The sequence below is a fragment of the Uloborus diversus genome, chromosome 8 (genome assembly GCF_026930045.1).
Source record: "Uloborus diversus isolate 005 chromosome 8, Udiv.v.3.1, whole genome shotgun sequence".
In the NCBI taxonomy this organism is placed as follows: domain Eukaryota; kingdom Metazoa; phylum Arthropoda; class Arachnida; order Araneae; family Uloboridae; genus Uloborus; species Uloborus diversus.
Genome location: NC_072738.1, coordinates 132,683,033 through 132,827,211, shown reverse-complemented (window position 1 = coordinate 132,827,211; position 144,179 = coordinate 132,683,033). Strand labels below are relative to the sequence as shown.

At 34.3% G+C, this 144,179-nt stretch overlaps 1 protein-coding gene across 2 annotated transcripts; it reads left to right on the top strand.

Moving 5' to 3' along the window:
* The first annotated feature begins 43,504 nt into the window (after positions 1-43,504).
* Positions 43,505-120,937, top strand: LOC129227483 (beta-1,3-galactosyltransferase 5-like). Of its 2 annotated transcripts, none has more exons than XM_054862055.1 (4): positions 43,505-43,593; positions 104,532-104,731; positions 116,295-116,439; positions 119,905-120,937. In XM_054862055.1, the coding sequence occupies exons 2-4, from the start codon at positions 104,545-104,547 to the stop codon at positions 120,641-120,643; spliced, it is 1,071 nt and encodes a 356-aa protein (XP_054718030.1). In that variant the 5' UTR covers positions 43,505-43,593; positions 104,532-104,544; the 3' UTR covers positions 120,644-120,937. The 2 variants fall into 2 exon arrangements, with proteins under 2 accessions (XP_054718030.1, XP_054718029.1); XM_054862054.1 differs by lacking the exon at positions 43,505-43,593 and adding an exon at positions 77,627-77,731.
* Positions 120,938-144,179: the final 23,242 nt, after the last annotated feature.

The following is a 144,179-nucleotide window of genomic DNA, read 5'->3' as shown; positions in this document are numbered from 1 at the left end:
AAATATCTAAAAAATAAAAATCCTCCTTTACGTTCCCCCCCCCCTCTTCTTTTCCGAGTCCTTTAACGCTCTGACTTCTTATCTTTTGCGATTTGACCCTAAGTATAAATGTAGTAAAATTTGATCACCCCGCGATTGTCTCGTGCACGAGTTTTGACGGATTTTTCAATCTTATCCCGTTATTTCATCTCTTAACTGTCAGGGAACATCTCTCAACTGTATTTTCTGAAGCATTCAGATTGATAGCTCGTCATTTTACAAGACATATATTTCCCAATTAAGACGAGGAGTATCACAAACAGTGTGTTGTTTGTTACTGGGGGAAGTGGGGGGGGGGGGCTGAAACTGAAAGAAAGGAACTGTGAAAAGCTTCGAATTTGTGACAAAGAATGCGAAGTAGGATTTCTGGAATTATTCTAGATAGTCGTCATTTCTAATTCAATTTTTTGTAAGTGAATTATCAACTATATTTTTACATTGCTTCCGAATTTATGCTTCTTGTGTTACGTTATGCGACCGGAGTGAACGATATATATGTATAATAGAACAACGAGCTAGGCTTATTTTCGTTGTCACGGTTATTAGAAACATCAGATCTACCTTGGTCAAGTGAGCCAAATAAGAAATTTGTGGTTGTACAAAAAGAAAAAAAAGCCGTGCGTTCCACCTGCTACTTTCGACGCTCATGCGCAGCGTTTTGTTTGCATAAAATCGTTCTACAACACGTCTGTAGCGATGCCTCCTTAGCGCAATCGGCTTGGGCGTTCGACTGTTTGCGTATGGTTGGTGAGTCTGTTTCACCCGAAAAGTGATATGGTTTTTAATTAAAAAAAAATAAATAAAAAGAAAATTAAAAACAATCTGTCACCAGACTATCCGACAGAAGCTATGATTTTATTGAATAACGTAAGCTTGTAACTATTGAAGTTGATAATGTTGAACTGATAAATTTTACTGAAACTTAATTCTATTTGTTTTTTCAATATACCTTCCACATTGTAAGTTCATGTTATTCAACAAAATCGCAGTTTATTTCGGCCAGTCAAGCGACTGCCATTTTTACTTCCTTTTACAAAAAAGGAAGTATTGTATTCGCGAAAAAATTTTCACTCAAAAATCGCCCTTAATTTCCATTTTGCTCACCCCCAAATGAATGTTGAGTTTTTTTTTCGATTCGACCACATGCGGAAAAGTGCCTAAGAATGTATAGACACGCGAAATATCCATTTTGACCATCACCGAGGTAATTACAACGACTTTTCTCGTGACGTCTGTATGTATGTACGTATGTGTGTATGTGCGTATGTGCGTATGTATCTCGCATAACTCAAAAATGGTATGTCCTAGAAAGTTGAAATTTGGTACATAGACTCGTAGTGGGGTCTAGTTGTGCACCTTCCCTTTTGGTTGCTTTCGGATGTTCCTAAGGGGGTCTTTTGCACCTTTTTGGGGGGAAATCATTGTTAATTTCGATGTAAACTCAAGTGGCGTTATAATTTGTCGGGCACTTGGCAATATATCGCCAGTCTTTTGGTCGCCAAGTTTTGTCGCCAACTTGGCGACAAATTTGGCGGAGTTTTTTTTTTTTTTGGTTTCAATTTGGCCATTGTTGGTGATATTTAGAGAATAAATATTGAATCACATTAAAAATAGCGAATAATGGGGAAATGACATTAAATTGGAGTAAAAGGAAGTCATGTGATGCACACATCAGCTCGTTTAATTAACACTCTCCTTAAAATTATCTAACCTTATCATGTGTTTGACATGAGAACTGAAAAATGATTTCCTTTTCATAAACCCCTCATTGCTTTCATTAGTTGGAAATGCAAGTCGGTGAAAGGGTTAAAATATATAAAAATATAAATTACTACCAACAAAAGTCGATTTGCCGGAATAGCTGATTTATGCTAAGTATGTCTAGAGCTCATTAAACCTCTCGTTTTCAGAAGCGCGGGAAAATGTTGCCAAGGGTGACGAGAGGTGGACGTAAGTATAAAAAATAAATAATAGTAAAAAAAAAAAACAGTACATATATCAGAGAAAATGGATATCATATCCTTTTGCACCTACGGCATTCGTCTCGGTTGGCTGCTTGACGGTTTGTTAAACTGTGTGTGACCTTCGATAATAAACTCTTGGCTTAGGGAGGATCATGTACCTGCCAGGTATAACATGTCCGCTTCTTCTTCAGATCGTGGCCGCCTAGGAAGGAAGTGGGATCTTTTTTATGGTGTATGTATCAATGGACTTGTTGCCGGTGCACAAAAAAAAAAAAAAAAAAAAAAAAAAAATCCTAGATTTTTTTTTGTGAACTTGTAAATACAGACAGAACTAGAGATGAGGAATGGACTGCAAATCCCGGAAATTTCGAGAAATAACTCAGTTTCTTTCTTTCTTTTTTTTTATCAGAAGAAATTTATTTCGACTTTGGAAAAATTAAATTTTAGTTTCTTGCACAAAATTATAATACTTGTTGCTGTTTAAATATTTCTTCATGTGTTTAATATCCCACATGAAAACGCTAGTTTTGACAATGAGATAACGTAAGCTGGGTGCCGCGGCACCGATTTGGTGAGGGCAAAAGTGAGGGGTGCCGCGAAATGTCCATGGTATCAATATATTTGTTAGGTGGGTTTGCCAAATAGAGTTAAATGCACCATTAAGGCCATCACCTCATTTTTTGATGTAGCATAGTAAAAATTCGCTAGATCCTGACTTATCATCATCATCAGAAACCCTAACTGATGATAAAGCGTTATCAACAAGCGGTCTTTAATAACCATACAAAAGTATAGCAGAAAATAGAGGTAAAAATAACCTGATTACGATAAGCGTACTTCCTTAAAAACCCATGAGTTGGCGCTACTTGGCTTCGATATTATTAAAAATAAAAAATCCTTTTTTTTAACTTGATGCAAGATGTATAATAACATGCAGCAATTTTATCCAATCATTCTTAAATTAAAAAAAAAAAAAAAAAAATACATACATGAAAGTACCTTTTTTACGTTTTTTTCTCCTTCTTTTACAAAACAAACATGGGTATTTGAAGGGAAATACTTAACTAAGATCATTGACTTACTTTTCAAAAATAAAAGTACATTTTTTATGACATGAATATTTTTTTGAAATTGGAATCTGGGGAATTGAAAACGCTGCGACGCTTACAATTAAAAAAAAATACTGAACTCTGAACGTTTTGTACACGTTTTGAATTTTGATATCCGCTGTCATTTTTTTATTATTTTATCTTTTAAATACTCAACGCCCCCTACCGCCTCTTTTGGAGCGGTCGCCCCCCAGGTTGGGAATCACTATGCTAAAACATCTTTTCTCTTTTCTTTTAGAAGAAAAGTTTTATTTTTAAAAAGTCTTTCTTCAAAATGCGAACCGAACATGTTTCGATATTTCTCATTTAAAATCTTTTGTTTCCAACATTTTATTTTTATTATCAGTGCATATATGTTACTGTAAATGATCGCGAAAGCTAGTGAATATCAACAGTCAGTCACATATCAAAGATATCTGCGGAAGACCAAATATTTCCAGTGAATCACCAGTGAATGTTAACATTCTCCAATTTCGTTTCACGGTAGCTTATATCAAAGATAAAATTAAATGAGTTCAAGCTTTGTACTCAGGCGTCACTGATTATTGAATGATGTCTCTGAACGTTGATAGAGTCGAAAATACTGTATAGTATTTCACTGCAATTTTTGCTCAAGCCGTTTTTGTTCTTAACTCAATATTTTTCCTACACCATGCAATGAAATTGTACAGCCTACCAAATTACAATCGTTTTTATCCAACCTGAAATTTATGACACAGCAATTCTCTAAGGGAACATAAGTTATTGTATGGATCAGTTTATGCGATGTCATTTCGATAATCTGTGTGACTTTTTTTTTTAAATAACTTCTGACATAACTTACTGATGTAGGCATTCTTGTTGTTTTTTCTTTATCAACTTTTTTAGGACTACAATTGAGAGAAGAACAAAAAGATCGTTCTTTTAACCTGTTGTTTTCTTTTGTTTGTTGTTATTGGGACAAAGTATGGATGTGGTGAAGGTCTGTAATGACATACAGTATACAACAAGCATTTTTCTTTAACTACCTTTATTATTTTTAAATGTCACAATCAAGGCTGCCATTGGGATTTTTCGTAAAAATGCAAGATTGGTCTTTTCTTATAAAATTCCCAAATTCATTTTAAGATCATGTAACTATGTATTAATTCTTAATGTTAATTCACTTCTTTTTTTTTTATTTTTTCGCAAAAAAGATACAAGACATTTCAAAGAAAATTAACCAACGTCTTTTAAACTGTAGAGAGATAAAATAAAACAATAAAATAAACATAATAAAACGACAAGTAGCAAGTTGTAGTTTTTTTTAAATTTATTTTTTAAAAAGAAATTCGAATTTGTATGGTTTTTCACCCGAACTTGTTTTTGTGAGCTCTTGGTTATAACAAGCAAATATTGCGGTTCCTATGCGCGCTTTTAAGCGAGTTCGACTGTTCTAAAATAAAACGCTCAACTATTGCTATAATTAGTTGAGCGCGTTGAGTTGAATTACAATATTATTGCTATAATTTCTTTAAAAAATGACGTAAAAATTGTCTGAAAAAAGAAAGAAAAAAAAAAGGTGGAGGGGAGGAAAGTGGGTTGGTAATATCTTGGGGGCAGCCCATAAATGATGTCGAACTTTTGTTCATCATTTTTTACACCTCTCTCTCCCTTGACACAAAGTGTCACACCTCATTTTACCCCTCCCATCCTCTTGCCACATGTCACGCTATATTACACAAGCATATTGTAATAAAAATGCGTGATATCACACCTCTTGTCACCCCTTCTCTCCCCATTGCCACAAACTATCACAATTTCATAAACTCCCTTTCCCTCTGAAAACTTAACATCATCTATGCTCGACCCCTTGGTGCAATTGTACAGATAGGCAGAAATGATTGATTTATGTTTTACGACATATAGAAAGAAAATACAAATACAAAAGTGACGACTTTACCAATGTTAAAAATCCGCTAGTACAGCCAGAGTTTATCTCCTTAACGGGCCTTGCATTCATATTACTGCAGTAAAATCAGCAGCATGAGTTTAAAACCGAGGATATACTGTGTTCACAGAGTAGACGACCGAAAGTAAACAGGTTGCCAGAAGATTTGCCACTAAACAAAAAAAAAAAAAAATCACATTTGGAAATTTTGCCTAGAATAATAATGAGAAAGAAAAGAAAAGTAAACCTATACGCATTTTCGGCGTCTGCTTGGTACCAATTTGTTCTTGTACAAGCCAAACATGTGATTGACGTCGCCAAATGGCGCTGTTGTTGCATCTACAGTTGGGGCAATGCTATTTGTAACTTGGCAGCATTGTGAAAAGTACCTACACCCAATCATATCACACTCCGGAGTCTTCAGTACTTACCACTATTTGTGATTTAACCAGTTGGATGAGGCCATGAAAACAGCTTTTTTTTTTTTTTTTTTTTTTAAATCCAGAGCAGAAGCTGAGCAATCCCTGGTCCAGCACCCTCAGGTGTATTTACTTGGAGGACTTCTGTGACCACGACAAATTTAACGTGCCCCAGTCATCATTAACGAACACGGAGGATCTTCGACCTGCTGGCATCGAACCCGGCACCCTTCGTTAACAAGCTCAACGCCTTATCGATTGTCCTTTCACGGCCTACCCAATCGTACCTGCCAGTTAAGGTTTGTCCCAACTTTCGTCTCCTACCCATGAACGCAGTATATAAAGGGGTTTGACCTCCCCATCGCAGTGCCTCTGAGAAAAAAAAATTTTTGGGCTTCGAAAATTATTCATATTGTTATCAATGGTTGATCGTTTCTATCTCTAAAGTAGAAAAACTAATTTTCGTAAAATGATGTATTTTCCCTTCAACTTCCTATTTCATTTCGAATATTAACTATGAAGTGAAATGCACTTCGCTTCTTTTGTCAGAAATAGAAACTTTTATTTAAAGCTTATGGCAAATTACATTTTAGTTCCTGTTACGTTAAAACTGCATTACTACTGACGAAATGTCTTTCAATCACAGAAGTTCTTTTCCGTAGAGAAACCCCTGACGAGGGGTGTATAAACCTGTTCAGAATAATATTTTATTCGAGGCTGTTCTCTTTCATTCATCAAATTGAAGATGAAGTGATTGATTATCGTCTCATGCCCATTTTAGAAGAAATAATAACTATATTATCAATGCATGCGTCAAACTTTTGTCAAAGCCCGAGACATCAAGTTGAATTAATTTGTTAAATGGGCAATTATAGTACACATTTTAAGTGGTGTAAAATGTCCGAAAATTTTGAAGTCTTAGAGAGAAAAAAAGAAAAAAACTTTCCCCCGTTTTTTGTTTTAGAAAACTTACGAAATTTCTTTTCATTTTCTTTGAAACTTTAGTTAGAATATTTAAGAACGATTAAAATTAGAAAGCGCTTAGATTGTGAAATTTGAAATAGCATGTAGTAACCTCTGATTTAATAATTTTAGTTTTGTTTCCACTCGACTAAGGCAAGGCCTGATTACCGCACAGGCCGCCTAGGCCTGGGGCCCCATCTTCATAAATTGCCCCGAATTACTTAAAGAATTATGCTTAGCATTACAACTAGGCGAAAAATACATCTACTTTTAAATTAATAATTAAAAAGCAACAACTTTTTAGTTGGAAATGAACTTACTTATAGGATAATTTTTAGTACTTCTACCAGTAGCAAGTTTACCATGTCACAATTATGAGATGCCTAGAAGGGCATGAATGCACATGATAAATGATTTACATAATTCTGTGATAGACAAAGGAGCCCCCAAAAATCAGTCTTCAAGGGGCCTTGAAATTATTGTGGGCCTAGGGCCTCACTTTTAGTTAGTCGGGCCTTGGACTAAGGTTCTTTTATCCTTGCAAAATCTTTCTCATCGTTGGACCCCCCCCCTGAAGTAAGACATGAAACTGGTAGTAAAAGTCAGAAAACAGAAATCAGAAATCAATGTCTATGCAGAAATAACCGATTCATAGTAGTGAAAAGCATTCTGAAGAGTAACTTTTATTCATCACAATGAAGAATCGATCGTGTATTAAAATGATGTAATAAATATTAAAAATTCACCATAGGAAAATGCCATCAATAACCAATCACCGATTGCTAAGATACAAGTTCGTAAATCGATTAGCATTAACAAAAAATTTGAAACTTTGGTTTATGTCCACAAATAGGGATTTTTTAGTTAGAAAAACTTTACCTGCTCAGTTTTTTAGAAATTTTTACTATCTTATAGGTAGGCAAGGGCGAATCCAGCTTCTGGTTTTGGAAGGGATCATTTCCTGAAGGAGGGGGGGGGGGGGGTCATAGTATAGTTTTGAAACATAAATAGGAAGTCTGGGACGAATGTTTCAAAATATTAGCCCCCAAAACCCTTCAGACTATATTTGGTTACTCAAGGGGTGAGGGGGGGGGAGGGAGAAACACCCTTAATTATTCAGCTGTTAAACACACTGCAGAAGAAAGGTTCCAATCTACATGGAATAAACTCTTTTTTAAAATGTTTAAATGAAATTGACATGCGTGGCTATGTTCAAAGTGAAATGAACGCAGAGTTTGATTTTATGAATTAAAATCCCCTTTTTCTATTACCTTATAAGGTTTTTATGGGCAGGGCCGCAAACAGCTAAGTCGGGCCACTTGTCAGTTATGTCGCCGAACCCCTCCCGCCTCGAGAAAAAGAAAAGAAAATGAGAAAACGGGGGGGGGGGGGGTGAGAGGGAAATAAAGGGGCAAAAAAGAAAAGGTCAAAACTGCTTACTAGGTACCAAAAGAATAAATTTTACTTTTAATCTTTACGTTATCTCTTAATCGGAGTCCCCCCTCCCCTTTTTTTTCTTTCTTCCTTTCTTTTTCTTTTTTTTCTTCCCTTGTCTTTTTTTGCGTCAGTGTCGCCAGGCTCCTAGTTTCTGACTAGGCTGACATCGCCTCTCGTCAGGCCTGTTTATGGGAAAAAAAAGTCTGAGTACCTAATTAGATTGCATTCTGACACATAGAACAAAAGATATTAATGAAATAAGATTTCGAAAAACTCGATGACCACCTCAACCACGTATACGTATAACATAAGACTTTCAAGGGCAAAACTTGCTGAGCAACAGAAAAGTATCTACAAGACATACAGAGGAAATAACTGAAGCCAGGGCTTGATTTCTACCAAAAGAAGTGCAGAAGCCCTGTAGTACCCTATTTTTACTCTTTAACGTTTTAGACGGATATCAGGACATTAAAGTTTGCATAAAACTGAGAAGTGCGGGGGCTCAGCTCCCGTGAACGTCTATGCAAATTAAGCCTTTACTGAAGCTTTATAATGCGTCAATTTTAGGTAATTGATGAAAAATTTTGGGGTTTGGGGGGTTAGGTCATTAGAGGTAGTGAGAAGCAAACGGATGTAATTGAACATTTTCAAGTTTTGAATAAAACACGTTTAAAGATAAGGTCCTAAATCGGCTTTCGTTGAAAAGTTTTTCTAAATCATGCTGTATAACAGAACCTACCAGGGCTACTAGTACTATCTCTTGATCTCTTGCCAGAAGACAGAGGAGAAGTTCACCTATCATTTGTAATGGTTATATTTTTAATTTTGCCACTTACATCCCTTTGCTACTCACTGCTTCATTCAATTTTTCAAGTTGGGGGGGGGGGGGCAGCTTTACCTTTTAAATAAAAATACTAATAATAAAGTGCAACTTCTTTAATTTTGCTTAAAACTGAGTGAGAAGTGTAACTTTGTCTATGATCGACGACTTTTTAAAAAGTTTTCTTCAGTCAGTTATCCAACCTAACAAAACTTTAGAGAATACCTACTTTGGCAGTTAAGATTAGGTGCGTCCTGGTGGAAGGTTACGGGAGGTCTCTGTGACCTTACAAAAATTTCTTTGTTTGGCAATGTTTGTCTGATGATTCTGCAAAATTTGGCAATTTGTAGCTCTATTCAGCAAAATTATCATCATTCGGCGAAATTTGGAGTTCCAATTGGTAAAATTGTCATCATTCGGCGAAATTGGGAGTCCCATGCGGCAAAATTTGGAGCTCCGTTCGGCAAATTGAAAATTTCCGCCCTCCCAAAAATTTAAGTTCCTGACGCCCCTCCTCCTGGGCGGTTACGTGTGTATAGTTGTGTGTGTAGGCTTGTATGCACGTAGGCGTGTTTGTATGTATGAAAAGACGCCTGCGTGTGTGTATGACACGGACACTACCGCCCAGAAGCGGATTCCGGGGGACAGTGCTCAGGACCAAAGGATGCAGACAACATCAAGGACGGTCAAGTGAACAGGCTATTTTTGACAGCTCGTTGTTAGGTTAATTTGATTAGTTTAAAGTACGCTTAAACGCACTAGTCGTGAGAATTTAAATTTTTCTAAATGTTTTCTGGATTATTCATAATTGTGACAAAATGTTAAGAACATCGATTTTCGAATGAATGAATTGATGTCGTCCCCCCGCCCCTACCTAGCGGATTTGCTGTCTATTTGGAGAGCTGCACAAAATTATGCGCCCATTGCTCCTTAGCGATCCTGCCAAAACAGCTGTATTTGATCAGAAGCACTTTGGCAACATTTGATATAGAAGTTTTTTTTTTAGAGCTTCCGATCAGTAATGAACAAACAGGCCACTTGATCAGTAATTGATCCAGTTTCTCTTCAAGTTAACATAACAATCGGGTTATTTCCCATTTTTCAAATATTTTTTTCTGAAAGTGCATGTTAAAAAACATGAGATAAATTGCTTTTTATTTTTAATTTTGACTGATTTTCTTTCTTAAAAAAAATTTGAAAGATGTTCAATCGCTGTTTCAATTTTCGCTGCTGACCTCACAACTGAACAATTTGCTAGGTTTACTAGAACAAAGTTTCAGGACATTGCCAAACTTCTCCAAATGAATATTTTATTTAACTAACAATTCTCGTTCTGCTATTAATTGCTTACAGTGAGAAATCACCAAAAAGGCGATATCTTGTCAGAAAAGACAACCACGCTTTCCGATCCAAGAGTGCTGTCTTCACTTGTGACGTCATACGGTAAAACGTCTTGTTTTAGAAATCTGACATTAAAAAAAATAAATAAATAAATAAAATGAAATAAATAAATGAATTATTTAAAAAAAAAAGATAATAATAATTTGAATTCTTAAGTTTTGAATTCAAATTATGTGTTTCGCAATCACGAGTTGCGAGAGAACCCTACTCATTGGGGCGACTGATTCTAGAAACAGCTCCTGTTTCCCCAAGCCTGCTCCTCCTCCTGGGCGGTTACGTGGGTATAGTTGTGTATGGTGTAGGCTTGTGTGTATGCACGTAGGCGTGTGTGTAAGTGTGAAAAGACGCTTGCGTGTGTGTATGACATGGACACCACCGCCCAGAAGTGGATTCCGGGGGGCAGTGCTCAGGACCAGAGGAAGCAGACAACATCAAGGACGGTCAAGTGAGAACAATAAGCAATCGTCATCGCAAAAAAAAAAAAAAAAAAAAAAACCCGATGAGTACCGATCTTAAAATACGATTTCTGTGAAAGTACCGATCTTAAAATACGATTTCTGTGAAAGTACCGATCTTAAAATAAGATTTCTGTGAAAGTACCGAAAAACGGTAGTAAAACTAGTCTGTATTGGGCCCTGGAGTGTGTTCCAGTGTTGGGCATTAATCAATTATTTTTTCAATTGCCTTGTTAATTGGTTAAAAAAGTAATTGCAATTAAATTAATTGCAATTAAACTATTAATTGCACTTTGCAATTAATTTCATTGGATTAATATACGTTAATTGTTTCTCACAATTAAAATAATTGCAATTAACTTTTTTAATTGTTTTATGAAACAATTAAAACTAACAATTAACTTTATGTATCCACTAGTGATACCCGCACGGCTTCGCCCGCAATAGAAAAATCAAAAGGTCTTTTGGTTTGCCTGTATATTTACAAATAATGTATAGTGAATTTTCTCGCCAGTTGGCTTGTACCGACATTACGGTTCCACGTTATGATAATTTCGTATCTCGCCAATTGGCTCGTGCCCATGTTACGGTTCCACGTTACGATAATTTCGTAATTTATGATACTTTTTTTCTTAAAATTGGAATAAAAAAAGAACCACATCGAATTTTTGAAAAATCGCTTCGAGGTGCACACCCCCCATGCTACATACTAACTTTGTGCCAAATTTCCTAAAAATCGGCCGAACGGTTTAGGCGCTATGCGCGTCACAGACATCCAACGGACATCCAGACATCCTCCGGACAGAGAGACTTTCTGCTTTATTATTAGTAAAGATAGCTACAGCGCAGGGTACAGAGTCATAAGTATTATTCAATTTCGTATTTTCGTTCAGTGCTGATTGCTTGCTCACCGCGTGAACTAATCTCGTCTAGGCAAGCTTTTTCCACACGTAAATGTTTGTGTTTTAATTAAGTGCTTTAAGTTTGTGTTAATCATTGTTTAACTTTAGCCCATAACAGGGCAGGTGAGAAAGAGGGACATAACACAGGGGACGTGAGGTCTCAGAAACCGCTCTGTTTTAATTTTTTTTTTTTAATCATGTACATAATTAAGATACATTTCTGAAATTTCTCTCAGATGTTATTTAGACTTTTATTAGTAAAAACTAGAGACGTACCGAGTACTCGGTAACTACTCGGTACTCGGCCTATTTGCCGAGTACCGAGGCTCGGTACTCGGCCAAATTCTGATCAGATACTCGGCCAATACCGAGTAGTTGCAAAAAATTGAATATTGTCCAAGGCAGATACTAAAATTTATAGAAAAAAGAGCAAGCATTATATTCTGCAAACATTTACAATTAAAATTTATAAGTCAAATTTTAAATTTTGAGAATAATGAAGTTTGTAATGTTTCAATGGAATAAATCTTTATTTTAATGTCCCCAAAGTTGATAAAAATTATTTATGTAAAATTATGCAAAAAAAAGTATAGAAAATATGGAATTTTTATGTTAAAAATGGATTTTTGTTACAAACAAAAATTAATTATGAAAAATTATGAAAATACCTTTGCTTAAAAAATAAAAGGAAATAAAACAACGTTAAAAGCACAGTGCAGGAACACTGCAGACATGTGTTTTGGCATTGCGAGGAATTCCTTTTTCAATGCACAACATGGGAGCTCGTGGATTTAAAGGCATCCGACAAAAGTCAGATTTTTTTGTCGAATGTCTTAACATTCTTTAGCTCACGTGTTATACACTGAAAAAGACGTTCCTTGTAACGGGGGGGGGGGGGGGCAGAAACACATGTCTGCAGTGTTCCTGCACATTTGTTGTATTAAAATTATTTATGTTTTGCGGACTAAAACTATAATTGATTGGTATAAATTTGTTTTAATTCCAACTTGATTAATCATAACTTTTATTCATTTATTTTTAATTTTAAAAATAATTTTTTTTGTAAAATTTTTGACACAAAAAAAATTGTTTATATAATGCGTAAATTGAATTTCAGCAGGAATTTAGTTTTAAAAACTATTATATGGACAAGGAGGTCTATACTATTATTCCAATAAGTTCAAAATTCATTACATATGTGTCGGTGGTTCTTCATAAAACATAATTGGTACTTGGTAACTCGGCCGAGTTGTGAAATGCCGAGTACTCGGTAACTCGGTACTCGGCCGAGTAGTAAAAGGCCGAGTACTCGGTACTCGGCTACTCGGCGAAAGTGCTACTCGGTACGTCTCTAGTAAAAACAATTAGCAAAAAATATTTTTGAATTTTTAATTGAAATTTACCTTTTTTGAGGAAATTTCGCTGGAGCCATAAGATTTCTTGAGAAAAGTCATATGCTGCAGTAAATAATTTATTGCTCGTAATAAAGTTACTGTTGAGCATTGATCTTTAATTAGTTGCTAACATGTGTATTTAAATAGATACTATGGTACCCGTCCAGCGTCCACGTCCCAGGTAGGCCTGTCGCCTGCACAGTATATTAGACAAAACCAGTATTTTTTTTAAGAGTTAGTTTTAATTAAAATTCACAAAGCAATTGACAATTGATCATTGTAGCAAACTACATTTAACAATTAATTAATTGTTAACTGTAGTAAACTACAATTAACAATTAATTAATCGTTAATTGTAATTTTCCACAATTACAATTAATCAATTGTTAGTTGTTGTGGTTACGTTTAGCAATTAATCAATTGTTAATCTTTTATTGTTCATGCAATTAAAATTTGCCCAACTCTGGTGTGTATGTGTGTAAAGGCCCGCGCGTGTGTGTGTGAATGTGTATGAGCATGCGTGTGTAGGACATGGACAAAAGGGGGGTCGAGAGGGAGCCGTCGCACCCCTAAATTTAATGATAAAAAATGAGCACATTCAGTTTACGTAAATCCCAAATTAATGTTTAAGAAAAAAAATATTGCTGGTTCTCCGTAATGGTTGATGGAAACTCGTCACATTTCCAGACATGAGCAATTGTTTTCCGTTTTTTTTTAAATTATTAGTAATGTATCAAGCCTTTATAGGCCTTTTCGGAACAGAAAAAACTGATGAGGAATAATGGTTAATTTTAACTAAAGACGTAATTTTCTCATATAGGCTAAATATCTCGTTCTTGTGTGCTCTGTGTAACAATAGTTATGAGAGGCCCGTGCAGCGGTGTGGTTGTATGATTTTCACAAGAAAATGCCTTGGTATTTTACATTCATTGTTACGCTTATATTTTAAGTGTGTCTTTTTAATGAGCATTCATCTCTTTCTTCTTCTAGAAACATATTTCAGCTGCTCAATGCATCGTATGCTTTCATAGATACTCTTTAAAAATACATACTATTTTTGAAAAAAAAAAAAAAAATCTCACATCAACAAATCTTTTCTCGGGCTCTTCAACTATACAATCTCCCCCCCCCCCCCATATCATGATTATTTGCTGTTAGCCAATATGTGTTTTGTTCTATACTGAGATCAGGGTTGGCAAGTTTTTGCCGGGGGCGGAAAAAACCATGGAAAAAAACACGGTTTTTACCGCCCGGCAAAAATAGATTTTGTGTTAACAACTTACGGACAGTTTTTTTTTTCCTTTTATATAAAAGTAAAAGCATGAAAAGATTTTGATAAAAGGCTTTGCCATTTTCTGTAGAGTGAGCTAGTATCACTAAAAAGTAGAGTGATTATAGAATGCACATATTGATCAGCTTTTTTTTCTTCTTTTTAAATTCTTCTCTTGGCTATCCATTTTCCCAGTAAGTGAGAAAAAATGCATTATTTCTTTAGTGAGGAAAAGTTAATATTTTTCTATATTTAAGTAAATATTTTGTTATTAATTAAATAGCTTAAAAATCTTAGTGGGATCAAAAAATAAAAAGTGATTAATTAAATATATATATATAATTATAATTCAATCTTTTTATTAATTTACTAAGCTTAAGTAAACGTTCTTTGTTTTAGCATTGAAGGAATTGGCTCATTCTGAAAAAAATGTTTTAGCAAACATTTAAAATCTTTTACAATCCCAATATTTGTTTTTATTTATTTTTCACCTTATAAATTAGAAGTAACAGGGAGAGACATAACTAAAATATTAAAGTGCATTATTTATGTTATAGTGTCACTATTTCTTGATTACTATAATGCTACTTTATTTGCAATTAGGTTTTTAAGGTTTAGGTTCATATTTAAGAAACTCGACCCCCCAAATAAAATGCTGAAATACCGCCCCTGGACACCACCGTCCAGCAAAAGTAAATTCTGGGGGACAGTGCTCAGGACCAGAGGAGCCGCGACGATGGGCGATGGTCCCCTGGCAGAGGCCCCTGGTCCAAACTGAAAAAGGAACCACAACATCAAGGATGGTCAAGTGAGAACAATAAGCAATCGTGATTGCTCAAAAAATTTAAAAATTAAATGTTGGGAAAATTGATCCTTGCTCTATTTTATTTATTAATTTTTGCTTATACTATCAACTTTGACTTAAAGTAGTACTTTTGACTGAAGGAAAACCCTCCCGTTCTTTTGCACTAACTAACACCGAAACCTGAAACAATATATGTCAGGCAATATTTACACACTAGTAAAGTTCCATTTCAAAAGACACTAACGCTTCGTAGACGTTGATTTACAATTCAGTGGAATGCCCGATTTTTTCGAGGTAATGGCACTGCCCTGTTTCGAGACGGCAGGTGTTTTGTCAGGCGACGAATAAATCTGGAGATGTCAAGAGAAAAAGTAAATAAAGAAAAATAAACGGAGTGGAAGACACTAAATTGTTGCAACGTAGGGATGCACCGAATACCATATTTTTCCAAATACCAAATATTCAGCTAATTTTTTAACTTGAATGTATTTTTATTTTGTGCCACTTTAAAATCGAAATTGTTTATCTGTTTTGTGTCTTTTGCCAAATGTAAATGCATTTTCATCTAACATCGCAATTTCGTAAATGCAGATTGCCGTGTTGCACCATAATTTACTATTATTAAATTTCCACACAACGGTTACATAGTTTGTTTTTTAAACAATTTTTAATATTTCACAGGGCGTAAAATCTCAAATTAAATCCTGCAAAATATACTACCCAAGTACTTCCTTTTTACATTAATAATCAGAGTATTTGAAATGATGGTGATAATTGTTTTCTTAGCTGCTTATTTAAAATAAAAGGTGTTAATTATAACTACATATTAGTATATGAACACAATATAGGAAGGTTTTTTTCCTCCCTGGTTAGTGTTAAATTTGCAAGCAATAACATGGATGCCCACCTGGGGGGGGGGGGGGGGGCATGGCGCCGACTGAGCCATTGAAAATTTTAAAGGGGGCTGTATTGAGGGCTATTTTTTCGTTTTTAAAGGGGGGCTTCGCGATTTTTAGGGGAAGGGGTACCCTTGGCAATAGTAAGCTTAATGTTATGTTATAAGAAGATTTAAGAGGAAATGAAAAGTAACGAAAAGTAATTAATATCTGAGTGATTTTCTTGCATTAAAATTATTTTGAATGTGATATTATTAGTAAGAAACAATTTGAATTTATTTTGTACAATGACACTTTTTATTTACGGCTTTTTATTTACTTATTAATTACTGTAACTTTTTAGTTGTATGAAAAAAAGTGTTTATTCACTAATTATCGAACATTTTGAATTTGTTTACTATTTGGTTGTCGAATGTTTTAAGTATTCGGCCGAACCGAGCGTTCGATTTGTCTGCCGAACAGGTAGTAGTGTACCGAATAGCGAATACCAACCGAATATTCGGTGCATCCCTGTTGAAAGATTCGAAAATTTCCAAGCTCAATAACGGGCGTGTGCGAACGAGTTTTTATTGAACCATTTAATTTAATTCTGTAATAAAAAATATTAAATAGTAATAAAATTAACCTATTATAAAATAATTGATGTGTTTTTTACTTTAAAATATTTCACTAAAAATTTCAGTGTGGAAGCAAAGTAAAGTGGAAAAAAATCGATTAAAAATAGAAAATGAAGGAAAAATATAAATGGGCCACAGGCAGAATATAAAACATTTGAATTTTACAGTAGTAATGTTTCTATCTATTTTAGGGGTATGATGAGGTGATTGCATGCTTTAGTGCAGCGGTGCCCAACCTATATCCCGCGTGCCTCGAAGCTGATCAATATGTCCCGTAGTTATGTTTAATGTTACAAATCCAAAAATATATTCTGAAACCTTTCGAAACAACTGATGGTAATCGTCACACCGCACTTGGAATGAATGTATAAGTACAGCAAGTAGAATGTGAGAAAACGACAATTTCTTTTCTTTTTTTTATTAACACTCATATTAAAAAATGCAAATGTGAAGCAATATTTTTAGCTACACTTGGAATAGTGTCAGTTTTTACACCGTAATAAAATTCACACAAATTGAATTAAATCGCGCTTATGGAACAACCCCCTTTTCCCCTTTCTTTTTTCTTTCAGTTTTTGTTCTCTCGTTACACCAAATGAATTCTTATCCCATAATTTGAGCATGCTAGTAGTTCTTCTATACTGATTCTTTTTAAAGTCTGTTTAGGTCTTTTTTTAAATTTTTTTTAGAGAAATTTCTTTTCCCGGGAAATTCCCACGAAGCGTGGTGAAGAAGCATTAGATTGTATCTTGAATTAAAAATTTGCACATGAAATGAAATTTTCCTTAGAATGCGACAAATCGTGACAAACTTTTTCGCGAATTTGGGTCTGAGACAGACATTTAATTATTCCTTTTCGCATATGAAAGCCTGAAGTCCTGCTGAGCACTGAATAATAAATCCGGCCAAATTCTTTGCTGTGACAATGAAAACTTGCAGCTTGTCACGTAATGGAGAGGATTTGACTCCATGTCAAGAAAAGATTCTCACTCCATGAGGCATATTCGGAAAATCGATGCATTACTTATTCGCACAAAGTTACAGTTAGTTAACGTCTGCCGCCAAATGATTACGTCTCACGCAACTCGCTGAAATCTCGGGAATTGAGTTACTAACCAGCCTTGGGAGGAATCGTGCTTTTCGGATCGGTGCAGCATGGATAGGAGGATACACCCTAGGGCGCCCCGAACTAAAACTTTTGGAAATTGGGGAAAATTCCGAATTTTACCGAATGATAAAATACGTACCTGCTTACAGTACATATAGGGAAGTTTTTTTTCTCACTGATTTGTTTTATTAATAATATTCATACTTATCTTTATCTTCTTTTCTTTACTAATAATAAAGCTGAAAGTCTGGATATCTCTCTGGATGTCTGTGACACGCATAGCGCCTAGATAGACCGTTCGACCGATTTTCATGAAATTTGGCACATAATTAGTTTGTAGCATGAGGGTGTGCACTTCGAAGCGATTTTTCGAAATTTGGGTTTTGTTCTTTTTCTATTCCAATTTTAAAAACATTTTACCGAGCAAATTATCATAACGTGGACGAGAAAATTACCATAGCGTGGACGTGCAAATTATCATAAAGTGGAACATGGGCGAGCAAATGAACATAGCAAATTGGCGAGAAGTTCATCATCCATTATTTGTAAATATACAAGTTAACCAAACAATCTTTTAATTTTCTACTACGGGCAAAGCCGTGCGGGTACCACTAGTGAAAAATATTCAAAGTGAATACAATCCACTTCGTTGTTCAAAATCATTGCCCTTCATTTTACAATTTTTTGTCTTTGAAAAGTATTTGAAAGTTCTTAATTTTTTACAACAAGATGACCACACAATTCGCCAATGTTGTTCATACTGTTACATCCATCGTCACCGCAACTGCAACCTTAACTCTATATGATTTTGCAAAACAATCCTTGTGACACTCGTGGCAGACCTAAAAACAATCCACCCATGAAAAATCTATGAACTCCTCATTATTAATTGAGCGATTATTGTCTGTCTGGTGCTCTCGCCTATTACCTCCTCCACCCATTTCTCCCTCCTCCGAGGCTTTTTACCAAGTTTCGTTCATGAATTGTTAAATCTCTCTTCATTTTAGATGATGGATATGAATCAGTCTCGAACCCTATTCCGTTAATGGTTCGATTCTCATAATGTGGTGTGAATGAAATTATTTTTGTTCACCTCTCTCTAGATAATACTGTAGAATCTCTTCAACCCTTTGAGGAATTAAAAAAAAAAAAAAAATAATAATAAATTATCATGCCCAGCAAAAAAGGGAAAAAAAATATCGCTTATTATTTAATTATTATTGTTACATTGATCCTCAGATTTTACGTTCCTCAAGGGACTTGGATAAAAAACGTAAAATACGGGAAATACGTAGAAAAAAAATCAAATAGAAAAAAAAAGGTAAAGATTCAAAATAATAAGAACATTATTGTGTATACCGTTTTAAGATGGGGTTGGCAAAACTTCGTTTAAAAAAAAAATGGACCCATTAAAATGGTTTTTGTTTGAAAAAAAAAACAAAAAAAAAACCGCAACTAAAACTGGGTTTTTGGGTTTTTTTTTTAAATAAAGTGGTTTTTTTTTTTTTTTTTTTTTTTTTTTGTCTTTCTAAGGGAAAAGGTCATTTATTTCCAGGGAAAACTTCAGTAAAAGTTTATTTTTCGGAAATAAGTATGTTCAACTGAAAACAGTGAAAATGTTGAGCAATAAATAATATCTTAATCTGTACGCATTATACAATTTTTTTCTAATGAAGTTTCAGAAAGCTACTGTCATTATCGAAAGGTAATTTAATAAGGATCTTAAAACCAGGGTTGCAATTTTGTCCAGGACGTCGGTTAAAAGTGGTTTTAATGGTTCAGCATTTTTTTTAAGTAAAAAGACGTTGAATTAAACGATATTCTTAGTTGATGTATCATTGATAGGAGAATGCTTGAAATGTAAAAGTTTGTATTATTTCCCCCAGCTTCTTCAAATTTTAGGTTACAAATATTTTTGTACATATTTTTTTATTAATAAAAAGTGAGCGCTCCAATGTCATGTTGACGCAGGTATTATGTCAGACACCCACTTCTCACCAGTTAATTATTTTTATTCACATATGAATTGATCAAAAATATCCTTAAAAAGAGAGTGATCATGACCTGCCGGCCCGGGCCGGCGGGCCTATGTGCCCTCCCGCCTATGCACCCTTGCTCCCTCATGCCTGAACACCTTTTATATATTTGTTATTTTTTTTTTATATTTTTAGTGCAACTTTCTTATTTTATTATTATTTTTCTTTGTTATTTATTATTAGTATTAGTATTTTTTTTTTTTTTTGCGCTCACAAACCTGCGTGACTTTACTTCGCTTTTTTTTCTTTTCTTTCACTCGTCTTTCGCTGTGTACCATGAGTTTTTTTTTTTTTTTTTGCACCCTTTCTTTTTCTGACCCTTTGGAAGCCAAGGTTGGCGCTCTCTTGCGGGACCCAGTCCGCCCCTGATCATGACACAGAAATTTTTTTTAACAATAGTTAACTTTCATGATCCTAATGTCGTAACACTGAATGTATTTAACTTCAATATGTTGGTGTCAATATAGCTATTTTGTTTAAAAAATGAGCCTTAATTTTTCTGTACAAAAATAAAACTATATTTTTTGACGACGTCTGAAGTAACTGATAGTTATCATTTGAGGCGGAACGGATCTTTTGCTACAGAATTCATTTATCAAAATGCAATAAAGTGTGGTACGCGTTAGCAACCATTCATTATCATGAAAAGATTGCTAGTAAAAATTGCTCCAAGTGGTAATGATTCATGTCTTGCGTCAGAATTTCGATTGAACTATTCTGATCCTTCTGTGCTTTAGATATTTTCGTGCTAACTGTTAAAAATTTCTTTTCTCCTGAAAACCGTAAAAATTACTCCAGAGGTACATGGGCGGATTTATGGGGGGGCGGAGGGGGGCAATGCCCCCCCAGTTTTGGGAGGACTTTATGTAGTTACAACACATCTTCCAAAAATTTAAAAAAAAAATAATTATTTTTTTGTTTTTGAACAGTTCAGAAGAGCATGGGTGGATTTATGGGGGGGGGGGGCAAAGGGGACAATGCCCCCCAGTTTTGGGAAGAATTTATATAGTAACAACTTATCTTCCAAAATCTTATAACAAAAAAAGATGATGATTTTTTCTTTTTTGAATGTTCAATGAAAATGAAGAGAATAGCGAATGTCCTTTTCTGAAGGGAGAAAAGAAAAAGAAAAAAAAAACGAACATTAAATACAAATAGTACAGCTGTCACTGGGGTACTGAAAATTGGTCTAAATTCACTATTTTGGACTGAAAACCATTTGGTCAAGTATATGCATGAAAATATAGGCTAAACGAGCTATGCATTCAGTTGCAACACTTATAATAATTGACTTATGGGACCCTCCCTTCCCCCTCCCCAATTTGCTCTAACAGAACGATCTACTCGTTACGATTTGTTTTCTCTCTTTTCAGAATGTTTATTTTCAATTTGCGTGATTTCAAAAACTAGATGTTTTGGGTTGTTACAGACGAAAGATTTTGAAGAACCTTCTGGATTCATACGTTCAAATGAAATTGGCTGATTTGAAATGTATGCTATTGGAAAAGAAGTACATAGCTAAAAGGTTTTTGTACAGCAAAATACTATCAAATGTAACAGTTAACACCATACTCAATGAATGTATGTAACAATGAAACAAAAAACTGGAAAAATTGTCCAACCATTGAGCAAACAGAACGTAAAATAACTAAATCAAAACTAAATTTCTGGTTTTCCAGAATCATACATTGTAAGGAAAACATCTGAATAAAAGAAAAAGTGAGGGAGATATATTTCCGGCACGAAAGTTTTGCGCAATTCATGTAAGATCGCATTATTCGCTGATGAAATGTTTTTATAACTGTGTTTTCTTTATTTTTTAAAGGAAAAAATTTGTATATATGAAGTTAATAGTTAGAAATGTACTTCATGCGCTTGGAAAATTTTCGGCTTGTCTTTTTTTTTTTTTTTTTTGAGAAAGAAAAGTAAATACTATCGCAGACTGAATAAATTTCAGTTATCTAAACGTTCTGATTAATTGAATCTTTTTACTTAGAGGGAAAGTACCATTTTCCTTACTTTCTAAATACTGTTTAAAAATTATGGTAAGTCATAATCATCTAAGTCTAAATGAGACAGTTATTGTCATCATTGAAATCTGAGTAATTCAGTCATCAAAAGTTTTGGAAAAGTTGACTGAAATTTGATAAAAACCGATAAAAACTTTACACAGATTTGTAAAACCATAAAAATCCTTTAACTGTAAAAACTGACGAATATTCGTTCAAATTATAAAAAATCTACAGGTAAGAGTGAATTACGTGCAGGGCCGGATTTGCCTATAAGATAAACAAGCTATAGCTTAGGGTCCCTGCTTTGAAGTGGGCCCCTAACTCCCAAAAAATTGTGATTCGTTCCTTAAAAAAATGGAAAGTGCTTGAGAAACTAATTTCATTTTCAAGTACTTAAAAACTTTGAATATTTGGAAACGTGTGGCTACAAACCTTAAATTTTAAAATTTCTAACAAATTGTAGGGGGAGGAATGCCAAAATGTGTCAAATTCAGCTACTTGCTACATCCTGCATCAAAAACGTAAAAATCATGGTTCTCGCGTTTGTAACATATTACTTGAAATAAATTTTTGTGACTCACATGCTTCATATCTTGCTATTTATTTAATCCCGAATGCAGAATTTTGGAAATTCTTTTGTATTGATTGCTTTTATCTTCCTTTTACTGCATATTGTTAATCTGTTTAGCCCGGGGAAAAAATGATACACCACCCCTATTTCTTTTCGTTTTCTGCACTACATATAATTAAAAAAAAAGTTGTAATGAGAAATTAAAGTTTTTTTTTTCTCTTAAACATAAAAAAGCCGTTTCTTACAAAGTTTGAAGAGGATTTTCGCCCCTTCTTCTTTGTCACATTTTCCATAAATCAAATTTTGGAGAGGGAGAGAATTGAAGAGACCATGTTCACAACACACACAAACTACAGTCGGACCTCCATATATCGAAGTAGCAAATTGCCGAAAAAAAATTCGATATACAGAAATTTCGATGTATGGAAACGATCTTATTTTATCATAAAAGTATCCTAAAACATTAAAATTAAAGCTAATTTTCGTCAATGAAACCCACCATTTTATAATTTATACGAGTATCGGATTAAATTAAAGTTAATGATTAAAAAATTAACAGAAATTACATTTTTACGCCAACCATTCATCTTCATATTCTTCGGCAATTCAACTTGATCGCAACATTAGGGGATTTTCGTTTTAACAATGTGATCGAGAGAAAAGTAAAAAATCAATCTACTTAACTTGAATGTTTTTTACTGAAGATAAGAAGACTAGAAATGATAATCAACAAACAAAACTGATAATTTGAAACTGATTTTACAGTGTTACTGGTTACAGCTAAGATTTGAAATAAACTTGAGGGAATTTAAGAACTTCAGAACGGAACAACAACTAACTACACAGCCCTCAAACCCAGGTTTTTTATGAGTTCCGTAGCAACCTTTAGAAAACGTAATTTTCTCATCTAACCTTCATTTTTCATGAGACAAACAGTTTAAAGTGGAAAAAAAAATCTACGAATATCTCGAAAATATTTCGATATATAGAGATTTTTTCGATATATAGAAACAATTTTTCTATGTAATGAACATGGAAATTTGCTGGGATTTCGATATATAGAAAATTTTGATATGTGGAAGTTTGATATATGGGAGTTCGACTGTAATTTATTTTTCTACTCACAATATACATGATGGGCAGCCAAGTTGCCCTTTTTCCCGAATAGCGGTCAAAATATATGCCATAAAGTTATCCCGCTATTCGGTCAGGAGGTTTTTTGCAGTCATGCCTTCATGACTGTCTATAGCCATATAACCCAAGCGCTCTCATGCAGCTGCGCAGTAGGCAATCGCGGAAAGCCCCATTACGCAATTATGGCGATCCCAAGTTATTATAATCTTGGGATCCCTGTCAAGTGTTAAGCAATGTAACAGCGTAAAGCATATAATTTCTTACAAAGTTTGAATAATACTGTTCAACTGTATATAATCTACTCCTCAATTTCAGAGACTGGAAAGTGCAAATTATTGATAGGTTCTAAAATCCCTGAAAATAATTGGTGCAGTATAGCCTACCAGGGCTCTTGAACCAAAAACCCAATCTAACCAACCAAACCTTGAAAATAATTAGACAAATCTTTGAAACTCCTAAAACAAAGTGTGCTTCAATTTTATTTCTTATCAAGTGTATAAATTAAGAATTGTTCAAATGGGTAGTATGTTACTCTCTTGATACCTATTCTCTAAATCTGTGCACCATTTCTTTTCAAGTATTAACTTGCATCACAAAGCACTATTAAAGCGTAAAACTTTTAAAAAAAAATGCCTATTATTTTCAATTAACCTTTATAAGATTTCAAGATGCAGAATTTTATATCTATTTTATATAATTTCCTCCTGGGGAGTAACCCCCGGACCCCCAAAATTGGAGATATTCTATATCCCACTTAAAAGGGAGCCCTGCGTCACTCTCTCAATACCAGCCCCCTCTCTTTTCAGGTCAATTCAAAAAGGACACCATGATTACACACTGTACTGAAAACGACACATAAAAAAGTAAAGAATGGCCTTATACATCACAGAAAACGGAGAAAAGCATGGGAGAGGGGTGGGGAGGGCAATTAAAAATGTTGCTCAAAAAAAAAAAAAAAAAAAAAAAATCCTGCCCCCCCAGGAATTCAGTCCTAAATCCGCCTATGCAGAGGTAGTATTTTGTTCTCTTTAATGCTCATGGATGTTATGAGCATTAAAGAGCGCTGCATTATGAGTTTGCGTTACAAAAAATGGCTTTTTCTAATGCCTCAATTTTTTGTTAAAATCTCCCCAATTTTTGAACGCAAAAAAAAATCGGAATTTTCGTATAATTTAAAATTTTTAATTTTGCTTTGAAACAGCTCACCACTTTTCTTCATTTCCCCTGAGGTGTTCCAGTCAGGGTTTGCCAATATATATCATGATATATATCTTGATATATACGATATATATCCGATATTTATTTTGAAAACATCGTGATATTTTGATATTTTCGATATTTATTTTTTCAACTATGGTATTTTCAATATAAAATTATATTAATCATGGTAATATTGTTCATTTATTATTACAAATAACCAAAATGTTATGTACTATATTTTTGAGATGCATTTCATCCTTAATGCAGCAATGTAATGTAATATATTTTTTTAACTCATATTATCTTTTATTATTTGTAATGTAAAAAATTTAATTCATATTATAAGTGCCTAGTTAAATATTAAACATTGGTCAGAAAAAAGAAAATGTCTTATGACTGTGCACCGACTGATGCACATTTTTTATTGTGTTAAAGTAACTAGCTGAAGCTAATGCTAAATTAACTCCATTAAAATTGATGAAAATGTAAAACGGTATATCGTCGCCTCAGAGCAACAGTAAAATATCTTGGTGTTATTCTTGGGATTAGACGTCTTACTGTTGCTCTGAGGCGACGATATATTAGATACTAGTGATACCCGCACGGCTTTGCCCGTAATAGAAAAATCAAAAGGTCTTTTGGTTCGCCTGTATATTTACAAATAATGTATGGTGAATTTTCTCGCCAGTTGGCTTGTACCCATCTTACGGTTCCACGTTATGATAATTTCGTATCTCGCTAATTGGCTTGTGCCCATGTTACGGTTCCACGTTATGATAATTTCGTAATTTACTCGTCCAACTTATATTTTTTTTTCTTAAAATTGGAATAGAAAAATAACCACATTGAATTTTCGAAAAATCGCTGCGAGGTGTACACCCCCATGCTACATACTAACTTTGTGCCAAATTTCATGAAAATCGGCCGAACGGTTTAGGCGCTATGCGCGTCACAGACATCCTACAGACATCCAGACATCCTCCGGACAGAGAGACTTTCAGCTTTATTATTAGTAAAGAAGATAAATAAAGAAAGAAACCTTAATTTTAAGTCTACATTTGTAATAATAATATCAGAAAATAAAGACTGATTTGAGGATGCATTTACTATTTTGAACACTTTAGTTTGTGCTGATCGAAAATATCGGATAGATATCAAAATATCCGATAATATCAAAATATGGGATATTTTCGAACCCTGGTCCAAGTACATTATTGTAAAAGATTTGAATCGATTAACAAGATTTTTTCCTGCTCTATGTAGGTGGTGTCGACCGCCTATTCAAAAAAAAAAAAAAAAGAAGAAAAAAAGCAGTGTTCCCAATTGGAGACATTTACTGCTTTATTTTTTTAATTTTGTGAAATCTGTGTCTAGATGATCAATTACACCCTTAGAGCAAGAATTAAAATTCAGGGAGCAAGTCCAATCACTTGCTTAGCAAAAGGTGACCCAAAGACCCCAAGTCACGTGATTCAACAACGACGAATGGTTGGCACGTATTGCGTGAAACGAACGAAAGAAACCTGATCTCTTCCAATGCTTTGCTTTAAAATCTATTACGTGATTTGGGGTGTTGGTTTCATGAATGAAAGTCTTCGCTCTTTCCATTTTATCTATTCTCAATGATTACACCCACTCATAGTGTTTTTCCCCTCATTTCAAAAACTTAATGATTCGAGTCGGAAAGGGTTAAACTGAATAAGATCCTTCCCTTTCTTCTGAATATATTGAAAGATATGATTTTGTGCAAATGTGTCCAAGACAGCACTCTCTGAGAGTGAAGCCCTGGATTGTACTTGTAGTTTACGTAGCGACACGTTCGCCATCTTGGGGCTAAACACCGCTTTCTTCATAAGCCTGCTATGATGAAGTAGCGTGCTTTACTTCTTGATTGTGATGCTTCTTGATCATATATTAACATGGAGTAATTAAGAAACCACAATTAAGAAGCAAACACGATACTTCACCAGAGGCACAGTCATAGGAAGAAAGCGGAGTTTAGCCCCAAGATGGCGGACGTGTCGCTACCTGAGCTGAGAGTAATTAGGTATGAAAAATTTGACTTGATGACTGTTTGTTTGCGAATGATTTTTTTTTCTTTTACACCAGACTAAATAGATACATCCAATTATTTCCACAGAGGTTGATGTAAGTAGATAGTCGCACTATACAGTCAGTTAAGAAGCTTAAGAAGCTCTACACCAACAGTACTGTGGCCAGTAGGTCGCATGCGGCTTGTTGAATCGTTCAAAGGTAAATCTGTCATTTAAAAATTAAAATCATGCAAAAAATTTAAATATGTGCTGAGCTCACGGAAACTACTCAAAGATGTCGTTTACACCAAAATTTCATCTTCCAAAGAAATTGGCAGAAAGCTTAGCTGGTTTACCTTTACCCTAGAGTACAGGATTTATGGGGTAGTTGGAAACACCTCAATTGCGCCTCAAAAATAGGTGGGAAAGTGAAATTCACAACCAAATGTTTTGTAACATTCCACAAGATAAATAAAATTAGGTGAAACCAGTTGCATCTCATTTGTAGACCTGCTGGTGAGGAAAATGTAAGATCATTAAACTTTTAAATGCAACTTTTTTTTTTTGCAGTGTTGTCTTCAATCAATCATGACACTTGTTCAATTGTTTAGACGCGGAACTTCCAGAATGCCTTCTACATGGCAATCCGTAAATTGTGTCAGTTATGGTTGAATTTTTGTTTTTACCGTTACCTTAAAATCTTAAAAGTCATAAGCATCGGCAGTAACACCATCCCTGTCGTAACACAGTCTAATTCTGCGCCATTTTCTCGTAGTCTTATGCGAAATTTTCGGGATTCAGATGCGTTTTTCAGCAGAACATTTTGTGACATTTTGCGAAGGGTCCATAATCTGTTCTATTGTAAATTTTCTCTGGCAGGCTATGGAGTGATCTGTTAAACAATGAACAGCAGTTTGGGGCTCAAAATTGGATCTTCAAATTACGACCGCATTGTTGGATACCTTGGAAAATTTACGATCCCAAAAAGCTAATCCGTCACAAAAGCATTTATTAGAAGATGAACCATACAGCAAATTTATTCCATCAAAAATCATAAATTTCCAAAATTACATTTTCTTGGGGGAAAATAGGCGGATAAATTCGCGCCTAATGAAACATAACAAGTTTTTTGTGTGGAGCTCCTAAAAGTCGTCAATTTATTACACGGAAGGTTTTTGGCTTTGTTTTGTAGCGAACCACCCGTTCGGAACACTTCGTGCAATTTTACGATCGAATGAATTAAAGGTCGAATCCTGTCGAATTAAATCGATTCTCAGCAGCTTAAAAATGTATAATTTCTTTGCCATGGTGAAGATTTCCCAACTTGTCGCCTTGAGAAGAACGTTGTTATAGTATTTAACAGTGCTTAGCGAGTTGTGGAAAAAGAAAAAAAATATATATACAGTGCAAAACCTTTTATCCGGGAACCAAAAAACCGGGAAACCAGAAAACCGACAACTTTTTGCCGATTTTCCCGCCATTTTTTTAATAGAAATACTTATTTTCGGCAATTTTTGAAAAACTAAGCATTTTTTTTTTTTTGAAATACATAAAAGAATATGAACTGCTTCTTAATAATACCATATTACTCACGTATAACTGGGGAAAATGTTTACAAAAACGAACTTCAAAGGGTTATCCTTTACGCGGGGCAAAATTTCCGAAATATTTTTTTTAAATTAAGAAGTACAGTCGTAAGTCGGAAATTTTCGTGTTTTATTTCAACTGAAAACTAAAGAAATGAATATTGTCGCATTCTAATGCAATATTTTATTGAACGGCCTTTAAAATTAAAGCCGTTTAGAACTTAAGTGACGCCGCGAAATTGCTGGAAACGTCGAAAACCAGATTCGCGATTTTTCTAGACATAATAGTTAGTTGATAGTGAAATCTAGAAATCGTTAAACGCAAGACTGTAATAAAGCTGCAAGAACTCATTATTCCTATTGATAGTGCAAAAAACAGCAGTAATCAATAACCATAGTAATCGCAAACACAAAAACTTTATAAAATTAAAAAAAAAAAAAAAAAACGCGTTCGTGAAAACAAATTCTTCCATACACTATAGCAGGAAAATCGCACATTTACGTTCAAAAACTTGTTTCTAGCCATCCCCTTCATTTTTTTTTTTCGTTTTAAAGCATCGGAAAGTGGTGGGTTTTTTCTTTTTCAGATTGAGAGAGAGAATGTGAGGGTCTCAGGTCTTATGAATAACTTGAGTTTTTTGGTGCTTAAATTTTTCTTTCACTAGTAGTTTTTAATATGTTTGATAGTATTTATAATCATTTCTGAACTGTTTTCTTCTTATTTTAATACGTATTACTATTTATTATAGTAATTTAAGTTTTATAAACAATCGGCCAACAGAACTTTTTAGCGATCCAGAAAACCGGGAAATTCAGATATCCGGGATAGCGATGGTCCCGAACTTCTCGGATAATTGGTTCTCTACTGTATATATATATATATATATATATATATATATATATATATATATATATATATATATATATATATATATATATATATATATATATCCACCGTAACACACACACACACCGGCGCTCGGCTTATTTTACTTTTATTGCAACAAAATGAAAACTATTTAATTACAGTATGAATTTCAAAAATCCTTTTCAGTACTGGTAACACACTACCTTTAAAACCCGATACGTTTACGATCAATGGTTGCAAATGACGTCACTACAGGCCAATGACGCAGCCAGAAAATTTTTCTGTGAGAGATTTTCAAAATCGAAAATTGTTGCTTTCTTTCGCAGTCATTTAGAATGCAAAAATATTGGAGAAATTTAATGAACGAAATTCTATGAATTAGCAAAAATTCATTTATAACACTCTCTTAAAAATAATTAATATCCGTATTGATATCACTATGACTTTAAAACTAAGAAAGTGAGAAAAAGCACAGTGTATTAATCATTGATTTTACTGTAATCTTATCTTCATTTTTTGTGGGATTTTTTCGCACAATATCACCAAGAATGTCAAATGATAGGGGTGCTCATCGTGGAATATTACTTGTATATTTAGGAATTGTAAAGTAATTTGTGACTGCTTACCAATTATTAAAAGCACTATGTACATGTATTGAAACCCATCCCGTTTGGAAAATTTTAAATACTGCTTTTGCCTTGCTTGGTTGCGCCACTGTTACAGGCCCTGATTAACTCATGGGCCACCTGGGCCCAGGGCGAGAGGCCACCAAAGTTTGAGACTTAACTTCTTTTCAAAGTTATATGAGGCACTGAGAAGCAAAGGGATGTAAGTGGACATTTTCAAGTTTTGAGTAAAACGCGTATAAAGATTACGTCCTAGGTAGGCTTCCATTGAATTTTTTTTCTAAATCATGCTGTAAAGTAGCACCTATGAGGGCTAATAGTACTGTCTCTTGCCCCAAGACAGAGGAGGTGTTCACCTACCATTTGTACTGGTTATCTCCAAATTTTTAATTTTGCCACTTGCATCCCTTTGCTTCTCACTACCTCATATGTTATAGACTTCGCATTAGCCTTTTAATAAAAATTATTAAACAAAGTATTGTGTTATTCAGTTTTTGTTTCTTTTTCCTTTCATTTCTCTATTATTTGTAGTTTTAAAGATAATTTAGTTGCTGAACAAATTATCCCATGGTATTTCATTGAAGTTATATTGCAGTTTGTCCAAATGAAGTTTATGTTAAATTTAAATAAACAGTTTTTGGAGCAATTTTTGCTCTCATGAAAGACCGAAGTTGGACAGTGTCGACTTTCACCAGTGAATCGTTGGAAATATTCGGTCTTTCGCCCATGTCTTTGGTAGTATGTGAATGTTCATATTCTCCAGCTAATGTCAACATTACCAAAATTCACCAACCCTCGTTCTTCACCTGCGGTGGCTCTGTGTCGTTTGCGGCAGGTGACTATTGATGGTTTTAGTGCTTGGTTCAGAGGGGTGAAACATGGCGGAATCGCTTTCCCTGGATGTCCTGCATCGAATGGTACTAGTATTGACCTGGTTTTACAGTCCGGAGGAAATAGGGTTAAATGCCCACAGACAGAAGCGCATAGGTTTTTATAGTCTGGATAACATTCTTTTTCGCGATTTTCGATGACATTTAAAGAGAAACTACAATTTATTTTACATGATACTAATTTTTTACATCAGTTCATCGCTGTATAAATTCATCGCAGTTGATAGTTACGTTTATGAAAATCGGTAATTCGACTTTTTTTACAGTTACTTGAAAGCTGTTCCTTCTTCAAAAATCAACATGTTTTAAACACGCGAAAGATTAAAAAAGAAAAAAAAAAGAAAAAAATAAATACTGAGAAATATATTCTTGTCTTGATTAATCTTTATTATTCAACAAATAATCAATTAGAAAATTAACTTTTAGATAAAAATTTAATGAGCATTTTATGGAAGGAAAGTTCCCTTTTTCTCTCTGACATATTACTCTGGCGTCATAATATTGTGAACTTTTTAAATAAAATGAACATTTTGTCTAATATTGATACTTAGCTTACAGTTGTTGTCCACTTGAACAACGTCACTCGAACTTGAAAGAACCAGTATTGTTTTTGGCTGTTCTTTATGTCAGTAGAGGATACTTGAACTGTTAAATAAATACATAAAGTCAGTTTCACTTTCACTAAGGGCGTCAGAAAATCTTTTCGCTTTCAATTATTTCGCCAATTCCTCCATAATTTGCATATTTAGGCCATGACATTTTGAACTACGAACTTTGATGAGTGTAGGCGAATGAATACGTTTGTTATTGCCCACAAAGTGCTATCCGGTGCTCTGTGCGATAAAATTTATCAAAAATGCATTCTATCAGGTGTCCCACTTAATAAGATTTATAATTATACACATCCGAGGCGGAAGTGAAGGAGAAACAGCACGGGAAATTTTACTTAAAAGGATCCCTTAATCGGTCAACGCCGCTGCACGCGTAAAGTTATTAGTGGTGCTCTCATTTCTAAATTAAAAGAAAACCATTTCAACTAAAAAAATGTAAATAAAAAAGCAAATAAAATAAATTAAAGAACTTCATTAAAGAGTTTAGGAACACTAATAGCAATTTTCTTTGATTTAATTGCAATCAGAATGCTGATTCCATTTCTCCAAATTTTCTTTCAGAAGTTTTCTTTTTCTTTTGAATTTCGAAAACAAGTTTCGTATCTTTAACGGCTACACTTCTTTGTGCTGAACCCGTGTGTTAATGGTGTTAAATTTTTACGCGGGTAATTTAATTTTATTCCTGGAATTTTAAACTTTGATTTTCAATTTCCACATGTTTGAGTATAAGGAACCATTATGTATCATAATAAATATCAACTCTTTTTTTTTTTTTGGTGCTTGAAAAGTGATGATTTGTGCACACGTCCTCAACACGTACACATTATTATTTTTTAAACACAAGACATTTATTTTCGAAAGTTGGTACTTCATATTATGATACATATACTATGTTCCTTATACTCAAACCAGTGACGTACATAGCATCCCCGCAACCTCAGCGGTGCAAGGGGGGGGGGGGGGGGAGCGCAAGTGGTATGAGGACGCGTGCTCTGAAAAAATAACATTAAATTTCAATTTGAAAAATAAAATATAATAGAGGGGGGGGGGGCACCGAAGTCTATGTCCGCTACTGATTCGAACATGTGGAAATTGAAAATCAAAGCTTAAGGTTCCCGGAATACAGTGCAAATCTAAGCGTAAAAATGTTACGCCCCTGCAAATGGATTCCGCACTTGGTTGATTTTTCTGAACAGGTTCTGATTTTTGAGTTACCACGTACGATTTCGATTTGATCTGCTCATTGCCTGCTTGCTATGCACGCACATTTTTTGGCATAAGTAAGTTTCTAGATTCGTTTCGATAGGTTGACTAGGGAAAAGACTCTGAAAAAAGTTGAACTTCATTAAGTTCGAAGAAACCCCCAAAATATTTGGTTTTTATTGCCAAAATAATGCAAATTGGTTTCAAGCCGCCATTTCTTTTGCTGAGTCCCCCAAGCCCCGGCGAAATCCCCCAAACATTTTTCTTCCCAACTACAGCACTGATTGTGATGCCTGCGATAGTTCTCGGCAACACATTCTATTGTAGCACGAATTCATCCGCCATTGAAAAGCGTCAAAACCGCTGCCCTAGACTGGAAAAAGACGTTGTGCCTTGAGGTTTAATAACATCAAATAGGAAACCTTCAATTTCCTTTTTCTTAAATTACTTGATAACAACCCGAAATAACGCATCCGAGGAATCAGTTCGTCCTTCAAAAATTTTCGCTCACCCCCTCTCTCCTGCTCGATCGTCTTGTTTCCACGTCACGCAATCCATTATTCTGGGCAAAGTTGATGTTCGAGAAAAGTGTCGTCGCGATCAGATTTCCTCACAAGGTGTCTGGGTACGATGATCTTAATACGTAGTATTGCTTTTAAGTGGGCAACCATGCTCCCTCCTCTCCCCCCCCCCCCCTTGAAACCTTACTTGTGCTAAGTTTCTTTTTTATTGTTCTAACTCGGATTATTACCGGGAAGAATTAATGTCCATCTGTTCAGAATTTTAGTTTAAAAAATATCTAGCTGCATGTGCAGCGGTGAAATAATGATACTACAATGATGTTAGTACAAGCAAGGATCCAAGGGGTAGTTCACGAACCCGCCTATCACAACTGAAGGTTGCTTAAACAGTAACTTAAATTTTTGAGAAGGCAGAAATTCTCAATTTGCCGAATGGAGCTATAAATTTCGCCGAAATATGATAATTTTTGCCGGATAGAACTCCAAAATTTGAAGAATGATTTTTATTTGGCCAAACCGTCAGACAAAATTGCTGAAAACTTTAATAAATTTAAAAAGAATATCTTTCTTTGAATCCTAATGAACTTTTCACTACTGGCCTCTGGCGATTAAGAATTTGTCCTTGAACTTTTAGGGAAAGAGCCCCTGCCGACCTATTTTGACCAAACATTACTTAGACACCCTTCCGATTTGTGTGCCCATTTTCTCATATTGACCCTTTTAAAACCAGAAGGTAAATGGGCCCTTGTAATGTGATCGGTTACTTGCAAGCAGCCATTTTTTTGGGAATAATTTTTGGGGAATTTACATATTTTAATCCCCCGAAAATAAGACCCAATCTAAAACATTAATTTTTGTTGCAAAAGGTACGCTAAGGTACAAATGTATTCAAGTTCAATACATTTATTGACATTCAATAAAGATTTTAAAAAGAACGAAAACATTTATATATAACCATGTCTTCAAGCCAGTGGTGACTCTTGCCTTGAAAAAGTGAGGGGGCCAGATCATGGGTGTACTCCGCCCTCCCGCGGTTTTTGAAAAAAAAAAAAAAAAGTTTTTTAAAAATATTTTTTTAATATTTCAATTTTCATAAAATAATTACAGTTGGTTCTCTGTTTAACGACTTTCAAAGGAACACAAAAAATCGTCCTTAAGTAGAAAGCGTCTTTAAATAGAATGCTTTTAACACTAGTGGACCATCTGCGACCGTGAAAAGCCGTCGTTAAGTAGAGAAAGTCGTTAAATAGAGCGTCGTTAAACAGAGAGCCAACTGTATTTGTGGAAAAAAATTAAATTCATTTTAAACTAAAGACAAGCTACAAAATACATAAACTACTAAATAAATCAGGCAAGATATTAATCTCATGTTTATGTCTATGATTGCCGGCAGGGTGGAGTACTTTCACCGCCTGACTTTCAAAAATAAAATTTAATTAATCAGATAGGGAAAAGCTACAAAATACATCACGAAAATTATTAATCTCACATTTATGTCCTGTACGCTTTCCGGCGTTGCAGTACTTTTTAAAATAAATAAATAAATTTTAAAATGAAATATTCTTTTTAATCATATAATAACTTATTTTGAATGAGTAAAATTAATTTTATTTTAAGCAAGACGAAATTACAAAAGTGCAAAAATATTGTGATTAGAGAAATATGTAAATTATAAGTTAAGTTATGAATTCAAAAACTTACGAAAATACATATCAATATTTGCCTTAAAATAAGTTTAAAAAAAAGATAATCTAAATTAAAAAAAAAAACTAAAATGAAATAATTTAATAAGTAGTTTAAAAAAATTCTTAGCGATTTTAACGAGGGGTACCTTTTTGCATATGATTCTGCCGGCCCTCATGGGCCAGATTCAGAGTTTTTATGCAGACAAAGAAAACAAATATCGAACTCTTTACCTACTACACGAGCAGTGATTTAAAACAAGTAATAATTTCTGTGTAAGAATGGGAAGACGTTTTTTGAATTCAAAAAAAAAAAATCTTGTAACGATATATGCACACATGTACATACACACGTACAACACACGACAGTGGCGCAACAAGAAAATAGTTTTTAAGGAGAGGGAGAGGAAGGGGGCACAATAGGAAAAAAAAAGCCCCATGACGTTGATTGATTTGATTTACTCATCAAAGCTCTCAATTTTGAAATTTGTTATTTTAAAAACAGAGTTTTAGACGGTCTTTGGTGATGTCAGGGAAAAGAACGGTACAGGGGACTCCGCGAAAATTTGTAGAAATTGAAGTCTTAAAACGCGGTTATAGGCCCAATTTATTGACCTTAGGAAAAGGAATAGAGCTCCGGGACTCTCCTCGAACCGTGTTTTTTTTTTTTTTCTTTTTTTGAAAAACAAATAGATATTAATTCTTCCTCCCCCCTCCAATTTTTTTGAAATTGCTGTTCCAAAACAGCAATTGTTGACAAACTTTGAAGATTTTTACAAGAAAGGGTTCTGGAGCTCTCCCCTGAATTTTTTTTCAAAACTGAAGTCCTAAAAATTTAAGCACAATATTCTATGATATTATGAGGAGGGTTTCGGAGACTATTCCACTTAAATATTTCATAATTGGTTGTTTAACCTCTCTATGATGAACCCTAACTCTATCTATTGATGATATTAAAGAAAGGCGGGTTGGGGGCTCTTGTCGAATATTTTCTGAAAATGAAATCTTAAATACCCGATTGTAAGACCATCATATTTGGTAATAGACATCTTTCGATTTTGAAGCTTCAAAAACGCAATTTTAAGCGATTTTTGAACGCAAAATTTTAAGCGATGTTGCAAGGTATTTGGAGTTTTCCCTAAAATTTTTACGTAATTGAAGATCTGAAAATGAAAGTTGAGATGTTCCGTAATGTTTTTGGCGGGAGGGGAAAGGGGATTTGGAGGAGAGACTCTTTTATTTTCAGACGAACTTGAAAAAAAAGGGAGGGGGGGGGGGGAAGAATGTGGGGGGGGGAGCAACTGGCTGATCAATTAGCTGTAATTATTGAATTATTTTTTGCGAATTAAAATCTCTTCTGCCCTATTGTATTTCTCAGATACGTTTTTAGAAGGTTCAAAGAGCAAAATGCTCTTTAGACAGACAAATATCTTGTGTTAGTGATCGGCCGGCTTCGCGTCGATCTTTCTTGAAGGAAAAGTTGAGAATATTAGGATACACATTTCGGGAAAAAAATGAAACAAAGTAAATTTTGAAAAATATTTTTCCTCCTTCCCATTCCGCATATACAATCCATTTTTTTTTAATTTCATGCTCACACCCACGCACAAAAAAGGGGGGGGGGATGAATAAAAAGTTATAAATTAATTGTCTGAAGAAAGTGAGGGGACCTGGGCCTCCTCTGGCCCCTCCCACGAGCCGCCACTGCTTCAAGCGTAGATATAAGGTTAAGGTTGTCATGTAGTCCCTATGAAACGACCTAAGATATCCAAAAACTGTAAACGATGTTTCATGTAATTTTGATGTCGCTTAAATAAATGTTTAACATTCATAGATTTTTGCATCATGTTTGTTTCTTTTATAATTATTAGTATTTTGATCAATGCAGACGATTAAAAAAGAACATATTAAATTTTCTTTTCTTATTTTCAGGATCGCAGACGATCTTGCGCGTGTTTGTCAAACTTGTGCACAGGGGCGCCCCGATGGCAGGTCACGAGAGGTCACCGCGACCTTTCAAAAGTTTCCTTATTCGGCAAAATTATCATTCAGCAAAATTTGGTGTTCCATTCAGCAAGTTGAGAATTTCCTTCCCTTCCAAAAATTGGGGCTTGTGCAAGCTGCTTTCGTTCACTAGAAAGAAAAATTACATTTTTCTGCATACATCGATATTTTGTAACCCCAAGTTCATGACTAATACTCATCCACTGTGGGGAAAGGTTGGGTCAATCTTACAAATATGCTTTTTTCTTCTTTTACGAGAAGATTAAGCAATTTATGCGCTGCGTGAGACACGCTACGCCGTATTAGGTTCTCTGGTAAATTAAATCACATAGCAGGAACTCTATTCACTATTCAGCAATAAGTAGAAGAGAAAGATTCCATTCAGCGCTCTAATAAGAATGACAATCCCTTCGGGACCAGAAGACGAAAACTAGAACCAGCTGCCATCTCCACTTACGCGCCTTCAGCTTTCTTGGGCACGGCGCCCCTAGTCTGCACGCGACTGGCACGGGCCTCTCGCATTGCGAATGCGAAGCATCAACAGGAGGGGCGTTGCCTCCTAAGGAAAAGATCGTTTTGGGGCGCATGTTTGTGGCGTTTCCACCCTGCTGGCCTTGGTGCTGATGGTGATAGGGGCTGTAGATTAAACCTCTCTGTCTCTCGTTTTGGTTTCGAATTGCTTTCTGTAGCAAATAAAAGTGGGCACCCAGTGGCAGGCCCGACGAAAGGCTATGTGAGCTTAGTCGGAAATAAGGGGCCCGGACCTTGGGGGGGGGGGGGGCGACACTGACGCGAAAGAAAAGGTGAAAAAGGGGGGGGGGAACTATGAATAACAGAAAACGTAAAGATTAAGTAAAATTTACTTTTGGTATTTGCTGTTGTGGCGCTTAAAATAAAGTTAATTGTTTTCTCGTAAGCAGTTTTGATTTTTCTCTCCCCTTTTTTTCTTCACTCCCCTTTTTTCCATCTTTTCCCCATTTTCTTTTCTTTTTTTTCTCCATTTCCACCTTTTCTTTTCTTTTCTTTTTTTTTGGGGGGGGGGGGAGGGAGGGGTCCGTTGACATAACCGACAAGGGGCCCGCCTTGGCTCTCTGCGGCCCTGCCCAGGGGCGCTCCGAACTTGAGGGCAGAAATTCTCAATTAGCCGTATCAGGGGCGGCATTTCAGCATTTCGTTTGGGGGGTTGAGTTTCTTAGAATTCCCTCAGTACGGTATAAAACACATAGTGGTTAACAGGAAGTAATAATAAAATGGTTTTAATGTTAAGAATAATTAGGTTTGTTAAGATCAATTAAAATTTTTGAAGCTTTAAATTTATTTTGTAGTAAGTTATCTCACAAAATATATATCTCGGTACTAGTTTTTATTTGTAGTAAAAGTTTTAATTTGCTTTTTTTTTGGAGTAAGGAAAAACAGAAAATTTTGAAACTATATTTTAACAATATTCAGTGTTTTGCTTTATTGCCATAAAAGCAAAAGATGAATATCGCGCTTGCCTCATTGAGCTTCGAAGGTAATTCTCTAACCTCGTGAGACGCAAAAGTCATCTTTCAAACTGACCTGATTGAAACAGTCAAAAACCAATGGAGGCAAGAAAGTTATGTTAAAAAAGCACATTTCCTTCAGATCCCTCTCTTTAAAATAACCAAAAAAGCTTTTTTTAAATTGGGCTTGTATTTATTTTGCGTCATCAAAAAGTATAGTCGCAATTCACAAAACAACTCCTCTTCCATCATACTATAAATTTTATTTTTTAGTGTAATATTTTCTTTTTCGTTTCCTATCACCGACCTACATAATTTTTGAACTTAAGAACAATGATAATATCTCATCAAATCCTGTCTCAATTTCTCGAGAAACTGAATTGATCATTTTGTTCAAAATAATGATTTAATATTTTGACTTCAGCTTCAACTGGGTATTGTCACCTCTTCTACATTGGGATACAGTAAAATCTGATAAAGAAAGTTCTGTTACAAAGTTCCACACTTAGTTCAAGTATGCATTGGTGCAAAAATTTCTAAGAGTTTAAATTGTCTTTCAAAGAATTAAGATTAGCGGATTGAAATCTTTATGATAGAGTGTAGCATTGTTCAAAAAACGCTCCGCAGTATAAATAAAGTAAACAAAAATTTAAAGTCATACATGTTAAAATGACATTAGATTTTCTATCATTGAAAAGGTCGCTTTCTAGTAATTCTTCCAGTTGGGTTTTGTAAATTTAACTCTTGAAAATCATCTTTTGTCCCTCAGAGATTGTCAAGTAAAGCGCTTCAAGATTTGAAAGTATTTTTTGATGTGGGGTGTTTTTCAAAAATAGCATATCTTTACAAAATGTTTCTATGAAGTGAAATAATACATCTAGTTGGTAAAATGTGAATGTGGTTCTAGTACAAGGAATCAATGAACACTTACTAGCTAAACATCAAGTTGTAATATGAGCGTAAAAAATTATGTAAAATGACATGGAGTTTACGCGTAAAAATTGCGCAGTCTCAACACTGTACGGGCATCTCATACAAGATGCACCATCATAACATAGAGTAAACAATTTTGAAATATTTAACTTATGTAAAGAGATTACTTCTTTAGTTAAAGCAAACAATTATTCTCCATCAGTTTTTTTTTTTTTTTTGCTCTGAAAATGCAGGCAAATGATTTTCTAAGTTATCTAAATTGAATACGAACAGTTACTGCTTATACACGTGCTCTGCGCTTGAAAATTTTACTCATATCGTTCAGAAGTATTGGTAAGCCAGGAGGCTAATAACTTAAGTTTTAAAACCTAGCATGTGCTTTGCAGGGCCGCCGAGAGCCAGGGTGGGGGGACATCTTGTCAGTTCGGTCAACGGGCCACCCTTCTTCATACTACTCTGATTTCGATCTGAGCCTCCCAAAGGGCCGGGCCCCTAGTTTCCGATTAGGCGGACTTTGGCCTTGGGCTTGGGCATTTGTATAAATAAATCTTCTTAGATTCACCTCTCATGCGAATAGTCATTCTCCGACATTTTGTAACCTGCATTCTTGATCTAGGTGGTAAAGTAGAACACTTTTCAAGCGTAATTCTGAAAATGAAAAGTAAAAATGCGCATGAAAAAGTGAAAATAAAGAAGAAGAAGAAAAAACTTAGCGGTCAATTAAATTCTGATAAAGGTCCGAAGAGTATTATACCTGGTTGTAAACGAAGGATGTCCGTTTCCGTTCGTGGTCACTGAACATAGCTTCCGGTATTTTTGCTACTCTTTTCTTGTTCGTTTCCGATTGATGCTCGAATTTTTTATTTTTGTTTTTATCCCCCGTGAATCATTTCACGTCATTTTTTTGATAATGAGCGTCGAAATACAAAAGTGGGTATTTGTGTGTTGCGGGGGCGGGAAGAACTTGGGCTCATCTGCGATTCTGCGACTGTAGTTGGTAAACGTTTTCTGCCGTGGCTCTTAGATTGCAAATTAACTAACTCTTAATTGACTATTTAAAGTTCTAACATTCTATTTTTCAATTTTCGGTCAGATTTAAAGGTAATACAAAAAACCAAATTAGGTTGTGATGTCAATTTTTCTTCTGTTTGTATTTTACTGAAATTTAGCGAGTAATAAATTTTGTTGCAAGATTTTTCTCGTCAAATGCTTGTTGGTTACATTTGGAGGTCATATACTGCCCATTGACCCCAGATTGAATATAGTTGCTCTAAAACTTCTTAGCTGAGTATGTACGCCACGGTTTTCTACCTGTATCTATTCGGTTTATCACATGGGAAAGAAAATCACTATTTCCAGGCTTGCAGCTAGGAGGGGGGAGAGTTCAACCCCCTCAGAGCGCATGGTTGCAACACATATTGCCAGTCATAATATAGTAGTTTATATGCTGAGATTAGGTCTGTTGTGACTAAACTCTCCTCTCCCCCAGAAGGTTAATTCAGGCTGCGTTAGTGACGATTTCCAATTATCCTGAGTTTGTGAATGAAACACTCGGAGGAATTTCATTCGCTAACAAATTGTCATAAGGGGCTATCCATATAAATGCTGTCACACTTTTTTCAACACTTTGACTCCCGCCCCCTCCTCTGTCACAAAGTGCCCCTCTCTCCTTGTCACACATTGTACTATTTTTTATAAACATATTCTCATAAAAAATACGTGATATCACGCTTTTTTCCCCTCTAAACGTGACATCGTTTGTGGATAACCCCTAAAGTAAGTTAAAATTTTCTCCCAAGAGTCACTCTCAGGTAGAGTCCCTATATAGAAACTACGTAGAGAAGCCCTATATAGAAGCCCTGTATAGAAGCGTAGCTTCTATACTGGGACTCTACTCTCAGGGAGTTGATAAACAGTCGTGGGCAGGTGAAGGGCAGCAACTGCAAATTTTTCATTTTTTTTCATCTATTGTTCGTTAGCTTTATTGTACACTAGCGGTACCTGCATGGCTTTGCCCGCAGTAAACAATTAAAAGGTCATTTGGTTCGCCTGTATATATACAAATAATGGATGATGAATTTCTTGCCAATTTGCAATGCTCATTTGCTCGCCAATGTTACGGTTCCACGTTATGATAATTTGTTAATTTACTCATCCACGTTATGATAATTTGCTCGGTAAAATGTTCTTAAAATTGGAATAGAAAAAGAACAAAATCGTCCGAAAAATCGCTTCGAGGTGCCCACCCCCGTGCTGCAAACTAATTCTGTGCCAAATTTCGTGAAAATCGGCCGAACAGTTTAGGCGCTGTGCGCGTCACAGAGAAACATCCCGACAGAGATCCGGGCGGATATCCAGACAAACTTAGAGCTTCATTATTAGTAAAGAAGCTTGCTTATTTGGTTTCCGCCGAAAAAGAAGCGCGAAATTCTCTATTGTTATGAATCCAAAACACGTTTCTTCGAGTGTCTGGAAAACTCATTTTTGCAAATACTGTCGTTTACCTGTCCACGGCACAATAGTCTTGTGAATGCAGGGCACAAAATTTTAGCTCTTTATTCAACCAACAGAAAAGGAAGGATCTAAAGTTAAAACCACCGAAATTTTGTTTCCAATGTCCCCAACTGACCTGAATAGTTTTCTTTTTCATCAAAAATGTATGTTGTTATGCTGTTAACTGTTAACACAGTTAGATGTATTTGAAATAATTTATATTTACGAGAAAGAGAGACAGAGATATGTACAGTAAAACCTGTCTACAACGATAATGTTGGGACCTCGTAATATCGTAATAGACATGTTATCGTTATAGACAGTTTGATTATTCATACAGACATTTTGCTGGGCCGGAAAAAAAAATGTTATAGGGCCATTCCGCGAAAAAGTCAACCCTTTGTCCCGCACGTGACGCTTCAGATATTTCAATAAAAAGTTATCATTTTAAAAGTTAATGACGAAATTTTTCGCTTAAGAAATCCCACATAGGTTTGTAATTTGTTAAGCAGGAAAAAAATTTTCATTAATATTTTTAAGTATTATTTTTGACTAGCTGCGTTGCCCGGCTTTGCCCGGTCTATTTTGAAAACAAAAATTGTGTCAAGTGACGTATATTCAACAATCAGGCATAAATAAAAGAAAAAAAAATCATCATGCTAAATTTCAACTCCAAACAATGACGACAGATATTAAAATACTTTTAAGAAATTAAAATAAAATGAGAAAGATGGATTTAAAAAGCGTAACCATGGAAACACAAAATAAAATAAGTTTCAGAATTGAAAATGAGATAGATGGAAGTAATGGATTCAAAAAGCGTTACCGTGGAAACGCAAAATAAAATGGTTAAAAACTTAAATAGAGAACAGATTTTTGAACTTCATTTAATTCGCTTGTAACTTTTTTCTAATAGAGATAGAGGGTTAAACTTCCGACCTTAGGTCGAGTTGGATCTGGAGTAAAACAGGTAGCTCTTTTCAATGGTGTCAAAAAGAAAACTGTAGGACAATTCCTTCACTTTTTATTGATAAATTTAATGAAGAAAGTAGTGCTAAATTTCAGCTAAGCCTAAACAAATTCGAGCCAAAAACGTAAATAACTCCCGCCGCAATTAAGTTAGAGCGTTGGAACAAATTGCGTAGAACGCAGAAAATTCTTCCCTTTCCAACGATATATAATATTACTAATTGCGAGTAATTTTTCACCCCCATATTTGGGAATTTATGTGAAAATTGGGCCTAAATTGGAATAAAAAAAGTATTCATCGAATTTTTTTCGAACTGGTCTGCAAATCTTCTCAGGACTTTAAAGGAACAAACTGTGAAAATTTCAGCGAAATCGGCCGGGTAGTTCTCGAGTTTTGCGAGTTCAAACAAACAGACGCTTTTTGGACACTTCATTTTATACTATGTAGAGATGAAATATATGAGGCGTCACGTGCGGGACAAAATGCCTGTTTTCCGCGGAATGGCCCTATAGACAAGTTATCGTTATAGACAGTATCGTTATACACAGGTTTCACTGTGCAGTAAAACCTGTCTACAACGATACTGTTGGGACCAAAAAAAAAAAAAAAAAAAAAATCGTAAAAGACAGGTTTTCGTTATAGTCAGTTTGATTATTCATGCTGACATTTTGCTGGGGCCAAAAAAAAAAAAAAAATGTTATAGACAGGTTATCATTATTGACAGTACCGTTATACACAGGTTTCACTGTATTGCTAGTTTTCTACGTTAGATTTTGATGCACGGAAAAGCAAGCTTGTTAGTTCTGCTTTAACTTCGATCAAGTTCAACGAGTCCCACATTTTCATTTTCGAAGCCGATCAGCCGATTCGATGAAAGAAGCAAATTTTTAATTCATTTGATACTTTAGAAAAAAAAAAAAAAGCATCTAAAAATATTCTAATAAATGTGTATCTTTTTCATTTTCAGACTGAAATTCCTGACAGACTGCTACTTCAATGGTGAACGAATGCAAACAATTACTAAGCAAAAATTCCATCGCTGTTTTGACTAGCACTATGTCAAGAGCAACCGTCTTCTGAAGGAACTTTTTTTTTCGGAAGTTTAAAATTGCATGCTTTCACGAGAACTGGTTTGGGGGAAGAAATAAAAGACAAGTATGCGGTCGCTCTTCTCTTTGTGAAGGAGTACCAGAATCTCAAATGATTCCCTCTTTTGGCGGCGTTGCACGTAAGTTTTTCATTTTTTGCCTTGCGGTTATAATCATGGATTTCGGAATACTGTCCAACCACGGATTGCATGGAATTTTCAAACGTTCAGATCAGACGAATCTATGTGAATAAGGGGGAAAAGTAAAAATTTGATGCGCGTATTCCGCTCATTTGAATGAGACTCTGCTTCTGCAAAAGCTGACATGGCTGACATGGGTAAAAAAAATAATAGATTCGTTCATTTCCGGCTGTAAAACGGATGTTTGTCTTTCCATACAATCCGTGGTCAGACAGTAGCCTCCTACTTCCATGGTTATAACAGTCTTACTTACATTTTTATTGTGTTCTTTGTTCGGTTTTTCTCCAGTTTTGCCGCCACGAAATTTCTCCCCAACGAAATTTTTAATATATTTAGAGGGGGGGGGGTGAGGAAATTTTAAATGTCGGCGAAACTGGGGGTAAACCCTTTGTTAAATCCAAAATTGATCAAAAAGTCTTTGTACCCAAACGAACCCCGTTTTCCTTTCTTATGACTTCAAATTTTTGGCATCAGCGAAATCTGTCTCTCAAATTTGCATACGGAATTCTAAAATTAAATAATTTTTCTTATATGTAGGCTTGCCAGATTTTTGAAATGTTCAACCGGGACACCGAAATCCCTCCCCCCATGCAACATTGTGAATTCTCAAAAGGATTAACGCCTTTGTATGGTTTTTAGCGTTTTAGGGAGAAGTTCGTTCACAATGCAAAAATAAATTATGAACTTAAACCAGGAGTTTAACATAAATGACAAAAGCAGATAAATTTCAACGTTTTATTTCTTACATGTAAATATTTATAAGTTACTTAAGTACGAAGAAACACTTTAAAAAATGAAGATAAAAATTGGAATATTTATGTATCTTTTCATTGGATAGAATTTTTTTAAAAGTCATTTTTAGTTTTAATCTTGTAAAAATCTCAACAAGCTAATCCGATATTAATTTTACATTTTAATTTTTAAAATGATAGTGTAATTAATTATCTTTAATAGTCCTTCACAATTAATTGTTTTTAGACTTTCTTGGTTATCTATAAAATTTATCTTTTACGGGGACGTGAAGTAAGTGGTCGTGACACCAGGATTTTGTTTGAAAAACGGGAAGTCGGGCAAGGGTACCTATATGCAAAATGAAAGGTATTATAGTTGGAGCAAACCTAACTTGGCAGCATTGTGAAGGCTACGCAGACGCTAGTCGCAGCATTACGACAGTGCCAGGTTAGGTTGCCCCTACTGTAGTTATTGTAAATAATGATGCCGAATTCATTCTCTCAAATTTCGTTGTGTTTCATTAAATCTGCTTTTTGAGCTAAATACTTGGAGCATGTTGAGTTCAAGAAGTTTATTTATTTACTAGTGGTACCCGCACGACTTTGCCCGTAATAGAAAAATTAAAAGGTCTTTTGGTTCGCCTGTATATTTACAAATAATGTATGGTGAATTTTCTCGCCAATTGGCTTGTACCTATGTTACGGTTCCACGTTATGATAATTTCGTAATTTACTCGTCCATCTTATGATATTTTTGTTCTTAAAATTGGATTGGAAAAAGAACCACATCGAATTTTCGAAAAATCGCTTCGAGGTGCACACCCCCATGGTACAAACTAACTTTGTGCCAAATTTCATGAAAATCGGCCGAACGGTCTAGGCGCTATGCGCGTCACAGAGATCCGGACAAAGGGACATTCAGCTTTATTATTAGTAAGTAAAGATAAAGAAGATAAAGATTATTGTTATTATTATTATTATTTTTTTTTGGTATGGTAAAGTTGAAAGGAACGTAAAATTGAATGCACAATTAATGAACTTAAAATTGGAAAAAAAAGGAAAAGGAAAAGAAACGTAATCGCAGGTTTAAAAGAAAATAAAATATTAATCAGACCCTCCATGCATGTAATACGAATGTGATATTGTTTCGCGTATCTTTACATTTTATTCCAGAAATTTAAAAAAAAAAAATCTTTTAATTGTGATATATTCGTCTTCCTTATTTCGTTCTTCCTTATGTGATCGTTATGGTCACATAAGGAAGAATTGTGACCATAACGATCGCGCCCACAACACGTACAAATCATTACACAATTTTTTTTAGAAAGTTGATACAACATATTATGATACATAAATGCTTCCTTATATTCGAATATATCACATTTAAAAGAAACTTTTACAATTTCTGGAATTAAGTGCAACTATATGCAACGGGCATGCGTAAAAATGTCGTACCCGTGCAAATGTATTGAGCAAATTCAGTCGAACTCGCTTATAGCGAGCCCTGTTTTAACGAGAACTCGGATTTAACCAGGAAATCAAAAAGATTTGGTTGGTACAATGTTAAGTCTATGGAGATAAAACTCACTTTTAACGAGAAAACCCCGCTTAATGCGAGCAATATTTTTGTAATTAATAAAATGTCTGTTGATTTTCTACTCAAAAAAGATTATTTTATTTTTGGAAAAATTCCATTAACACTTTGAATTTAACCGAAAGTTAGAGATAAGATATAAATCATGAGAACAAGGGATGACACGACCCCCCCTTCCCACTTTTTTTTTTTTTTTTTTTTGAAATTCGTGGAGTAGAGGAGCATTTAAAAACTATATACAAGAGAATGTTATCATTTCCGAGATATACTTCAGAGGACATTGTAGCCAAAAGTCGAGAGAGAGAATGAATGAAAGCAATCACCGTAACGACAAACGTGAACAGTGGGGTTGTTTCCTTCAGTCAAAAGTACTTTTTTTAGTCACAGAAATTAATAGAATAAGCAAAGAAAAAAAAAAAAGAAAATCATGGACCCAGAAAATACTTTCATTTTCCCAACAGTTTTTTTTAATGAATTTTTTAAAATGTCCAATTTTTCAAACAAGGCGTGGCCTTTATGACGTCACAAATGATGTCTATTGGTGCCCCTTTCACTGCGTTTCCACGTTATGATAATCAAGAAGCGAATTAAAATTTGCCTCTACGCTTGCTATCAAACCATATCGTTGCCAGTACACGTGAGTAAAGATGCGAATTAAATATTGTGCTCTTCTGAATGGCAACAGTGAATGGTATTTCATCATTTGTGATGTCATCGGCAGAAGCGTAAATAATGAAAACGCACCGATTTAAGTAATTTTTTAAAAAACTTAGTCAAATTATTCAAAAAAATGGTCAGATCCTATATTTTTAAGCATGTTCTTTCAGAAAAAAATACTTTTAAAATTTTGGAAACCACCCCATTCAAAGTTAAATTGCCCTCGACATACTTGGCCTCTAACGTGCAGAAAAACTGCAAACTATTTTGAAGCCACCAAATGACGATGCTTTTCGAACCCCACTCTCCGCGAAAACAGCAACACAAGAAAGAGACAACAAATCAAATAATCAACTTCTTTGGTACTGTATAGAAATATAAAAATAACAAAGCAAGCATGTATACATTTTTGGGTTTTTTTTTTTCACGAAACTTTTTTTTAGGAGCCCTCCGTTATAACGCGCAAATATCGCGGTCCCTTCGCGCTCGTTGTAAGCAAGTTCGACTGTATAATGGTTTTAAAAAAGAATGGAAGTAAGCGTACAAAATTTTTAAGTTTTATGATCATGGATTACACAATGTATGAAAAGCGTAGATTCCATTACAAAATGTCTGACATGCCTTCCGATGTCAAATGAATCTTCTCCAGCGCTTACAAATTGAGTATGGAAAAGAACATTACCGATTGGCTGAAGGCGATTACAAGTCTGCAACTTTTTAACAAAAATGAGACTTGCTTAAAATAACTTCATGTAATGGCTGATGAAGATGAAAATAGTTACTTTGAAATGACTTTCTGATATCCATACATCGGAGCACTCATTTTGGTTTTGAAGCAAACCTTCTTCCGAATTAAAATCTAATTTGACTCCAAAGAGTATGTCTCTGATTTTATTTATTTATTTATTTTTTCATAAATGTGAATCTTCATATAATTAGATGAAAGTTAAGTGGGAGGGGAGAGGAAGAAATCACTATGGAAGAAAAAAAAAAAAATGTTGCTGTTATATTAATAGGCCCATTATTTAAAATACTAGAAAACCGCCCGTCAAGATATGACGGGTGAAAATTGCTTCCACATTTGAACGAAGCAATGGCCTGTTTGGTGATATTTTGACAGTTGAACTTGAAATTTTCACCCTAAATTCAGTGGATTAACCCTAAACTCCAGTAGATAGCGTTCATTGTTGACTATTCTTTCGTTTCTTCATACCCCTGAATTGACATGGAGGATGGTAAGATGGAGTTCGTGAAATTGGGAGAGTTTGTAACATCAATGGGTGACATTACACATTGGGTTTTAAAAATATTCTTATAAAATTAGTGTGACGTGCGGCAAGGGGAGGTGAGGGATAAGTTGAAGTGTGGCACTTTGTGACGAAGAGGGAGGGAGGGGGAGGGCAAAAATGTTGGAGAAAAGTGTGACAGCATTTATGAACGGCCCCTTCACCTTGCAGCTTACAATTAAGAAATTAATGAAAGGTAAATCTTCGTATTGCTTCATTTTAAAATTTTTACTGCAAGGAAATAATTTTTCTTTTTGACTAATGTGTGTTAAAAATTAAGAAAGTGCCACCTATCATGATGGCAAACAAAAGTAAAAAATCCTATTTTTGTTTTATTGATGTCATAAAAGCTGCTGCATGGAAGGGAAGGTAGCATGCAACATTAACGGGAACTTTAAATTGAATTTCATAAAAATGTAAGTGAGAAAAATTAGTACCATTCAAATAGAAAAAATGAAAGAGGAAATCAACATTCGAATTGCATTATTTACGTTCTGAAGAATACACGTGCATATGAATAAAAAATTAAAGAAAGGCGATTTTCGCCAATAGTGGCGTTGCCTTGCTTTTGATGCTGGTTACTTCTGAATCCTGACTAAGCGTTGCAACAAATGAGGGAAAAAAGAAAAGTTGCTTTTATTCTAAGAATAATATCGTCTTTGTTTCTGCTTGTGTCCGGAACACTATATTTTAGGAATTAGCGTTCGAGCGCTTATTGTTCTTTTTGTTTCTTGTTTTGATTTTTGGCTACGAGTGAACCGATGGACGCCAAGAGCCATTGAACTATCTTCAGCAGATTTTGTAGAAATTACGGGCCCCTTGTCAGTTTGGTCGCCCCCCCCCCCATAAAACTTGTCAAATTAAATTGCTCCTTTTCCGAGCCGGGCCCCTAGTTTTCGGCTGAGCTGACATGGCCTCTCATTGGCCCTGCCCGTACCGTAAAAGCTTCCACTAATCATCAGTGTTGTAAATTATTTTACAGTTTCAAAGGGAAAAACTTTTATTTCTTTAATTCCAACGCTGAGTGCATTTAGAGCTATGGGAGGGGAAAAAAGTCCATCTGACTCAGAGTAGTCCAAATCATCTTGCTTTCTTGGCCAGGGTTGCTCCGAACCTAAATTTTTGGCTGAGGGAAATTCCCAATTCACCGAATAAAACTCCGATTTTTTTTTTCCAAATGATTAAAAAAAAAGAAAAAAAGAATAAAATAAAATCCGTGCATGCATACATATTGCATCATATCATCTATACATCTCATGAGAAGGGATAGTAGGTAGCAGGGGGAAAAAAAGATTAAAAGTACTTTATCGACTAATTTTCGAAATCGCCAGTCAAAATTTGCCCAATAAATGTTTTTTGGATTTAATGACATTCCGCGATTTCTCATCGGGCCGCCCCTTTTCTTGGCTATGTGATGATTGATAAAGGTGTGAGAAGTCATGTTTTTTTTTCATAAGTTTTTTTTCCTGAAAGGAATAGGGTAATTTCTGTTTTTAATCAATTTGCATTTGTGAATTCAATTTACATTTGTAAATTGTGAAAGGAAGTCTGTGGCGGGGGGGGGGGGGGGGGCTGCACCCAAGAGAACCTACAGCCTTGAAATTTTGTACAAAATTACTTCGAGCGCCCGGGGGTTTGCACCTGGGGTTTATATTTTAAATTTTGAATTAGTTTTTTGTAATTAATTTTTAAGCTAAAATTTCACGTAATTGCCTATTAAAGGGATGAAAGGTTTCCCACACCCCTTAACATTCGATGTCGTTCGAAAGAGATTTTGTTTCTACATCAAACAGACCCCAAAGAGTTCCTATTTTTCCTACTTTTTAGTGCTCTCTAGTTATTTTCCTACTTTTTCCTTTTTTTCCCCAACTTCTTCTTTCTTTAGTATAGCACTTCTAATTATGCATTGATTCTTATTTTTACTATGCCGCACCGATAATTTTCCGCATGTTTCAATTTTGAAAAGCAAAAGAAGCAAGCAGATCATGAGCTTTTCATTGACAGACTACATTAATTTCTGGAAGGAACGCCGCGGCGTTTGCGTGTTTAAAAGTTAAATTTTCTTAAGTGATTTTTTGGCCGTGACTTTTCTTTTTATCGCCCCGACTTCAGTCCTACTGTTTTAACGAAACTAAAAAAAAAAAGAAAAAAAAATGGATATTGGCACATTCTGATGCAATTATATATTATTTACCCGTCAATTAGAAGCTTTAATGAAAGTAAACGGCCGACTGTTCAAAAAGTGCGGGAAAAACCGAATTTCCCATTCGCCAATTTTTTGTATGATTAGAAGTGAAATGCAGCTCTATTCAAACAGAAAGGCAATGTAAAACCTTAAAAGGAACATAAGGAAGCAAAAAATGAAAAACTTGTACACTGTACATATTTTATTGATTATTGATGTTGGTACAAATAAAAGCGACAGATAACAGAAATTCGCAAAAACGGACCACTTCAAAAATCATCGCGGAAACTATTTTCGTACGATTATTGTTCATTCTAAATCGTAAACATGATTATAAAATTTATAAAATTTAATTTTCTTTCCTTGCAAAGAGTATTTGAAAAAAAAAAAAAAAAAAAAGCGGCAAAACCTGGATGGGCAAAACGTTCCCGATTTTCGGAGAAAAATCGGAAATCAATTTAAATGCGAGATTTCGTTTTATTTTTTCACAACTTTTAAAAGTTGGGGGATAGAGCCATAAGCAAATATGTATTTTTTTTTCTTTTTAATGGGTATTTTCTACTCTGATACATCATCAATATCGAGGAGTTGCTCATCATTTTAATGTGCTGTGTTTATGGTAATGCAAAATTTCTGAACATTTAAAAATTTTTTAACAGGCTCTTACTTTTTTTCGGGGTCCGGCAATTATACCGATGCGGCGTATCTACTGTAAGTTATTGTACTTAGTGCGCCTGATCAAAGGGAGGGGGGAGAAAGATATATGCAGGCATTTGATGCCAGGTGCTCCCCCCTCACTCTCAATTTCGTGAACAATTTCCAAATGAATATTTTTATTGTATAGTGAGGATTGAGAGAAACTACATGCCTTCCCTTTTATGCACAGAGAAGCATTAGTAACTGATCTTTGCCTTTGATAAAAATGTTATGTTTAACATGTGCATGGATTTTTAATTTTTTTTCCCGTGTCAAAAATTTTGGAACAAGATGGAGGTAAAAAAACATCAAACCAATAAAACAATATTCGTTTTTATTCCTTGATTAAAATTAAAACTGTCCCGTCATTTCGACTTTTCCCCCGGGGGTGGCTAGGGAAGTATGTATTGCATTTTATTTTCACACTTAAAAATTTTATTACTGTATTGTTGAAAAGTGTTTCTTTGTTTGGATTTTATTTTCATATTTTTGTAATTAATAGCTTTGTTTCCACCAGTTTATTTTTCATACTAATGAAAAATAAATGAAAATGTCAGTCGTCTTGACGTGTGTATAGTCCTACCACTTCATATTTTTTCCTCCTTTTTTAATTTTTGATTTCTTATTTTCTACTTTTTCCCCTCAAAAAACCACTTCGAGGTCTGATCAAATAAAGCTTGTTCCAATTTTCTCAATTAATTAGAAGAACTGATGTAAGGTTTTTTTTTTTTTTTTGGCGTAAAGTCCTAGGCTCAACTGAATTCAAGCCCAGAGCTAAAGAGCAAAATTTTACTAGACACCACAAATTTGAAAGCGACTTTTCAAGCGTACAAAACTGCCGTTTTGCAATGTTCGGGAGCCCCTTAGCACCAAAGCTCTTTTTTATAAAATATCTCGGTTAATGCGAATTTCTATCAAGTTATTTTTGTCTTCGTCTGGGAGTGGGATTGTGTTCTAATTACGAGCACTTAACTTAAATTCTATTTTATTCGGACGGAGGGAGGGATTTTCATTTTGTTTGAAACGGAACTCGTAACTTGTTTTTAAATCGTGCTTTATAAAAGACGACTTAAATCTTTGCTGCGAATCAAATAAGATTGTGAAGCAATCTTCGGGGGTCGTTGAGCGCCAGAGAGCATGGGGCAGAGCCCTCTAGTATCTAAAAAAATTACAGCACTGTTATACTTTAAGTACAATTTGTATTACTTCACCAAAAACTTTTGTATTGTGATGCATAACAAATTCATCGCACGTGAATTTGTTCTATTCAAATTTAATACAGATGGTATAGTAGTGCTCTGTAAATGCAGAGAGGGGAAAATAAGCAAATTGGGTAGCTTTACAAGTCAAATAAAAATCAAATCAGAGTTAAATGAAGGAAATAAAAATTTTAATTTAAATTAATTTTTCCAATTGAAATTATTAAAAAAAAGTTCAATTTAAAAAAAACTAACAAACAAACAAGTTAATTTTTTTTATGATAGAGATGCTATCTTTTACTTCTTTTATTTTTTAAAATCACACAAAATCAAGTAGAGAACTTTCCATTTTTATTTGCAGTTTCTTGAATTAGTATAGAAAAGTCGTGAAATTTACTGTTTAATAAACTTAATAATAGGTTAAAAGTCACTGTTTATATATATCATTGAAAGCAAGGAAAAAAGAAAATAAAAGAAAAAAAAATCAAACTTCAGTCTTTTTATTTGATTATTTTTCTATTTTTCTTTAGAAAAAAAAAGTCATGTGTGCATGTTTTTTACAATAATTCATGGTGGAAGCAACATTAATTTAAGTTTCCTTTTTCCATTTTGTACAAATATACAAACACTGTAGCCATTGGCTTCATTTGCCAGGTCTTTTTTTTACACACCTTTTTGCGCAATCTTTAGTGACTTCAAATTACCTCATTGTTTTCATAGAATTAAATAGTCCAGAATATAATGTCTACTAATACAAAAGCAGCGACTAAGTGTCCACTGGCCTTGGACTAAAAATATTAATTTTTAGTTTCAGTGAAGAGAGAGAGTATGAATAGATAAAGAGTTATTAGAATTGTTAAGTGCGGATAAACTCTAGAAACAAAATCACTGTAACCAGGGGCGCTCCGATGGAAGGTCACTGTGACCTGCCAAAAATGTTCTTATTCAACAAATTTTGTCTGGCAATTCGGCAAAATTTGTAGTTCTCTTCGGAAAAATTGTCACAATTCGGCGAAATTAGGAGTTCCATTCTGCAAAATTTAAGAGTTTTATTTGGCAAAATTATTAACATTCGGGGAACTTTGGAGTGCTATTTGGCAAAGGTAGGAGTTCCATTCGACAAATTGCGAATTTCTGCCCTCCCAAAAATTTAAGTTTAGAGCGCCCCTAACTGTAACGGGCTATGTCACTCGTTTTCTTTTTCCTCAACATATTTGCCCCCACCCCTCTTGTCACATTTCCCGTTACACCTCCCACGCTACATTACATAAACATGTTATATAATTAAAAACTGAGCGTAAGTACCTACCTATGTATGTGTCTATGTCTGAGTTACTTCTTCCGAACGATAGTGAACTGACCATCGAACCAGGTATCGATAGATTCGTAATTTTCCCGTCTTTATGTTGGCTATTTAACATAATCATCTGATTATAATTAGCGGAGATATCAATTAAAAACTATTAATTATAATACTTAGATTTCGACATAAAATCCCTAGTTTTCGAAGGAAGCTTTCCTCCACTCAAATTATTATTCAGTGCTTCAACTCAACGTTCCGTAACAATGCTTTTGTTAAAATTTGTCGCATTAAGAAAATCATTGAGAAGAAAGATCTGTTGCCACTTTTTTCTCGAATATGAACAAATAAAATTCTGGCTTTTGTTTTGAGGGCTCTTCCTGTGATCGGGGGATTTAAAATGTTTCCTTTTTGGTTATTTTTCCGCAATCTGCCGCAAAATTTTACTGTTTTTCTGATTGTTGAACGCGCGTCATTTGACGTAACTTTTACTTTCGAGGTAGATCGTACAAAGCCGGGTGACGCTGCTAATATTGTTATAAAAGATGATTTAATATTAACCAAAATCTCCCTCCCTCCCCCTTGTCACAAACCCACAATTTTTCGAACTCCCTCCTCCCTCATGTGGGCGTTCTGTAAAGAAACGAGCTGATGTGTGCCTCACATGACTTCCTTTTACTCCAATTTAATGTCATTTTCCCATTATTGGTAATTTTTATGTGATTCAATAGTTTACTCTCTAAATATCAACAACAGTGGCAAAATTAAAACCAAATAAAAAAAAAAGAAAAAAAAAACGCCAAATTTGTCGCCAAGTTGGCGACCAAAAGATTGGCGATAGATCGCCAAGTGTACACCACTTGAGTTTACATCGACATTCACAATGATTTCCCCCAAAAAAGGGGCAAAAGACCCCCTTAGAACCACCCGAATGCAACCAAAAGGGGAGGTGCACAACTAGACCCCACTAGGAGTCTACGTACCAAATTTCAACTTTCTAGGACATACCGTTCTTGAGTTATGCGACATACATACGCACATCCGCACGCACATACGTACATACAGACGTCACGAGAAAACTCGTTGCCTTAGTTGTAACTAACTCGGGAATCGTCAAAATGGATATTTCGCGGGTCTATACGTTCTTAGGCTCTTATCCACTTGTGGTCGAGTCGGAAAAAAAAAAAAAAAAAACTCAACATTCATTTGGGGGTGAGCAAAATGGAAACTAAGGTCGATTTTTGAGAGAAAATTTTTTCCCGAATACAATACTTCCTTTTTTGTAAAAGGAAGTAAAAAGGTTGTACTGATCAAGACAAGGCTGATTTAGTGATGTGCAGACTTTTGATTTTCAGTATTTTTACTGAATTTACTAATTTTTTGAGAGAGCAATATTTGAAAGAGTTCTGTATGCAGAAAAAAGGGACATTGCAGGCAAAATTCATGCATCCAATTTAAATAGCTATATAGACACAAAAACTTGCAGATGTAGCACAATCAACTGAAATTGCTTTGTTAATTCACACAGCCACGCAATTTCAGTATTTTTCTTCCTATTTGGGTCACGCGTCTGTATGTGGTTTGAATCATTGTTAAAATTGCTGATTTAAATCAATTGATTTAAATTGTTGATACCCTATCTGTAATCGTAAAAAAATCAACTCCTCGGATTCTCGAATGGAGCTTGATCGGTTGTTTTCATTTAATGAATTTATCCTGTTACATTGTCAAGTTTTCAAATGTTATTATTCTTTTGTTTTATTTGTATACCTTTTTACTGTTATGAAAAGAATTGAATACATCAAAATGCTACCACCCAGTAGTTTCATTTCGCAATGTCACGTGGTAAAGCTATCCGATTGTAAAAAAGGAATAAAATTTAATTTAACCACTATGTTTTTCTCACTGTCACTTTTTTCTTGAGTTCGAAAATGTAAGCATATTTATCAGCTGTCTTTTTTCGAAACTTCTTGTGGAAGCTGTGCAGCCGGTTTTTAAGCATGCTATTTCAAAAAAAAAAGCACTTTTAAAATTTTGGAAACGACCCCATTCGGAGTCCTTTATGTCGCTACATAAAGATATGCGCGGACGATTTTTTTTTTTTTTTGATAAGTAAATAAGTTGACATTTTATTGTTTATTTATTTATTTTTTAAAGTTTATTTACTCAGTCTCGAAATTATTTTTTGCCGACGGGGAAAGACAAACGTTTTTTTATTTATTTATAATGTATTTATTTTAAATGCGCTTATTATTTTTAATTCTTTTTTTTTTCTCCTTCTTGGAAGCGATTAAAGATTTGTGTTTTTAATTAAAAAAAACATATTAACTGCTTTGTTTAAAAGGTGCTACTAATTTACTTGTTCGTTTATTTATTTTTTACGTATGCATTTCTTTAGATGAGCGAGATATATTTTGTTTTTAGAAATCAGCTTAAATTGTTTAGTTAAGTAAAAGTTATATTTGACTAAATTTGTAATCTCAGCTAATTTATAGAACATTGATTAGATACTCGAATGTCGAAGTTGGTATACGGGAAAGTAGGCTCGTTTAGTTCTAGACGAAACTTCTTGTTGGCTTTGTCTAGAAAACAAAAATAACAAACACTCGTTGCCAAAACAAAGTATGTTCTTCCGTTTACCACAACTTACCAATTCAAATCCAGATTTTCAACCTTGTACTAGTCACTAAAATTAATACATATCGCAGTTGTGTAGATGCCGATCCTGATATTTGACTCCCTCTGTAAAAAATTAAACCCGAGAAATTAAAAATTGTACCCATCGAAAACAACTTCACTCTTCCTATGAATTCGAAGTACAATTTTGAATTTTATTTCCAGTTTTGCCTATTGATCTGCCTGTTCAATTTGATTTTTGTGTACTTCAGAATTTGTAAGTTCAGTTAAGCAAACTAAACTTCCAACTTAGATCTGTTTTTAAATACTAATGTTTTATTCTAATTGGTACTGATTTATGTAATTAGGTTTAATTACCTAGAAAGTACAAGTATCTATACACTCCTTTATACATTCTTTTTCAAGTACTCTTCATGTTTTAGGAACGAATCGTGCAATTTTTCGATTGTTGGGGGCCCCTAACAAAACGGAGGCCCTAATCAATAGCTCTTTTAGCTTTCCGGCCCTGCCCATGCTCAAAGACACTGCTTTTTATAGCATAAAGTACAGATGAGAGCTGCGTAATTTATTTCATTTTTATGACATTTTATTTATTTGACTAAGAAATTCATAGATGGCGGCACCGGCAAATGAATCAGTTAATTAATTTATTTATTTATTTATTTTTTAAATGTATTTGACATGTCAGGTTAGCATCAGTAGCATCAGTAGGTGAAAAAGAGAGAGAAACATAACGTGAGTCCTATGTCAGACACCGAGTTATAGAATTTCAATAACGTTTGAGAGTGGGTGCTGTGGCCAAACAGGGGAGGAGGTTAAAACGGCTGATTATCGACGGCCCCCAGGTTAAAACGGCTGATTATCGACGGCCCCCGAAGGGAATTTTATGTTTTCCAAGCTAACGGTTTAGTGTTGATTTTTTTTTCTACTTCAGCTCAAAATTCAACCCACTTTCGGGCCATTCCACAAAATAGCAGACATTTTGTCCCCCACGTGACAGATCTACATTTCATTTCAAAATATGCTACAAGCAAACATTTTTTGCCTATAATTAAGCCATTTATCATTGCCTATAATAATGCCATTTAAGAAATCACATGGTACATGTGTGGTTTCTTTAGTAAAATTGTTTGTCTACAAGGGCGCCCATATGCAAAATTGTAAGGGGGGGGGGGGGGCTCAGATATTTTCCCCATGGAAACCGATTTCAAGACAAATTAGAGTCATTAAAATTTGACATTTTTAATGACTTATTCATTAATGGCTGGAGAAGAAAATGTTTTTACATTTTTGCAAAGAAAAAAAGTACTAAAAGCAAGGAAGTTCTAATTTCTAATTGGTGGAGGGGCTTGAGCCCCCACTTGCCCCCTTATACGGACGCCCTTGTCACATATTTTACCCAAATACATTATTTTATGGTCATTTGCCAATCTGAAATATTTTTTAAAAATTCTGAAAAAGTGTCATCTGAATCAAATACAGTAAACTCCCAATTATCGGCGGTCGGTTAAAATTTGACATTTTTAATAACTTATTCATGAATGGCTGGAGAAGAAATGTTTTTACATTTTTGCAAAGAAAAAAAGTATTAAAAGAAAGGAAGTTCTAATTTCTCAGGGAAAGGGGGGGGGGGTCTCGAGCCCCCTTGCTCCCCCTATATGGGCGCCCTTGTTTGCCTAAGAAATCGCACGTGTGTGTGGATTCTTAAGCTAACATTTTTGCCTAAAAAACCACTCGTGTACGTTGGTTTCTTAAGTAAAATTTTTTGCCCAGCAAATCACACGTGTATGTGTGGTTTCTTAAGCTAACATTTTTGCTCAAAAAATCACTCGTGTATGTGTGGTTTCTCAGAAAATATTCTTTGTTTTTTACATTTGTCAATATTATTACTTTTGATGTGAAATGTAGAGCTGTCACATGTGGGACAAAGTGTATGGTTTTGTTTGGAATGGCCCACTATTTGTTTCTTTTTGAAACTTATAAATAAAATAATAGTTTAAGAAACTAAAAAAACACGCTTTCGTAGCAAAATGACCTAAAAAGTGAAAAATAATCTTTGGATGATAGTAATTGACCAATCACTTAATTTTAATGTAATACAAAAAACCGTGGGGTGCTGTCGATTTACATTTTTGCATGGACAACAAATGGAAGAAATTCAAGACAACTGATAAGAAGCCCCCCACGCTTTATTGTATTACATTAAAATTAAGTGATTGGTCAACTACTATCATCCAAAGATTATTTTTCACTTTTTAGGTCATTTTGCTACGAAAGCGTGTTTTTTTTTTTTTTTTTTTAGTTTCTTAAACTATTATTTTATTTTCTTCTTTTTAGTTTAACTTGTTTTACGAAAAAATATTCATTTCAACATTGTTCAAAATCTTTTATATTCATGAAATTTGCCCAAAAAAAGCGACTAAAGGTCTCGGGTGGCATTCGAAACGTGGTCTCTCGAACTCCAAAAAGAGCAACTGTACCCCTTAAAGTGTAATAGCCGAGCTCTAAAAACATTCAACTTCGCTGATAAATTGCCTGTGGAGTAATTGTCTAATCCAGCTAATCCATCTCAGTCATCGATGTATGTGTGCGGAAATCATATCTACATTACTTTGAAAATTTGAGATGCATTTGAATAAAAGTTTTGTTCAACAATGGTCTGATCAGCAATGAATTTCCAATTGAAGGCTCACCTAAATTTTGGCATGAAATTAGTTAAAAACAATTATATTTCATGTTCTAATTACCTTGGAACATTGGAACAAATTTTGTCTGATGCAGAAAAATTAAAGGTTTTTGTAGATATTTTTAAATAATTTTTGCGAGCATTTTTTAATGTATTTTTTAAATTTTTCCTTTTTCACATTGTTGGATTTATGCCAAAATATTGATTAAAATCGGAGGAAACTAACAATTAAAAGAGTTAATTAATTAATTTGATTATAGAATATTGCATTGTCATCGGGTCTGAGGTCGAGTGCCAAATTTCAAAAGAATCCGATCGCAGGTAGTGGGCGAAATTTGAGTCGCAAGATTCCGTTACAAGATACATACATACATACATACATACATACATACAGGTGAAGCTAATAAAAGCGTGTTAAAAAAGAATAATTACCTCGAAATCAAAGTGTATATATTTTATCAACTTGCTACTGATTCTGAGGATATGTTGCTTGAATTAAGAACTCTACTGCTGATCTCCGAAAGTGTGTTCCACGCGTGGCAGGTGAAATTCATGAAAAAAAAAATAATTAGAAAAAAATGTCTGCTTAACAGATCACACGAGTCGAGTACTTTTACTTGATCAAGAAATTTTCAACTTTCAGCCCTTATTGTTTTGAATACATATAAAATTATAAGGAGAATTTGGTTCAAATTCTCCCACATATGACCGCGAATCACCCTTTAACGAACAAAACTTCAGCACCTTACAAATTGAATTGGTGCACTTTATGTTCCTACGTTTCGGGAGGCACGTGTCTGATAGATTGGAAAAAAAGGGAAATAAGGCAACGAATGACTCAGACTTAGGATAATTGTCGACCTGCCTCGCGATGCTCATTACAGACAATAGTCCTCACCCTAATTGGCCCCGCTGGCGGGGACCCTAATGATGTCTGTGCTTTTATTTACGGAGAAGCTGGCTGTAACTATCCTCCGTAAAGCTGTCGACCCTACTTTGGAGAAGATTTAAGCTTACTCGACTCAGTTATTCCTTGAAAACGAGCAGTGATGAAATTTTAGTTGATAAGCTGAGTTTGATTATCTTGGGAAATGAATGATAAAAATACATAAATCAGGGTTGCCAAACTTGGAGAAATAATTTGAGGAGCATCTGCGCTGATTTTGAGGAGCAACTTAAAATTTTGCAGAGCAGTTCGGAATTTTGTATAAAAATAAATAAAAATAACTAAAACCACTTATCTAAACTTGTTTTTAGAGTTTTAATAATTATTTTAAGCACTAGTATAAAAAAGAAGGAAAAAAAATAACAATAACAATAATAAAACAGCTTTGATCACTATTTCAATCTCTGAGTATAAGCATCTTTAATATCCCATTTTTTCATGTTCTTTATTATAAAATAGCAAAATTTAAGCTTGAAAGCGTTTGCTGGGAAATGCGAAGCAAAAGAAGGAGCCGCGGAGTTTCGCCATTTTTGCGGAACAACTCCGCAAATTGCGGAGCAGATGGGAGATTGATGGGTAATAGATGAGATTTTGCAATTTGAAAGTTCAACGTTGTACCTACCCCAAATAAAGTAATTATTCACTATTACTCGAACAGTTGACTAATAACCACAAATCAAAAGTAGAGCGTTGTAGGTTCGACCCAGTGGACATTTAAATGCATTGCGTGTAGGGATGGGAGGTCTCTGTGACCTTCCAAAAAATTCGTCATTCGGCATATTTTGTCTGACGATTCGGCAAATTTGGAGATTTTCATTACAATTTTTAAATACTCAAATGTTCCTTTTCGTTCAATGTACTAATGTGTGCATACCAATGTATCAATATTTTATCATTCGGCAAAAATTGGAGTTCCATTCGGCAAGTTGAAAACTTCTTCCCGTCCAAAAATTTTGGTTCGCGGCTCTCATGATTATGTGTTGTCAGGAGCCAATTCAGGATTTTTTTTCCTACTACCTATTTTTGTGAAAGTATGGCATGAGCATTGTTTTTGTGATTTTTTAAAGGAAAATTGTAACTTTTGTAAAATAATATTGGAGCAACTAAATTTTAGTTCAAAAAGTGTAAAAGTCATCTGCTAATATTTCTAACATTTTTTTTATGGGAGGGGGGGGGGGGGACGACTAGAAACTTGAGAGGTACGAAAAATACCATCGCATTTCAATCTCAATAGGCTTTATACTGTGTACGATTCAGAAAATTGTCAGAAAAACGGGCCCTCAAAATAGATTCTAAAAGATTGCAATAAAATTGCGTAAATGCACTTGGAGAAAAACGGCAAAAAATGAGTTAAAAAAAAATAAATAAAAAAACGAACCAATCGTTACTGAAGCGATTGTTCATCTAAATCAGCTTAAAATTTTATTTTATGAGTAAATTTTGTCTCAAATAGAAAAACAAATTAAAATGGTGATTTTTGTGAAACTTTTGATTTTTTAATATTGTTTTCGTGACTGCCGATTTTCTAAGTTAGTTTTGTGAAGCTGCTGATTTTATTACTTGATTTTAGTGAAAGTACCGTTTTTAAAATATTAGTTATGTGAAGGTACCGAAAAACGGTAGTAAAATCAGCCTGTGTTGGGCCCTGGTTGTCGTTATTTATTTATTTACTTATTTATTTATTTTTTGTGTGTTTGTTTCCTAAATCGCACCCTTTAAAATTCAGTCGCCAAAACAATCCCTTTATTCAGTGCTAAGCACGCGTAAACGTTGATTCTTTAAAAATTCTCGTTTTTTTTTTCCTTTTTCGACTGTAAAAAAAGGGGGGGGGGAAGCCAGGTCCGTATCAAATGATTTCCGCAAACTAGTCTCTGTATAGGACCGTAATACAAGCCAGCTGACCTGTAGAGGAATCTCGAAAATTTATTTTAAATTACTTTTCTTCTCAAATAAAATATGATTTCTTAACCTGTATCTTGCTTTATATTAAATGATTTTTTTTAACGGAAATTGATAGCGAATTCTTTTTCTTTAATTTAATTTTATTTAATTTTCTTAAAAAGGCCTGAAAGAGTGGTTAGTGAGAAATTGCAATGTTTGGTCAGCATCTCTCCTAATTCTCCTCTTTCCAGTTCAAATGAAAGCAAGGCGCCTTGTTCGCAACCCTTCATTGTTGACTTAACACGGGACGTTCGTCTCTTTGATAGTTGATCTCTACTCCCTCTCTCCCTTTCGGTAGTCACTTTTTTTTTTTGAAAGTTTTCAAAAGCAATTTTTTCAAATTTCTTTTTGTGTCAAGGATGGGAGCTGATTTATCATAAAATTCTGAAACACAAGAGAAAACAATCCAATGCGAGTTTAGAGTAAGTATGAAAAAAAATATAATAAAAGAGTTAATTGAGTACATCAATTTTATGTAGATAAATGCTAACTTTTTTTTTTGAAGGATCTGTTTCAAAGATGGTTAGTTTTATGAACGGTTCTTGTAAAGAATATTAATTTTCTGAACGGTTTAAGGTTTATTAGGAAGGATCCTTTATAACTGCGGTTCTCATGGGAAAGGGCTTTTCTAACATTTTATTTTCACCGAATCCGTTTGACACCCATTTTCAGTGGCGAATTTCCAGACTTGGAGGCCCGTCACAATGTAGTTTGGGGGGGGGGGGGGCTTTGTCGATCACAGATACAAAACAGTTACCTTGTGCCTTTTTGAATTTGCTTCCGGGATTTAGTGGTCGTGGGGCCTCGCAATTGCGACACAGTAAATTCACCACAGCCCATTTTGGAAATCGCAGTAGAGCAGAATCTCGATTAACCGATCTTCAACTAACCGAGGTTTCTGTTAACCGAGTTCATAAGGATTTTTTTTTTTTTTTTTTGTGAATAGGTACGCCCTGGGAAAGACAAAGTAAAGACAAGGAATAAAATAATAAATTTTTAATTTGGAAAAAAAAAGAAAAAAAAAACTTTTTCTGGATTTTTTTTACTGCATCTTTCAATACTTGACTTGACATTGTAAAAAAAATTACAATTACTTTTTCAAACTTAATACAAGTTATTTTCCTAGTTACTTTTTAACTGTAAAACATTATATGTAGGGGAGACAGGGGCAAATTGTGCTATCGAGCCTCCTGACTGAGACAATTGGTTTTAACACCTGTTACCATGGGCGCCCATATGCAAAATTGTAAGGGGGGGGGGGGCTCAGATATTTTAATCATGGTTTAGCAGGATATTTTCTCCATGGAAGCAGATTTCAGGGCAGATTAGAGTCATTAAAATTTGACATTTTTAATAACTTATTCATTAATGGCTGAAGAACTGTTTTTACATTTTTGCAAGGAAAAAAGTACTAAAAGCAAGGAAGTTATAATTTCTAAGGGGGGGGGGGCTCGAGCCTCCTCATGCCCCCCTATATGGGCGCCCTTGCCTGTCACGTCATGTGAGTGAGCAGGTTGATGGTATCAGTGTCTTGTGTAAGTTTGAAAGTATATCGTTGGAATGTTTTCAAGATGAAAATTTTGTGACCTTCGTTGGAATTGTCATTGCCACTAAGGACACTGAGGTGTGAAAGCTTTCCTAACGTTATTTAAATGCCAATGTTTCGAGCTGTTATTCTATGCTTTTCATTTGTTGATCATGATACTATTTCGGAAACTATTCAATGAAGTTCAAAATGGCGTAACATAGGGCTAGTTGTGACAAAGTCAAGGGGGCAGATTGTGAGTGTCCCTACTTGCCCCAATCCGTTATCCATCAGAAAATTTAAACTGTACAGAAATGCCAAAAAGTGCACAAAAAATTCAACCAACGTTGTTTAAAAAAAAAAAAAAAACCTGAAGAAAAAGATTCGAATAGCTCTAAAGATGATAAAAATTGATTATGTCTAGTTTGCTTGGAGCAATACAAAGTTTCAAGACCCGTAGAAGACATGAGTCTTAACAAGAAGTTCCGTCTAGAACTATACGAGCCTACTTTCCCGTATACCCATACTACTTTCTAGTACCTGATCGATATTCTCAAAAATAGCTAAAATCGCAAATTGTTTCAAACATATTTTTTTAATGTTTTAAGCTAATTTCTAGGAATAATAAAGTATTCCTCACTCATCTAAAAAATTAGATGCTTAAAAAAAATAAAATAAAAAATAAATAAAAAATGAATTAAAATAAATAAATAAATAAATAAAATAGCAGCACTTTTTAAACAAAGCAGCTAATACACTTTTTTCCATTTAAAAAAAAAAAAAGCTTTAACAGCTTTCAAAACGAAAAAAATAATAATTAAAATTAATGAGCTCATTAAAATAAATACATCATATCAAAAAAAAAAAAAAAAAATCGTTTCTTTTTCCCCTGTTGCCAAAAATATTTTTTAAATTAATTAATGCACTTACCAAAACAAATAAAAACAATAAAATGTCAACTTAAAAAAATACTTTCATTGTCAAAAAAAAAAAAACGTCTGCACATATCTTTATGTAGAAACATAAATGACTTCGAAAACTGAATACCTAAATTAAGACTTTAGCGTGAAAATAAAAACAAATCATATCAACACTAATTATTTCACAGTTAAAACCATAGCTGCGGAGTCGGAGTCAATCTCATTTTGGGATAAAGGAGTCGTAGACGAATATCCAAGAATCGGAGTCAGTCATTTGTCCTCCGTGTATGAATTTTTGCCAAAGCTTCGAAGTCGGAGTCCGATTAATTTTCGGGCACAAGAGTCGGATTCGGAGTCAGGTGCCCCTAAATTCTTGGAGTCGGAGTCTGGAGTTTGGCGTCAAGAGCTATTTCCAACAAAATTTGTTTGAAATAAATCCGCCTTCAAGCACGGAATCTACATTGACTTTCAGTTTCCCCGTAGGCGCTAATGTTAAGTTTTTTTGAATTGTTCAAAATTGAACAAAAAATAGTTCAAATCAAAAAGTGAAATGTGGGAATGAGGTGTCCTCGCCGAGATCTTTCAAACAAAAAAAAAGTTTGTTCGAATCGGACTATTCATTAAAAGTTATTAGGGGGGGGGGGAGACAGACCGACAGACATGTCAAATGTACCAAAAAATAAACATTTCATTTGCATTAACAGCACATCGGATGTTGAAACAAGCAATGATAATGAGTGATTATAAAAATAGGTTGGTCTGTAGGATATGGGCCTACACATTGTACCGAGTTAAAGATTAATATGGCCAAAAATTGATGCTGGTCTATTTTTTATCTTTCCCGATTAACGCAGTTTTTTAATGTGTCTCTAAAAAAGAGTTCACAAGCGTTAATAATTTAACTCTTTTATTTTCATTGCATTTAAAGTGTAATTGAAAACATGAAGGTGTTCTTTTTTGTGTTCAGAGCATTATAAATGAATAATTATTTCATTCTTAACTTAAAATATCCCATTTAATTGCATTTCTTACTTAATTTGTGCTTGTTACAACATATTTGTAAGGTTCTTTGGGTGTCACAACGTGCCTCAAGCATGTCACTACTAGCCAAGCCCCGCTACGGGGCAAGTTGAGACAAACTTAGAGGCTACGTAAATTCCATTTTATATCATGAAAAACGTTTAAAATTGTTTCATAAATATATTGCTCAAAGTTTACTCTAATGATGTGATGCATTCAATGTTTCACATCAGTTCAAATCTTACGGTAATATCTAGAGACGTACCGAGTAGCACTTTGGCCGAGTACCGAGTACTCGGCCTTTCAGTACTCGGCCGAGTTACCAAGTACCAATTATGTTTTAAGACGAACCACCGACACACATGTGATGAATTTTGAACTTATTGGAATAGTAGTATAGACCTCCTTGTCCATATAATAGTTTTTAAAACTAAATTCCTGCTGAAATTTAATTATGCATTACATAAACAATTTTGTTTGTGTCAAAAATTTTACAAAAAAATTATTTTTTAAATTAAAGATAAATAGATAAAAGTAGAGACGTATCGAGTAGCACTTTGGCCGAGTACCGAGTACTCGGCCTTTCACTACTCGGCCGAGTACCGAGTTACCGAGTACTCGGCCTTTCACCACTCGGCCGAGTTACCAAGTACCAATTATGTTTTAAGAACCACCGACACACATGTGATGAATTTTGAACTTATTGGAATAGTAGTATAGACCTCCTTGTCCATATAATAGTTTTTAAAACTAAATTCCTGCTGAAATTTAATTATGCATTACATAAACAATTTTGTTTGTGTCAAAAATTTTACAAAAAAATTATTTTTTAAATTAAAGATAAATAGATAAAAGTAGAGACGTATCGAGTAGCACTTTGGCCGAGTACCGAGTACTCGGCCTTTCACTACTCGGCCGAGTACCGAGTTACCGAGTACTCGGCCTTTCACCACTCGGCCGAGTTACCAAGTACCAATTATGTTTTAAGAACCACCGACACACATGTGATGAATTTTGAACTTATTGGAATAGTAGTATAGACCTCCTTGTCCATATAATAGTTTTTAAAACTAAATTCCTGCTGAAATTTAATTATGCATTACATAAACAATTTTGTTTGTGTCAAAAATTTTACAAAAAAATTATTTTTAAAATTAAAAATAAATAAATAAAAGGTATGATTAATCAAGTTGGAATTAAAACAAATAACAATAAAATCCCTCTAATGCGGACACTAACAGGACAATTTTTTTTGTCCGCAATAGAGAGGTGTCCGCAGGACAGGGGTTTAATAATGTTATTTTCATTGGAACTGGGGAATTAAAAATTGTCCGCATAAGAGGGGTGTCCGCCTTTGAAGGGTGTCTGTTAGGAGGGGTTTCACTGTATACCAATCATAGTTCTAGTCCGCCAAACATAAATAATTCTTAAAAGCAGATAAAACAATTGTGCAGAAACACTGCAGACACGTGTTTCTGCCCCCCTCCCTTCCCGTTACAAGGAACGTCTTTTTCAGTGCATAACATGTGAGTTAAAGAATGTGAAGACATTTGACAAAAAAATCTGACTTTTGTCGGATGCCTTTAAATCCACGAGCTCCCATTTTGTGCATTGAAAAAGGAATTCCTTGTAACGCCAAAAGACATGTCTGCAGTGTTCATGCACTGTGCTTTTAACGTTGTTTTGTTTCCTTTTATTTTTTAAGCAAAGGTATTTTTATATTTTTTATAACTAATTTTTGTTTGTAGCAAAAATCCATTTTTAATATAAAAATTCCATATTTTCTATACTTAACTTTTTTGCATAATTTCTAATAAAAAGTTTTATTTACTTTGGGGACATTAAAATAAAGATTTATTCTATTGAAGCATTACAAACTGCATAACTCTCAAAATTTAAATTTGACTTACAAATTTTAATTGTAAATGATTGCAGAATATAAAGCTTGCTCTTTTTTTTTAGACATTTTAGTATCTGTCTTGGACAATATTCAATTTTTTGCAACTACTCGGTATTGGCCGAGTTTCTGATCAGAATTTGGCCGAGTACCGAGTACTCGGCAAATTGGCCGAGTAGGCCGAGTACCGAGTAGTTACCGAGTACTCGGTACGTCTCTAGATAAAAGGTATGATTAATCAAGTTGGAATTAAAACAAATTACAGTAAAATCCCTCTAATGCGAACACTAACAGGACAATTTTTTTTGTCCGCAATAGAGAGGTGTTCGCAGGACAGGGGTTTAATAATGTTATTTGCATTGGAACTGGGGAATTAAAAATTGTCCGCATAAGAGGGGTGTCCGTTAGGAGGGGTTTCACTGTATACCAATCAATTATAGTTCTAGTCCGCCAAACATAAATATTTTTTAAAAGCAGATAAAACGAATGTCCAGGAACACTGCAGACACCCTGTGTTTCTGCCCCCTCCCCCCTCCCCCCGTTACAAGGAACGTCTTTTTAAGTGCCATAACATGTGAGCTAAAGAATGTAAAGACATTTGACAAAAAAATCCGACTTTTGTCGGATGCCTTTAAATCCACGAGCTCCCATTTTGTGCATTGAAAAAGGAATTCCTTATAACGCCAAAACACGTGTCTGCAGTGTTCATGCACTGTGCTTTTAACGTTGTTTTGTTTCCTTTAATTTTTTAAGCAAAGGTATTTTTATATTTTTTATAACTAATTTTTGTTTGTAGCAAAAATCCATTTTTAAAATAAAAATTCCATATTTTCTATACTTACCTTTTTTGCATAATTTTTAATAAACAAGTTTTATTAACTTTGGGGACATTAAAATAAAGATTTATTCCATTGAAGCATTATAAACTTCATTATTCTCAAAATTAAAATTTGACTTATAAATTTTAATTGTAAATGATTGCAGAATATAATGCTTGCTCTTTTTTAAAAAAAAATAAATTTTAGTATCTCTCTTGGACAATATTCAATTTTTTTGCAACTACTCGGTATTGGCCGAGTACCGAGTACTCGGCAAATTGGCCGAGTAGGCCGAGTACCGAGTAGTTACCGAGTACTCGGTACGTCTCTAGATAAAAGGTATGATTAATCAAGTTGGAATTAAAACAAATTACAGTAAAATCCCTCTAATGCGAACACTAACAGGACAATTTTTTTTGTCCGCAATAGAGAGGTGTTCGCAGGACAGGGGTTTAATAATGTTATTTGCATTGGAACTGGGGAATTAAAAATTGTCCGCATAAGAGGGGTGTCCGTTAGGAGGGGTTTCACTGTATACCAATCAATTATAGTTCTAGTCCGCCAAACATAAATATTTTTTAAAAGCAGATAAAACGAATGTCCAGGAACACTGCAGACACCCTGTGTTTCTGCCCCCTCCCCCCTCCCCCCGTTACAAGGAACGTCTTTTTAAGTGCCATAACATGTGAGCTAAAGAATGTAAAGACATTTGACAAAAAAATCCGACTTTTGTCGGATGCCTTTAAATCCACGAGCTCCCATTTTGTGCATTGAAAAAGGAATTCCTTATAACGCCAAAACACGTGTCTGCAGTGTTCATGCACTGTGCTTTTAACGTTGTTTTGTTTCCTTTAATTTTTTAAGCAAAGGTATTTTTATATTTTTTATAACTAATTTTTGTTTGTAGCAAAAATCCATTTTTAAAATAAAAATTCCATATTTTCTATACTTACCTTTTTTGCATAATTTTTAATAAACAAGTTTTATTAACTTTGGGGACATTAAAATAAAGATTTATTCCATTGAAGCATTATAAACTTCATTATTCTCAAAATTAAAATTTGACTTATAAATTTTAATTGTAAATGATTGCAGAATATAATGCTTGCTCTTTTTTAAAAAAAAATAAATTTTAGTATCTCTCTTGGACAATATTCAATTTTTTTGCAACTACTCGGTATTGGCCGAGTACCGAGTACTCGGCAAATTGGCCGAGTAGGCCGAGTACCGAGTAGTTACCGAGTACTCGGTACGTCTCTAGATAAAAGGTATGATTAATCAAGTTGGAATTAAAACAAATTACAGTAAAATCCCTCTAATGCGAACACTAACAGGACAATTTTTTTTGTCCGCAATAGAGAGGTGTTCGCAGGACAGGGGTTTAATAATGTTATTTGCATTGGAACTGGGGAATTAAAAATTGTCCGCATAAGAGGGGTGTCCGTTAGGAGGGGTTTCACTGTATACCAATCAATTATAGTTCTAGTCCGCCAAACATAAATATTTTTTAAAAGCAGATAAAACGAATGTCCAGGAACACTGCAGACACCCTGTGTTTCTGCCCCCTCCCCCCTCCCCCCGTTACAAGGAACGTCTTTTTAAGTGCCATAACATGTGAGCTAAAGAATGTAAAGACATTTGACAAAAAAATCCGACTTTTGTCGGATGCCTTTAAATCCACGAGCTCCCATTTTGTGCATTGAAAAAGGAATTCCTTATAACGCCAAAACACGTGTCTGCAGTGTTCATGCACTGTGCTTTTAACGTTGTTTTGTTTCCTTTAATTTTTTAAGCAAAGGTATTTTTATATTTTTTATAACTAATTTTTGTTTGTAGCAAAAATCCATTTTTAAAATAAAAATTCCATATTTTCTATACTTACCTTTTTTGCATAATTTTTAATAAACAAGTTTTATTAACTTTGGGGACATTAAAATAAAGATTTATTCCATTGAAGCATTATAAACTTCATTATTCTCAAAATTAAAATTTGACTTATAAATTTTAATTGTAAATGATTGCAGAATATAATGCTTGCTCTTTTTTAAAAAAAAATAAATTTTAGTATCTCTCTTGGACAATATTCAATTTTTTTGCAACTACTCGGTATTGGCCGAGTACCGAGTACTCGGCAAATTGGCCGAGTAGGCCGAGTACCGAGTAGTTACCGAGTACTCGGTACGTCTCTAGATAAAAGGTATGATTAATCAAGTTGGAATTAAAACAAATTACAGTAAAATCCCTCTAATGCGAACACTAACAGGACAATTTTTTTTGTCCGCAATAGAGAGGTGTTCGCAGGACAGGGGTTTAATAATGTTATTTGCATTGGAACTGGGGAATTAAAAATTGTCCGCATAAGAGGGGTGTCCGTTAGGAGGGGTTTCACTGTATACCAATCAATTATAGTTCTAGTCCGCCAAACATAAATATTTTTTAAAAGCAGATAAAACGAATGTCCAGGAACACTGCAGACACCCTGTGTTTCTGCCCCCTCCCCCCTCCCCCCGTTACAAGGAACGTCTTTTTAAGTGCCATAACATGTGAGCTAAAGAATGTAAAGACATTTGACAAAAAAATCCGACTTTTGTCGGATGCCTTTAAATCCACGAGCTCCCATTTTGTGCATTGAAAAAGGAATTCCTTATAACGCCAAAACACGTGTCTGCAGTGTTCATGCACTGTGCTTTTAACGTTGTTTTGTTTCCTTTAATTTTTTAAGCAAAGGTATTTTTATATTTTTTATAACTAATTTTTGTTTGTAGCAAAAATCCATTTTTAAAATAAAAATTCCATATTTTCTATACTTACCTTTTTTGCATAATTTTTAATAAACAAGTTTTATTAACTTTGGGGACATTAAAATAAAGATTTATTCCATTGAAGCATTATAAACTTCATTATTCTCAAAATTAAAATTTGACTTATAAATTTTAATTGTAAATGATTGCAGAATATAATGCTTGCTCTTTTTTAAAAAAAAATAAATTTTAGTATCTCTCTTGGACAATATTCAATTTTTTTGCAACTACTCGGTATTGGCCGAGTACCGAGTACTCGGCAAATTGGCCGAGTAGGCCGAGTACCGAGTAGTTACCGAGTATTCGGTACGTCTCTAGTAATATCGAAAATGACAAAAGTGTCACCCCGTTCTCCCATATATTTTCATCCTTTGAAAATATTCAATTGCATTTTTAATTAATATATTTTAAAAATTTAGAATTCCGACAAGTTTTTACTTTACGAGATTTCCAACATCCGAGGCACTAGCGGTCACAATTAGCTCGGATAATCGAGGTTCTGCTGTATTTATGGATGTTCTATTTTTGCAATCGTTATGTTTGTGAAGTAGCCGTTTTAAATTCCCAAACTGGTTGTTATTTCGGTATTTTAATATCATTACTAAAAATAGTTATCCTCATATACATTATGTTATTCGTTTCTTTTCACTCAACAGCACAGCTTCAGCTGCAACAAATTTCCATTTTCTTTCTCCCTAGTGAATGTTTCTTTTTGAAGTTGTTGACTTCTGCTCTTCTGCTAGCTAACCGCGACTTATTACTCAGGGCGTGTTTTCAAGATAGATTGTCTTTAGTGATAGCCACTAATGTTATTAGGGTTTGTAATTTACTAGATTAGAAAGCTCTACTGTGACGTTAACACCTTTAGAAGTTTTGTTTGTGTTGTCTTCATCTTTCTCACTCTTTATGGCCGGGAACGCCTGGTACGTTCATGATTTATGCATAGTTGTTGAGTAGATTATTTTCAGGGTGGACTTTCTTTCAGTTCTGTGCTAATTATTGTTATTAATATTTGGATTAGCAATGTAGCAATTAGCAGGTGTTTTGCTCAGAAACATTTTTCCGGGTCGTTTTTTTATGTTACACAAAAATGTAGCAAAAGTGTTAAACATGTTTAAAATACTCTGAAAAAATAATGCAGTGAATTAGGTTTAATAAATGAATAAATGAATACACTTTTGTTTCGTTTTTTTTTCTTTCTCTCTCTTCTCGTTTCATTTCTTTGTTGAAAACAATCTAGTTATATTTTTCAAAATACATTTACAGTATAACTCCCACTCTCCGAACTCCAACCATCCGAATCGTCTTCAAAATTTGAGCAAATTATGGCGATTGCGCTTGCTATGATTTGTAAAGTAATAACTCTGACGATGCACGTTTTTATCCTTCCCTCCACGAAGCTAGTCAAATAGCTTCCTTGGACCGAGATGTTCAGCAAGCAATGGCTTTTATTTACAGTACGCAATGTACATACTGTACTAATGTACAGCACTTATTAGTAAGCTTAGCAGGGAAAGCGTTGCATTTCTCTTTGATTAATTAAAAGCTCTTTTTCTTTAAAAAAATAGTTTTTCTCTCATTTTCTACATATATACAGTAATTGAATAAAATAGATATCTTTTTAGGAAAAATCCAACTATCCGAACTTTTGATTATCCGAGTGAGATCCGATCCCAACTGATTCGGATAATTGAAGTTCTACTGTACTTATACATACCTAAAATTTTGTTTTTAAAATCTGACCGAATCAATGCAAAGGAGCAAGAACAAACTAAATAGGTCACACGGGGGAATTATGGGTCACTCTCTTTCCGGGGTAAATAATGGTCACCAACTTTTTACTGTTAAAAAATGTTTTTGCAAAAAAAACTAAATTATGCTAAGTCATCCTTATACATTCAATTTTAGTATACCAAGGTCAAAAACAATGCAACAGTCAAGTAAATTAGAGAGAAAAAATAGTTTTCACACTTCTATAAAAACATCTTCAAAAATGATTGCCTCGGAAAAATCATGATTTTTTTCAAGATTCGTGTTGGTGAAATACTGTTGAAGAAATAATTTTGTTTGTGCTGTTTTTGAATAGCAAATGGTGTAAGCTTTTCATACTTACATACATTTTTTCTTCTTTTTAAAAAAACGTTAGCATAAAAGTATGCTGATTTATACCCCAGTATAGCGGGGTAATTATGGGTCAGTATATTTTTTGATATTTTAAGATGTTTTTCTTATTTATTTCTACGTGAATAATATAAGTATTAACTTCAATTTATCCTTTTCTATGCTAAACTCTCTCTTAAAAAGAAATTTCAATGCTCCAAGTGCAACATTAGATATTTTATCTTCAATTGCTGCTTAAGTATCATGCCCTTTTGGCTAGCAAATCAATTTCAGGTTTGACGATAATTTATGTCAGCATCCAATTATGGCACACATCAAGAAGCAAAAGAAAAGCAACAAATTAATGCAAACCACTTTAGTACCAAGTAAGGAGACAAATTTGATAGTTATAACAAATCAAACTCGCTTGTCTATCTTGTAACTGCAAGAGAAATCGAATTCACAAATGTAGTCAATGAGAAAAACCCTGCTTGCAAAAAAATAAAAGTACCTCAACAAGCTGATATAGACAGCGTTTGAATGCAAAATGAAAAAAAAAGGGGGAGGGGGAATTTGCAATTACACAATTGCAAAAACAATCCTGTTTTAAAAATGTTAAAAGATGGTGCTATAACCGAATTCATTCTGTACTTGAAAATCAGATATACTTTGTTGTGTATGATGATAAGCAACATATTCTACAATGGGAAAGTAACTTAAATTTTGGACAAAGAAAAAGCAGAAATCAATTTTCTGGAACAAGGTGTCGGAAATTTTAGTTTGTTCAAGCGAGACATTTCTAGAAGTAATTTGAAATAAGTGCATTTTTTTTTCAGTCTAGTTAATTGAAATTGAAAAGAAAAATCCTTGCTGTTGATAGAAACATGAATGATGAAGGTAGCATACAAATATTAAAGAAATTTCTTCATCGAATTATGGGCTTAGAGAAAAGAGCAATAGCCAATTGTAGTCGACTAATAAGAGTAACATCAAATTATTTTAATTATAATGTATTATTCTTTAAACATAAAACTTTTTGTCAAAAGTCTCTTAGTGGGCTAACAAATGATAATTTATAACAGTTACTTACTTTTGACATGGATTACTTTAAAAAAAGAGGGTGACCCATATTTGCCCCATGTGTGACCCATAATTACCCCGATCCGGGGTAATTCCTGGTCACTCATTTAATTTAAATAAAATAAATAACAATGTAATTTTAGTTAAAAGGATTAATTGAATAATTTCTAAACTGTGTAAGCTTACTCCATGCCAAATTAAATCACTTTATCTTTTATACTTAAGAAAATATTAAGATGTTATGGTATTTTGACTCATAATTGCCCCATCTGACCCTATATGATGCATAAAATTTCAATTTTTGGGGGTTTTAAATATCAGTTTTCATTTTAACGAATGTTTCAAATTCACCGAATGTCTTTAACAAAAATCCTCAGAAATACGTTGTAACGGGTCTCCATTTCTGGAGAAATCTACTTCAGAAGGCGATCAAGTTAATGGAGATTTTTTTACTTTTTGCTAAATACCCACAGTTATTTAATTTCAGTAAAACCAACTGCACTGGAGCCACAGCACGTGTTTTCATCAAACACATTATTTTTTGAGCGAAAATTCTTTCTCATTCCTCCATAAGAGCAATGCTTTGTGAAGACGCGTTGAGCTTTTTTAGGGCACACTTTTGCGCACCAAACTATCATTTCTAATTGGGATCTGTCTTTGTAGTGCTCTACAATTGGTGTACGGAATTCAGAAATACTACTAATTCAAGTAACAAAAGCAGTCCGTCCTAAAAATTATAACTTTTTCTATTTGACATTAAAATTTTAGAGGAATAACGTCAATCCCTCGGGATTGGCTCCTTACAATCCCGAAATCCCGCGGGACTGAATTCGGCGCGGAATTAGAAACCCTACACTGGCACAGAGAACTAAGGGAAAAAATGGAGATTAAAAAAATAGCTTTTAATCACCAACCCATTGCCACCTCAAAACATTAAAAATATTGTAAAAGATATCAAGCGATCGGTAAAACTTCTTTCCCCAAAGTTAAGGTTCAACCTTCGTGAGCAATCTTTTTAAAAAAATGTTTTGCTTAATTAATGTATTTAGGATCATTAACTTCAATAAATTAAAAAAAAAATGTATCGTTTTGCACCTTAGCGAAAAAATGTTGCTACTATTGGAAATTGTTACTGCTGGCCACTGGCGACTAACTAATTTGCCCAGTTTTGCACTTGAATCCCATTTGTTTAGAATTATCGTGGAAGTGTCAATAGCCTTTCTCGAGCCACCCTGGAAAAACTTTTCAAAACCCATAATTCAATCTTCTTGCTCAGAATCATGGAGACTATCAATTGATTGTGAGATATCATCTTACGTCCAACTTTGAAAACAATCAAATGTTTGTTGCTAAAAATAGACGCTACATGGTCCTCGTGGTCACAACTGCATCGGCTTTGGGGTGTGTTTTGGACTGTAGCGGCTGAAGGGAGGGAGGTGGCGCAGTGCGACGCAGTCCGCATCTTTCGTGATCCCTCTGGGGTTGCCACGGGCTGGACGGAGCCAAAGGATCTCGCCAAGGCCTTGTCAACAAACAGCTGCTGTGGTAGGGCTTCCCCCTCTGTACTACTATGGTAGCACGTACGCGGCCTGGTTTTGTTAATGTGGTTGGTTGGGTTCTGGAGGGGACATGGTGGATATTCATGCCGTTTTTGAATTTTTTATCACTCGGAGATATATTCTGCGCAATATCAATTCAGTTATACCGAAGCATTTATTTTATGATCCATCTTTCTATTTCTGAAGACCATTTTTAACTATAAATCAAAAAGTAACTTCGATTAATCTGGCCAGTAAATGAACGTTTGAACTCAATCTCATTTTCAGAGATTCCTTATATTGGCTCAGAACAAACTCAATCTTAAAACATTATTTTTATGCATTTTTATTTGTTTTATCCTTCTTACTAGTTTCTTGGTAAAAACACTGAATGAGCAAATCATATTTTTAAAATAAATAAGGCAGCAACGCATTTCCATAGATGTAAAATTTCCGGAAATTTCGAGGTGGCGGAAAAATCGTTTTTTTTTTCCTGGGGGAGAGGGAGAAGTCTGGAAAGACTGCAAAAATTGAAAAATATTTTACAATTTAAAATGTAATTAGCCAGTTATATTTTCTTAGAAAACACAAAAAATGTAAAATATTAAAAAATAAACATAGAGTCTATGTTATTCTTATAATTTTAACAGAAATATAAACCAAGCCTATTTAAAAAATTAACCCGTAGCTTTTTTAGTTCTAAACATCAAAAATTAGCCAAGTTATTTTAACTATCATTCAATCGTTAATTTTGAACAAAATATGATTTTTGCAAATAAATTAATGAATTTTTTTAACAGACGGAATAATAAAAGCATTTCGTATAGAGCTGTATCCCGTCTATTTCTTCCCTCACAATTTTAATTTTATTGCCTGCTTCAGAATTAACATAAACATACCTATACTAAGATCAACTTAAATTTTTGGGTGTTGCAATCAAGAAATCATGTACTTAGTTTATTTCATACTTTTTAGTGCGATCCAAGCTTATAGAAATAGCTTTTAGAATTAAAAAAAAAAACATTTTTTATATTTTATTTTATGTTCTAAAGTAACTGAACTGCTTTGAACTTATTTAGTTCATCGAGTGTTCTAAAACGATTTAAATGGAGATTTTACATCAAAAACGATCCTTCTGTATCAAAATTGTCTGTATTTATTCCCTGCTGATTATTACATATTTTATTTTTTTAGCTCTTTTATTTTTAAAATTATGATGAAGTATGATCGAATATATATATATTTTTTAATACAAAAGTGGTCGTGTAACGGTTTGGAAGTACAACATACTGGTCCAGGAGCGTGTATAGGAAATTATTTCGTTAGGAACCTCAGCCGAATATTATAACTTCATAAATTTTACTTTGAACATATTAAAATCTTGATTCACAATCAGTGGTATCAGTATTTTATTTCGCGTCCTGGGTTTGGTTTCTCTCTTACATACGCATTTACTAGTTTAGCTACCGACTTAGCATATTTAAAGTGTTAACCCAAGGGTTCTCAAACTGGGTGCCGCAGCACCCTGGGGTGCCGTGAAGTGTCCATGGTATCAATATATATTTTAGGTGGGTGTGCAAAATAAGGTCCTATACAACAATTCATCCCCCATTTGCTAGACCGTGACTTCATCGTCATCAGAAACATTAACTGATGATAAAGTGTTATCAACAAGCATTTTTTTATTACCAGGCAACAGAAACCAGGTAACAAAAGTTATCACAGAAGAGTGCTGTCAAAACTACCTGACCTTATTTTAAGGTAAGTTTCGTTTCGACATGGAACTAGTGGTCCCATGGAACTGTAGGTTACTAGTGTGAAAAAAGTTATTTATTTTTCTTGAAGCGTAATTAATGATCCGTCTTTCTTTGTTAAAATTGCCGAAAGATATAATTTAAACTTTCATTTTCAAATTTTTTCTTAGTTTTTATGAGTCATCTGATGAGTATGCAAAAGTTGGAGCTAATTCAATCATGATTGAGCGATATACAGTAAAACCTGTCTACAACGATACTGTTGGGACCTAAAAAAAATATCGTAATAGACTGGTCATCGTTATGTAGACAGTTGGATTATTCATGCTGACATTTTGCTAGGGCCAAAAAAAAAAAAAAAAAATGTTATAGACAGGTTATCGTTATAGACAATATCGTTATACACAGGTTTCACTGTACTAGGTTAAGGAGCTCTGGGTGGTCTTATTTGGTGCACTGGCCTTATATAATAGAGATGGATTGGGGTGATGTGAGAAAGTTCTAATTCTTCAAAGGATGCTGCGAGTCGAAAAAGTTTGAGAACCTTTGTGTAAACCCTCAGCAGTCGCCAAGTGGGCCATACCCCGCCAAACGTGGCTCTCAGAGATGGAGCCGGCTCTTCTCTGTCTCTCATCTTCCCCATCTCCCGCGTTTCAGGCGTTGTTCAGATGAAATCGCTATCCGGCGTCCATGAACCGCGATCGACACGTTGCCGGATCCGGCACGGATATGTCACCGGCCGTTCCTGGATCTAACGCTTCACATCAGTAAGGTTTGATCTTTTTTTCCTCTTTATTTACATAATGCATGTTTCTCATCGCCTACTGTTGGGCTTGTGTCAACGCTGATTTTCAGCGTGGGAAGCTTTGTCGCAGAGAAACTCGTGGAGTAAACGAATGAAGATCAGAGATTGAAATGAATGAAAGAATAGGTGTGTGAGATTTGTCTGTCGAAAAATCTTTATGTTCTGCATTTGGTTCATCAGCTAAATACTTTTTTGTCTTGAGCATAGCATTTTTTATCTAAATTCTAGGTGTTTGTCAACATGTTGTTTACCTTTTCTCTCTACGTCTATGTTTAGATTAGTGATTGATTGATTTATAGTACTACAGTTGAACTTGCTTATAACGAGCGCAATGGGACCACGATATTTGCTCGGTATAACCGAATGCTCGTAAAAAACGAGTTGGTGAAAAAAAATCATAAAAATTCATCATAGTAGCTTTTCTTCTTTTTAATCTCTGTGCAGCACTAAAGAAGTTGGCTAATTTGCTTTGAACTGTCTGAATGTTTGTTTCTTGTGTCATTGTTTTTAAGGAATACACAAACATAGAATTTATAAATGCTTCTTTACTCCACAAATTAAAAAAAGTGGTGTCATTGCTTGTTCTCAAGATTTATGATTTACCGCTAACTTTCGGTTGACTTCGAAATGTTAAAGAAAATTTTCCCAAGAAAGAATAAGCGATTTTTCGAAAATTCGATGTGGTTCTTTTTCTATTCCAATTTTAAGAACAAAAATATCATAAGATGGACGAGTAAATTTCGAAATTATCATAACGTGGAACCGTAACATGGGCACAAGCCAATTGGCGAGATGCGAAATTATCATAACGTGGAACCGTAACATGGGTACAAGCCAATTGGCGAGAAAATTCACCACACATTATTTGTAAATATACAGGCGAACCAAAAGACCTTTTAATTTTTCTATTACGAGCAATGCCGTGCGGGTACCACTAGTTTTAAATAAAGAAAATAAGGTTTCAGTTTTATCTTGCGTGATCCGGCAGTAGTGGCTAAAAAGAAATGACTGGAAAAGGCTGGGTTGGGGGGGGGGGGTCTTCACTCACTGTGTAAGTACACCTTTTTTTTAAATTCCTGTCGCCTAAAAAACCTGACGTATCTCCAATTTTTTGAAAAATAATTACGTTATATCAATTGAAATGTTTTTACTCGCGCTCAGCAAATACTACAGTTTTTTAACAATGATGTTATGGATTTTGGACTATCAAATTGCGCTCAAGTGTTCATTCTTGGATCGGTCTACCCTGCACATTAATTTTTGTATTGTTAGTCATGAATAAGAATGAAATTCAAATGGCGAAATACCGTTTTCTGACATATAATGTCGGAATCGAATTGATGAAACTTGCGACATTGACATCTTGCATTAATGAATGTTTTTGTGATTTGCTCTGGTTGTTTAAAGCTTTTGTTTTATTTTATCAATTTATTTATTTTCAAATAAAGAAAAAATATTTAAAAAATTGTGTAAAATTATTAACTAAGCGATTTTCAGTTTGTAATTCATTGTGATATGTTCAGAACGATAGCATGACATTATTCATTAGGCTTTATCTAGTGTTGCTCAGAGTTTGAAGTTAGGATACGGAAGTTAGGCGTCATTGCCACCTAATTTGTTTGTTTTAGTTGCCAAAATCTTCTGCTTAATTATGGTTTAAAAAAATTCATATTGCTTAGTCAGATCAATCAATGGCTAAATGTTACGGTGTTTTTCATAAAGTAATTCAAAACGTCACACTTTGTCAGGATTCGTGATTTTGTTTAAAAAAAAAATAAAAAGTCGAATTTTTTTCCATTTAAATCAGATTGTTTTTTCAAACCTTCAAAAATTTGTAGCTATCAATTACTTTACATTTTTAAACATAATATATTTAATACAATAGATGAATTCATTCAACTTACTTTTAAAATTAAGATAAGTTCTCTAACTATTCAATAAATTTCAAAGATTTATAAATAAGTTATAATGCTTAGATAAGATGTGATTTTGTTTTATGCTTTTCTTAAAGATAAGGTTTCCATCATCATGTATGTTTTTAGTGTAAAATATGTTGAACAATTACTTTTCTTAACTATATTAGCCATGGTGTATAAGAAAAACTGTAAATTTTTATTTTATTCCAAACTATACTTTCGGAGTAAAAGCAATATTGCAAGAGTGAAAATCTGTTACACACACACAGAAAGAGGGATATATGTAGTTTTGCTTGTTGAAATTAAGATAGTATAATGCAATGTAGTTAAATTTAGAGCAATACATTCTAAAAATGCACAATTAATTCATAAAAATAAAATTAACTGATTTTAATTTATGATTTTGTAAAAAAAATCACTTGATTGAAATTAATTGATTTAAATCAATGATTTTATTTGAATCACTCGATTTAAATCGTGATTTTAATCACATGATTTAAATCAAGCTGATATAAATCAACGAACCCTGCACTTTATTAGCTAAATTGTAGATAAGTAAAGGAACGAGTATTAAAATCTAATTGCTGTTAAAAGCTTTTGAGAAATTTGTATCATTATTTAAATCTTTACTAACAATCAAGCTCAAAGTCTCTCTGTCAAGATGTCTAGAGTCTGGATCTCTGTGACGCGCATAGCACCTAGACCGTTCGGCCGATTTTCATGAAATTTGGCACAAAGTTAGTTTGTAGCATGGGGGTGTGCACATCGAAGCGATTTTTCGAAAATTCGATTTTGTTCTTATTCTATTTCAATTTTAAGAACATTTTCCGGAGCAAGATTTTCATAAGATGGACGAGTAAATTACGAAATTATCATGACGTGGAATGGGAGAGCGAATGAACATAGCCAGTTGGTGAGAAATTCATGATCCATTACTTGTAAATATATAGGCGAACCAAATGACCTTTTAATTTTCTACTACGGGCAAAGCCGTGTGGGTACCACGAGTGTACAATATCGGTGGATATATACTAGATGAATACAAATGCCTATTTTCATTACCGCTCAGCGTAATTAAATACAGGACAACTTAACGATAAAATTATTTTCGTCAGCTAATTATTTTTATCAAAAATTAGGGTTTATCCCACTTTTCACAGACGCTTACCCCCCCCCCCCCCCTTAAAGATATCAAACAAATGGTAAGGTTGAAGCTGAAATTCAGGGGGAAGGAAATTTCGTGTCGGCGAAAAGTAGGGGACACCAAAATTAGTCGTCAAAAAGGATGACTAGATGAAAAGTTGCGGTTGTCAAAATGACATTTTCAGGTGCAAATAAAGCATCAGCCTGTTACTGCTATTCATTGGTTACATAAAACCCGTCATAAATCTTCCCAAATAGTACTAATGTAATCGATTTTGCTGTCAAGTCATCCTCTCTCTTAGGTTTTCATTTGACTACTACTCTAAATGTTGTTTTCCCATGCATTGTGAAAAATTGGAGAAAAAAATTCTCCATGTCTGGGAACATTTGAAATAAGATCATTCTCAAGTCAATTCAATTCCAGTTTCTTTCGATTTGCTGTTGCAGTTTAGCTGCTTCAATTTGTTTTTTATGGCTTAAAAAATCTTTAAATTTATTTAGCAAGAGAATTAAGAGTTTTATTTCGTACTAGCGGTACCCGCACGGCTTTGCCGTAGTAGAAAATTAAAAGTTCGTTTGGTTCGGCTGTATATTTACAAATAATGGATGATCCAATTTGCTGTGTTAATTTGCTCGTCCATGGTCGCATGGTAGTTTGCTCGTCCACGCTATGGTAATTTGCTCGTCCATGTTCTGATAATTTGCTCGGTAATATGTTCTTAAAATTGGAACAGAAAAAGAAAAAAAATCGAATTTTCGAAAAATCACTTCGAGGTGCACACCTCCATGCTAAAAACTAATTCTGTGTTCTTTTGCCTGAATGTTATTATCAATTTCGAATTCAGTGTTATTATCCTTTTCATTCCGACTGTACCAATCGGGTATAGTGATAATACATTCATAAAAAATATACTTTTGCTCAAAAATCATTTAAAACAATTGAAAGCATTCTCATTGTCCTCTGGTAAATTGCAGCATTTTGTTAAAGGTTAGTCTCATACAACAACTGCAGATAACTTGCTGAAATCTGATCTATCTTTTGGATCTTGTGGTAGGTAAAACATAAATGATTATTTTCCTGTTCTACCTTGAATTTTTAAAAGTGTTTTATTTTGTCAGAGTAACTCCGAAACTTGAAATTAAACTACAATAACTTCAAAAAAAAAAAAAAAAGTTTTTAAAAAAAAGTTTTTTTTTTTTAAATTAAGTTTAGATAATGGTTCCTGGTTTTTTTTTTTTTTTTTTTAGTCAAAAAATCAGAACACTTGTTTCCCAATTATTTTGACGTTATTATAGTCATAATACGACAATATACTATACCAGAGGTTCTCAAATTTCAGAACACCGCGGACCCCCTCCGGAAAAAATACGAACTTAGCGGACCCCCGCCCCCCTCCCATCCCCCTGCACAAGCGAAAAAATGTTTTGACACAGTTAAAGCTCTTTCTTTCTAATATATTTTTACGCTTTTTTTTCCCTTTTAATTTATTTATTCATTGTTCTGTATATTTTTCAGAGCTCTTGTCTGGTTTTCATTTCTTACATTATTATTTTGATTTTTACAAGTTGTTTTAGTGTGTTAATTTTTCACACATGAGTTGTATTTTTATGGCGTATTAGGATTTAAATTATTAACTATGGTGCGGGCAAACCTCAATTATATTTAACGTACTAGCTGGATAGCACGACCTGCCCCCTGGCATGGACTCACGGACCCCCGGAGGTCCGCGAACCAGTTTAGAAAACTCTGTGCTATACAGTTCAGAAATAATAGTTTGGAACACGGGTATCTTTAAGTTTTAAAGGATATACTCAGGGCCGCGCCAAGCCTGATCGGCGCCGTCGTGCAAATGTCTTTTGAGAGCCTTTATGCTCTGGCGTTCGGAGAAAATTTAATTAACACCTGGAAAGAGTTTTTTTAAACAAATATAAAATGGAAAAAAATACGTTTGGCAATTAATTTATCAAAAAAATAATGTGTGAATATTTAATTTTGGAATATGGTGTAAGTTTTTACTTCATGTCTCGAAATTATTTAGAGTTCAGCAGCTCCTCTGACATGCTAATAATGCATTTCGGAAAAAGGAAAATGTTTGAAAGATCAAAGTTCACGCCACTGTGAGCATCTATCTAATCTTTGAGTGATAAATAATTAATAAAACAGTTATGCCTGTCAAAACATGACAACAGGTGCAGTGGAGCTAGAAAATAGTTTTAGAGGGGTACATTGAAAAAAAAATTCTCTTTTAAAATCTTTGAAATTTTTAATTTTAAAAACGCAGTTTTAGGCGGTCTTTGGTGGTGTTATGGGAAAAAACAGTACAAGGGGCTCCGCGGAAATTTGTAGAAGTTGAAGCCTTAAAACGCGATTAATAGGCCATATTTATTGACGTTAGAATAAGAGATGGAACTCTGGGATTCTACCCATTTTTTTTTCTTTTTTTGTAAAACTAGAAATCAATTCCTCCTTTCCCCTCCAATTTTTTGAAATTGAACTTCCAAAAACGCAATTGTAGACAGCTTTGAAGATTTTTACGGTAAGGCGATTTTGGAGCTCCTCCTGGAATTTTTTTCAAAATTAAAGCTTTAAAAACTTGAGCAATATTCTATGACATTACGAGAAGATGTTCAGACGGTATTTCACTTAAATAATGATATTAAAGGAATTTCGATTCGAATGCCCTTGCCCGAATGTTTTCTGAAATTGAAGTCTAAGAAACGCGATTGTAAGAGATTGTAAGACCATATTTGGTAACATTAGGGCCGGCAAACTTTCGGAATTGAAGCTCCATAAACGCAATTTTAGGTGATTTTCGAAAGTAGCTTCAAGCGATGTTGTTTTTTATTCGAGGACTTTCCCTGGAAATTTTACGAAATTGAAGATCTGGAAACGAAATTTGAGATGCTCCGTAACGCTTTTGGTGGCGGGAGAGGGAGAGAATTGGAGAAGTAGCATTTTGAAGACAATCTTACTTTAAGACGAACTAGAAAAAAGAAAAGTAATAAGAAAAAAAGAAAAGAGATAAGACGTAGGGCGGAGTAACTGGGAACAAATTATCTGTAACTACTGAAAATTTTTTATTCAAAGATTTATTTTTGAAAGAAACTTAAGTTTTTTCCTAACATCATTATTTTTTTCTTATCAAAATCACTTTGTTTTCCTAAGGCGTTTTTTTTCTTTCTTTTTTTTTTCTTTTCTTTTTTTTGTCTTCAATAATAAAGAATATTTTTGAAAAACATTCAACTCAGCGTTCTGGAGGTGCATAAATTATAATACAACACATTCACTGCAAGGACCAAAGTGGGGAATAGCAAATTTCTTGCTCTTCGTATACTCAACCTTGTGAAATTATAGACATACCGAAACAGCATTCACGGCTCCACATATGAAGAAAAATGCTCATGTATGCATAAATTAAAATCATGTGTTTTCAGTGTAAAAGATTGCGCTTTTGAATAGCATGTTTGAACACAACAAGGCAATTTTTTCCTTTTAGAAAGACAGCGAGGAAGATTGCTTGTTTTAATGAGCAGTATAGTTTTCCATCTCTATAAAATGTAATGAAAAGTTCAATTTTATTTTTTTGGTTAGAGATTTTTTCCACTCATTTGGAGCATTTTCGATTGATAGAGCTCGGCGCCTTTTTGACTCTGGCGCCGTCGTGCACCGCACGACCTTGCACATAGGGACGGCGCGGCCCTGGATTTACTATAATTATAGTACTATTTTTATAGTTCATTTAAAAAAAGAAGAAATAGAAACCCGGGTGCTTTATGGTCTTCAGATTATTTGTGCCTGAAAATCAAGTTCTGAATTAATGTAGCAAATCACTTAAATTTGAAAGAAAGTGCAGGAATCGAGCTCTTGTGAGCTCCCATGCAAATTAAATCCTGCTTATGTAGCTTTTCTGGCTGCCTAAGTGACAGGGACGTGAGCAGAAATTTTAGGGCCCGTCACTAATGACTTTTCCAGGCCCCCCTCCATAATGTTTACCACTATATTTTTTAAAAATATTGGGTTCCCATCAGGCTTGGGCCATGGCCGACAGGTGTCCCCCCTCCCCTGTGTGCCCCTGCTAAGTGATATTAATAGTTTTGATAAGGGGGCTGTTTATAAATAATGTCATATATTTTTTTCAACAAATTTGACCCCCTCGCACCTTTGTCATAAAGTGCCACATTTCACCGTAGCCCCTTCTCTCTTCTCGTCAGATGACGCGTTGTGTTTCGTAAACGTATCTCTATATACTATTAAAAAAAAGTAACGTCAAACAAATTGTGGAAGGATATCTATGGCGGGTCTGTTTCAGGAGACCCCATAACACCTATACAGCCTTGAAATTTTGTATACAAAATTACTTCGGACCCCGGTCGTTTTCTGCATAAAAAAGCTTGGTCCATTATTTTTCAATTAGTTAGAACAGCAGATATAAGGGTTTCTATCTTGGTGAAGTCTTAGGCTATACACAATTCAAGTCCGGAGCTAAATAACAAAAAATATTAGTAGAGAGCACAAATTCGAAAGCGACTTTTCAAATGTAACAAAACTGCTGTTTTGCAATGCTCAGGAGCTCCTCAGCACCTATGGCTGTGCGAACTGGTTTGGAGATCGGGAAAGGGGTGCTCTTCAAAGCCCTTTTTTTTAATGTGTCGGTTATGCATATTTCTATCAAGTTCTTTTTACCTTCGAGTGGGAGCAAGATTATGTTTCAATTATGAGCTCTTTACTTAAATTCTATTTTCTGTGGGAGGAAGAGGGGGATTGTTATTTTGTTCGAAATGGAACTCGTAATGCGTTTTTCTTTTCTTTTTTTTTTGTCCGATTCTCTCTAATACAGTGGTTCTCAACCTTTTCCCCCTTACGAACCCCTTTGTCGAACCAATGGTCTAAGGCGAACCCCTTCCAAACTCCAAAGGAAGTTGACGAACCCCTTGGATCATAGGTAATAAGAACCAAGCGGGGGAAAAAAAAAGAAAAAACGTGCGCGCACACACACACAGACAATAAAATTTTTGGGAGATTGTTTTTTAGTTTGATGCTGCTCCATGCTTTATAACAAAACGAAAACATAATTACAAAATATAGAATTACAAATATTGCTACGCACTAAAATGCTTGCAAAAACATGAATACAAAACAAATTCACCAAAAAATAAACACAGTGACTGTTCAGTTTGGGCTTAAATCAACTTTGAAAAAATTTTGAAAACGGGATATTTGTGGAACAAAGAGGCTCAAAGTTTGGCTGAATTTTTTCTGACACAAGGGTATATTTATCTCTATCACTAAATCAGAAGTTAATTATGGAATGATCTTTAAAATATCTTTCAGGAAGCTACCTCAGATAAACTAAATTAACCTTTTTCTTCCAGTAAAATGAGACAGATCTCTAGGTTTAAGTCTTCTTGAAAAGAATTGTATGCTAAATTCTTTAAATGTAAAATATGTCGGCAAGTATGCAAATATTTTCATGCTAAGAGTATCGAATGTGTGAAACCAAAATGAATAAAAAAGGAGCAAAATTTGCTTGAAATCGCTTAAACATGAGACTTCATCAGAAACAGGCATGTTAAAACTCCGCCACTACAATATTTTTTTCGCGAACCCCATGAAAACCTCTCGCAAACCCCCAGGGGTACGCGAACCACCGGTTGGGAACCGCTGCTCTAATAGATGATTTAAATATCTTGAATATCTTTGCGAATCAAATAAGATAATAATAAATAAGAAGCAATCTTCGCGGGTTGGTGAGTGACAGCGAGTAGGATGCAGAGTCCCCTAGTTGAACTAAAGGAAAAGTGTGATGCCACACTTCTTGTTACCTCCTCACTTCCCCTCGTCGCAATATGGCAACCAACCCTTGTCTTCAAAGCGTGACATCATTTGTGGACAACCCCTAATGTTTTCCTTATATAGCCTAAGTGACCAGGGATGATGTGAGAGCGCACTCAAGAAAAATTTTCTGAAGACAGTGTAAAATTTTCGAAAACTATGAGGAAGCTCGAACATCCCCCCCCCCCCCGTTCCCGTAAAAACTCTTCAAATATGCAAACAAAAATCATTGAAAAGAAAATTTTTTTTAGAGTTTTTTTTTTCTTTTTTGTTTTTAAAATAATTTCTTAAGATTTAATATGTGTTGTTAGCCCAAGAGTTTCGAAAATTTCGGATCACAAACACCCTCCGAGTCTTTTCAATAAGTAATTGTGCCTCTAATAATAAAGTTTTTGTCTTTTTCACCTGCAACATTCTTATTAAGAAGAGCCATTTTAATTGATTGAATTGCGCTTCTTATCAGGAAACGCCCGGTCCCTTCTTTGATTTAAGGCGCGGCTCGTACGGGGTCCAAGGGGGACAACTGCCCCCTCACTTTAAAAAAATTGCAAAAAAAGAAAAGAAGAACCAGCTTTAGAAGCGCTACCCAGCTAATCTCCCCCCCTACCGAACCTCCTTCGATTCACCCCCCCTCACCTTTTTAGTGCAGCAGACACGTATGATGTGGGGAAACACTGAATAACATAAATGTTAAATAAAAAACAATTGAAAAAAATGGGGGGGGGGGAGGGGGGACACAGTAAAAATATAGAAACAAATTCAAAAATATGGGGGAAAATCATACAGAGAATATCTTTTTGTCTCGCTGCAATGTTAAATACATGGACATAATAATGTCCCCCTGTCAATGCATTTATGAAAATAATAATGCAAAATTCATTTACATATATATTCGTTCGTAATCTTGACAATCCGTATCTTATGGCAATTCTGTGATACATATGTAAAATTTTATCTGCTCGGCCATTGCATAATCGACGCCCTTGTCTGTTTTACCTTTATCTCGTTACAAAAGTTATTTTATGGCGATGCATCCCTTGTCTTTCGAAGAGACCTTATTCAATATTGTCGTCTTGCTGGGCAATGAAAACCTTTTTACGAGACAGGCGTCCACTTTTTTTTTCTTGTAATGTTGAATCGTTCACGAAATCCATAAAAACGTTTATTGCAATAGTGGAAATGAGCGACCCTTACTGTTGTTGACTTTCTTGATTCTCTGGAAAGGCGTAGTCAATTGCGATCTTGTAATTCGAAATTGTTATATTCGGGGCTGTCCATAAATGAGACTTCACTTTTTTTTTCATTATATTTGCTCTCTCCCTCCCCCCTTTTACTCAAAGTGTCACAACCCTTCCCCATGTTCTTTATCACGCTAAGTTGCATAAACATTATCATGAAAAGGATTTTATTTCAACCCACTGTGTGACGTCACACTTCTTGTTATCAGGGCCAAATTTAGTTCCATTTCGCCCCTAGGCAGATTTGAAATTTTCCGCCCCCTCCCCCGTAAAAGAAGCAAAAGCTCAAAAACACGCAAAAAAGTGTTGCCGTAATTTAAGCTGTTAAGCTTATGAAGAAATGATGACGTTTCACATTCAGGGGCGCTGAGTGGGAGGTCACAGCGATCTCCCAAAAAATTCCGTATGTTCACAAAAAATATTAATAATGTAAAAAAGAAAGTAAACGTTAATCACTTAAGAAAGCAGTTCTGAATAAACTTTAGTATAGCACTAAACATCTTAGTCAAACTCCAATCTTGTTGCGACTTCTGGATAAACGCAACGACACTTTCTGAAATTGACACCCGCTTTTCGTCTTCACTTACTATTTTACGCTGATCAATTACTATGATTGAAAAACATTAGATTTTCATAAGATGTGTGAAAGTAATCATCAAATGACAAGAAAAAATTGTCTCTGTGAAAAATGAAAGAATGCTAATATATTACTTTCAAGAATAAAAAAAATTCATTTAAAAATGTGTGGTTAAAGCAAAATTTGCCGCCCCTGGAAATTTTGCCGCTCTTGGCAGCTGCCTACTCTGCCTATTGGGAAATTGGGCCCTGCTTGTTACCTCCTCCCTCACCCTTGTCACAAACTCACAATTTCACCAACCTCTCATCAAAGCGTGATAATTAGTTGAAAATCCTTTATGAGGAAGAAGAGGGGTTTGAAACGAAATTGTATCTATGAAATTGAACAAAACTGCATACTTGTACGTAGAGTCCATAGGGACTCTACTCGTACGTAGCATACATAAATGAAAGATACTTAAGAGCCAGTTTTTATAAGAGTCAGGCAGGTTAGATAAATGCCATTTTTGATTTCGCTAAAAATTTTACAGTGGTTTCTTCGAATGATTTTAGAAACCATATTTTTTCTTTTTTTCCAAAAAAAAAAAAAAAATGTGACCCACAAAAATTCCGAAAGTTGGTCCCGACTTAAGGTTTTTCTCAAATCGATATTTTTCAATATTCAATTATCTCTGCGCATTGAACATCAGCAAAAGTAATCTTTGTGATTACAACATATTTAGTGCCTCGAATGAAATATATCGTGAATTTTATAGCTGACCTTCAGTGGACCCTGGCAGAGGTGGCCAAACTGTGGCCTGTGCCGAAGAAAGTGAAAATGTGTCATGTTTGATGCTTCCTGGTTCCATCATGCACTGAGGTTCAACCATAGTTTTTTCGAGCAATTTGTGTAATAATAATAATATATAAATTGTTACATATGCTCATTAAATGCATGATTAATGCTCACTGCTGCGAAATAATAGCAGTTTTGTCATCAAAATATGATACAAAGTGTACTTTTTAGGGGCTTGAAGCTCAGTGCACTGAGGGTCAGTATAGAACTTAATGCCTGCATTTCAAACTAGAGTGTATGTCTTTTCACTAACAAGTGACAGAACTATGGGCAACGGTTCTGCAGGCTCATAAAATGCACTTCAAGATGAGGAAATTGCATACGAGTTAACGACGCATCCAGCTAGTTGTACTCAAGCTATATGCTTTGGCTTGCATTTTTTTTATTGTCCCACTAGTCAGTTAGGCAACCATACCCTCGTTTTATTTAATGTCATAATATTGCTTTTATCATCTTTACTAATAATAAAGCTGAAAGTCTCTCTGTCTGTCAGAATCTCTCTTTGTCAGGATCTCTGTGAGCATAGCGCCTAGACCGTTCGGCCGATTTTCATGAAATTTGGCACAAAGTTAGTTTGTAGCATGGGGGTGTGCACCTCGAAGCAATTTTTCGAAAATTCGATGTGGTTCTTTTTCTATTCCAATTTTAAGAACAAAATTATCATAAGATGGACGAGTAAATTACGAAATTATCATAACGTGGAACCGTAACATGGGCACAAGCCAATTGGCGAGAAAATTCAACATACTATATTTGTAAATATGCAGGCGAACCAAAAGACCTTATGGGCAAAGCCGTGCGGGTACCACTAGTAAGTAATAAAATATGACTTAGTAGCTGTTTGCTATCATGGTAGTTTAGTGCAGAGAAAATAATTTTTGTTACTATAATGTGCAACCTAAAATGGTAGAAAATAAGTAATTATCAAACGAAAAAAGTTATCTTAATTAAAATATTTAAAAATATACCTAAAACACCTTCAAAAGAGTGTTACAAATAACTTACGTTTTTACCACAATAACAACTTTTTTTTTTCACTTTGCTGCCAGTTATAATATTATAAAGTATGCGAGTAAGCACAATCAGCGTACTTGCAAGTCTATAATTCTTTTATGGTAAGTTTTTGATCATACTAGTTTTTTAAACAGTATCTGGAAGTCCCTGGGAGGGAAAGTTTAAACCCGGATATGTTGATTATTGTGTTCTTGAAAATAATTTGCCCATAGTTTTGTCACTTGTTTTGATTGTATTTTTTGTATTTTCTCATTGTGAAAATACACATACTCTAGTTTGAAATGCAGATATCCAGTTCTACACTGATCCTCAATGCACTGAGATAAAAGCTTATGAAAACTGCACTTTTTAGCCTTTTTCGATACAAAAACTGCCATATTTTCGCAGCGCAGAGGGGCCATGCAACTAATGAGGGTATAGAATAATTTGTATACATATTATTACATAAATTACGTACAAAAACCATGGTTGAGCCTCAATGCAGGGAACCAGAGGGCCTCAAACATGGCACTTTTTCATTTTTTTTTTTTTTTTTTTTTGACAAAGTTTAGCGATTCCTGAAAGGCTGTACTGAAGATCAGCCCCAAAATTTACGATATATTTCAATTTAGGTACTAAATGTCATACTGTCAACACAAGAATTTTTTTGGCTGATACACAGAAATAACCGAATTAAAAAAAAAAAAAAACGCCGATTTGAAAAAACCTCTACGTCGGACTCCACTTTACGAATTTTAACAGGTCCTCAAAATTTTTTTTGGAAGAAAAGAAAACAATGTACGTGTTTTCTAAAATCTTTAAAATAATCCACCATAAAAAATTTGAGCAAAATCAAAAATGGTGTATATCCGAACACCCCATTTCTGCTCGGTTCTTATAAAAACTGGTTCTTAATATCAGAGATATTTTTAACGCATCCGAAGCGTATTCCACGCATTGAATTAAGAAATGTACCTGAAAAATTTAATCTAGCATATTTTAACGCTTTGCATTTTAAATGCAAATTTAACATCTTCGGAAATTCCCGAGGGAGGGGGGGGGGAGGGGCAGTTAGAAGTTTTAAAATAATACATTCGATTGTTTTGTTGTTTTTTAAACCCAAAATGTTAAGAGTTCTAAATGTTAGAATCCAAATACAGTGGAACCCCGATTTTACGTTGTATATGTTTCATACGTTATCGATCTTCTGACGTCGTTTTCTGCTGGTCTTTAAAAAGAGCAATACTGATAACGTTAAAATATTCCAGATTTTACGTTATCCTTTTTCAGGAAATGCGCTTAATACGTTTTTCTACAAACATATCAAAATAATTTTTCATTTACTAGACTTACACAAACGTTAATTTTTTTAGATTTCTATTTTTTCAAAAAAAAAAAAAAAAAAAAAAAGAATAGTTTGAAGCCGCTAATATTAGATTTACTATTCGATGATAATGATGAATACAAAGTAGAGTAGAAATAATGAAGGGTGTCTCCACAGCTGATCAAGCGATTCTAAACATAAAAAAAACTCGTTTACTATTTTTATTTGTAAATGTCAACTAAAAAGCAAATTTGCAAAAAATTGAAATTACAGATCATGCTACTATGAATTTATATCTAGAAACAAAAGAAAATGTAAACGGGGGGTGGAGAGAGAATACAAGTGCTGTAGTTGGGGGAAAATATTTAAAAGGACTCATCTCGGGGTTTTGGGGCACTCCCCAAAAGAAAAGTTAGTTTTAAAACCAATTTACATTGCATTTGTATAATTTTTCCCATAAACAAATATTTCCGGGCACGGCGTCCCCCCCCCCCCCAAACTGGAGGGCACGTAATAGAGTTCGTGCTCTTTGTCCTCAAAAGTCACAAATGGACTCAGGGCGGGGGGACGCAACCGGTATTTTTAGGACAAAAACTCGAATTCTCTCCACCAATTAATTATCTGTGAAACCACACTTGTGCAAAAAACACGACAATTCTAAAAACACCAGTTTATGGCAAGTTTCGGAAGTAAGAGTAAAAATAACATTGCTCCAAACGATTTGGGAAATTTCCTCGTGGAAAGTTTCCCGCGCTTTAAAGAGAAAGTTTGGGTGATGGGAGAAAAAACAAACGCAGCCCGAAAAAGCAACAAAAATTTCGGCCGCTTAGAACGCGAATAGGACACAGCGGCTCACGTTACAGTTACAGACAAAATTAGAAGCGAAAAGATTCAAGGTAGGAAACAAAACCAAAATTACGACTTAAAAAAAAACACGAATAGGGAGTAAAAAAAAAAAATCTTTTCAAGAGGAGGAGGGTTTTTTTCTTTTAAACTTATCGTGCGACACATTAGTATTTTTGGCGCGTCGATACGCAAGCGTTAAAGGTTAACATTTGCGTCACAGACAGAGCTGTTTGCCTAGCCTCGGAGCATTAAAAAATGCCTTTGGAAAGCGATCTCAAGAAAGAACACAGAAAAAGAAAATCGACTGCGCGTGGTGTTTGCGACCGGTGTCATTAACATAGCCAGAAAATCGTTTTCTTGAAAACAGGTCGCTTAGATAGAGATCTCCCGCTTTTATTGTCTGCCGCTCTTTTTCCATCATTAGGTTTGATGCTGCTGGCATTACACCAGAATTGGAAAAGCAAATAACACTCATATTTAGAAATCGTGCTCAAAAGGGCGCGAGTTGAAATGTGGAAAGATAACGGCGGGGTTCTCTGTCGTTATGGTGAACTATAAATATGTTAATAACTGTGGGGTCAACCGTTCCAACATTTGCAGAAGTTTGCATTAGTAATGAAAAGAGCGGAGACAAAATAAAAATTGCCTTCTTCGGCTTCTTTTCATATTCTGCAGTTTATGTGAACATTTATTTCGATAACTAGTGGAACTTGCACTGCTTCGCTCGTGGTAGAAAATTAAAAGGTCATGTGATTCGCCAGTATATTTACAAATAATGGACAATGAATTTCTCGCGAATATGCTGTGTTAATTTCATCGTCCATGCTATGGTAAATTTCTTGACCACGGTATGGTAATTTGCTCGCCAATTTTATGGCAATTTACTCGTCCATGTTATGGTAATTTACTCGCCCATGTTATGGTAATTTACTCGCCCATGTAATGGTAATTTACTCGGTAAAATGTTCTTAAAACTGTAATAGAAAAAGAACAGAATCGAATTTTCGAAAAATCACTTCGAGGTGCACACTACCATGCTACAAACTAATTTTGTGTCAAATTTCATGAAAATGGGCCGAACGGTCTAGGCGCTATCCGCGTCACAGAGATCCAGACAGAGACTTTCAGCTTTATTTTTAGTAAAGATTGCAAGTTCGTTGCAATATTTCTATGGTATAGTTTCTATTTAAAGTACGACATTTTTATACAGTAATAATGACTACATTCAAATTTTTAAAATTATTTTCAATTTTTAACCGACTTCAAAAAAAGGAGGTTATGATTTCGTCTTGCGGCTTTTTATGTATGTTTTCGTATTACTTGAAGAATACTGGATCGATTTGAAAAATTCTCTTTTTTGCTTGTTAATGTATCTACTCAGTGTCGTACTCCGAAAACTAATATTGGAACCTTGACAGCAGTGTGCAACATTTTCATTTTAGTTTATTTTGAAGTCAAATATAACTCGTTCTGTGTCAGGTATAGAACAAAACGGGAAATATGACCTATGTTTTTCAAAAAATTTTAAAATACATAAAAATTACTCCCTCCCCCCGCAGACATTATGGCGATATTGCATTGTATATGAAGTAAAACATTTTTGTTCATACCAAATCCGATTCTGCTTAATCCCTTCCTCCTTGTAATTAGCCGTAAGACCGTATACCATGCCTCCTAGAGTTCCATTAATTATTTTTACAAAATATAATACGTAGATCCATCAACCAAGTAACTTTTAATTTATTATTATAATTAAATTATTTATTATTACAATTAAAATTATAACCAATTAACTATTAACAATTAAAATAAGCAGTAAGTTACTTCCCTTAAGCTAGGACTAAGGCAGAACTTCTTGCAATGTACCGACAGCCCAGTTAGGGACCATTCATTAATTACGTAAGGATGATTTTGGCAATTCCCCCCCCCCCCCCCATGTAAGGGTGCGTAAGATTTTTCAAACCCCTCCCCGCTATTCTAGCTATTCTAACGTAAGATTCTGTTTCGTTTTTCAAGATAATATAATGTTAGAAAAGGATCAATTACGTAAAAACGGGCCGCGTTATCTAAGTATTTTTTGTCTGATGAATACGAATCTTACATCACTGAAATCGTTATTAAATTCACTATTCTTTAAATTATTTTTAAAAACATTTTTGTGTAAAGAAATACTTACTAAAAAGTTGGAATTTAGACCGAATGTTGTTTCGATATTATTTTGTATATGATGCGATATTAATTAAAAATGAAACATGCTATACATAGTGCGACTCTTTTGTTATGTTTTACAATATTCATTCTTTGTAAAAGAAGAAAAAAAAGCAGCTCAGCCTAATACGTTTTTTACCTTCCAGACAGAAATGAAATATGATCCCTGTCTAACCACATGACCGCGCGATTTCGAATATAAAATATAGACTTGGAAAATATTACGTAAGAATGGTTTTGACCCCCCTCCCTAGTATGGGCATGTAGAGTAATATGTACATTTCCAACCCCCTCCCCCTCGAGACCCTTACGTAATTAATGAATGGCTCCTTATCCCATCCAGAGACTGCAGTTTCGTCCTTGTTTGGACTCATCGGTCTGGAATAGGAAATAACCGGGCTGGAGGCAGAGATAAAGTAAATTTATCTCACTAGCGAGAGTCTGCACACATGGTGTGGTTTAACTCGAAAATTGAAGGCAAAGCTTATTAAGCAGCAAGTTACCGCCCCTACCGCACCATATCTGCGGACTCTCGCTGGTGAGATAAATTTATTTTATCTACCAGTTTGTTGGCATTCTCTGCTTCAATGAGATGACATCTGCCTCTAGCTCGGTTATTTCCTATTCTTGGCTCATGAGTGCAAACAAGGATGAAACTGCACTCTCTGGATGGGATAACTGGGTTATCAGTATATAACATGCAAATTACCTGGTACTAGGGCCTGATTACCCCAAAGGCCAACTAGGCCTGTGCCTGGGGCACCACCTTTCTAAGGGACCCAAAAGTGCGCATAGCATTTGCAACTGCGTGAAAAATACATGTATTTTAAAAATAATACTATTAAAAAATATGACTTATTAGTTGGAAAAAAAAAACAAAAAAAACTTCCAATTTTTATTCATTCTGCCAGTAACGAATTTACTTTGCCAAAATTATGAGGAGCCTCAAAGAGGATTCACATGACAAATGATTTATGCATAGTTCTGTGATAGACGAAGGGGCCCCCAAAAAGTGCATTCCGACGGGTCCTAAACCTATAAATCAACCACTGTATAGTCAAAATAATCAATTATCCAACGATTTGAAGCACAAAAATTGCAAAAAACTGCAGATACGTGTTTTGGCGTTACAAGGAACACCTTTTTCAATGCAAAGAAGTGCGAGCTTCTGGATGAAACGTCATCCAAAATCTCGGATGACGTTTCATCCAGAAACTCGTACTTCTTTGCATTGAAAAAGGTGTTCCTTGTAACACCGAAACACGTGTCTGCAGTAATTTGCAATTTTTGTGCTTCAAATAGTTGGTTAATTGATTATTTTAATTTTCAGCACAAAGGTATTTATTCGCTACACTGTATAGTGTTCAGGGGGGCTCCGAATTAACGTGGGACTATGGCTTCACTTTTAGTTAGTCGGGCCCTGCCTAGTACAACATTGTTTAACTCAGGGGCGGATCCAGACAGAATTCTCGGAGGGGGCCGTTTGGAAAAATACGATGCTTTGAAAAATTTTTGAATTTTACAAATACCAGTATAGCCCATCTTTAACTAGAGCATTTTTTAAGGAATTTTCATCAGGCGACGCAAGTTTAAAATAAAGGCTGTAACCTTCCCAATTATTTTCCTATTTTCCTAACAAACGTGTGCATATATCGTCGCCTCATAGTGGCATTCCAGTAATCAGTGCTGTGTTATGAGGCAACTGTATAGGACTTCTGATTTAAGAGGAAACCGAAATGAACCAATTGTAAGTATAATATTAACTCTGAAGTATAGGGTGCTCGGGGGTTTCTCCCCCGGAAAATTTTTGAATTTGTAGTCTTAAAAAACGCATTTTAGACTATCTTTGGGTAATGTTAGGGGAAAAGATGTTCGGTGGCGCTCCCCTGTCTATTTTTTGAAGTAGTAGCTCTACGAATACAGTTTTAAACGATCTTTGATAATGTTAGAGGGAGGAGAGATTTGAGGGCCCATCTAAGGAAATTTTTCTGATTTGTAATCCTTGAAAAGCATTTTAACTGTCTTTTGTAATATTAAGGGCTTAGGTGCGATCACCCCCCCCCGCCCATTTTTTAAATTGAAAAACACAAACATTATCTCCAATAATGCTAAGAAGAGGGGGGTTCAGGGTTTCTTGGGCGGATTTTTTTTTTTTTTTTTTTTTTTGCCATTGTGGATACAAAAACGCAGTTTAATACGATCCTTTTCGTGATGATACGTGAAGGAGAAATTCGAATGTTCACACCAAGAAATTTTTCTAATTTGCTGTCTTAAAGATCCATTCTAATTATCTTTAGTAATGAAAGAAGAGGAGGAAAAGAGGTTTGGAGCGCTCCCCCCGAAATTGTAGCTCTAAAAAAAATTTTTGAAAAAAAAAATAGAACCGACTTCAAAATTGCTCTAAAAAGTGAAAAATAATTTTATTCTTTAAACACCATCGATAATACTTTTAAACATAATTTTTGAAGTTGGCGCAAAAACGATCGATAAAATCATTCACAGCCATAACTCAACTACAAGTATAAATTTTACCAGGTCCAGTTTCTTCACTACCACATGCATTACGCATTGATGACAGCATATCTGAGTAACGATATAACTGTTTCGTTCCTAACTTTGGATGATTTTTTGATAAAAATATGAACGAAGCATGGTTACAATGGATTTTACTTTTTGTTTTTGCGCCAACTTCAAAAATTATGTTTAAAAGTATTATCGATGGTGTTTAAAGAATAAAATTATTTTTCACTTTTTAGAGCAATTTTGAAGTCGGTTCTATTTTTTTTTTCAAAAATTTTTTATTTCATTCTTTTTAGTGTAAATGTAGATATTTCAGTAAAAGTAAGAAGTTACCTAGTAAGAAGTTCGGCTCTATATCACTGTATTGCTTTAGAAAAGCCTTTATTCAAAATTATCATTACAATTACTATTAATGTTACTGTTATATGGCACCAAACTTTTATAACAATGAGTTTCATATTGTCGCGTAGATGAAGATAGCGAAGACAATGTAATGTCATGCCAAATGAAGCGAATACTCATTATTCTCAAATCGAGATCTTTATTCAGAACCACGAATGAACGTTACATCTCCTTATATACAACTTGAGAAAGTGCTGGAACTTTCCAGACTTGGAAAGATACAGAAATTAATAGAACATTCGAGAAAATACGGGAAACAGTAGAAACAAAATTTTAGTAAAATTCACTTCATCCTAGTCGGGACTTGAACCCGGGTCGCTCGTGTGGGAGGCGAGAATTCTACCACTGAGCCACCGTTATCCACGAATGAAAAGTGCGAACTTCGCTACAATATCATTTTAATTGCATAAAATTTACTGTTTTTTGCCCATAACTTTTTTTCTAAAGAACAAATATGGTCAAATAAAGTAATGGGACCTAAGTTGAGCCATCCCCTATCCATTAAAAAAAGAATCATCAAAATCGGTTCACTAGGGGAGACGCTATGAGTGGACAAACAAAAAAAAAAAAACATACATACGGTATGAACTGATAACCGCCTCCTTTTTGAAGTCGGTTAAAAAGGCTGTTTTAGACGGTTTTTGGTGATGTTACGGGGCTGTGAGAGATTAAAAGGCCCATCCCAGGAAATTTTACTTATTTATAGACTTAAAAACGCATTCTAGACTATCTTAGGTAAGGTTAGGGGTTGAAGAGATTCTGAGGTCTACTCCAAATTTTTTTCAAAATTGAACTCTTTAAATTGCAAATGTAGGCAATCCATGATTCATGAGTAACTCTTAGAGGACCAACAATTTTTCGAAATTGAAGCTCCAGAAAAGTAATTCTTGAAGACTTTCAATGATGTTAGGAAGGGAGGAGTTCTCCCTTGGAAACAATTTGAAACTCAAGCGCTTAAAACAAAATATAGGCCGATCGTGAGCAATATTGGCGAAAATGAGACATGGGTGACCCTCCCCTGGAAACTTTTGCAAGTTATTTTTTAAAACGTGGTTTATAGACGATCTTTGGTAATAGTAACAGGAGGAGTGGTTTGGAGGGTCCCATATTAAAAGGGGATTGAAGAATAATTACATAGCACTGCATAAAGTCAGATTAAAACTTAAATCTAATTTTAACTTAATGCGCGATCATTAAATGTATAACTCTTTATCGGACACTTACTAACACGTATCCCTTTTCTTTTTTCCATGAGGGAAGTAAACACATCTAATAAGACGAGCCCATTATGCTAAATGAACCCAAATATTTGGTATACACTTGATATTTTTGAAATTTTCGTGGGTTGGCCATGCCTTTTCCCTCTAGCATTGTTTCCATTTTTGTTAGACTTCACATGAGTTACAATCAAGTTTTTTTTTTTTTTTTTTTTTTTTTTTCAGCTTAAGCAAGAAAAGAGGGTTTAAAAAAAAACTATACTTGAAACTCCCTCAGTGTGGTTTTATGGCTCCCCGGCGTTGTTTTTATATTATTGTTTAGGGGGACTTCAAGGGATAAAAAGATTTTTTTATATTTAGCTCTAAAAAAAGGGTTTTTAACTATTTTTAAAACTTTCTCAGAGTGAATATGGCCCCCTTCTCATTGTTTTCCCTTATTGTTAGATTTCGTATGTATTATAAGGGATTTTTTGCATTTTTTGGATTTTTTTTGCATGGCGTTTTAACTAATCTTGAAATTTTCTCGGAGGGGGCCATGGCTTTTCTCAAAAAAGGGCATTTTAACTATTCTTGAAATTTTTCAGGGAGGGGGAAAGAAATATTCCAGAAATATTCCAGGGAGGGGGCCATGGCCTCCTTGGTCCCCTCCCTGGATCCGCCCATGGTTTAACTTGTCTCGGTGTTAGTAAGCCGCCAAATCTTTAAATTATTAAAAGTGTTGCTTGTTGAATAAAAGGTTTAAGAATCAGATAAGGTTAATTTAATAGATGAACCTTATCTTTCGAGCTAAAAAGGACAAAGTACCAATATAATATCTGTGACAAAGTAAATTCTTTACTGGCAGATTGAATAAAAATGCCCCTTTAAGAAAGTTTTTTTTTCCAGTTAAAAAGTCATAATTTTTTATTAAAAAAAATACATGTATTTTTCATGTAGTTTCAATTCTATGCATCTTAATCTTTAAGTCTTGAGATAAGGGAAGCTCCTAAGAGATAGGGAGAAAAGTAATTCAATATGATGTCTACCAAAACATACGGAGCATTATCTACTCACACATATAAACTTAAATGTCAATACTGCTAATAAAAATATTTTTAAAAAGTCATAAAATATATGGTTCAACGAATTACAACGTTTCAGAATGTCTTATACAAGCTTTAATGCAAACATGATTAGGTCCTACAATTAAGTTAATTATCGGACTCTCCTATTTTTCTAAATTGAGCAGTTTCCGAACAGTTTGGTTACCTGGCGACCGAGCGCTCATTTTAGCGAAATGTATTCTAATTACGAATTAAAAATTGGTTCATTTGCGTAAAAAATCAGTAAATTGGCCAAGAAATGCCGAATACATCTGCTTTTGCCATTACGAGGGGTTGTAATTTCGAGTTAAGGGAAAACGCCCTTTTAATTTCACTATTTTCTTTCTTAAAGTGCGGTATAATATTTGAATAGGGAATTGCTGCTTTTAGTACTCGGATAGGGCTTTCGTACGAAGGCTTTTAAATGACCCAAACCAATCTATATGAAAGTGTCATTACTTAAAATTTATCCCGTTCTATTTCATTAAGGGTTAGTAAATGAAGGTAAATACTTTTTTTCTCCGGAGTACGAAAATTTCAGTAAGGGGCCATTAATTAATTACGTAAGGATGATTTTGGCACTTTTGACCCCCCCCCTCCCCCATGTAAGGGTAAAAAAAATTTTCAGACACCCCCCCCCCCCCCCCTATCTTACGTAAGATTCCATTTCGTTTTTCAAAATAATAAAGTAACGAATCTTACAGCACTGGAATCTTTATTAAATTCACTATTCTTAAAATATTTTTTTAATCCTTTTTTTTTTTTTTTTTTTTTGCAAAACATTTACTAAAAGGAATCTAGACTGAATGTTTTTTCGACAAAATATTTTTTGTATATGATGCGATACTAATTAAAAAATAAGACGTTCCATACACAGTGCGATTCTTTTATTATATTTTACACTACTTATATCTTACATTACCAAACCACTTGACCGCGCAATTTCTAATATAAAATATCGACTCGGAATTTTTTTTCGTAAGAATGGGTCTAACCCCCCCCCCCCCCGCCCAAAGTAAGGGTATGTAGAGATTTTTCCAACCCCCCTCCCGCTCGGGATCTTAACGTAATTAATGAATGGCCCCTAAGCTTCTAACGATGTATAAATAAGATTTATTTATATCCACAAAAGTAAAGAAGCTTTCATAGTTGACATCTTAGTACGTATTGCTGTGGCATAGGCTTGTCATTTCAATAATTTCCCGCAAGGGGGGGGGGGCAAGTGAAGGCTCAATCGCCCCCCCCCCCTGGAAATTAGAACTTCCTTGCTTTTAGTACTTTTTTTCTTTGCAAAAATGTAAAAACATTTCTTCTCCAGCCATTAAAGAATAAGTTATTAAAAATGTCAAATTTTAATAACTCTAATCTGTACTGAAATCGGTTTCTATGGGGAAAATATATCAGCTCCCCCCCCCCTTAATTGATAAAAAATACTAAAATAAAGGTTCAAATAACAACAGTAATTTGTTCATGGCTTATGTTGAAATGTTTTAAATAATATTTATGCTCATTTTTTTTCCTCAAAAAGAGTTCTAATGTCTAGAGGGAAGCTGAAACCCCCTCCCCCCCTCCCTATGGGCGACCATGGAAAGGCGATGTTCCAGTAAAATAAGTCTGATGGAGTTATCATTCAGACGGCTGATGACGGAAACTTTGTCAATCTGTGGCGGATTTACAAGTTTGGGGTCCCGTCGCAATGCATTTTTGGGGCTCCTTTGTCCATCACAGAACGATGTAAAACATTAATAAGGTGCATTTTTGTGTTCCCTATTACACACAAACTTGGGGACCCCTCGCATTTACGACATGGTAAATCCGCGACTGTTATCAATCCTTATATAAATCATAGCCAATGATCGAGTAACCCGCGTGTTTCAACAATGAAACTTGCGCCCCGTCATGATAATTTGATACAGTAAAACCTGTAAAGTTGACCACCTTTGTAAGTTGACCACCTGTCTATATTGACCGCTTTTGTCTGGAACGGAATTAGTCCTATCTTACTAATATTATATATGCGAAAGTTTGTCTGTATGGATGTATGGATGGATGTATGGATGTTTGTTACTCTTTCACGCAAAAACTACTGAACGGATTTTGATGAAAGTTTACAATAATATAGCTTATGCATCAGAATAACACATAGGGTAGTTTTGGTCCCGTTATGGGGGGGGAAACCCCCTTAGGGGGTAATAAAACACAATTTTTGTATAAATTCTCTAATATTGGGATGAAAAAATACTTGCACATATTTACATTATATGTCCATCGAAAGCTCTGATTTTTCTGCTGAAGATGGCACCTGTTCGAAATTTCTAAGTAGAATAAAAAATGAGTTATGAGCTTTTTAGATCCATGTTCGAAGGCTTTCCTCAACTCAATACAGTATTTAGTGTATCATCTCAACTCCCTGTCGATAGCGACAATTGTTGTATTGTTGACTTTCTTTGCTTTTCGTGATTGTTCAAGGCTTTTCTCAAGTCAAATCTTAAAGTAAGATTTTTGCACAAGATTGGCAAATAATACATGATTTGGCTGATGATTTTCCATTTAAACGGAACTTTAATGTAATTAATGGTTTTTATTATTATTTATGCTAATTGAACACTTACTCATTATCCAAACAACCAGCAGATCGCCAAAATTTTTGCAGAAAGATTTCCGTAGCTTTTCCAACGTTGCTGTTTTTGAAACCGAAGACTACGTTATAATGTTTCTCAGCTTTCACCATGTAAACAAAATATCGCCAATCAAATAATTTTCAAAAGACTTTTTTTACTGTGTTAAATAATCCAGCAACTAAATTAGGCAAATCCATAAACAGCACATAAACTTCCATTAATTTTCCTTTTTGCACAATTTCAAACAATCACCAAATTTTATTACTTATTTTGGTAACATTTCGGATGAAACTGTTTAGCGCCATTTTATGGTGACCAAAAATATCTCAGCATCTGGCGACGATATCTCTGTAACGAAAATTAATATCATATCGTTTTACAAAGTAAGGAAAGAATGGGGGAGCATCATCGAAGGTGGCGAAACGACTTTCGCAAATTCGGTAAAATCGCACCAAGAGCCACAATGATTGAAATTTCCCGAAATAACTAAAGCAAGTATAAGGGGATTACGAGCGCAGCTACTTTTTTTTAATCACTTCGTACTTCATTAGCCATACAGAGAAGGTTTTAGACTCCATGTTAAAAAAAAAAGTATCAACAGATTAATCTTTTTAAACATGAGAAGATTAATTTCATGTTTTTTAAATTTGTATATGCTTAAATATAGTGCTTTCGTTTCTAAATCAATACTACTTTGTTCTTTATACTTATTGCTATTTTAGTTTTATGGGTAAGGAAGAAACTCAATTTTTAATCACGTCAAAAAGATGTGTTTTAAATTCTTTTACTTAAAACAGAAAACAAAAGCAAGTAACGATTTTTTCTAATAATTATTACTGACCCAGGCAACGCCGGGTATTTTTGCTAGTCTTATATAATGAAGGAAAACCTCTGTAACTTGACCACCTCTCTATCTTGACCACCTGTCTATCTTGACCACTAATGAACACCAAATTTGGTTTGGAGTATTGTAAAAAACCCTTTGTAAGTTGACCACTTGGTTTACTTTTTAAAATTTTATTTAGCAAATTATTATTTTTTTATAATTATTTTTTTTATAGCTTTCCAAGAATATTTTTGATGTCAGATCAGCATTTTACCAACTAAATGAAACAGCAGCATAACTAAACCTCCTTTTGAGTTTGAGTAGATCATCATGGGGTTATAAATGTATATGAGAAAAAAATAAAGCGAAAAATTTGTAATTTTTGATTAGCTATGAATTTTTAGGAACTATTAATACCAAATGAGTAACTTTTTATAAACAATAAGACTTTTTTTTTTGATCAATTTACTGAAATTTTAAATTTGCATGACACATTATATGTCATTCTGGGAAAATAATCTCTAAAAATAATTGAATAACATTTTAAATTATTGTTTCAAAGTAATGCTAAACAATGAAAGTGAGTTGAAAAGAAAGAATAAGTGTCAATTAGTCAAAAAATGAATACATGGTGCAAGAAATGACAAAAAAAAAAAAAAAAAAAAAAAATCATTACCCCCTTTATAAGTTGACCACCTGTCTAAGTTGACCACCAAAGTACTGCACCGCAAGTGGTCAACTTACACAGGTTTCACTGTAATATGTTTTGGTAATGTTTAACATGCAGGGGAAGGCTTTATTGTGACAAGGCTGAACTGGATCCGGTAACTTAACTGTTTTACTGGTAAAACTGTCATTTCAGGGGAATGGAAAACGAAAGAATGGTCAACTATGAACGCTACCTACTGGAGTTTAGGATAAATCCACTGGAGTTAGGGTTACAATTTCAACTATCAAACTATCACCAAACAGGCAATGGCTTCGTTCAAATGTAGAAGCAATTTTCACCCGTCATACCTTGACGGGCGACTTTCTAGTATCTGAAGAAAGGGCTCAATACAAAAAATTATTCAGTAATAACACAATACTTTGTAATTTATTATGGTCGAAGGGAAATATTTTAATTTTTTCTTTGGACACAGAACGTAGGCATGAACTTTTTTCCTTCTTTTTTTGTTTCAGCTGAGCAAAAGTGATGATGTCTATGGCTCGTCCCTGTGAGCGGCGCTTGTGGACTTTAATAGCTGTTGTTGCTGCCACCTATACTCTTTCATGCCTTCTTTACACCTTCCTTGATCGAGAGCAGTCTCCACTGCTTCTTCGCCCTGCCGCCCTCTGGTGGAAGAGTGATGCTCAACCCTATAACATGACGCTACTTGACGGTGAGTTATGATTATATCAGTCAGTTAGTTCTTAGTGAGTGTCGGACTACTTTGAATAATCATTCACTGTCGCAAAAACCAAAAATTTGTTTCCCAACAGACTATTTGCGCAAGTATAGTCAGGCTTTGGTATAGCTTGACCGCGGAGAGATGACGAGTGAACTGGTAGCTGAAACGGACCACTTCATTTTGTAATTGGTAGGATCAACGAGATTGCGCTAGTAGTAAAAACCGAACTGATCGCGCGTTCTTGCTGATCGTACGAAATGAAGGATTCTGTTTACCCGTTCAGTTCTTGCGCCATCGCTCTGCGGTCAAGCTGTATAAGACCTCTGGTCGTTTGAGGAGTAAACGTTCCATTTGTTTAAAAAAATTATTAAATAAAAACAAAAAACCCGACTGCGTAAAAACCAAAAAAACTAAAAAGAAAAATGTATAAATCCAGTAGTTTAGAATGTTATTAAGTACTACTGAATAACTACACCGTTGAAATAGTTTTATAACCGTACACAGATAAGGCAAATCATAAATTCAAAAGCAGAATAGAAGGGTCAACAGTCGGGGCCCATTCCTTTCTGATTCAAAGAACCCCGAAAATTTGAATGGTCCCCGACTGTTGATCCTACTATTCTGCTTTTGAATTTATGATTTGCCTTATCTGTGTACGGTTATAAAACTATTTCAACGGTGTAGTTATTCGGTAGTACTTAATAACATTCTAAACTACTGGATTTATACATTTTTCTTTTTATTATTATTTTTTTTTGGTTTTTACGCAGTCGGGTTTTTTGTTTTTATTTAATAAATTTTTATTTTACACTTTTTAGTTAATTTTCATTGACTTAGTTATTATGATTATAAGACGGTACATTTCGCAACCTTGTCATTTCATTGGGATAGTTTGTTCCTATCGTGAGGTTTATGAAGTAACTTGCGGTGATTTAAACTACTGATAATTAGTCCCTCTAGGGACCTAACTTGGCTTAAAGCTACATGTGCTTGACCTTCGGCAAAAATGCGCGAACTTAAGTCAACCACAGCACAGCTATATAAACAGCCTGTAGGACTGGGAACGTCGTCAGTCAAGTCTTTCTCGCAAAACTAAAAAAGCCTCTCAAGAAAGTACACGTCGCGAAACTCAGTCCCTTGAATCAAGGCAAAAACAAATGCAACAGGTTAGAAATGAAAATCGAAATTAGTAAACTCTTTCTTTTGGTGCTTATTGCACGGGTTTATTTTGATGAGGACTACAATCTGAGTGTCTTGCCTTCGTTACGCATAATATATTTTTTATTACAGTACAGAATACATTAAAAGAACACATGAAAGAATTTACATCAGAAAGAGGGGAAAGTACATTCGGAGCTAAGGTGTCTTGACTCACCGCCTCAAGTGGGACAAGCAATCGCTTAGACCACTCGGCCAATGAGACCCCAATTAGTAGACTTCGTAAAAAAAAAAGGAAAAAAAATCAGGCAGTGAAAGCTACCTGCATTTGTCGCATGCTACCTGCGTGCGACACAGTGTACAACACCCAACGTGCGCCGATCCCAAACTGACAAAATATGGCAACTGATTGTTGATATGGTGAATTTTGATTACTGTCATGTGTTTAGTGACACTCCCAAGGTTAAGACAAATCGATTGACGTAAGAATTTCCGAAATTGGTCAAGGCGTTTAGCATGCAGAACGCCACATAGGAACAAACATACATACATAGACTTATAAACACATTACCCTCCTTTGCGTCGCGCACGCACAGTCGAGTAAAAATTCAGGCAGAGAAAAATACCTACATGTGTAGCACGCAGGTAGCGTGCAACACAGTGTGCGACACCCAGCGTGCGCCGATCCTGAACTGACAAAATGACAACCGGTTTTTGAAATGGTACTTTTGATTACTGTCATGTGTTTAGTGACACTCCCAAAGTTAAGACAAATCGATTGACGTAAGAATTACCAAAATTGGCCAAGGGGTTTAGCCTATAGAACGCCACATAGAAACATACATAGACTGATAAACACATTACCTTCCTTTGCGTCGCGCAAGCGCAGTCGGGTAAAAATAGGGAAGAGGTGTTACCGAAAACGATTGGCTTTGCGTCAATCTATGAGTCCTTCAACCCAAAAATGAGCGCGCCAAAGCCAAAGATCTTCTTACCGGAATCTTGATTACCGATAGGTTGAAGCTTAAACGATGACATTTGTTAAAATTGGGGATGATACAAGCCGGATTTCGTTGCCGACAGCTCTTATATATTGACGATGTGCCAATCTCTCCCCCCCCCCCCTCTCTTGCAACCCCAACATAAACGAAATCGACCAAGACCAAGCATCTTTCTACCAGAGCCACACTATACAGATACAGAGCATAGCACAAGTTAGATTCTTTGCCCGTAATTTGAGTCTACATCTTAGGTCCCAAAACAAGATCTTTTACAAATATTCTGTTGCAAGATTGGACAGACGTATCATTGCATTTGCTTGAAAAGGGAAAAATTTTGTTTGCTCTGTGATTGTCGAGATTAAGTTCGATTATGCTCTTTTTTTTCGAAATTAAATTTCATCCATAAATAAGTATACTATTCTTTAACAATAACCACTAGCGCAGCCAGAAATACCTTCTGGAGGTTTTTTTTTAAATTAAAAATACATTCTGGAGGGGGTTTTTTTAATGAAAAATACCTTCTGGAGGGGTTTTTTTTTGATATAAAATACCTTCTAAAGGAGATTTTTTTTTAAATCAAAAATACCTTCTGAAGGGGTTTTTTAATGGAAAAATACCTTCTGAAGGTTTTTTTTTTTTTTTGATCAAAACAGTCCTTTCATTTGCATAAACTACTGTATATAGAATTTGCATTTATGTTAAAACCAATGGTTGCGCACCTGACAATAACCAAATAATAAACTAATATGGGAGGGAAGTAGAATTCATTTTACATTGGTAAGTTCTTAAACCGCCCTAGTTTTCTTTTTGGGCACACTTTCTACGGGATATTGACTCAGTTATTGGTATTTTTGGCGGATTTAAATTTTGAATGTGCTTCCTTGACCCACAATCCTAGCTCATGTTCAGCGATACCAATACCCGAACTTGTGTTCTCTCGTGAATTTACATATAGCGTTCATAGACCATATCTCAGAAGAACCTGCACAAAGGTTCCTCACTAGTCACTACCCCTGAATTGGATTCTACTTCGAACGATGGCGTAGACGTCCTGAACCTATATTCTGGTAGATACTGAATTAAATTCCGAATTTTACCGAGTGATGAAAAAAAAGAAAAGATACACGTATATGCATTTATACCTACATCTAATGAGAAGAACATTAAGCAAGGAAAAAAGTTAGAAAAAAATTGCTGTTATTGGTGTATTGCTATGCTGTCTTGAAATTTTACCAATCGTCAACCAAAATTTGTCGAATAAAATTTTTGGGGGGAGGTCACTGAACGATGGACTTCAATAAAAATTCGCCAACCATAGTACCACGCGACAAAGAACAGCGATGCTGGTTTTATCACAAATGCCAGTTGGACAAAGCAATCAATTTTTCTGCTGGTGTAAGCAGTTAAGTTGCTGGTTAGGTATAATCAGAGAAGTTTAAACACCTACCACAACCCAAGGTGAACCACCTGCTTAGTAAAAATGAAAGATGTCAATTCAGGTTCATTGACGTACGCACTAGGACAAAAATTTAAATTTTCAAGTGGACTCGTGTCAATCTGTTTGGAGGGGATAACATTTTTTTTTTTTTTTTGGTGGGAAGGTAGAAAAAAATATGCTGTCCAATTCCTTGCTGGAATTTCATTAAATTTACTGAAATATTGAGTAATTAAAACAAGAAGTTCTGTCTAGAACTAAACGAGTCTAAGTTTCCGTATACCAATATCGACTTTCTAGTATCTGATCAGTATTCTCAAAATTAGCTAAAATCGTAAATTATTTCAAACATATTTTTTAATATTTTAAGCTCATTTCGAGAAATAAAGTATGCCTCGCTCATCTAAAGAATTAGATACGTAAAAAATAAATGAAAGTACAAATAAAATAGCAGTACCTTTTAAACAAAGCAGCTAAATACATTTTTTCCATCCAAAAAAAAAAAAAAAAAAACTTTCAATCGCTTTCAAAAAGGAAAAAAAAAGAATTCAAATTAAAAGCTCATTAAAATAATCACATCAAAAAAAAAAAAAAAAAAATAGTTCGTTTTTCTCCTGCTGCCAAAAAAAAATTTTAAGAATGAATTAATGTACTTTCAAAAATAAATAAAAACAATAAAATGTCAACTTAAAGAAATAATTTTCATTGTCGAAAAAAAAAAATCGTCTGCGCATATCTTTATGTAGAAACATAAAGGATTTCTCTACCAAACAAGAAGTTCCGTCTAGAACTATACGAGCCTACTTTCCGGTATACCCATACTACTTTCTAGTACCTGATCAATATTCTCAAAAATAGCTAAAATCGCAAATTGTTTCAAACATATTTTTTCTAATTTCTAGGAATAAAGTATATTCTCACACATCTAAAAAAAATTAGATGCGTAAAAAAAAAAAAAAAAAAAAAAAAAAAAAAAAAAAAAAAAAGCAGCACCTTTTAAACAAAGCAGCTATTCGCAACTCCAGCGCTCGAATACGCTACCTTGCGGTGATTTACAAAACTGCGGATGAAACTAAAACATTGCCACGTTGCGTTCCACGTGGGTCTGTTGACGTAAACAGAGGCAGTTTGTTCTGAGTATTTATTAACGCAATCGATGTGTCTTAGTTTGCTTTCAGCTACAGAAATTAATTCGTCCCTTAGTAGTATTCTCGAGCTTCTCAAAATAATGTTAGTTTTCCTTATTTCCTTCTAAAATATGTTGAGAAATGGTGAAAGCGAAAACTCTGGATTAACAAACTTGGATAACGTTATACAAGGTAAAAAATTTTATTGTTTTGAATGAATTTGTAAGAATATGAGTTTTTTTTAGTCTTAAATTAATTTAACAAACCATATTTTACAGCAGCATTTAGTTGGAATGGACAGTATGCAAAATATTTTCTTGAATATATTATCGTAGAACAAAATGAAAAATGTTTAACCGAGAAAGAATTTACTTTATTCCTTTTATTCTCAGCTGAAAGGTTTCGCCAAATTTGTTTAGGGTTATAGTTTTAGTATTGTGCGAGCAAAGTAGCCTTGGCGAGATTTCGCGTTTTTAGTTAAACCATTTTTAATTTTTATCATGAGTGGAATAAAATGGTAGTAAGATTACAGAATTCGATAAGTAAAAAGAAATAATGGTCAATCAACTGAAAAGAAAACTACCACCATATATCCGTAAGAATTTTGTAGATGATTTGCATAACATGACATAATTAAATCGTAACTCAGAAATTAGAAACATCGAAACAGAAAAATTTTAAAGTAACCGATTCGGGAATTCGAGAGAAATAACTCAGCTACAAATGCAAAACAATAAGCGTTAGCCAAAGCAAAGCAAAGAAGTATCATCTTCTTTTGGTAATAATTTGTAATGTCATATTAAATTTTCTAGCATTAATTGTTATTCTTGTCAGGTCACAATTATTATTTAGTTTTATCAAGAATTGATAAATATCGAATTCAACATCGTGAAAATGGCTGCTTAGAACTACGAACTACGTAGTTTGCATTAATGTTTGACGTTTAATAATGCTTCTTGAATTCTCATTTCTTTATACGTGGGCCAGAATATCAACAAGACTTTAAAAATTAATTTAAAAAGAATAAAGCGAAAAAATCATGCATACGAACAAAATTTACTAGGCTTATTAGCATTTTCTTCGTTACCACTTGCGTTTTTTTTAGTTTTTTCGTCCGCCATTAGACAGTGACTGCAGTGCCCCCTATAGTTCGTTGGAGTTGCGACGCAACTCCAGCGCTCGAATACGCTACCTTGCGGAGATTTACAAAACTGCCGACAAAACTAAAACATTGCGTTCCATGTGTTCATTTTGGCAAAACAAATAGTTTGTTATGTGTATTTTTTTTATTTGCGTAATTCATCATTTGGAATCGTCATCCGCAACAACGTAACCTCAAAAATATCTGATATAAACTGTAAGTACACATTTTATTTATCTTGTTCTGAGTGAATTTGAATAAATATCAGTTTTTCAATTCGATGAAAAAAAAAAAAAAAACGAACTTAACAACATTGACTGGACTCTTTTCCTTAACCTAATTCCACATAAATGATTTAAATAACCTTTGTTACTACAGTATCCCACTGAAATAGACAGTATGCAAATAAATTTTTTTGAAAATATTTATCGCAGAACAGATTGAAAAATCCAGAAAGAACGTTAAGAATTTGAACAATAAAAAATAAAAGTTCGCCAAAAATCTGTTTATAATGTTATGGTTTTAAAATTGTGTGAAGGAGTAATGTATCTTGACAAGATTTCGCATATCAGGTAAATCATTTCCATGACGAATGAATTAAATGCATGATTTCTTTTGATATCCAATCATATAGTCATAGAAATAAATTATCTAGTGTTAAACGTTACTCTTGACAGTCTGTTACGTATGTACACTATGTGACAAAAATGTCAACAAATGCCGGAAATGTCACGAAACTGAACTTAATATGTACTAATGTATAGAAAAAACGGTACAAAATGAAAATGCCGTTCAAAAATTTATGAATTCCGAATTCAACATCGTGAAAATGGCTGCTTCAGAACAACTTACTGTGTGTTCTGCATAATTTTTTACTTTCGTAATACTTTTTGATTTCTAATCTCTTTCTACATGGGTCAGAATAATCAAACGACTTTGAAAAATCTTTTCAAATGAATTAAGAACAAAAAATCATACATGCGAAGAAAAAAAAAAAAAAAAAAATATATATATATATATATATATATATATATATATATATATATATATATATATATATATATATATATATATATATAAAACGTCTGCGCAAATTGTTATGTAGAAACATAAATGACTTCGAGTTTATTCGCCGAAAACTGAATACCTAAATTAAAACTTTAGCGTGAAAATAAAAACCAATCATATCAACAATAATTATTTCACAGTTAAAACCATAGCTGTGGAGTCGGAGTCGGAGTCGATCTCATTTCGGGATAAAGGAGTCGGAGACGAATATCCAAGAATCGGAGTCAGTCATTTGTCCTCCGTGTATAAATTTTTGTCAAAGCTACGAAGTCGGAGTCGGAGTCCGAATAATTGTCGGGCACAGGAGTCGGAGTCGGAGCCATGTGCCTCTAAATTCTTGGAGTCGGAGTCTGGAGTTTGGCGTCAAGAGCTATTTCCAACAAAATTTGTTTGAAATAAATCCGCCTTCAAGTACGGAATCTACATTGACTTTCAGTTTCCCCGTAGGCGCTAATGTTAAGTTTTTTTGAACTGTTCAAAATTGAACAAAAAATAGTTCAAATCAAAAAGTGAAATGTGGGAATGAGTTGTTCTCGCCGAGATCTTTCGAACAAAAAAAAGTTTGTTCGAATCGGACTATTCATTCAAAAGTTATTAGGGGGGGACAGACCGACAGACATTTTTCCCCATCTCAATACCCTACTTTCCAATTTTTAATTTTTCGATATTTATTTAATTATTTTATTTTTGATTTTTTTTTTGTTTTTTGCGACATTTTTAAGATGCATTAAGCCTTCTTTCATGCTTTTTTCTTCTTTTTCTGACTTTTACTGGGAAAGTAGGCTAAAAATGAATACATAAATTAAAACTTTAGCTTGAAAATAAAATCAAAATATATTTAAAACAATTATTTCACAGTAAAAACCATGGCTGTGGAGTCAGAGTCGGAGTCCATCTGATTTTGGGACAGAAGAGTTAGATTCGAGAGCCGAAAGTTTTAAATTCAAAGACTCGGAGTTGGAATCGGTCATTTCCCCAAAAAGTCCACAAGTCTGCCAATATTTGCAGAGACGGAGTAGGACTTATTATTTGATACAGGAGTTGGAGTCAGAGTCGAATTTCCAAGAGTCGGAGTCAGCCATTTTTCCTCCGTGCATAAATTTTTTCCAAAGCTACGAAGTCAGATTCAAAGTCGGGAAGTCAGAGTCCGAGTAATTTTCGGGCACAGGAGTCGAAGTCAGGAGCACCAAAATTGTCGGAGTCGGGAGTAGGTCGTCAAGAGCTATTTCCAACAAAGTTTGTTTGAAGTAAATCCGCCTTTAAGTTCGGAATCTATATTGACTTTCAGTTTCCCCTTAGGCGCTAATGTTAAGAGATTTGAACTGTTCAAAATTGAACGAAAACTTGTTCAAATCAAAAAGATATTTACGATACATGTTTTTCATCAAAAGCTTTTCCCTACAAAGTTTGTTTGGAGCCACTTCGCCTCTAAGTTCAAGATTTATTTTTGCTTTGAATTTCCCCGTAGGCGATAATGTTAAGTTTTTTTGAACTGTTCAAAATTGAACAAAAAATTGTTCAAATCAAAAAATGAATTATGGGAATGAGATGTCCTCGCCGAGATCTTTCTAACAAAAAAAATTTGTTCGAATTGGACTATTCATTCAAAAGTTATTAGGGGGGGACAGACCGACAGACATTTTCCCCCATCTCATTACCCTACTTTCCAATTTTCAATTTTTCAATATTTATCTAACTATTTTATTTATTTTTGACTTTTTTTTGCTTTTCGGGATATTTTTAAGATGCATTAAGCCTTCTTTCATGCTTTTTTCTTCTTTCTCTGACTTTTACTGGGAAAGTAGGCTAAAAAGAGATGCAAAAACTTAATGAAGTTTTTTGTACAATGGAGTAAAAGGATAACATTGATATTGTAACGTTTCTGGCTATTCTTTTTACACTCGTAATGAAGTACTCAAAAATTTGAGTTGAAATACTTTTAAATGTGATTTATGACCCTTTTACAGATATACTTTGATTACTTCAAGAGATAAAATTTTAGTTTCTGTTAATGATGCAAAAGGATTGCACTCATCACTTCTTAGATGCTGCAAACGAATCGGTAAGAAGTTGAAAACGAGGAAAGTCGTTTTACGAAAATAAATTTCATTTCTAGTAATTCCCAACGCCCCATTTCTGAAAAATGTGTGTGTGTGTGTGATTACTTTTTTATTACTATCCTGCCCTGAGCAAAGGCAATACAAGGATAATGGGGATCATGACCCCCCCCCCCTAAACCATTGACAAAATCATGCATTAACATTGTGTTAAAATATTTCATGAATAAAATGTAAACAATGGGGTTGTTTCCAAAATTTTAAAAGTTTTTTTTTTTTTTCTGAAAGAGCATGCTTAAAAACATAGGATCTGACCATTTTTTAATTAATTTGTTTAAGTTTAATATTTAAAAAAAAATACTTAAATCGGAGCGCTTTCATTGTTTACGTCTTCTACCGATGACATCACAAATGATGAAATGCCATTCAGTGTTGCCATTCACAGTGCAAAAAATTTAATTCGCATCTTTACTCACGTGTATTGGCAACGATACGGTTGATAGCAAGCGTATAGCGCAATATTTAATTCGCTTCTTGATTATCATAACGTGGAAACGTGGTAGAAAGAAGGGCCAAAGTGCATCATTTGTGACGTCATCAAGACCACGCCTTGTTTGAAAAATCGGACATTTTAAAAAATTAATTAAAAAAAAAAAAAAACTGTTGGGAAAATAAAAGTATTTTCTGGGTCCATGTTATTTTTTTTTTCTCATTCTATCCATTTCAATGACTAAAAGTAGTACTTTTGACTGAAGGAAACCACCCCATTGTAGTAATTTTTTTGATTCATTATTTATTAAAGTAAACGTTTGAAATACTGCTTCTTTTCATTGATTATGAAATTAATTAGTAACCTTATGCCATATTTCTGGCCGATTTGGTGCTTACCGCTGGCCTTGAGTATTTGAAAGCTGTAGATAGGGGTTTGCTACAGTTGGCATGCGTTTTGATGTTGCAAAAGCTATCGATAAGAATTTTGCATGTCCCCCCCCCCCCCTCCCCAAAGGTTCATGTTATTGTACAGATTTTAGGTTTCGGGGAGAGGGGGGGATCTGTTCCAATTGCACCGAAGTGCTCCGATTTTTAAATACATTCTGATTCACAAACGGTGAAGTTTTTCGATTTTGCGCCAGTGGAGTCGAAAATAAAAAAATCCTGAGTTTCGTTTCGAGAATCTCGCCAAACTTGGCTGCGAGGTTGATGGAACTGAAATACTATATTTTTAAAACGACCACACTTCGTAATTTTACCATTCCTGGTTGATTTTTAAACCTTCCAGTGCTAGAATAAATACAGAAACGAACTACTAATGCTTTGATATGTAATTTTTTTATGAATTTGACAAGTGTATCACGATAAATTTCTTCACATAGTAGTATATTTCCCGTTGATGCACCTAAGATAATTTTAATAAAATATTAAAGAAGATTTCTAATATTTGAACTGATGTTTAAATTTTGTACCTCTGAAATAATCTGTTTTTGATGCATGCCGACATAGAACACGTGCTTCGCCGCTTAATTGCGTGTCGTGCTTGAAGTTAAAATTTCAATCCTTTTTCATCCTAAAGGCAGGGGTGCCCACTTGGGCTTCATGGCACAGACTGTGCCATTGGAAATTTGAGAGGGGGTTATTTTAGAGGCATTTTTCTCTTTTTTTTGGTGGGGGGGGGGGGGGGCTTTTGTTTTTGGAGGGTCTTTTCGCAATATTTATGGTGGTGCTCCCTTGCTCTGAGGGGGACAATCCTGCTAAAAGTATTTTAATTGTTTTGGAAGTTGGACGTTCTTTTCAGCCTATACTACTTTAAATCTGCTTATTTTATGCTTTTAGTCATAAGTGTATTTATTGTTTTTTGCAACTTGATTTATCATTGATTTTTAGTCTTTTTTAGAAGTCAGTTTTTAATGAACTGAACATGTGTTCCATTTTAAATTCTTGCAATACTTTCGGTCAACAAAATTTCGATTGACTTTGATTTTTTTTTTTTTTTTTGGCAGTTGGTTTGAATTTCTTCCACATCAGAAATCATATTTTCAATATTCAATACATATTTCATAAAAAATTGCACCTGTGATAATTTAGCCTAAGGCAATTTAAGTTAGCTTATTTTATTTTTTACTTTAATAAATATTTTACTTTTTAAATGTGACTTTAGTTATTAAGTTATTAGTTGTTTTAACTTGTAAATTCATTTATTCTGATAGTGATATAAAACATACTTTTTCCAAACTTTTAAATTCCAAAAGATTCAAGCATTTGCATGGGTGCAATTTACAGTTACTATGCACTACTATTAAATATTTCAAATCTGTCTCAATTTCTTAAACTATGAAGAGTGAATTTGTTTTACATGTATTGCTAATTTGTACTGTTAATGAGAAATAGCGCTTGTTAACTCTTAAAGTGTTATTTAGGACCTGCTCCAAAACTGAAAATTTGCTGCTTCAAAATGCAATTTAACCTACTCTGAAACTGCTCCGGGAATGTATTCACACAGAGCTGTCACTTCTGAGTACATATATTTGTACTTCATTTACAAGAAATGTAATTTTTTTTTCATATTCCAGGAAAGAATGATATGGAATGGCTAATAGATTTGCCTGACTTTCATTTCCTCATCAATAACAAGCGTTGTGATGGAGAAAAAGATGTCTTCTTGATGGTATTCGTCCATTCTGCTCCTACAAATTTTCGCAAGCGACAAGTGATTAGGTAATTATTTCTGATGTGAGAGCCAAAAAGGTTCTTTTTTTGGTTTTTTTTTTTGCACTTTGTATAGATGAACAAATCAAGGTTTTTCTAAGCAGCTTTAATCTTTTGAAAGCTGAAAAATTTTTCTGCAATCAAAAAGGATTTCCTTGTTGACCCAAAACGTGTGTGTTCAATTTTTTTGAGATATTGTCTTTAAAAGAATTTATTTATTTTTTTCCCCCTCTGCACTAAAAGTAAACTTACATTTCTTAACTCTACATGTAGCATATTGCATGTATATTTTCATTCCGCTGTGGTGGCCTGATCGGTTAGGCATGTGATTCGTAACTGGAGGATCCCGGGTTTAATGCTAGCCGGTTAGAGATCGTCTGCGTTCGTTAATGCTAATTAGGGCATGTTAAATATCCTGGCAGTCGCAAAGCTCTCCATGTTTCCAGTAAAAACCAGTAACTCTGGGGTGTTGAATCAGGGGTTGCTTGGCTCTTGGTCTGGATAAAAAAAAAAGCTGTCTTCAAGATCCAATCCAACTGGTTTAACCATGCATAGTGGCAGTACGGGGGACCCTGGAGTACTGTAATGTATATTTATTTTAATACAAATTGTAATATTAATACTCTTGTATTAATACAAATATAAGAGTTACCAATTCAATATTTAAAAAAAAAGAAAAAACTAAAAAATTTTCTTTTTCCAAAGATTTTTATGTGCATATTTGAAGAGTTTTTATGGGGAAGGGGGAAGAGGGGTCGAGCTTCCAGAAAATTTTACTTCAGTTTCACTTGCACCCCTGCTCTGGACCCAGCTAGGATGGTCATAGTCAACTCCCATTGAAGTTCAAGATCCCTCTTAAACTATTCACTCCATTGCAAGTAATAACTGCTTCCAGTACACTGCTCTTAACTCCCACGACCCTGTTGAAGTAGTATTGTTTCCTGATTTGAAGATTAGTTTGGAATTAAACTACTAATGCTTATTTTGAAAAGTCTTATAAGTACCCTACAATGTAATTTTTAGCTCCTCGTTGTTCTTTATAATCTCTTCAAGATATAAATTCATGATTCTTTCCTGATGTGCTGATTCTTGTTACATTAAAAAATATTTGTAGCATACAAATACAAAAGTCACGACCAGCAGCAGCCTCTGGGCTCAGTTAGGCTGGTTTTAGTCGATTAATCAATCCCGGTGATGATCAAGAGAATGTTTAAAACTATACAAACACTTGCACTTAACAACTGCTTCTTGAACACTATTCCAAGTGCCTGCCAGACCTATTGAAGTAGCAGTCTTTCCTAATTTCTGGATTAGCTAGTTTTGCCATTTGGAGTGAAATTTAGTCCATCAATGTCCTCGATTGAAATAATAAATTTAAATCAGAGTCATGTCCAATTGACTCTCCTTTGCTCAAGACTGTACAAGTACATATTAAGCTTTTTCATTCTGGAATAAAAATCTAAATCTGAAAGTCAATTTATATATAGTAATCTTGTATCCCTTCTTCAATTACAAATACAAAAGTGATGACCAGCAACAGGCTGTAGGCCTATCTAGGCTGATCTATGTCAAATTATCAGTCCCCAGTGACTATCATTAGTCCTTTTAATGCCACCCTACCCTTCTTTGCTTGTTACAACTTCTTTCGGTTAGCTGTTCCAAGTGACTACAGCCAGTGTTGCCAGATGGTCAAATCCAGATTTCCCCCAATTCCCTTCCAATTTTTCCCCAAAAAGCGATGTTTTCTACCAAAATTCCCCAAATGCAAAAATTATTTTTCCACTATTATTTTCATAAAATGAATCGACTTCCTCTAAATTTTTGTCTCTTGAAAAATTTTTTTCCCCCCCAAATAGCCAAATTTTCTTATAAAATTCCCCAACTTTTTTTTTTCTTCACATTTTCGTTTTTTTTTTTTTTTTTTTGTCTTTATCTTTCTTTATCTTTACTAATAATAAAGCTGAAAGTCTCTCTGTCTGGATATCTCTCTGTCCGGATCTCTTTCTGTCTGCCAGGATCTCTAACGCGCATATAGCGCCAAGACCGTTCGGCTGATTTTCATGAAATTTTTCAAAGAATTAGTTGGTAGCATGGGGGGTGTGCACCTTTAAGCGATTTTTTGAAAATTTGATTTTGTTCTTTTTCTATTCCAATTTTAAGAACATTTTCCCGAGCAAAATTATCATAAGATGGACGAGTAAATTACCAAGTTATCATAACGTGGAACCGTAACGTGGGCAAGCCAATTGGCGAGAAATTCATCATACATTATTTGTAAACATACAGGGGGACCAAAAGACCTTTTAATTTTCTACTACGGGCAAAGCCGTGCAAGTGCCACTAGTCATAAATACAAGCGCCTGACCGAGAGATAAGAAATAACCTAATATTTTTTTTCTACTCGCATTTACTACTCTGCTTCTGTATGTATATTTAACCTATGATTTTTGTATATGTTTATCCAAGAACACTCTTCATCACACTTCCTTTTACCTGTTTCACGTATCAACTAGTTACTCACGCAGAACATTAATGCGAATTCCATAGCATAATATTCCACATAATGCGAAATCCATAAAGTTGAGCAAAGCTAACCCAACGCTGTTTGATACAATGTTCCCACTACTTCTTGACGCGAATTTAAATACGAAAAAAAAATCTTTTTTTTCCCGAGGTTTTTTTCCCCAGGTTTTCCCCAAGGAAAAAATTTTTCCCCAAAGAATTCCCCTCAAAACCCATTTCCCCAAAATTTCCCCAGAGAGCACCAGATTTCCCCAAAATGGGGAAATTTCCCCAATCTGGCAACACTGACTACAGTCTTACTGAAGCAATAAATTTTCTCATTAATACATTACCTTGAATTGAATGCCCTTAAAGTGTCCTTTTGCAAAAATTTAGCCCATAAACATCCTTCATTTTGATAAATATAATCAACTGAATCATGTCCCCTCTGACATAAAATTGCAGCAGGAAGAAATAAAAAATTGTACAAAACGTGACGGAGGGTTCATAAAAAGAACTAACTCAGAAAAAGAAATTTGTGCTTCACCAAATGATTTCCAATTTATGACTTCACTTCTGCTTCATTATTTCAGTTTTCTGTTGAAAATTTGCATTATGTTTTATGTTCAAAGCACAGTAAAAAAATTTTAAATTCAAAGAAAGCAGATTTCTATCTGTGTACATTCTTATATCAGGATAAAATGTTTGCAACCAACGTTATGATTTAATGTGGTGCACAATATTGTGCAAAAGTACTTTCTGCTAAAATTTTCATTTATGATGGGGAGAGGGGGTGGCAATTGAACTATTATATGAGTGACAAATTCAAGTTTCATTTATTGGAAACTTTTTCAATTTCATAGTGCCATGAAAGGCATGTTGTTCACCAATAATTCCTTTTTGGTGTAATTTTATTCTGTTCACTGCTATAGATGATGATGATGTATTTTAATGTCTGTATTTTCTATGTAGGGAAACTTGGGGCAGTGAAAGCAACTTAATCCATGACCCAATGCGAGTTGTCTTCCTGCTGGGCACTGTTGCAGATTCGGAGGTGCAACATCGAATCCAAGAAGAAAATGAAATCTACCACGACATCGTGCAGGGGACCTTTGAAGACAGCTATCGTAATCTCACTTACAAGCACGTCATGGGTCTGAAGTGGGTCACATACTTCTGTCGTCAAGCTAGATTTGTCTTTAAAAGTGACGACGACATCTTCGTTGACATATTTCAGCTTACTTCTTTTCTAAAAGACACTTTTGGCCAGACTGGTGGTGTGGCAAATCTCATCATGTGTTATTTGGTGCACTCGCCTCATGTGAAACGCAGTCAACGTAGTAAATGGCGTGTGAGTTTTAGAGAATATCCCTTTCGAAAGTATCCAACATACTGTTCTGGTTGGGGAGTGTTAATGAGTCCTGATGTAGTGTTTAAGTTATATCTCCTGTCTTCCAAAGTACCCTATTTTTGGATTGATGATGTCCACATCACAGGCACTTTAGCAAGTCGTCTTGGCATCTCTCATGTAGATTTCAGTGATAAACTTGATCTGACATCCGTGAACATGGACAAATGGCTTAACAGCGAGCACTTAGTTAGGCCGTTTTTATTTGGGTATCCCGATTCGGATGCTGAAACTATTTTTGCTCTTTGGAATCGAACTATGCAGTATTATTCAAATAAAGTTACTATGAATTACAATAGGTAGCATGAACAATGTACTTTAGGATAATTCTTGGTACAGAACCGAATTCTGTCAAAAATTATATTTAAAAAAAAAAAAAAAAGAGCTGTTTTACAGATTTACCTTTTGACAAAAAATGTAATTGATTTATGTTTGACAAATCATTTCTTGCAGAACTCAAACAACAACGTACAGAATGTTTTCGGTTGTTCTGTTTTTGAACTTATTCATTGATTTAATTGCTTAAATATGTCACTTCATCTGTTCTGTAAACTAAATAATGTTTTAGTAGACATTTCATGTTTTATAAACTTTCTTTTAAAAAATAATGAATCAATGCGACACTCAAGATTAGAAAATACTGCTTTGATGCAAGGCATCAATCCTATATACAGGCATTTCCTCCATTTTTCATCAAGTATGTACGCATTTCAGACAGCTGTACTGATGGAAACATTTAACTCCCAGCATATGCTTCAGAATATGCATCAGTAATTGTTACTGAAATCCTTCTATTTTATGCTGTGATAAAGTTCTGAATGATAAAGATAATTTGCCCACTATTTTCAAAGTATTTGTGGTGACTTAGGATCCTGTGATATGGACTTGACATTTGGCATGTTTATTATTGTCAGTTCGTGTATGTACTTTCATCTGAATAGTAGACTCATTACAATGAATTGTGTTTCATTGTTGTCGATTTATTTTCTTTAAAGTAGCAGTGACATTTTAATCATGAAGTAACTTATTTCAATGCACTCATTTTGATATGTCTCCTCATTATTATTAACTTTGTTTTCAATTAATAATGGATTATTATTTTTTCTTCTGAGGGGTTATTTATTTATTATTGATTTTTTTTTCCTCTCCCTATTTTCTAAACCTTGTGTTTGTCATACTTGCTATTTCAGCAAATTACTTTTGTTTGTTGCACTTTATGCTTTCTTCACTGTATGGACCAGGTCAAATATTTCATAATGGCATTTCCCTTTGCTTCTAATTGACAGTTTAACCACTTAACTGTTTCATTTTTGGTTGTGTTTTGTTCAAAATAGGCACATTTTTGATGAGTAATTTTGCTTTCAAAGCACACAAAATTGCATAAATTCAAATATGCAATCGTAAAGTATTTATCAGTAAATTTCAAGAATAGTATTTATTTATTTTTGTTATTTTTTAACCACAGTTTTTTTACTTCACTTGGATCTTGTTTATCTAACCGTGAAAGTGATTTACAGTAGTTTTCCAATCAATACTTCACTGTAAAACTATAGCCATCTACTGAAAACTCTACTCTAAAAAAATAGATAACCATGTGTAAATCAACAAAATGGTCTAGAAAAAGTATGTTGCACAAACAGCATTTGGTCAAATCAGAAAGAGACCCTTTCGCAACACACAAAACATGCTCAGACAAACAGTTAAGTGGTTAATACATTCCTCGAGAAAATATTTAAAGTCTCTTGCTAATTTCTTCACACTAAATTATACTGCTATATTTTATGTTTTCCATGACATTTTCGCTCGAATTTTATAAATGAAATCGTATATTGTTGATATTTCATTAGGAATGATACACAACCAAGCTAAAAGCTCATCTCATCGGAGGTGTTTTAATCACTGAGTTTTAAGCTAGTTACTGAAGATTGCCGAAAAGAATTGCATTTGATGCAATTCTTTTCAATGTCATTTGATTCAAGAGCCTTTTTCTTAAATCTGTTCATTTCATAGGTGAAGTCTTTGCTTCCTTTAAGAATATTTTGAGATACAATAACACCTCCTGCTTGTCAAAAGTGCAATATATTTGAAAACATGATGTAATTATTATCATTAAAAAAACGGGTGTTTTCTTTTCACTTTGTATGCAAGGGCACAATCAAACAGAATAGTTAGCACAGGGGGAAGGGTGGGGAGAGAAATTAGGTGTTACGGACACTTTTTTTCTCCCTTAAAAAAATTAATATGATAAGAGGAATGTGTATTTTTCACTGTTTTACTTCATTGTGCAAAAAATTGTATTTAAGAAATTTTGTCAATAGGAAGGCTCAACAGTTGTTGAATAAATCACTGCATTTTCCAAGTCTGTATTTTAAGAGTCATATTTGTTTTCATTTCTATAATGTGAATTTCATGTATTAGAATGTAGTGTTTTAATGAAGCAGGTGTTTCTATTTTAAAGATGTTCTCTCTTAGACTCATTCTTAATGCAAAGAAGTTAAACATAAATATTGCATAAAATGTCTTCAAAGAAATTTCTTGTGCCAAATCGGAAGCTTTTACACTATTCATTTGGTGCTTGTCTCTGTGCCAAATAGACTATGGTTTCTTGTGTTCTTTTTTTCTTCTGACTGCGACAAATGCTTACTAAACTATGGTCTTCAAATATTCACGTACAGTCTTCAAGTATTACAATCTTAAAACCTTTCATTTTAAGGAAATTGAGTCTAATTATGATCTACATAATAAAGAAATTATAATGAATAAGGTTCATTATAAGAAAATTGAGTTTAAAAATAAGGATTATGGTCTTCAAATATTACAATCTTGAAACCATTTATTTTAAGAAAATTGAGTCCAATTATAATTTTCATATTAAGGCCATTCATTATAAAGAAATTATAATGAATTTCCTGTCAATGAATAAAGTTCATTATAAGAAAATTGAGTTTGAAAATAAGGCTTATGGTCTTCAAATATTACAATCTTGCAATCATTTTTTTAAAGAAAATGGAGTCCAATTATAATTTTATATTAAGATATGTAATTCATTATAAAGAAATTATAATGAATTATCTTACAATGAATAAGGTTCATTATAAGAAAATGGAGTTTGAAAATTACGATTGTGGTCTTCAAATGTTCACTTATGAACAAACATTCATTAACAGGTATTTAAGTCTCAAATGCTTAAAAAAGTCTCGTTAACCACTTGAGAATTATTTCATGCAAAGAGTATGATTTTCATTCACAATATTTTGTGAATGAAATCAAGTTTTATTTTCACCAAATAACTCCATTGCTTTGTAATTTATTTTTATTTGCATTTATTTTTAGTTTACTAGTATAAATCGTTTTGCAATTTGTGCTTGAATAAGTAATTAACATTGCACTATTGCTAAACTGTATCATGCAAAATAGAAACTGCTAAAAGAAATTGTGTGTTGAAAACTGGAATCTCGCCCCAAAATTGAGCAACTTGAGAGTGAAGAACAGAGCTGACAGCTATTTCTTTTATTTTTTAACTGAAAACTTTTGACATTTGATTGATCATAAATGTTTTATTATCATTAAATACAACTCTCCTTCTAGCCCAAAATTGAGCAACTTGAGAGTAAAGAACAGATCTGACAGCTATTTCTTTTTTTTTAACTGAAAACTTTTAACATTTGATTGATCATAAATGTTTTATTATCATTTAATACAACTCTCATTCTAGCCCGAAATTGAGCAACTTGAGAGTGAAGAACAGATCTGACAGCTATTTCTTTTTTTTTAACTGAAAACTTTTAACATTTGATTGATCATAAATGTTTTATTATCATTTAATACAACTCTCATTCTAGCCCGAAATTGAGCAACTTGAGAGTGAAGAACAGATCTGACAGCTATTTCTTTTTTTTTAACTGAAAACTTTTAACATTTGATTGATCATAAATGTTTTATTATCATTTAATACAACTCTCATTCTAGCCCGAAATTGAGCAACTTGAGAGTGAAGAACAGATCTGACAGCTATTTCTTTTTTTTTTAACTGAAAACTTTTGACATTTGTTTGATCATAAATGTTTTATTATCATTCAATACAACTCTTATTTTAATACTTTAATATTTTGAGCATGTCTAAACAGTGATAATAATATCTGTACCTAAGAGCCAGACTGACATAAGTCCAAAAATTGCGATTTTCCGTTTATTAGTGCATTATATGTTGAAGCCTTATTCCACATCGAGCCATGTGAACGTAATTTAAAAAAAAAAAAATTCCTTTTCAATTTTTCACGATTGTTACAAGAGCATGCTCACACTCTTTGCAGGCCCCAGAGAAAAGTTTTTCCTCTCTACTGTAAATTACAATAAAGTGATTTACGTCCTTCTGACTCGAGGTACAGTTATTGCAACTTATTTATCTCATTTAAAAATTGTTATGAATGTTCTACAATATGCTTTAGGTATGCTACTTAATTTTTTAAATACTGAAGAAGTAGTGCATTTACAAGATAACTCTTTGAGGTTTCATCTGAAAAGTTATTGCAATGACATTTCTTGAGATTGTACTTGTTTGCAAAGTAAAATTATGCATGACAAGATCTCTATTGTATAAGTTATGCAAATTGTTTTATTTGTTTTTATTTTTAAATGTTGCATTTGTTTTAAGCAACACATATATATGCTTTTATTTTGTAAAGAAATCTACCTTGTATGTCTTTGCTAAAAATCTATTATTTTGTGGCTTTTGTTTTGAATGCATTGTTCATTTGAAATATATTTTGTGCTTTGTTCGTTTCTTGTTTAGTCCAGTATTGTTTCACTTTTCACTGCGATGTATTTTTGCATCGTTAATTCTCTTTGTATTGAAATCATGCAATGTTTCTGGTAATCTAGAAAATTCTACTTCATAAAGATTTTTTTCCCATGAAAAGAATTAAGATGTTTGAGGTGTTAGATCATATTTAAATTTACCAAAGAATCTCAAGAATTTGAAATTATAGTTGAGGCAGTGAGAAGCAAAGATGTGTAAGTGCCAAAAATGGAAATGAAGTGATAACCAGTACACGGCAAGGTCACTGTGATCCTTAAAAATTTTTCTTATTCGGCAGATTTTGTCTGATGATTTGGGAACTTTGGAGTCATAATTGCAATGTTGTCATTTTTAAATTCCGGAATGTCTCTTTAAATTATACATACCATGTGTGCATAATATATATTTTATCATTTGGCAAAATTTGTAGTTCCAATCTGCAAATTAAGAACCCCCTCCCTTCCGAAAATTAAAGTTCGGGGGAGGGGGAGGGATACCTGAATCAGTATACTATAGCTGCCAACACTCCCAATTCATTTAGGAGGCTCTCGAATTTCGATGCATTCTCCTTAACTCTCTAATAAAGTAAATATATTTCGAATTTTCCTCGAAACAACGAAATTGCGCCCAAAAATGGGATTTTTTCGTGATTAAATATCTCTGAACAAGAGGGGGGCAAAAGGGTCTATCGCCCCAGGTGCCAAGATATGAAGGGGTGCCATAAACTAAGCTTTTACTACATCTTATTCTTTTCAGTATTATTATTTTTTGAAAAGTATTTTTAAAAATCAAACACATTAGATTTCAGATTACATGTTTAATCTTCATATAAATAACAGCCAATGATCGAGTAACCCTCATGTTTCAACAGTGAAACTCTCGCCATGGCATGATAATTTGATAACTTGTTTTGGTAATGTTTAACATGCAAGGAAAGGTTTTATTGTGACAAGGCTGAACTCGATCCGGTAACTTAACTGTTTTACTGGATAAGACAGTTATTCTAAAATAATGAAGAATAAAAAAAGTGGTCGAAAATTAACGTTATCCATTATTATATAGCTTAGGGTTAATCCACTAGAGTTACGGTTGAAATTTCAAGTATCAAAATATCACTCAACAGGCAATTGCTTTGTTCAAATGTAGAAGCAATATTCACCCTTCATACCTTGACGGGCGAATTTCTAGTTATGTAATAATTGATGTAAAAATGTTCAGTACTATTCCAAATAATGCCCAGCAATCTGTGTGTAGGAAAGGGGCGTCAGAAAATTGTTGCTGCGGGCGCCGTCCTCTCTTGGGAAGACTCTACTGGACAAATCCCTGCTATGAAGTGATTGCTATTGAGAAAACGAAACCTTTTCATACACGAGTGGGATAATTGTTCTGCCAGATTTCTGAATGCTAAATTTCATATCCTGTACAGACTCAATTTACGAAATCCCTATTTATGTTTCAAAAATCCCTTTTGCACTCAAACTATTTTTTGCTGAATTTATTTGTGCAAAATTTCCCTATTTTCCACTTAAGTCTCCCTAATTTTTGTCTTTCAATGTTGGCAGCTGTGGCTATAAATAGTAAGAACAAACTCTTTATCTTTTTTGGGGAAAGAGTTGACTGTAGAGCATGACTTTAAAAAAAAATATTTCTGTGAGATACAGTAAAATCACACTACAGCAAACTTCAAAAAATCTCAAATTTTGTTTGTTGCAATGGGAATTTCATTGTAATGGAATTCAAACAATGTAATGAGAATTAAATTGGGACTTAAAAATTCATTTTGTTGAAACATATTTTGTTGCATGTGTTTTAATTTTAACAGGATTTCACTGTGCTATCAAAGGTTTGCATTTTGGCTTTGGTTTTATTCAAAGCTTTAAAATGTTAACTTGCATCCCTTTATTTCTCACTGTCTCAATTAATCATGTATTTACATCACATGTGCCAAGTAATGTATCATTTAATTTATTATTTTCATCTTGAATTACATGGAAGTCACAGAAAAAACATAATTTGCTTGGATCTCTCAGTAAAGCTCTAGATTAGCAGTCGCCAATCGCTAACGGACGACCATTTCATTGCAAATGTCTACGAAAAACCAAGCCTTAGTTTGCCGAAAGTGACGACCATATGTTCTTTATTTGTTAAAAATCCTACTGTATATTGTGCTACGTCAACACGCGTCCAGTCCTGAGACGTTCAGCACATCTGTCAACTCTGCCTTGGCAACATTTTTGTGCTAAATATATATATTTTAAAAAATGGCTACCAAAAGTCAAAAGTGACTACCATTTTGTGTGACTCTGGTAGCCGGTGGCTACTGTTCAGAATTCATAGTCTAGAGCTTCTTGGCTGTCCACTGTGGATGATGTCACATTTCTATTTAACAAATTTGAACTCCCTCTCCTCTGTGTCACAAAGTCTCCTACTTGCTCGTATCTCCCCCCCTCCCCCCATTTGTCACATGTCGCGATGTTTTGCATAAGCATGTTTCTGCAGTCAAGCCTGCACAATGAAATATTAAGTAAAAGAATATGTGGCTTTCAGTTGCACTGCGAAGGGGTGGTTTTGGGGGTGAAAACACCCCCCAGAACCGTTGGTTTTAACATAAATGGAAATTTTAATACAGTAGTTTATGCATGTGAAAGGACTGTTTTGATCAAAAAACCCCTTCAGAAGGTATTCCTGTCTGCGCTAGTGCCGGCTTCATATAATAAATTTTCTATCTTCCAAATAATAAATATCCTGCTTATTAGAATAATTTTCCTGGCAAACTGGCTAATCCATTATGTTGTCTTGAGTGTATAAATTATGTGTTAAGTCACACTTCTTGTTATCCACTCACTCCCTTTTGTGACAATTTACTACCCCCATGAAATGTGACATCATTTGTGGACGAACCCTTTATGTAATTGCTTGTATACAGTGGCACTTCCAGCATAATTGAAAGAAATTTAGATGAAACAAGCAGTTGGTTTTCATCTTCCAATTTTCTCAAGTTTACATTCAGGTTTTTGCAAAAATACTTCAGAAAATAATATTTTATGATAAAAAAAAGGCTTCCAAATTGCTTCTAAAATATTTTTAAATATCTGTTCTGAAGTGTTAAAAATAACTTGTTAAAAAATTGAATTCTTTCATGTTTTCAGTTGTCATTGTAATGCTAATTCAGTATTTTCCCTTGAAAATTGATAGCAAATAATTCAATACTTTTCCTATACATATACTTCCTTTGTTAAACTGAGTCTGGTATAATTTTCAGTCTTAAAATTTTGACTTTATAATAGAAATTAGAGTTTTTCGAAAAATCTGTTAAATTATATCTTTGTAACTTTGATTTGAACATGTAAAACGTTTTAAATTAGTTCTTTTAAATTATATATTTCTTGATTTAAATTACATGATTTCGCAATATTACTTCATTCTCTTGAAATTGCTAAATATTGGCTGTTTGTGAAGATAAATTAGTTTTCTTGGCTTTGCTGCAGAAACTATTTACAAGTTCCTTAGACCTATGCAGCTATAATGATGCAGATATGTAGCATTTCAAACATTTTTCGTCTGGACAAACAGATAATTTACAACTGATGGTCAATGTTTCCTTTTACTAATTTAAACTCATCATATTCTTCCAGGGCTCCAATGGTTGTCATCGTTAAAACATATTTCCAACTTCCAATCGATAATCAGCTAGTTTTGTTGTGTTCTTTGGGGGTTTCAATTCAGCTAAAATTTCTTTAGGGACATTCCACACAGTGCATCCAGAAAAAGTGTGGTCCCAAAGATTCCACACTTTTTTTCCTCAACATTTTTGACCTTCCCTCCTCCCATTGTCACAAAGTGTCACTTCCTCCTCCGCCCCTTTTTTACATCTCACACTATTTTCCGTAACCATATTCTTAATAAAAGATACGTGATGTCACACTTTTGTTACCCTCTCCGTCTCATAAACTGTCGTAACTTCACAAACCCTCTTCCCGCCTCAAAGTGTGGCATAATTTGTGGACAGTTCCTTATAGCAAAATATTGGATCCCCAACTGGTTCAATTTTCCCCTAATGGTCCCTTTTTAGTTTCAACTCCCTAACTATTTACTCAAAATCTGGTCCCTTTTTTCTTCTTTTCCCTTAAAATTTCTGTTTCAGTTTTAATTTTCTCGTTAACTTCTAAATTTGTTGCATCACTTTCTTAACAAAAGAAGGAATGTGTTGTTCACACCTCTACCTCAATTTTATTCAAATTGAAGCGTGACAGCTAAAGTTTGGAACTTTTCGTAGATGTGAAAAATTCATAATCGGCAAAAAATTTCCAATCTACTATATTAAATATCCGACCATGTGTATGTATGTATACATGGCATTCTAACTCCTCGAGAACAAAAGCGAGCTGAGACTCAATCAAGGTAGCAAAAGATTAGTAATTTTTCGGGAAACCTTACAAACCAATCTAACCTTTGTGAGACATTAATTAGCATATTAATTAATCAAACGACAATTCTCAGCACCATTTCATTTGCTTCAAAATCGAAGGGGCTCTGCTGTTAGCATCTTGCCAATAGCTGCTTCAGCGAAAGTGACAATACAGGAAACTTGACCTTGGCACAATGATTTCTGGTTCGTGGCGAAAAATGGGATTGATTAATGAACTGCTGATTAATTAATGTTCCTCCACAGACAGTAAGGGGGGGGGGGCAGAGCCCCAAAGTTTCCCGCCTTTGGCAGTGTACACCAACCTACCGTAGGCGACTAATCTCACTGCCCTGGCAGTTAGTGTTCAGTGATTGGCATAGTGGCGGATCACCAATCATTGCTGATTAATCAATGCATTCCTAATTTAAGCCTTTAAAAATAAAGATAAAAGTTCCTTTTTTTTTTCTGTTCCATGTTTTTTTTTTTTAAATTCGGGTCCCTTTTCTCCAAGGTACGAAAAAAAAAAACTGTTGGAAGCCCTGGAAATAGAAATATTACATGAAAATTAAGATGTGTATAGAAAAGTTGCTTGACATCCTAATATATTATATATGTTACAATAACAAATTAAATTGATTTTGCTTGCATTTAGGGTTGAAATTTATTTCAATTGTTTTTGAATAACTCACAGTGGAGTTATATACCTCAGTATTTGCATTCCAATTTTGCTCTTTAAACTCAGGGTTCTATTTTTATTATTGTAAAATTTTAATAACCAGGTATAAATGAATTGGAAAAATTCTTGGCCATTATGTATTTTTAGTTCAGTGGCAATTGTATACTTCATCTATGGTAAGGTTATAACTAAATTTTTTTAAGTTAATAAGTGGAATTGATTGTGTAATGTTTTTAATGTTCAAATGTAGCATGAAATTCTCTTTTGTGGAATGCTTAATTCTTGTGTTAATTTATTTTTCATGTAATAAATGAATTTCTTTTAGTAACTTGTACTGTCTTTCCGTGTCTCTTTTTTCTTATCAAACTTTAAAACCTTTTTAAACATCGCTCTATCAAACAGATTTAACAAGAAGTTCCGTCTTTATTTCTTGCTGCAAGTATGTTCATTTATAGTGCAATTTATCCTCTCATAGGAGTAAAACAGGTTTCGATATTCGCGTTTTTTTTAAAAATCAAAATGACATGTAAAAATTCGGTATGTGTTATTTTTGTTGAATCTAACTAAGCTAATTTTGTAAGAACTATAGCAGCCTACTTTCCCGTATACCGTATAACAACATCGACTTTCTAATATCCGATTAATATTCTCAAAATTAGCTGAAATCGCAAATTATTTCAAATGTAACTTTTTAACATTTTTAACCTAATTTCTAGAAATAAAATAATGCCTCGCTCATCTGAAGAAATAGATGCGTTAAAAATAAATAAATAAACAATCAAATAAAGTAGTAGCACCTTTTAAACAAAGCAGCTTATACATGTATTTTTTTCCATGAAAAGAAATCTTTAATCTCTTCCAAAAAGAGAAAAAGGAATGAAAAATAATAAGTTCATTGAAATAAATACATTATGCCATTAAAAAAAAAGTTTGTTTTCCCTCTGTTGCCAAAAATTAATTTAGAAAATAAACAAATGTACACTTTAAAAATAAATAAAAAATCAACAAAATAACTTAAAGAAATAATTTTAATTGTAAAAAAAAATATTTTGTCTGCATATATCTTTATGTAGAAACATAAAAGACTCCGAATTTCTCTGCCAAGCACTAAATGCATAAATTAAAATTTTAGCGTGAAAAGAAAAACAAAGCATAGCAACAATCAAGGGCGCCCATATAGGGGGGGGGGGGCAAGTGGGAGCTCAAGATCCCCGTTTGAAATTAGAACTTCCTTGCTTTTAGTACTTTTTTCTTTGCAAAAATGTAGAAACATTTCTTCTCCAGCAATTGACGAATAAGTTATTAAAAATGTCAAATTTTAATAACTGGAATCTGTACTGAAATCGGTTTCTATGAAAAAAATATCCTGCTAAACCATGGGGAAAATATCTGAGCCCCCCCCCCCTTAAAATTTTGCATATGGGTGGCCTTGGCAACAATAGTTATTTCAAAATAAAAACCAAGGCTGCTGTCAGGGGCGGATACAGGATTTCATTTAAGGGGGGTCATGCTCAATAACGTAGTCTAACGTTCTTACGTACAAAAGTTTTCTTCTAGAAACAACACCCCCCCCTGTAAAAAATATTCAAATATACAAAAATAAAAAAAAAATTATTGAAATAATAAAAGCTCTTCAAATATGCTTACGAAAATCATCGAAATCATTTAAAAAGTTTTCTTAAAAATAATTTTGCAGTTTAAGAATGTAAGCCGGAAATTTTCGGAAACGACTACTCAAAGTTTTCTTAAATTTCGGATCACACCCTGGTTGATTCAATATTTGCATAATACTCGACACATATCCATCTTAGATTATAAATTTGCATGATACTCGAAACATCCATCTTGTATGCAGAAAAATAACATCACTTAAAAGATTCGTAAAACATCACTTAAAATAACAGTAAAAAATGCGACAAAAATCCAAATAAAAATTTAATATTCCATAAATATAATGCGGTTTGATCAATTACTCACTGACTGATGAATTCCAATTGTAGAAAATTGGACGTTGACGAAGACATCAGTCTGAGAGTCTGATACAGGAACTCCAGATGTTTCCATCAGTTTTGGGTTCATCAGTTTTTTCAACAGTACAAAAAAAGAAACGTCATTGCTTTGTCACCCGAACGCTTCATTGTTTTTGTTATAGGTCAGGGGTTCCTCAAGTGATTGCCGCGGCACCCTGGGTTGCCGCAAGGGGCTGCGAGGGCTCCCATATTTTCAATATGAGTATATAATTGGAAAATAGATTAATATGCCGTAAAAAAATTGTAATTCGTCAAAGGGTGCCGTGAGTCGGAAAAAATGGGAAACCCCTGTTATATGAAGTGCTTTTCTAACAAACGACTCGGCTTTTTTCTACAGGGTTTCCGTCTAATACGGTGGGCTAGTTTACGAGAACCTTTGTGGAATGAGGTTTAGCGATAACACGATGCTCAAAATTTACATTTCTTGCACGATACTAAATCCAAAAAAACACTGATTTAACTATCTAGAAATTACAACAGAAAGAAATTATAATCTACAGAGACTTTACATTTAAAAAAAAAAAAAAACATTTACACACTCAAATGTTTTATTGATTGAAGCGATGCCTGTAGCTTTAAATATTGTTTTATAATAGCTATCACTGATTGAATTTGTTGCATAAAAGCTATCGAGCGTCAGGCACTTCCTCGTTACTATTCATTATACTGGCTCCTGAACCCAGCGCCGCAGATTAATTGTCTCAAGAAAAGTTATTTTACTGTCTACATGTTTTAAAAACATATGCTATAAATATAAAAATGACAGTCACTCCCCCCCCTCCCCCCACAAAAAAAAATCGAGAACTATTGACTGTTTCTTAATGGTTTCGGCCCGGCTTTCCTTCCTTTTTTTTTCAAGCAGTCATTTTCACTACTCAAATGCTATGAACCTTAGGACAGATTGCAAAATATTGTCGCAGATTTTGATGGGGAGGGGTCATGACCCCCCTCCTTGTACCCACTTCTTACGGTTTCGATCAAGTTTTTTATTTTTTGAGCAAACATTCTAATACTATAATCCGCCCTTGGCTGCAGTGTCGGAGTCAATCTCATTTTGGGGTAAAAGAGTCGGATCCGGGAGTCGAAGTTTTCTAATTTAAAGACTCGGTGGTCGGAACCGGTCATTTTCCCTTAAAGTCTGCAGCTCTGCCAGTGCCAATGTTTGCAGAGTCGGAGTCGAAAACTTTAAATTTCCAAGAGTCGGAGTCAGTCATTTTCCCTCCGTGTCTAAATTTTTGCCAAAGCTACGGACTCAAGCCAGAGTCCGAATACTTTTCGGGAAACAGGAGTCGGATTCCGAGTCGACTGCCCCAAAATTCTAGAAGTTTGAGTCGGAAGTAGGTCATCAAGAGCTATTTCGAACAAAATTTGATTTTAGTAAATCCGCCTTTAAGTTCAGGATCTATATTGACTTTCAGTTTGACCGTTGGCGCTAATGTTCAGAGATTTGAACTTTTTAAAATTGAACAAAAAATGTTCAAATCAAAAAGATATGTCTAATGTTTTTCTTCAAAAACGTATTCCTAGAAGGGTTGCTTGATTCAAGTTCGCTTCAAAGTTCAGGACTTATAACTGCCTTTAATTTCCCCGTTGGCGCTAATGTTGTTTTTTTAAACTGTTCAAAATTGAACGAAAAATTATTCAAATGAAAAATGGGAATGAGGTGTCCTCGCTGAAATCTTTCGAACAAAAAAAATATGTTCGAATCGGACAATTCACTCAAAAGTTATTATCGCGATATTTTAAAGATTCATTAAGCCTTCTTTCATGCTTCCTTCTTCTTTCTGTGACTTTTACTGGAAAGTTGGCTAAAAATGGAGTTACTTCATAAAAATATCATAAAAATTCTTTAAAAAGCACCCTTTTAATGGAATTTTGGAATGGATTTTTGGAATTAAAAAATAGGTTTAAAAAGCATCCCTTTAAACACTTGAAGAAGAAGTTTTGGAAAATTATTTTTTTAATCTCATATTCTGGTCAAGCTATCACTTGGGAACATTAGCGTGTAACATGAAATTCAATGGATTACGCTTAATAGACGCTTAACGCTCTTGGCTATAACTTTGTACTAAAACAAAAATAGTTAATATAATTGGTACTATTGGTCACATTCACATGAATTTCAAATGGTAAATAGTTTACTATGAATAAAAGCAGAAAAATAAAATCAAACTCGCATATTTAGTTATTTAAAACTAACTACATGAAACCCCAAATAACTAAATAAGAAACTCATTTTTGATGAGCAATTTTTAACTAACTTTAAACAGTAACTGTATACAGTGGCGGCGATTCGAGGGGGGGGGGGGCATAGCCCCCCTCAGAATCGGTTAATTTATTTTATTTTCTAATTTAGGAACCAAAACTAAAAATAAAAAATACAGAAGGAAATGTCAAAGTTTTCAGAACATAATTATTTGTTTTACTTTGCATATCTGTTTACGAAACATTATTGAGCACAAGCAATAACTTTTAGTTATGTTTTCATTGCTTAGATATTAGTATATCAATTGTTTTAATGAAACAAGCCGTTTTTGTTTAATGAAATCATTACCAACTGTTTGTGACTTTTACTTTGGGGTAAATAAGATGAAAGTCGATATACATGTCTAAGTGTTTCTTCGGAGAAAGTTTTTGTGTACTTGTTGGATTCAGGACCTCTGATTCAGCTCAAAACCAGCCCTAGCATTTTTTTTTTTCTCCTTCTTCTTCTTCTTTTTTGAGTAATCACGATTGCTTATTGCTTTCATTTGAATGTTTTTGGCGTGCTATCATTTTTCCCACCGGCGCGGCACCACCCTCTGCCAGCACCACCCGTCGCGTCGGCCGGCCTCACGATGCTGCCCTCTAGCGAAAACCGTCTCCAGGTTGCGTCCATATCCTACACACACACGCATACATACACGCACCAACACATACGCACACACAAACACATACACAAACACCACCATACGCACACACATACCCCTACACACATACACAAACACACACACACACAAACACATACACACACGCATGCATACAGACACCTACACATACACACAAATACACACAACTGCCCACACATTCATGCCTGCACACAGACACAAACACATAAGCTTACACACACACATACACATACCCCGCCCCCACGCACACAAACACTCATACATACAACTACCCACACACTCTTGACTGCACACAGACACAAACACACATGCCTACACACATACACATACCCCCCCCCCCCACACACATACAAACACACACTCGTGATTGCAAAAAACATAATTTGAATTCAAGATGACAAAATTCAAATTAATTTTTTTTCCTTTTTAAAAATTTATTTATTTATTTATTTTTTTGCTGCTGTTAAAAACCCCATGGCTTTTAGTTGTCTTTTTTTTTGCCCTCCCCCTCACCACTTATAAACCCCAAACCGCCTCTGGTTGTATGATAGGTATAAATTACCTTAGTTAAGTGTTCGTTTTCTCTTCGGTTTCTTATCTTTAAATTCACCTCAATATCTACGACAAAAAGGGGAAATATATGTAAACATTTTGTCGTTTTAGCCTTCAAAACACGGTTTCTTCTGTTTCTTCTTGCGACTGGGAGATAAGTTTATTGCTAACAGATTGCATCCTATGTAGGGTACGTTATAAACAGAAAACAATGTGCATCAAAAATACATTTTCTATAAGCTATCGAACTTTCATGTTCCCAATCGGAAATATGGGCGTAATTCAGTACTCAAAATCAGGCAGATTTAGCTGCGTTATTAGTTCTGTAATGTGAAAAGTAAGAGTCATAACTGCTATGAAACACTGTTGACAAATGTAAAAACAAGTCGAGGACATTTTATTCTTTAACTCTGCCCTCCTCCTAAAGTCTCCAGTTTTTGGAAGAAAGTGATTTATGAAATCCCACTTAGTACTAATAAATGAAAATAGTTACGACTCTCTCCTGAATAAATCGGGATGCCACCCTTCAAAAAAATGATTTAACTAATTTTTCTTGTCTAAAATAATTAAGAGCGAAATAAACAAGAAGAAGCGCAAAATGAAGGATAAACTAAAAAGATTCATTATTCGTTACGAAATAAAAATGATTTGTTTCATAATCTACATTACAGATGGCAGCACCACTGTGTTTTAAGCATGGAAGTGTGAATGGTTTGTAAAATTTCTTACGACTAAACTAAAATTTCCGAAATTTTCGCGTTGTGCAGCACTAATTGTTTAAAATGTGGAGAAAAAAAAATAAAAAAAAAGCTGATGTTTCAGCAATGGAGGGTTTTTTCAGTATGTTTTCACGAATTTTATAATAAAACTATCCAATAAAATACAATTATTATATAAACTTGAATACTAATAGGAAAATGTCGGGAAAAGAAACTGATAGTTTAAAATGGAGTTCCTTCAGTCAAAAGTAGTTTTTAGTCTCTGAAATTGATAGAATATGCAAAAAAAAAAAAAAAAAAACAAGGAGCGAGAAAAAACTATTATTTTCCCAACTCTTAATTTTTAATTTTTTTTTGAATGTCCGATTTTGAAAATGCGTGGTCTTTATGACGTCACAAATAATGTACTTTGGCGCATCTGTCTACCGTGTTTACTCGTTATGATAATTGATAATCAAGAAGAGAGTTAAAAATTGCGCTCTACGCTTGCTGTCAACCATATCGTCGCCAACACATGTGAGTAAAGAAGCGAATTGAATACTGTGCTCTGTGAATGGCATCAATGAATGGCATTTCTTCATTTGTGATGTAATCGCCAGAAGCGTAAACAAAGTAAACAAAGGTAGCGCACCGATTAAAGTATTTTTTTTTTAAATACAGTCAATTTGTGATAACTTGAAGTCCAAAAACTCGAATATTACTATAACTCGAAGTTTTAATCAAGTTTCGACTTTTTTGTCTTTGATTCCATGCTAATTGTTCTGAATATCTTGAAGTTAAATTCCTTTAACTCGAAGTTTTTCTAAAGATGATTTGAAATTTATGTTGAAAGAACTTAAATGAAAAGAAAGAAAGAAAGAAACAAGTGACTATATAAGAGAAAAATTAATTCCCCTTCACTTGCAATTCCTGCACCTCTGAAGCAAGCCTCTAAAGCAACACCTCTAAAGCAAGAAGAGAACCTGTTGAGCCAATGTGCGATAAAGGAATTATACGTGTAGAAATGAGTTAGCTTGTTTTCTTTTGTTGTACTGTACTATTTACACTTTGACATGTTGCTGGACTACGAATTTCCTTTTAAGCTGTCAAGTCAACTGATTGTACGTTTAATCAAAGGCTGACTTAAGATGCGTTCCCCTTTATCCTTATTTCGATCATTTGCTGATAAGTTCCAGAGAGACAGAGTGAGTTTTTGTTACTACTATATTACTGCTATAGATGTGTCTAAACAAGTACTCTGTCAATGATATTAAAAGAAAAACAAAAACTTCTAAAGCGGTAGAATCCATGAATCCGAATTTGAAACGAATGAAGGTGTGTACCCATGGAAGTATTATAGAATCAGCCCTATTCAAGTGGTTCCAGCGGTATCGAAATCAAAACCATGCTTTTGATTTTTTTTTCTCTCAATATTTTTGATTAAACTGTGCATACTGTGCTTCAAAACTTTTAAGTTCTGTAATTTTGTTTGTTATGTGTACATATTGATTGAAATATTCGATGGTTTTTAATACTAAAATGTCGAAAACCGGAACTAGCGTAAGTGAAACTTCCGATAAGTCGAAGATTTTCGTCGGTCCCTTGAGATTCGAGCTCTCGCGAATTTACTATTAAACTTAGTCAAATTATTTAAAAAATAGTCAGATCCTATGTTTTAAGCATGCTCTTTCAGAAAAAAAATACTTTTAAAATTTCGGAAACGACTCCATTTCTCTCGTTCTGACCACAGTGAAGTTTTAGATTTGGAATGTGATGACGTAGTCTTCTATCCTGCATACAGTATACCAGTGCTGGATTTTCGATTTTTCCGAGCCGGAGAAAACCTTAAAACAACCTCCCTAACGCATTCTTCCTCCAACTTTTTATGACGAATTTCGACGGAAACAAGACAGAAATATGGCGAAATTGGACGACGTCCCTAGAAGTTGCTTCCAGAGGCAAGAATTCTACCTTGCTCCCCCGTCCCCCTAGATTCGGCACTGCAATGTAATGGTTATGACATCCAGAGACTACGGTCCGGCTTACTCAAAGTCAGGCTCAAGGCCCACAATAATTTGGAGCCCCCCCTGATGACTATGGCGGATTGCAGTGGGGGGCCCGTTGGACAGGGATGGATACAAGGGGGCGATCGCCATTCCCTTGAGGGACACTAAACCAGTAATTTTTCGAAAGTGAAGTTCAAAAAACGCAAATTTAGACGAGTTTCATTGATGTTGGGAGAAGGGAGGTTTGGGTTTATGACCCTATCCCGGAACCAAGGGCGTCCATATAGGGGGGCAAGGGGGGAGGAAGCTCAAGCTCTTCCTTAGAAATTAGAACACCCTTGCTTTTAGTACTTTTTTCATTTTAAAAATGTAAAAATATTTCTTCTCGAGCCGTTAATGAATAAGTTATTAAAAATTTCAAATTTTAATGACTCTAATCTGTCCTGAAATCGATTTCCATTGGGAAAATATCCAGCTAAACCATGGGGAAAATATCTGAGCCTCCTCACTAACAATTTTGCACATGGGCGCCCTTGCCCGAAACTGTTTCGGAATTAAAGTCAAAAATCTTTGTGATCAATATTTTTTAATTAATATTCATAGTAAAAATTATGTAATAAAAATCAATTGCCCCTCCCTTAAAAAAATTCTGCATCCGAACTTGCCGTTAGAATGCATTTTTCGAGGCCCCTTTGTCTATCACAGAACTAGGTCAATTATTTATCATGTATCATGTGCATTTATGAATCTCTTTCGGGGCCCCCTTGATCATGGAGCACCTAGCTATTGTTACACGGTAAATTTGCTACTGGAAGAATTAATAAACATTCCGCTTTAAGAAAAGAGTTCTTCCAATTAATTACTCATTATTTTACGAAAAATTACGTGTATGGTAATTTGTTCGTATTAGTTTTAATGCTATGCATAATTCTTTTTAAAAAATGAAGTCCCTTAGGAGAAAGGGGTCCCAGGCTTAGTAGGCCTGTGCGGTAATCAGGCCCTGCCAGAGACCGTAGTTTCTTCCTTGTTCTGAACTCGTCAGGCTGGAATAGTCAATACCCGAGCTTGAGGCGTAGGTAGGCTAAATGATACCTGCCTCGAACTCGGTTATTGACTACTCCAGACTAATGGGTACATAACAAGGTTGAAACTACAGTCTCTGGATGTCACATAACAGGGCTATCGGTATAATCAGGTCCCGACTAAAGTTTTTGAAGACACTGGGCACGAAATTTATTCGGTGCCCCTCCCCTTTCCCTGAGCGTATTTTATATGGAGAAGCAGTAAAATATCTTTATACTTGCGTTTTAACATATCTGTACTAAATTTGGTGGTACCTTACATTACAAAATGTATGCATTATAAAAAATTGAAGTGATATGTTATTATGATATGTAACGACTGATCATGATAATAAAGGGTGTTTTTTTAGAAGTATAGAACTTTAAGTTGGCAGCACTGTTTGATATGTGTGCCATTTTGATAGCTGTCACTTGTTTTGTGCTCAGTTTGGTTTACCATTTCATCATGAATAGACAACAAGGCGGTTCAACATGCCATACAGCGCGTGTCGCAATTGATTTATTGAAAGAAACGTTCGGTGAACGAATAATATCTCGTAATGGACCCGTGAATTGGCAAGCAAGATCATGCGATTTAACACTGCTGGACTACTTTTTGTGGGGCTATGTGGAGTCTGTGGTCTACTTGGACGAGAACATTCGCCACCTTATCACTGACATACGGCCTCTATTGCTGCAAAAAGTGAGAAAATTGGACTTTCTCCGAGCTAGCCGAGGTGGCCATATGCCAGAAATCATTTTTAAATAAAAATGGCAAAGTATCATCTTTCGAATCAGGGCCGGATTTGAAAGTGTGGAGGCCCCGGGGCAACGAAGGAATGGACGCCCCTAATCAGGGTTCGGAAAGATCATCATATTTTCGAAAATATCCGATAATTTGACATATATCCGAATATTTTGATATTATGTATATATCCGATATTTTCGACACGTGAAAGTTAGGATATTTTGTGAAAATTTTATTGTGGGGACCCCTTTGTTGGGAGGCCCCGGGGCAGTAGCCCTGCCTGCCCTCCCAAAAATCCGGCCCTGTTTCGAATAAAGCAACATTCATGACAATTAACAACATTTAACTGTGCTTTATTTGAACCTAAATTTCTCTACCTCTAAAAAAATACACCCTTTATATGATGTCATAAAACTTTGCCCGTTGCAGTAAGCCATTAGTGTCAAAATTATCTATGGTATAATTTTTAAATTGTGTTGTAAATATAGAACAAAATTGGAAAGGTTTTGGGATTTGCGAAAGATATTAAATTTTTACTGAGTTTTTTTTTCTTCTAGATATAATATTTACATCTTGCTGTAGTGCAATATGAAATAAGTCCAAAATCAAAATTTTACCAACAGATTTGGTGCCCCTCAAATGTTGGTGCCCTGGGCTCGTGCCCCATGTGTATGCCTGGAGCCTGAAAAATGCTGTTTATAATTTTCTAGAACACGGAAAGCCCTATGATGTTGCTTCATGGTGGTTGACTTTGGAATTTTAGTTCATCGAACAAGCCAGGATTTCAGTTTAAAACTGAAACGAATAAATAAATATTCCCAAGCTTAGTAAATAGCGTTATTCATTCGAATTGAAATCAGTTAATATGTTTTAAAAATTATTTAAATCGGTGCGCATTCATTGTTTACACATCTGTCGTATGACATCACAAATGATGAAAGGCCATTTAATGTTGCCATTTTCACAGAACACAATATTTAATTCGCATCTTTACTCACGTGCATTGGCAACTATATGGTTGATAGCAAGCGTAGAGCGCAATTTTAATTCGCTTTTTGATTATCCTAACGTGAAATCGCGGCAGAAAGATGCGGCAAAATGCATCATTTGTGACGTCATCAAGACCATGCCTTGTTTGAAAAATCGGACATTTAAAAAAATTAATCGAAAAAAGAAACTGTTGGGAAAACGAAAGTATTTTCTGGGTCCATGTTTTTTTTTTTTTTTTTTGCTCAAATTCTATCCATTTCCTATACCATTCATTCCTTTTGAAGGAAACCACCCCATTCAGTCTAAAAATCCTTGGCATCAGTAATAAAAATCCCTTACGTTATTTGGGCTTTATCTTTATTTTCTTACATTACCGCAGTGCAAGATGGTGTATCCAAGCTCTAAAGTTGCGAAAAATAAACATAAAAAAACTTAAATCAGCAGACGATAAATTTAAAATTAAGTGTTTCCACTCAAGATGTTTACAGCAATCTCAATTTAAATAAATTACAACGCAATAAAATAAAGGTTGTGTATGATAAATATCGTCTATGTCACGACAAAAGCAAGAAATAAAATTTCCAAAAAATAAATTGCAAAATCAATTTAATCCCCGGTTTATTTTAAAGTAGTTGTCATGATTTGATTACATCATTACATGCATGTATATGTAAATCAATTTACATTCAATGAAAGAAACATATGGATAAGACCACTAACATACAAGTGAAACTTATGCATTTTAAAATATTTTTTTTTTTTATATAATTTGGAATGTTTACTACCTTTTTTTTATTATAATGTCGATCACTCCATAAATGCCTGCCGTTCATTGTCTAAGAAACATTTACCACAACAAAAAATCTAAGTCCTACTTTATTTATATCACTTTGAAACAATATTATACGTAAAAAATGCTTTCGTGCACGAAATTAATTTAAGTAGAACTAGATCTCTAGTGATGGGTTTGAGTTCTTTTCAGCAAGCAGTAACAAATAAAATCCCAGACATTAAAAAGTAATAAAAGTGCAAGCAGGCGCAAAAGTGCCGTTCACGGTAAGTAACGTATACGTATATACTAAATCAGAGTATTTTTAACCCCGATGTACAAAGGAAGGAGGTTATAAGTTAGACGTGTCTGTGTATATTTGTCTGTGGCACTCTCAGTAGCGTAACTATGGGTTGGCAGGAGTGGCTCTTTCCATCTGTGCAGCAGCCAGAGAAGGGGGGGGGGGGGCGGCATTTCGATTGATTTCGAAAAAAAAAAAAAAAAAAATTGAGTTTTGAAACTTTAAATTCAAATTATATTTTTCGCAATCACGAGTTGCTACAGTACCCTACTCATTAGGGACTATTGTTTCTAGAAACGGCTCCTGTCCCTCCTCCTGGGCGGTTACATGTGTATAGTTGTGTGTATGCATAGACCTGTGTGTATGCACGTAGGCGTGTGTGTGTGTGAGTGTGTATGTGTATGAGCGTGCGTATGTGTAGGACATGGACGCCACCGTCCAAGAGAAGCGGATTCCAGAGCACAGTGCTCAGGACCAGAGGAGCCGCGCCTGCGGAGGACGGTGGGTGTGGTGCTGCAGAGGCACCTGATCCAAGCTGAAAAAGGAAACACAACGTCAAGGACGGTCAAATAAAAACAATTAGCAATCGGGATTGCTCAAAAAAAAAAAAAAAAAAAGTTTTTTTTAAATAAAAAATTTGAAAAATGCTTTAAAAAAAACCTTGCAAGAGAAAGAGCTAGAGGGGCTACACATACATAACATCTACTGAGAAGGAACATTGGACATCATTAAAAACAATTCTAAAAAGGAAAATAAGAAAAAAAAAAATACAATGCTGCCTCCTATTTGTCGAATTAATTAATCAAAATGTCCCCCCCCCCAAAAAAAAAACTTTTTTGGAGGTCACAATGACCTCCGGTGACTTCTCATGTGGGCGAACCTGGAGGGGGTGAACGCAATTTCTTTAGTTCGCCAGGGGCACTAGGCCACATAGTTACGCTACTGGGCACTCTAGCGCCTAAACGGATGGACCGATTTTGAAAACGATTTTTTTTTTGTTCGAAAGGACAGTTAATCGAGAGTGTTCTTAGCTAGGTTGTGTTTTCGGATGATTTAAATTAACGAAGATATTAATTAAAAAACTGAAAGGTTTTTCGTGATTTTAGCAGTGAAAACATTTTTAAAAATTTCAAAATTAATTACCAAATCAACAGAATTAAATAAAAAAAAAATACTAAGCACTTTTCATAATGCACTCAAAAGGACAAAATAACTTTTCTGGGTCAGAAAGGATAATTTCAGTACTTTTGTAGTTTTCAATTATTCCAAGAAAAGGACACCACAAACAAAGAAAAGTGCGGTTCAAGTCATGTACAGAATTTTTTTTATCATGATCTAGCTTTTAATCACAAATTTGAGTGTTGAAACATGCATATTTTTCTTAATGGGAAAGTTTGGTTTGAATTAACTTGAGCAGCACTTTTTTTCGTTCGTGGCATCATTTTCTAGGAATAATTGAAAACTGCAGGAGTACTGAAATTGTCCTTTTTGACCCAGAAAAGTTATTTTGTCCTTTTCAGTGCATTATGAAAAGTTCTTAATATTTTTAAAAAAATTCTGTTATTTTATTCTTTTTAGTGTAAATGTATTTCAGAAATAGAATAATGTTACTTTAGTTATCATCACGAAATTTCCCCTCTTTTTCTCATGTAAATGCTTCATACCAGAAGGAAAGAAAAAAAAAATTATATACATGTCTAAAACTTTAAGCATTTGACACTAAAAATTAATCCTTGTTCCTCTCTTGGATTTAACTGTGTGCTAATTTAAGTAGAAGCATTTGAATATTAAAGGTTTGCGGAACTAATTCATATTTCACAACATACAGAAAGTTATTCGCGATAAAGAGACTAATATGTACTTAGCCCCGTTTTCGATTATTTTGGCATGGATGGGATAAAAATCCTAAGAAAG

Excerpts from the sequence above, each read along its gene's own strand:
- LOC129227483 (XM_054862055.1), top strand. The coding sequence starts at position 104,545 with ATGATGTCTATGGCTCGTCCCTGTGAGCGGCGCTTGTGGACTTTAATA. Across the intron at positions 104,732-116,294 it reads TAACATGACGCTACTTGACG|GAAAGAATGATATGGAATGG; the intron begins GTGAGTTATGAT and ends TTCATATTCCAG. Across the intron at positions 116,440-119,904 it reads CGCAAGCGACAAGTGATTAG|GGAAACTTGGGGCAGTGAAA; the intron begins GTAATTATTTCT and ends TTTTCTATGTAG.